This window comes from Oryzias latipes, chromosome 3 (assembly GCF_053564925.1).
Source record: "Oryzias latipes strain Hd-rR chromosome 3, Olatipes_Hd-rR_3.1".
Lineage (NCBI taxonomy): Eukaryota > Metazoa > Chordata > Actinopteri > Beloniformes > Adrianichthyidae > Oryzias > Oryzias latipes.
This window is the reverse complement of record NC_136239.1, coordinates 116,487-260,665: the sequence shown is the minus strand read 5'-3', so window position 1 is coordinate 260,665 and position 144,179 is coordinate 116,487. Positions and strand designations below refer to the sequence as shown.

General features: G+C 43.0%; 4 protein-coding genes and 1 long non-coding RNA gene across 11 annotated transcripts in view; 3 read left to right on the top strand and 2 right to left on the bottom strand.

Moving 5' to 3' along the window:
- ptpmt1 (protein tyrosine phosphatase mitochondrial 1) overlaps positions 1–4,673 on the top strand; it is a 13,747-nt gene extending 9,074 nt beyond the window's left edge. The window contains exon 4 of the mRNA XM_023951174.2: positions 4,231–4,673. Coding sequence (XP_023806942.1) covers positions 4,231–4,359 — 129 coding nt within the window. The 3' untranslated portion in view covers positions 4,360–4,673. The remainder of the gene's footprint in view (positions 1–4,230) is intronic.
- A 24,584-nt stretch (positions 4,674–29,257) lies between these two features.
- ndufs3 (NADH:ubiquinone oxidoreductase core subunit S3) lies at positions 29,258–40,301 on the top strand. 2 transcript variants are annotated; one of them, XM_023951162.2, is made up of 7 exons: positions 29,258–29,425; positions 36,218–36,283; positions 36,430–36,527; positions 36,966–37,115; positions 39,662–39,787; positions 39,852–39,971; positions 40,054–40,301. In XM_023951162.2, the coding sequence occupies exons 1-7, from the start codon at positions 29,272–29,274 to the stop codon at positions 40,222–40,224; spliced, it is 885 nt and encodes a 294-aa protein (XP_023806930.1). In that variant the 5' UTR covers positions 29,258–29,271; the 3' UTR covers positions 40,225–40,301. The 2 variants fall into 2 exon arrangements, with proteins under 2 accessions (XP_023806930.1, XP_078800220.1); XM_078944094.1 differs by lacking the exon at positions 29,258–29,425 and adding an exon at positions 29,433–29,534.
- Positions 40,302–43,283: 2,982 nt separating this feature from the next.
- On the bottom strand, positions 43,284–87,808 carry c1qtnf4 (C1q and TNF related 4). Of its 2 annotated transcripts, none has more exons than XM_078944092.1 (3): positions 87,393–87,808; positions 60,408–60,769; positions 43,284–48,474 (listed from the first exon to the last, which is right to left on the bottom strand). In XM_078944092.1, exons 2-3 carry the CDS (start codon positions 60,762–60,764, stop codon positions 47,668–47,670), a joined length of 1,164 nt encoding a protein of 387 aa, XP_078800218.1. In that variant the 5' UTR covers positions 60,765–60,769; positions 87,393–87,808; the 3' UTR covers positions 43,284–47,667. The 2 variants fall into 2 exon arrangements, with proteins under 2 accessions (XP_078800218.1, XP_023806916.1); XM_023951148.2 differs by having other exon boundaries at positions 87,494–87,807.
- On the top strand, positions 75,114–86,614 carry LOC111946800 (uncharacterized). Of its 4 annotated transcripts, XR_013654743.1 has the most exons (9): positions 75,448–76,052; positions 76,230–76,264; positions 76,764–82,059; positions 82,894–82,959; positions 83,133–83,204; positions 83,886–84,038; positions 84,226–84,317; positions 85,012–85,357; positions 86,270–86,614. It is a non-coding gene; the product is annotated as an uncharacterized LOC111946800 (long non-coding RNA). The 4 variants fall into 4 exon arrangements; XR_013654741.1 differs by lacking the exons at positions 75,448–76,052; positions 86,270–86,614 and adding an exon at positions 75,114–75,328 and having other exon boundaries at positions 85,012–85,549; XR_013654740.1 differs by lacking the exon at positions 86,270–86,614 and having other exon boundaries at positions 75,433–76,052; positions 85,012–85,549.
- Positions 87,809–142,748: 54,940 nt separating the features above from the next.
- The window catches only part of LOC101157921 (uncharacterized), an 8,619-nt gene continuing 7,188 nt past the window's right edge, over positions 142,749–144,179 (bottom strand). For both annotated transcript variants that reach the window (XM_078944090.1, XM_004086051.5), the window contains one exon: positions 142,749–144,179. This exon is cut by the window's right edge and continues 1,852 nt beyond it. In XM_078944090.1, coding sequence (XP_078800216.1) covers positions 143,986–144,179 — 194 coding nt within the window. In that variant the 3' untranslated portion in view covers positions 142,749–143,985.

Genomic DNA, 144,179 nt, shown 5'->3' with positions numbered 1-144,179 from the left:
ACGGCGAGTTTACATGACGCATTTTCTTTCCGATCAGGCGTTCATTCCGATTACATTTGCCCATGTAAACGCGGTGAATGTCACGCTCGCTCTTAGCATATAGCTTGATGTCATCCATGTAGAGCAGGTGACTGACGTTGGCCCCATTTCTGAGTCGGTATCCATAGCCAGTCTTGTTGATCATTTGGCTGAGGGGGTTCAGACCTATGCAGAACAGCAGTGGGGACAGAGCATCACCTTGGTATATCCCACATTTGATGGACACTTGTGCAAGTGGCTTCCCATTGGCTTCAAGGGTGGTTTTCCACAGCTTCATTCAGTTTCCTATGAAGGCTCTTAGAGTCCTGTTGATGTTGTACAGCTCCAAGCATTCAGTAATCCATGTATGTGGCATTGAGTCATAGGCCTTCTTGTAATCAATCCAGGCTGTGCACAGGTTGGTGTGTCGTGACTTGCAGTCTTGAGCGACTGTTCTGTCGACCAGGAGTTGGTGTTTGGCTCCTCTGGAGTCTCTACCAATGCCCTTCTGTGTGTTGCTCATGAATTGATCCATGTGCCTATTTATCTTATTTGCAATGATGCCCGACATCAGCTTCCATGTTGTGGACAGACAGGTTATTGGCCGGTAGTTGGAGGGGACTGCACCCTTTGAGGGATCCTTCTGGATCAGGATCGGTCGCCCTTCCGTTAGCCATTCGGGGTGACTCCCATCTCTTAGCAGCTGGTTCATTTGTGCTGCCAGGCGCTCATGGAGTGCGGTAAGTTTCTTTAGCCAGTAGGCATGTATCATGTCAGGGCCCGGTGCTGTCCAGTTCTTCATACCTGAGACTCTTTCTTGGATGTCTGCCACTGTGATGGTTACTGGATTCTGTTTAGGGAGGCTGCTATGTTCTTTTCTCAGAGAGACCAGCCACTGGGCATTGCTGTTATGTGCTACCTCTTTATCCCATATGCTTTTCCAGGACTGTTCAGTTTCCAGCCTTGGTGGGTCTGCTCGGCTGTTTTGACCCTGCCACTGAGCGTACATTTTCGCAGGCTGAGTTGCGAAGAGCCTGTTTATCTGTCTGGCTTCATTGTCTCTTGTGTACCTCTTTAAGCAGCTGCTCAAGGCTAGGAGTCTTTGTTTGGCAGTTTCCAGTGTTTCAGGTATAGGCATCTGGCTGTATCTCTGTATCTCTTATGTACTTGCTTTCTCATTGTACGTCTTTGAGCCTCTGTCAGCTTACTCACATCCATCTCCTGTGGTATTGCAATTGTATTGTATCGCTTCAATCTCAAGTTGTGATAGGGGTTGCCGTTTGTGGACGTTCGAGCATTGGGCTACCAGTTGTTTGGCAGTTAGCCTTGATTGTGGGTTTCGAAGCTGGGTGGGTTTGCTCTAACAACCTTGTTCTCACATCTGGTAGGGTGCTCTGGTCCCCATATCTGACGCAGACTTTGTTTGACGTCTGAGCCGGCATGACATGTGGTTCATTGTCTCTCATGTTGTAAGGTAGGCAGTAGCGTTAACGGGTCTTTCCCAAGGACCCTCACTGGGTGATGTTAATTGCTTGCCATTGTTATGGTAATTGCCCCATTTCCATGGTAATTGACTGATTTCCGTTGCCATAAATTGCTCATTCCGCCCCTGAGAATCGAACACAAGTTTCCTGCATGACAAGCTACCCAGCCAATGTATATATATATATATATATATATATATATATATATATATATACATATACATACAGGTAGATCTTCGAGACATTGACTTAAAAGTAGCTCACATGCCAAAAAAGTGTGACCACCCCTGTACTATCATGCTAAATGCTAACAATGCTATCATGATATCATTCTAAATGCTAACAATGCTATCATGCTAAATGTTAACAATGCCATCATGCTATAATTTTAAATGCTAACAATGCTATCATACTATCATGCTAAATGCCTTCATCCTAATGTTGGGTTAAAACAGCCTGCAACATCATAACAATTCAAAAAGGAAAGAAAGACCAACAGACAAAGGTACCTTTACAAGGAGAGCAGACAGATATCTACCTAGTAAACAATCTCTCTCCACTCTGGCGCAAATTCCGCTGCCTCCTCTTTTAATAAGTTGATTTGGGTTGTCCCTAATTTACACATGCGCTGAGCTCTAAGGAGGGGAAACGGATAAAAACACAGCTGCAGCGCTATCAGAAAGCATTTATTACAACATGTCCGTCCTTCCACAGTCTTCTCAAATCATCTCTGGACCTGCAAATCCGTTTCTCACAGATAAACTAACACAGAGCGTCCTTCGATTCATTTTAGACACAGCTAACACAGGTTCTCAGGAGAATGCTAAAAAGACGCAAAGATAAACATTTTCTCCCAAGGGTGTCACCTCCACCGTCCTGTGAAACAGATTTGGTCACGCACAGACACTTCTGCAATATATATATATATATATATATATATATATATATATATATATATATATATATATATATATATATATATATATATATATATAGCTAGGTGATGCATAAAATATGAGATAACCTATATACATTGTTCCAACACCTAAAACTAACTATGCTATCATGCTATGATGCTATCATATGATGCTAATTAGGGCTGGGAGTCACTGGGTACCTCACAGTACGATACGATGGCAATAATGTGATAATCGGTATATCTCGTCTCTAACAACTCGCTATATATCAAACTTTAAGAAAGAAGAACTTAAACTGTTTTTTGGAAAATATTTCTCCATTTATTTTTTAGTTTTTAAACACACTGATAATAAAAAACTTGTGTCCTATTTGGTGTAATGAATAATAGACTTGTGTAACATTGCTGAAATCAGTAATACTCTGTCTTTGACAAATAATGACCATTTTAATTTGGAAATATCTGTAAAATTCAGTTAAACAATGGTGAACATCAACAGTAGCCATTATTTAGTACAAAATTGCTGTAAACAAGCTAAAAAAAGAGTCAAGTTGCTGCCAGGCACATTGGTATTAACTTTTGAAAAACAAAACCATAGCCATTGCTTAATTTAACAAAATAGCTGTAAATCAGATATTAATTATGTGAACAAATTCTAGTGTCTTTGTTAAAAATACATGACACCATTTAGTGCAAATGTGGTGGAAACAAAAATAAAATTCTCCCAGAAAACTAAAATCAAGTAGCTAGAAACTTTCCTTTAAGTTATTTAAGACATAAACTGCTTTCAAAATAAATGACCAGGAATAAAATCCATGAACTTAAAGAGCATCTAAAAGTAAACATCTTTGTGAACAACACGTTTAGGTAAAGCTGCATGTGATGTATGTTTAGATGTTCATGTTTTTCTGGAGAACCACAGGCTTTTTAGCGTCAAGACGCCGCTGGTCTACCTTTGAGGAGAAGGGGGGGTCTAAGGGCAGGGATGCCCCTCTTTCTTCCGTTTCCATCTCAACCATAGCTCTGGTCTGGGCGTTCAGTGCAGGGATCATTGTTTCAGTATTTCTGAGAGGAAATATCAAAGCGTTCAATAAAAACCCAAATCCCTCGTTCTCCACCGCGCTGCAGGGACGGAGCCCCTAAGTTGTACATTTAAACAGCAACCCCGTTTGTTGTTGCCTCTGCTCTCCAGAAGACGGCGGTAGCTCCGCCTGGACAGAGCTATCCATGCCGGGCCGTGTCGGCTTCAGGCCAACAATAACTACGACTTTCTCACAAACCTCCAGGTGATGCAGCTTCAAAGCTGCCGCCGCGTCTTTTAGGTTGCCGCTCTCGCTATTCTCCTTGTTTTTCCCCTCCGCCATCTTTGTTTGAATGTGTGTTCTTCTTCATCTGCCCGCAACAGACAATCTCACAACGAGCCATCGAAGAATCGTCTTACCAAAGGATGGTTAATATGCGTTTTACAGAGTCTTTAAACGTAAATAAAAGGTTGATACTTGATGAGGACACATTGAGAATCAATCACGGGACTAAATATCGCAAATCTTTCCAGCTGGTTCAGACTTCAGGTGACGGACTGAAACCCCTCTTCCCATGGGGGGTTTTTCAGCAAAAAATGCCAAAAGCAGAGAACAAAAAAAAAGTTTTTATTTGATGTTATCATGACACTGTGACTTTTTCTGTCTGCATTTAACATATCATTTTTTATAATAACATCTAGAGTTTTCTTTGTAAAGCGATGGAGTCCCTTCATCATTTCTTCATCTGCACATGGTTGCATCCTGCCTTCACCTCCTGCTTCTCTTTCAGCTGCACTGCTGGACTCCAGAGGAGGCGTGTCACAAACTGAGATCCGTGCGCCCTCACATCCTAGTGCGCCCAGCTCAGCTGGATGTCCTTAGAAAATACTATTCCCAGGTGTGCAGACAGGTGGACTGAAGGAGAAAGGAAGCTCTGGCCTGGACTGGTTCCTTCATGTGGACATGACACATGTGGACACGTGGAGCCCGCTGCCCCAGTGGGGGGAAGTTCCTTAGGAGCCCTCACAAGGCCTTGGGTCTATCTCTGCAGAGGTTAGGAGCTGCCCCCACACAGTAACCTGCAGACGTCTGACCTCTGCTGGTCTGTTGTGGAGAATCCATCTAATAAAGACCTTTGACATGAAGGATCTGCATTTATTTGACTTTAGCTGAACACTGATGTTTGTGTACATTATTTAAAGACCCACTCCAATAAAAAGGCGTTTTAGTTGGTCTTGTCGTGGTCATTTATAAAGAAAATTCAAAGTAAAACTGCATGACTGAGAATTTCTGTGTTCAATAGATTTTAAAGTTCTTTTATTGGTTTATAAATGTTTATGGTCTGGGGTCTTCATATTTATCTGATCTGATTTGAAAGAATGGGCCCTCGCTGACCCTGAGTTCCTCTGCTTGCAAGGTCAGGGGGGTATTCCAGGAAGCATGTTTAAACTACCCTGACTTTAAGCCTGAACTCTGGCTGAAATCCTCCTGAACTTTTTTACTTTGGGTATGTCGGTTCCAAAAGACCGGATATGAGTTAGCGTAATTACGCTCCACTTGGTAACCCTGGGTTAACGCACAGCAGGTACATAAAGACATTCTCAATGGATCGCTGATTTAATTAATTCAATTGGTAACAAGTAATTGAGTTAAATTTATTCAACCTAATTTCTTACATCTGTCCAACTCAACAGTTGTTTATACAACTCAAATTTAGATATTTATGTAACTAAATGTCATTATACTCCAATTCAAGTAATCTTGTTTTTTCATCTTAATTTATTGTACTTCTTGAACTCTCATGTGTTTAAGTTTGAATAATAAAATGAAAGAAACTATGGATATGCAAAACAAGACATGGTGTAATATATCATTTCTCTGATGTTGACTTTTCATTATTAAGCACTAGCGGTGCTAAATATCCTCATCATCCTCTTCCTCCCTCGGAGGAAGCATATAACAGGGTAAAATAACTAGAGAAAACACAGTAAAACAGATTAACAACTAAACACATTTCAGACAACTCATGCAGAAGTAATATTTATTTTTCACATCTTTTAGTTTGCTTTCACATACTTTGTTGCTTTCACATTCTTTGACATTCACTTTCCTTTAAGTTAGCATTCACTTTCCTCCGAGTAAGCATTTTGCATTCCTTCAAGTTAGCATTTCACTTTCCTTCAAGTTAGCATTTCACTTTCCTTTAGTTTGGCATTTCACTTTCCTTTAGCATTTCACTTTCCTTTAGTTTTGGCATAAAACTCTGTGCAATTCCAAGAGACAAATTTCCATAAACTTTTGGGTAATAACTACCCCTAACGGAGCTCACAGGTGGAAGCCGGGGAGGAGGGTGGGGCAAAGAAAGCAGTGCTGCAGTAAAGAAGGATGAACAACTTACACACCTGGACTTAAATAGGGTGCAGCACAGGTGAGTTGATTAACTGACCCACCCTAGGGGAGTGGCCTAAGAAAAGCCTGCCCGAAATGCTCCCAAGGTCGCTCACTTCAGTCAGACAACTCATGCAGTAGTAATATTTATTTTTCACATCTTTTAGTTTGCTTTCACATACTTTGTTGCTTTCACATTCTTTGACATTCACTTTCCTTTAAGTTAGCATTCACTTTCCTCCGAGTAAGCATTTTGCATTCCTTCAAGTTAGCATTTCACTTTCCTTCAAGTTAGCATTTCACTTTCCTTCAAGTTAGCATTTCACTTTCCTTTAGTTTTGGCATAAAACTCTGTGCAATTCCAAGAGACAAATTTCCATAAACTTTTGGGTAATAACTACCCCCAACACCAATTTAATCAAGGTTGGAATGAAATTAAATGTATATCAGTACGTAATCAGATGAAGTGTGTTTCAGAGGCATTCCATATTCAGACTTACAAGTATGACTGCTATGTGTGACCCGGCACCTTTGACTGTTGGGCTGCTCCCATTCGAGTACAGCGCCAAGAAGGGAACACGCTATCTGGTGGATCTGCTATGTGTGACCCGGCACCTTTGACCGTTGGGCCGCTCCCATTCGAGTACAGCGCCAAGAAGGGAACACACTATCTGGTGGATCTGCTATGTGTGACCCGGCACCTTTGACCGTTGGGCCGCTCCCATTCGAGTACAGCGCCAAGAAGGGAACACGCTATCTAGTGGATCTGCTGTGTGTGACCCGGCACCATTGACCATTGGGCCGCTCCCGTTCGAGTACAGCGCCAAGAAGGGAACACGCTATCTAGTGGATCTGCTATGTGTGACCCGGCACCTTTGACCGTTGGGCCGCTCCCATTCGAGTACAGCGCCAAGAAGGGAACACGCTATCTAGTGGATCTGCTGTGTGTGACCCGGCACCATTGACCATTGGGCCGCTCCCGTTCGAGTACAGCGCCAAGAAGGGAACACGCTATCTAGTGGATCTGCTATGTGTGACCCGGCACCATTGACCGTTGGGCCGCTCCCGTTCGAGTTTAGCGCCACGAAGGGAACATACTATTTATTGAGTCTGCTATTTGTGACCCGGTACCATTGGGCCGCTCCCGTTCGAGTACAGCACCAAGAAGGGAACATACTATTTAGTGAGTCTGCTATATGTGACCCGGCACCAAGGACTGTTGGGCCACTCCATTTCGAGTATAGCGGCAAGTAGACGGCACAACTTAACATACAAGTCTGAAGCTTCCACTGGAATAATATAATAAAGTTTAAGTGAAATCCATAATTTAAAAGCTTCCATCTGAGAACTATGAATGAGCTTAACGCTATAATTTTTTATGCTTCCATCCGGCTCATAAGATACGAGCCTAAGTAACCTTGAATTTCGGGCTATAAGCATATCGTAACACAGCTTAGAACGTCCTAATTTTGAGGCTTCCACCCGGCAAATACTTTTCAATAAAAATATTATCTGAGATTTTGTACGCCATTCTGATACTAACATATCAGTTGATTCAAGTAATATAACTCATTGAAACTCTGAAGAGGTTTACCACCCCATCACTTCAGTGCAGAGTAGGTGCATGGAATGCAGTCGTCGTTGCATATCCAGATCAAGGTGAAGGGGCAACAATCTGCAGGGGGGCTGCAGGACGAGCAGAGACTTTGGAACTAGGAAACCATCCGACTTCGTCGAGGGCTTGACGTCATCCTCCAGAAACTGAATTGCTGACCGGGGAGTATGGGTCACAGGCTCAGGAAGCGATGCATAGATGACAAAGCAGTATTAGTCTTGGCAATGAATACATAAATAATGTAGACCTGATTAGTTTAGAAAGCTTAAGATGAAAGGGAATAAAGTCCTTTTAAGAACAACTCTGAGAAAGAGATATCAAGTAGTGAGTTTAAAGAGAAGGTTCTGTGTGTTCATAGTACCACAGAAAGCCATTAGCACAGATTCCAACAAGAAAGACAGTCTATATGGAACCTGCACGTAATATATCAGCAAAATATATATTTTTATATATGCACCAATAGTAAGAGAGAAGTGACCTTTATTCATTTCCAGAGGGACGCACCTTAGGAAGGCCACAGAGGAGCAGGCGAATAGAAAGATAACCAAGGTCCAAGGATATGACGTAGATGAGGAAGGTCGCCATCCCACGTAGCATGGACAGCGGCTCGGCTAGATTTGAGGTTACATACTTGACATCATTGGGTCATAATAGGTAGACAACAAAAGCACGTATAACATAAAGTTAATGGCAAAGGGGTGCCTGGAAACCATAATGAAGAAATTTTGAAATTGAAGAGAGATCATAAAGTCTGATAGTATTTAAAAATGGCTGAACCTCATGCATTTAGAGGCGGTTAACAATAAGTCTCAAAAGGAGATACTCTTAGTAAAGTGTCATATGCTTAAAAGCAGGGCAGACTGAGGATTGGTTTGCAACAAAAAATTTTTACTCTTGAAACTGAAGCTAGAGATCATCAGTGAAAAATTCCACAGCCAGGAATTTAGCTCGTAATATAAGTTATTTAAACACTAAACTATGTTCAATCATGGCACATTACCATTTATTATCGCACGCTTGAAATAAGCTTTGTAATAATCTCCACGGCTGAATTCTCTCAGGACCACATGAGCCGTTGATGGACCATTAGAGCTGAACGTTTGGATTAGCAACCAAACATTTTCAGGCGGTCGGACATTCATAAAACAAGTCTTCATACATTTTTTCTCTCCCCCAAAAGAGGGTGGAGCCACAAACAAGTGGAGGGAAACCGAAGACCTGAAACAAACATCGTTATAACAAAACCACGCTAAGCGCAGAGAATTAGAGACCAGAAAAGCAAAACAGAAAAGCAAAACAGCACAGGGTTTCTGAGAATTGAAGTTAAAAACATGACATACACAACAGCCGAAGGAAACTGACACATAACCCACCTAAGCCAGAAGACGCCACCGGGAGGAATGGAGAGGCAGAACAAAGGGAGCATCAGCAAAATCAGCCTTCCCCAGCCATGCACTGCGTCCGGTGGAATAAATCATAGAGATGGCAAGGTCAGCCAAAGAGCAAAACAAAACTGGACGGATCACGAGGAAGAAGATGCTGATGACCCCCCCCCCCACAAATGGAGGAACCGAGGCGCCGGCAGTTCTCACACAATCGCGTCAATTCTAAAAACGTGTGAGAGGCCTCCTGAGGGCTGACTCAACTTTTTCATTTATTTATTTACTTACTTATTATTTATGTTTTAATCACACTGTGAACGAAGAGCAGAAGCGGCCGTACTACAGTGACCAGTCTGGGTGTTGGTTGTTTGGAGCCAACAGTTTTGTTTAATTTAATTATTTATCTACTTGTGTATTTTCACAGTCCAATGAGTTCTCAATAACAATTCCCCCTACTGAGCAAACACCCCTGCTTTTATAGCCTTGCCCCAATTGGATCAAACCATTACCGAAGGGATGCGGGGTTAACAGGTGAACACCCCTTTCAAAATGGTTTCAGCTGAACATTCCAAATGGCTGCCAAGCATCTTAACAAACATTTGTCCAAACATGCCCAGGGGGGTATTCCAGAAAGCAGGTTATGCTAGCTCCCACGATAAGTTTGAAGCTAAGAAAGTTGATAACCTCAGCTTTCAGTTCCAGAAATGGAGGTATGTTTCAGGGTAGGTCAAGTTACCATGGAAACTCATGCTCTGAACATAACCTGGTCCGGAGCAGGTTTAGTTGAAGCTTAGTTTGTTTACAGAGAGGTGAAGCAGCATGGCGTGTCCATTTGAAGATGACTTAGTGGATGAAGAAGCTCAGATAATACTTTTTCCACTATGAGAGGGTGATTAGACCACATATGGATGTTGGAAAGATAAACTTCTTTACTTTGATCTAACGTAATTATTTGCTTCAGTTAAGATAAATCATTTTTTTTGTTAGAATTTTTTTTGTTAAAAATTACACGTAGTTTTCAGACAGTTATTTTCCTTTCGTTCAAATTAATTCAATTAAGTAGGTGTAACTTTGATGCTGCTGTTAGAACGGCACCGCAAGGGATTCTGGGATATCATTCCCTTTGCCTGTCTGGACGGATTTGGGTTTAAGTGTGGGTTTTTGACCAAATGTGTTTAGTTGTATAGCTGTTTTACAGTGTTTCACCGTGTTTGGCCGAGCTATTTTGTCCTATTATGCTTACGTCTCTGCACCATGAGTGAGAGTAAAGGATAGGATGATGAGTTTATATAGCACCCCTACCGCTAAGTCCTGTCATGACAGTGATGGAAAATTCTTTAGTGAGTTTTTGCACTCGGTGCATTTCTTTTCCGTTCTTTTTATTGTTGTAAAAATGAGCATATCTGCTGGCTCAAACTTCGACATATGAAAGTTCAGGAAATATAAGTAATTAAGATGGAAAAAAGATTAATGGAGTAATGTGACATTTAGTTAGATAAATACGTAAATTTGAGTTGTATAAACAATTATTGAGTTTGAATAAATTCAACTAAATTATTTAAATAATTTTTCAGCCGTGTTACTTTTTTGATGGACTTATAATTTTTAACCGCCGTCATTAAAATCTCAGACTCCGTCTCACTTCCGTCTCAAGTGTCGCGCTTTTTTTTTTCCTCCATGCGTTTCCATGGTGACTCCAGAAATCGGCGATCTATTGAGAATGTCTTTATGTACCGTGTGTTAACCCAGGGTTACCAAGTCGAGCGTAATTACGCCAACTCATATCCGGTCTTTTGGAACCGACATACCCAGAGTAAGCAAGTTCAGGCGGATTTTAGCCAGAGTTCAGGCTCAAAGTCAGGCTAGTTTAAACATGCTTCCTGGAATACCCCCCTGGTGAGGAAGCAGGGGAGCAGAAAAACAGGAAAATTGAGTGGACACAAGTTGACACACACCAGTAACAAATGCCACTTTGTCACGCTCGCAGAAGAGACAAGCCCATAACTGACCAATCCAAATGCAGGTTAAACTAGTAAATGTGCAAAGCTTCAACAGAAAAGAAACCAAACAAAGAGCCACCACAACAAAGCCAGCACCGAATGAAAGCCCACACAGCGGAAACCAGACCAGGTGTTGAAGAAAACACAGTGCTGCAGTAAAGAAGGATGAACAACTTACACACCTGGACTTAAATAGGGTGCAGCACAGGTGAGTTGATTAACTGACCCACCCTAGGGGAGTGGCCTAAGAAAAGCCTGCCTGAGTTGCCTCCCCGAAATGCTCCCAAGGTCGCTCACTTGGTCAAAAACCCACACTTAAACCCAAATCTGTCCAGACAGGCAAAGGGAATGGTATCCCACAATCCTTTGCGGTGCCGATCTATCAGCAGCACCAAAGTTATACCTACTTGATTGAATTAATTTGAATGAAAGTAAAATAAGTGTCTGAACTGACTACATGTTATTTTTAAACTGACTTAACAAAAAAAAACAGGTTTATCTTAACTGAAGCAAATAATTAAGTTAGATCAAAGTAAATACTTCTCTTTCCAACATCCATATGTGGTCTAATCACCCTCTCATGGTGGAAAAAGTATTATCTGAGCTTCTTCATCCACTAAATCATCTTCAAATGGACACGCCATGCTGCTTCACCTCTCTGAAAACAAGCTAACCTTCAACTAAACCTGCTCCAGACCAGGTTATGTTCAGAGCATGAGTTGCTATGGCAACTTGACCTACCCTGAATCATACCTCCATTCTGGAACTGAAAGCTGAGGTTATCTACTTCCTTAGCCTCAAACTTACCATGGGAGCTAGCATAACCTGCTTCCTGGAATACCCCCTGACCTAAAAGCTATGGCGAGGCCTCAGTCAGCTGTTATGGACCTGGTCTCCCAGCATGCCTCAGGGCTACAGAGGTGGAAGGCTCAACACCTTTTTAACCTGCTTTAGGCTGAAATGTGGGAACTTGTTAAAATATTTTGTTTCTCTTTTTCTGTCCATGAATTAATCTTTTGTAGTCACTCTTAGTGATTTCTCTCTGTTTCGTTAATATGTATTGATGAGCGTAACTGGTATTAATCTCCGTTTTTCCTGTATTTCTCGGCTGTATCTCTTGTTGCTTATTGATTGCTCTTCTTTGGGCCTTTGTCCGCTGACTCACATCCTCCAAACATTGCTTCTACGGTTGGTTTTGTTCAAAACTGATTATGGAAACTTAATGTTTTAATATGTTAACTGTCCCGATAAGAATTGTTAAGCGCAGCACATCTGTGTTTTTCTTGTTTTTTTGCCCCGCCCCTGTAGTTCTGGCCAATGACTGATGAGATCTTTAGTCACATGGTTTTGTTTAGACTCTTTGTTCCGCGACAGGATACAGACCAAACACAAGGTCAAAGACTCGATCCAGATGAAGAATTTCCAAGTCTGAAAACGTTTCTGACAAATGAAAGTTATTGCTGACAGAACTGATGCATTGCTTCCCTCCGATGACCCGGAAACAGCAGATCTCATAGCACCTTCGGTGAAAACGTCCCTGGTGCTGAACGTGTTGGTGGTGGTGTGAGACGGTGTCCTGAGGTCGTCATGGAAACGAAGAGCCAGACTGCAGCATCCCTCCTTTCCCCTGGAACATATAGCTGTGCACTTGGCTTGAACAAACGCTCGGATCTGTAAACCCATTTTTCTCCCAGTAAAAGCAAAGAGACAGAGGGAATCCAGAGAGGACAGACGTCCACTGGAGGGAATTTCATGCTTTTATGCCCGGTTTGGGGAAGAGAAGGAGGGAGTTACGAACGTGTGCCCTGCCTAGGCTACCCCACTTTGGTGGGACACAGCCTGGGATTATAGATAGATGCCTATGGGATTACATTTCTGCCATTTATTGAAAGGGCAGAAAGACAACTCAACTAAGCGGCCGTATTTAGGAACTGAGTGAGTGAACCTCACAACCGCACTGGTGCAATCCTTGGTTTTGGGTCGTTGGTTAATGTTTTAATCCACGTTACATCCAACGTTTTTTTCTATGAATGCCTCTAACACTGGGGGGGGGGGGGCAAATAAGTTTGACACAAAGAGCCAACATTTCTTTTTTTTTTTTTTTTTTTATTGAGCAGCAAAAGTACAGAACATGTACAAAAACAAGGTCACATGTCAGGCACTATACAAACAATGCTCTCTTTTTTTGTTTTTTGTAAACAAGACAAACACATAGCTGAACCCCACTCCCACCCCATCCCACAGAACATGACAGACGTCAGAAAAATAAAGATAATAATTTAAAAAATAAAATATATATATATATATATAAATGTGAAAAATATGATAATAGAAAATAAAAATTATATTTAAAGTGTGATTACGTCAAGAGATATAAGCAGGTGTGCACCACTAAGGCTCAGTGTGACAACACAAGCAAACAGGAAAGTTGTCGGAAGCTGCTACTCGGGGACAGTTTTGAGCTCATTAAAGTAGGATAGTATCGGCCCCCACACAGATAGAAATTTGTCTCTGGACCCCCTTAGAGTGTATTTAATCTTTTCTAGCTCCATAAATTGTAACAAGTCACTAAACCATAGAGACACTTTGGGTGGTTTATTTGACTTCCAATGAAGTAAAATCCTTCTACGTGCATCTAGTGTTGTAAAAGCAATGATATGTTTATTTTGTTTACTTAGAATAGATTGTTTTCCCCCTGTGATGCCGAATATAGCCATGGCTGCGTTAGGTTCAAGATCAATTTTGAGAGCTTGTGACAATGTTTTAAAAATGACAGACCAGTAGGACGTCAGAGATGGACACAGCCAGAACATATGTGTTAAGTCAGCAGGGGTATGGTGACATCTATCACAGCTGGCTTCTACATTAGGATAGATCTTTGCTAGTTTAGCTTTGGAATAGTGGATGCGATGTACAACTTTAAATTGTATTAAGTTTAATTTTGCACAGGAGGAGCTGCCATTTACTCTCAGTAAAGCATCATTCCATATGTCGTCCTCCAAAGCCAGTTCCTCCCCCAACTCATTCACCCAATCTGTCCTGAGTTTTACAAGATTTGTGTTTTTTAAGGAAGTTATCTGATCATATATCCTTGAGATAAATCTTCTAAGATGTACTGGAGTTTCTAGAAGTGCTTCTATACCTGAGCATAATGGCAAATATGGAAAGTCTGGGGTATGACGCTGAAGGAAGTGGCGAATTTTGAAGTAACGGAATAGGCTAGACCGGGGGAGATTAAACTTAATTGAAAGATCATCAAAACTAGCAAAAACAGAGTTTATGTACATGTCTTTGAACAAATGAATACCTTGCTGTTTCCAGAGAATGAAACCAGAATCCAGTCTAGCATGGGGAAACAAGTGAGTCATATTTATGGGACTCAAATGCAGGAGATCCCCACAGTCAAAGTTCCGTCTGAACTGAAACCATATTTTAAGAGTATTTATGACGACTGGGTTATCGGTATATTTAAGGGCAGAGAGAGACAAGTCAGAGGTGACCAGAGCACGGAGGGAAGTTGAGAAGCATGATGCAGCTTCAAGACGGCACCAGTCCACACTCGGACTGTGGAGCCAGTGTAAGATATTCTTTACATTTGAAGCCCAGTAATAGTACTGAAAGTTGGGAAAGGCTAAACCGCCTTGATTTTTAGACCTCTGTAGCAATTCAAGCCGTATCCTAGGTTTCCTTCCATCCCACAGAAATGAGACAAAAATCTTATCAAGAGATTTAAAAAAATTTTTGGGGATGTAGAGGGGGATGCACTGAAAAAGGTAAAGAAATTTGGGGAGTACAGTCATTTTAACACAATTAACCTTTCCTGTCAGGGATAGTTGAAGAGTCCTCCACTTCTTTAGGTCTAATTTGGTCTTTTCTAATAAATGACAGAAGTTTTTTTGATGGAGATGTTGCATATCTCTTGTAATAGTTATACCCAAGTACTTAAAGCCATTTGTGGACATTTGAAATGGCAAGGCGCCATTTTGTATTTGGAGAGCCAGATCATTAACAGGATAACATTCACTTTTACTTAAGTTCAATTTGTACCCAGAGAAAGCCCCAAATTTCCTCAAAGCATAAATTATGTGAGGGACGTTTAGAATGGGGTCTGACAAATATAACAATAAATCATCTGCATACAAAGATACTCTATGCTCCTTACCGCCCCTGTGAATTCCACTGATTGATGGTAAAGTTTTAAGTGTGATAGATAAGGGCTCTATAGCTAAAGCGAATAGTAGTGGGCTGAGAGGACAACCCTGGCGAGTACCACGTGACAACTGAAAATATTGTGACCGCTTGCTATTACTAATTATGGAGGCTTTGGGTGATTTATACAAAAGCTTGATCCAGGAGATGAAGTTGGGACCATAACCAAATTTCTTTAAACATGCAAATAGATATCTCCACTCCACCCTATCAAAGGCTTTCTCTGCATCAAGTGCAATTACCACTTCTGCCTCTGCTGCAGAGGCAGGAGAGTAAATTATGTTAAAAAGTCGGCGTACATTTTTGAATAAGTGGCGCCCTGGCATAAAACCAGTTTGATCATCAGAGATCACATCCTGTATTGTGGATTCTAAACGAAGAGAGAGGGCTTTAGCTAAGATCTTTGCATCACAGTTAAGGAGAGAGATGGGTCGGTACGAGCCACAGTCTTTACCATCTTTACCTGGTTTAAGGAGAAGGGTAATTGATGCTTCAGTTAATGTCTGGGGGAGGGAGCCACGGGAGAGAGAGTCATTAAACATATCAAGTAGTATTGGGGATAGTCTGTTTGAGAATTTTTTATAAAACTCTATAGGGTACCCGTCTGGGCCCGGAGCCTTACCATTTTGCATTGAGTGTATTGCATTAGTGATTTCTTTATGGTCCAGTGGAAGCTCAGCATTGGTCCTGTGTATTTCTGTTACTAAGGGGGATTCTAAGTTATTTAAAAACATTTCCATCTCCGAGCAATCTTCTGTCATTTCTGACATATACAGGTCGGAGTAAAAGGAAGTAAATGCTTCGTTAATTTCTGCTGGGTCAATAGTCAGTGTGCCATCTTTTTTTGTTATTTGGGGAATAAGTTGAGCAGCTGAACGACACTTCAGTTGGTGTGCTAAGAAACGTCCAGCTTTGTCGCCATGTTCATAGAGATATCCCCGTGATTTTAACAGAAGCTGTTCTGTTTTTTCAGTTGCTATCAAATTATATTTTGTTTGGAGGTGTAGTCTCTTTTTATAGAGTTCAGGGGAGGGAGAGGCAGAATACTGAGCATCCACTTTAGATATAGATTTGATAAGCTCTTCTTGTGTGGTCCTTTTCATTTTCTTTATTTTAGCTGAATACGAGATAATTTCGCCTCTGATAACAGCCTTTAATGTTTCCCAGAGGATAGAAGGGGAGATGTCATCTTTTTGGTTAGTTTCTATGAAGTCGTCTATTCTTTGGGATATCATTTTGCAAAAGCTATCCTCAGCCAAGAGGTTTCTGTCAAACTTCCAGGGGGGCCGTTCTGATTTATAGTAAGGAAACACAAGATCCAGTAGTACAGGGGCGTGGTCAGATTCAATTATAGATGAGTATTCAACTTTTGAAACAATGGGATAAGATTCTGGTCAATGTAAAAATAGTCTATTCGACTATATGAGTGATGTACAGGGGAAAAGAAAGAATATGATTTACTTTGTGGATACAAAACACGGTCAACACATCCTATCTCGTTCATAAAATTTGATAAGATTTTGGCTTTTTTGGAAAGGTTTGTTGATTTAGGATTTGAACGATCAAGTGTTGGATTTATTACACAGTTCAAGTCTCCACCAAAAATTAACTGGTGTGAGTTTAGGTCAGGAATCAATGACATTATCTTACTCATAAATTTTTCATCATCCCAATTTGGGGCGTAGATGTTTACCAAGACCACAGGCTTATGATACAGGAGCCCAGACACGATCACAAACCGCCCTTGAGGGTCTGGAATAATGGTGGTTTCAGCAAACTGGATTTTTTTATGAATTAGTATGACTGTTCCGCAGGTTTTAGAATTAAGATTAGAATGAAATATATTACCAACCCAGCTTTTTTTAAGTCTAACTTGGTCTTTAACCAGTAGGTGAGTTTCCTGCAGGAAGGCAATATCACATTTCAAATGTTTAAGGTGATTAAATATCCTAGCTCGTTTAACAGGTCCATTTAAACCTTTTACATTCCAAGTGATGAAACGTACGGCAGCTCCTCCTGCATCAGCACTGTTCACCATATAAAAAATAAGGGAGAAAAAGACCCAGAAGTGACAGCCAGGGTGCACAGCTTATTGATTACTTTATCAAAGAAAAAACGCAGTCCATGCTGCAGAAGAGTGATGACGTCCCCTTCCCCACCCTTAAACAAAACCCTGTTTAAACCTAACCTAAGAACTAAGCCTATACCTGTCCTTCTCAATGAGGCAAGCTGCAGGCTAAACACTATTTTTCCTACGAACTTCTGGTAGCACATTTCCTTATGTTATGCATAGGGCTCCCAGCTCTTTGAAATAGAACATAAGCACTAAAGTTCAGACAATCATTAGCAAATAACTGACGTGTTAACTAATAAGTTAAAGGAGGGGGAAAAAAAACAACAAGAAAATAATAATAATAAAATAAAAATTAAAAAGACAAAGTTAAGATACAAAATTGTAAACTACTAAACATATCTTGGCATCTGTTTAAACGTCAGATCCTGAGGCTGAATATGTTTAAAAAATTTTAAAAAAAAATTTAAAAACTTAAGAACGAAAAATCAAATATTATAATAATGGTAAAATAAAACACACGCATGCACATGAATAAACTAAGGGACCCCACGCACGACGGTGATTACGTTAGATAGTGGTTTTTGGCTTAAGATTTATAGCATAAATACTCACACCTGAAGTCCAGTGTCAACATGCTCAAATTTCTGGTCATAAAATTTCTGCGCTTCGTCAGGCGAGTCGAAAGTCAGTACGTTATTGTCGAACATCACTCGCAGCCGGGCCGAGTAGAGCAGGTGGAATTTGATGTTCTTCTGGTACAGCGCTCGTTTGACGCCGTTAAACGCAGCTCTCTTCTTAGCCAGCGCCGCGCTGACATCCTGGTAAACTCTGATGGTGGCACCTTGGTATTTCAGCTCATGACTCCGGGCCCAGCGTAGCGCAGCTTATTTTTGCTGGAACCTAGAAAAGCAGACCAGGAACGTGCGAGGAGATGATCTTTGGCCGGGTTTGGAGGTCGGGGTCCGGTGTGCTCTCTCAAGCTCAGGCGGCGCGGGGAAAACTTCTGGTCCCATCAGCTGCATCAGCACATCCGACATGAACTTCACGGGGTCTTTGCCGTTTTCGCTGCCTTCTGGGATGTTCAGAATGCGGAGATTAGATCTCCGTGAGCGGTTTTCCAGGTCTTAACATCGATCCAAAAGCTCCTGGTTGTGATTCTGGAGCATTCTGATGGCAGACTCCGCAACTGTGAGCCGCTCAAAGTTATCGCCGGCAACCCCCCTCCACGGAGGTAAGACGGCTCTGGAAGGAGTTGAGAGTTGTCTGTAGCGAATCCAGAGAGGATTGTATTGGTTTGATGGCCATTTCAATGTCCTCCTTCAGTGAGGTTCTCTGTTTTGCGAACTCAGCCGCTAGTTGGTCCATAATGTCTGCACCAGCTGCAACGGGCGGCGGGGTGGTCTCAGACGCTCCTGTGGTGCTCGGAGAGTTGCTAGCTGTGAAAGATGCTAACTTAGCCGCTGCGCGCGTGGCCGGGGTTTGCACGCTGTTGGTCGATTTGGCAGATTTAGAGCTGTTCATTCTTACCAAGAGAGCTTGGTACGACCACAACTAAATATATACCAAAGTTTACGCAGTGTAATGTATTAAAAGAGGGGTTAAGAAAAAATGAGCTGGGAGCCTCTTCCTATGCGTCCTCTCCTTACATGTCACAACCGGAAGTCCCCAGAGCCGACATTTCTAACTGTGATAGTCAAAGAGCCACACCACACACTGACCTGCCAGACACACACACACACAGACACACAATTAAAGCCATATTATTTCCCATAACCCCCTCCTCTCCTTACAACAGCACTGGATTAAACGGGGCCGTTTCAGTTTAGTGTTTTTTCTGTATTTAACGTTAACACACATACCAGTGAAACGTGCACGCTGGTGTGTGTTTAAAAAAGGCAGCGAGCGCAAAACTGAGTTGGTTGTGATTTTTTTTTTCAGTCATCAATCAGCATTTCTAATCCATCAAAGTCTTCATCTTCTGCATCTGGAACAGCTGGGCTACATCTCTATCAGACACGCCGACTTCCCTTTCCTCATCAGAGTCCGTCTCTTTTCTATGCGGCTCCAAAGAACAGTGAAAGCAGACACCTCAGGCCAAGTTTAAGTCCTGCAGTCCCAAAGTGTGGCGTAACTTGCCGGCGCTGCTTCCCGGTAAGGGGGGAGGATGATCAGCTTTTCACGGTCATCTGCTGGAAGTTGCAGCGCTGAGCCTCGAGTCGATCTTCCAACACAGACTTTTCTTTCCTTTTCCGCAGAAACTCAGCTGCTGCTGCGTCTTCTTGTCTTGTCGGAATTGGTTTTCCAGCGTCCTCACTTGCGAACCATAGATTCATCATTTTAAATTCTCTGGCAGCTGAGGTTCGATAAGTTAGAAAGATCTTCACAGATTTGGACTTCTTGCTTCAATAACTCTTTTGATAAACATTCAAATGTGTCAGCAAGGATCTCAATCCTTTTGTATTAATACAGAGAGTGAACTACAAAAGCATTTTTAAAGAAAAAAGATCGTTTTTATTGCCCTTTAATCAGAATTGTTCGTTTTAAGCTGTGAATGCAGACAGAGCAGCAGCCGGCTGCCAAGGGACCGTCAGTAAAGTGCGTACCCTGTGAAACACCAAACTTTTAAAAAGCGAATACATGTCTATATTTATATGAACTGGTAATGAAGACTCGTCAGCATAGTCATGCTACATTATTATTATTACACTAAATTTTGTTTGAAAGTCAACCTCCATTTTATTGCTTATATTTTTTTAAAATTTAAAGAGATTTGAATCACTTTGCACTTTGTTGACGGTCCCTTGGCAGCCGGCTCGCTGCTTTGTTTGCATTCACAGCTTGAAGCGAACAATTCTGATTAAAAGGCAAAAACAATCTTTTTTCTTTCGAAATGCTTTTGTAGTTCACTTTCTGTGTTAATAAAAAAGGATTGAGATACTTGCTAACACGTTTGAATGTTTATCAGAAGAGTTATTGAAGCAGGAAGTCTGAATCTGTGAAGATCTAATTTAACCGAACCACAGCTGCTCTATTCCCGTGTTCCTCCGCGTAGCTGATAGCTTGTAGTTTGAACTGTGCTTCATAATCGAGTCTCTTTGCATTTCCAGGGTTTCCAAAACGAAGTTGTTCTGCATTAAGCTCACATCTGCACCTTTGTACTGGAGGGGGGGGGGGGTGTCTTCTTTCACGTCCTCACCTCTCTCCTTACCGTCATCATGCTGTTCTCTTTTAGGTCCTCTTTACCAAAGTCACACAACAACACATTAGGGCCGCTCTGTACATGTAGGAGAAAATGGAAGACTTTCACCTTATGGTTGTGAAAGTACTGAATATAGAAACTATGATAAAAGGCAGAGAGCCGCATGCAGCTCAAGAGCTGCCTGTTAGCCCCCCCCGCTCTGAAAAATGAAAGTCCCGCCCCTCTGCCTCACTGATAAGACATGCACATTTTGGCCAATCAGATCAACCAGAAATGTTCCCGCCCCCAAGTGACAAACACACCCCTGAACACTGAGCGTAAATCCTGGTGAGAGCGCAAAAAGGAATTGACCGAGCAGGATCACTGTTCAGTTGTGAGGTTCACTCACTCAGTTCCTAAATACGCCCGCTTATTTGTCTTTACGGCCTTTCAATTAATGGCAGACATGAAATCCCGTAGTTGCCGGGTACACAGCAGAAATCCCAGGTTGAAACAGAATTTCCTCTGCCATAAATGACAGGAATCATCCCCTCGGGTCGCTGTAAGAAAACGACATCCTTGGATGCCTTCGGATTTTTAAAGCTAGATTGTTTCTAAAACCAGTAATGTTTGGATGTAAAAACATTCAGTGAGAGACACGATGGCAGAGTTTACCATGAATCAAGTCTCCAGTCTGCTGCCTGATGGTTCGCACAGACTTTCATTCATAACTGAAAAGTGACGCAAAGATGACACGAGGACTTTACCTTGAATATCTCAGAAACCATCAAGAGTTTTAAAAATAAAAACAAGTTCAAGAGTCCAAAGTCTGCTAAATAGTTTGAAAGTTGAACCGTGTCTGTAGTTGAGTCCTCTTGAGTTCTGTTGTAGAGTGGAAAGTTTTAGTTGAAAAAGGAGTATTTGAAGAATCCCTAAGCCGTTTTCAATAAAGTTAGAAAAGCAGTAGTCAGTTGAATAGTTTACAAAGTTGAAGAGGTCTGTAGTTTTCAACCTTCTGAAGGAGCTAAACAATTTGACAGTTGAATGAGTTGGATAGATGAAGGCAGTGAAGAGAAGTAATTCATCAAAAGATGGATGACCTGCATTGCTTGACTTCTTCCCTCTATGACCTTCCAATGAAATGGTTAAAAAAAAGACGGAAACTTCATTTTGGAATTTCATACTAAAATATGTATTTGAGATGTTTGGAGGTCTGCCTTTTCTTCTATCGTCTAACTTTCATTAGCAGGTTTTGTTAACATGGACTCCTCAGCGCTGCTATATGTGAAACAACATTCTACACAAAAACAGGAGTATTTTCCTTCAAAATCGCTCTGAATAAAACATTTTTTTGGAACAATGATTGAATCCTCAAGGTAACTTGATGTTGTGTGTTGACTTTCTCTCCACCAGTAGTCTGCATGTTTCACCTACAGAGTTTGCATTGGTCATAGCAGCAAATGAGCAGAATTGTGTGAAAAAAGGTTTTCCAGCTGACAGAAATAGCAAAAACATCCATTCCCTGTTTCAAAATGAGACTGCAGTAAACAGCATGTTATCTCTGACTGGAACAAGTTTGGTTGTAGAATTCACCAGGAGAGTTTGGTCTTTGCCTCACAAATATTTAGTCACCAATAAAATGAAAGAAATCAGAATTATTCGTAAATTTAAGACTCTTTTAAACAAACTTAAAGAAGATCTGGACATACATTTTGTCATTGACTTGTCTTTTTTTGGAATTGATCACTCAAATGTTTTATAACCTGTTTTATAAACTTCACATTATTCTATGAAGATATTGTTTTTGGATACTTTAGTCATGGAGGATTTAACACAGACAGAATGTATACAGTCGTTTTTTTAAAGCAACAAAAAAACAGTTTTATGTTTTCCATAAAGACATGATGTTGTGTGTCAATAGTAGTGGAAAAAAAGCTGTTAGAACAGCTAAAGCATGGTCTCTTTTGAAATTGTAGTAAAATGTATTTTTACTTGTATTTATTTTTATGTCTTCCTTACTTTGATCTTTGAAGTATTTATATATTTTGTGACTCAATCTTCTGGAAACTTCAAAAACTTTGGTTGCTTCCTCACTCGTGTTCTCTGTTACTTTAACACAAATGTCCACTTTGTATTGAGTTACTGTTTGATTATCTATATGTGCAATGTTTGTCATAAAGTTGGAAAATAAAACTGGCGAGAACCGTGCACACATCCGGTTTTCCCAAATAAAATAACAAAAGCGATAAAAATTTACACAATATAAGGACGAACTCAAAAGCTGAAATGAATGTGTTGCTAAATCATTTTTAATTCCAACACAGAAGCAATAGGACAATCCAGAAAAAGATGTTTGATGCTTTCTCCATCTGCCTGACAAAAAGAGCCGAAATATCAACAAATAGGCTATGATATCTATGGGGGAGCCAGTTTAGCTCGTGCTGGTTTGCAGCGCCTTCCGTCCGTGAAACCCGGGCTCGACTCCAGGCTACTCCCTGTTCCCTTCTCCACCTCTGCCAGTTCCAAGCCCGGTTTGAGAAGGTTGTGTCAGGAAGGGCATCCGGCGTAAAACATTGCCAAATTTACCATGCGACTCGTTCGCTGTGGCTCCCCCTGATGGGAGAAGCCGAAAGTGGAAGAAGGCTATGATATCTATGCATAACTGTGAATATAAATTCTTTGATTTGTTGTTATTAATGTAGGGAAATAAAAAGATTCTATTCCACTTCCACTGCTTTACTCAAGTAAAGCCTTCTGCCATACATGTGCTGCATAGTAATAAAAGGGTTCTAGTGAACCTGAACACTTCTCATCAGGCTGACTCCCCATTGAAGTCCTGGGGCCTCATTTATAAACGTTGCGTACGCACAAAAGAAGGCGTACGCCACTCTCTACGCAATAGTTGAGATTTATAAAAAGCAAACTTGACGGGAAAATGTGCGGTCCTTCAAGCTCTGACCCAGGCGTACGCACAAAAACGGGTGAAATGAGAAACGGCGACGCCGTCGGCAGATGGAAGAAACACGTGAAAGTGAAAATGACAATCCTGCCTCTCAGAAATAACATGAAGACTTCACAAAGCAAGTCTGACAATTAACAGCTACACCAACACCCGTTTGATCGATCAGCAGTGAAACAAACAAAAGAATCAAACGAAAATTACAACAGAAATTCAAATGAACACTTATTTGCAAAAAGAAAAGTGAAATATGTTCTGCAATATTGGCTTGTTGTGCAATTCATCCTCATAAATAATATAGTTAACAGAACGAAATAATGTACAGAACTGATATTCTCATCAGTGTGTCCGTCTGGAGGAGCAGATAGAGGTGCAGACAGACAGACAGACAGATGGATAGATAGAGATGCATTAATTGTCCACTGGGGAAAGTTGTTTCATAGTAAAACATTTCTTCATAAGGTACGGAATTATGGTATTCATGCATATGCCTTTAGTTTGTTTTATTTTTGATAAAACAATGTATGGCGTTTGTCTCAACCATTCAGAAAGCAACAAGAAATTACATTTGCGCTGATCAATTTCCCATTTCCACGTCGATTATTACCGACATCTGCAGCTTGTCAGATGTAATTAAATGGAGGGAAATAAAATGCCCCATCACAATGCGTAATGACGCACAATGGCTGATCTTGCGCTCTTAGAAGATGTGGCAAATGGAAGAATTCGGAGTGAACGCATTTTTAGACAGCAAGGAAACTTGTTGGCAAACGAGGACGAGTGGCTTATGAGCCGGTTCAGACTTCCTCTGCGGGCTTTTGGGGGGGTGTCACCCGGTGCATCTGGCGCGTCAGTGTCCCCCTGCGCCTCAGTCACCACTCCACTTAAAAGGGATTCCACAATTATTGCCGCCAGTCTCTCATCAGGAGGGGTCAGCTCCGGTGTCCCCCCCCCCCACCCGTGGCAGACACGGGTGTGTGTGTGTGTGTGGGGGGGGTTGTGAGGCTACAGCATTCACGGCGTCTGCCACCGTTTGCCATCACGTGGCTTTTTGGCATTAGTAATGCCCACACTGTGCCCTCCACACAACATTATTCTCCTCTTTTCCACCTCGCCAACGATAACTTCTACTTCACATTGAGTGAAGTTACGTTTTTTTGATTTTCTCTCCGTGTTTGGCATGGTTTTGCAATCAATGAATATTCATTTGTGGGCGTTTCACGGACTATTTATGGGCAACTATAGGCGTGTCATGAGGCCGCAAAAGCTGCGCAGCATTTAGAATTGGTTGTGATTTTGTTGTGTAGCCGGCGGCAGAAATCATCCACAAAACGGATCTTGTTTCTGGACTTTATTTTCAGCTTCAACTCACTACAACATGCAGCAGCTCAACTCCACACTCCCTTCTTCTTCTCCTTCCTCAGTCGTAACTCCTGCTCACTGCTCCGCCTAGTGGCGTCACGTGCTATAACAATAGCTGAACACAACGTCCCCCCCTTACTTAAGGATAACCTGTGCTGTCACAAAAATCCCTGAATTTAATTCTTAATGCAATTTCCTTTGTGCATCAACAGCATATTTCAAGTAATGTCATTACTCACAGAATAAAGAGCAAGTAAGAATCAATTCACAACAATTGAACATATGTAGATTTTTTTTTTTTTTTTTTTTTTTTTTTTTACATTACAAAGTCCTTAAGCCAACCTGGTGGCTTATGTGATCTGACAGGGCGATTTAGGGCTTGATGATCTTGATTAGGCTCCATTTCAACCCTTTCAGTACCGGCCTCTGGTGGTGAAGGGCATACAGGAAGCCTGTTTGGTACTGAAGCCAAGTGGGAAGCATGCCAGGCCCTTCCATCATCTAAGATGTAAGTGCTTGGGCCCACCTGCTGTTTGATCCTGATGGGAGCAGAGAATTGACGCTGACCTTTCTGCACGTGAACAGGTTTCCGTACACGCACTTTGTCACCTGCTCTGAAGAGAGGAGTGCGAGCACCTCTTTTAGCATCACAATACTGCCTCACGTGACTTTGGCGGAGTGACACTCTGTGACGTAGGTCGACAGCAGGCTGTTCCAGTGGTGGAGGAGGAAGAATGTTTAGTGTTGTCCTCATTTTGCGTCCGTGCATTAGCTCAAATGGTGACACACCAGTCATGGCATGTGGCGTAGCACGGTAAGCTTGAAGAGAAGAGGATGTTGCACTTTTCCAAGGTTTGTTTTGGATGATCGCAGCTTGAATCCAACCTTTAAACACTCTGTTAAATCGTTCTACTGCACCATTAGAAGAAGGGTGGTACACAGATGATCTTGTGTGCTTAATTCCTTTGTCGCGCAGAAAAGAGGAGAATGAAGCAGATGTGAACTGCGGTCCGTTATCTGTGACCAAACACTCTGGGTTGCCATAGCGACAGAAAAGTCCACTAAGAATTTGGATCACGGTTTCAGAGTTCACGGAAGGAGCAAAGGCAACTTCAGGCCATTTTGAATAATAGTCAGTAAGAGTGATTGCAAACTTACAGTCCCATGTAGCAGATTCAAAGGGTCCGACAATATCCAGGCCTAGCTTTTCCCAGGGACCCTCTGGCAGGGGCACCGGTTGTAGTGGGGCCTGAAAAACTTTGGCAGATTTGTCAGTTTGTTGGCACAAAGAGCATTCGGTCACTTGGGAAAGCACTAATGCATCCATACCAGGGAACCAATACAGGTCCCTCAGACGTTGTTTTGTTCGCACCACACCCTGATGACCTTCATGAGCAAGGGCCACAAGTGTGGAGCGGAGGGAAATTGGCACCACTAAACGGGATCCCCGAAACACCAGGCTGTCTTGCACACTTAACTCATGCCTTATTTTGAAATAGGGTTGCAAAACAGGACTTACTGATTTAGCAGATCGTGGCCACCGCTGTTGCACCTGCACACGCAAGGAGGAAAGCTCGGGGCAAGAAGATGAAGCATCTTCAAACTCTTTGGCTGTCACGGACACAGGAGTTGTAGCTAGTAAAGCCACCAACTCAGGTTCTGAGTCCTCAGGAGGAAAAGAAGCGGCTGGCAGAGGTAACCGTGAAAGGCAGTCAGCTGTTTGGTTCAGAGGCCCCGCTCTGTACACGACGTCATATGTGAAGCTGAGAAGGCGTGCAGACCATCTTGCAATGCGCATCCCTGCTCGATCAGCTCCTTTTGTAGTCAGAAGCGTTGTGAGGGCCTGATGGTCTGTGCGCAGTGTGAATTTTCGTCCCCACAGGTATGTCCGCCATTTTTCTACAGCCCAGACACACGCAAGAGCTTCTTTTTCCACTGTGGAGTATTTCCTTTCAGTGGATGACAATGTCCTTGATGCAAATGCAACAGTTCTTTCAGTGTTGTCCGGTTGCAGCTGGGAGAATACAGCACCCACACCATAATCAGATGCATCAGTGGAGATTATGGTTGGTAGCTCAGGGTTAAACAAGGCTAGCGCAGGGCTTTCTAGGAGTAGACGTTTTACAGTTAGAAAGCATCGCTGTGCCTCTTCAGTCCATACAAACTGTGTGCCTTGACGTAGACAGGCTCGAAGAGGCTCCACCACTGTAGCATAATTAGGAATAAATTTTCCATACCAGGATAGCATTCCCAGGAATGAGCGAAGGCTCACAGCATCTGATGGAGCAGGGGCCTGTGTGATGGCCTGCAGGTGCTCCGTGTCTGGTTTTATTCCCTCAGCGGTTACTAGATGTCCCAGGAACTTCAGGCTCGTCTGTCGAAAGTGGCATTTCTTGTCATTAAGCTGCAAGCCTGCTGTTTTGAGTTTCTGTCGGACTGTCTCTAGGGCAGCATCATGTTCATGTGCTGTGCGCCCGTAGCATATTATGTCATCGAGGTAGAACTGTACATTTGGCACTCCATGCAGCACTGTCGCCATTAGCTTTTGAAAAGCTGATGGGGCTGAGGCAAGACCATAAGGAACCCTGCAGAACCTGAACAGTCCCTCATGGGTGATGAAAGCAGTTAAATCCCTGCTGTCAGGGTGCAGCAAAACTTGGTGGTATGCGCTCTCCAGATCGATGGTTGAGAATAGTGTTGCACCTGTTAGCGCTGAGAGTAATTCCTCCATGTGAGGAAGAGGAAAACTGTCCACCACAATGGCTTTGTTAGGCTCTCGCAGGTCCACACACATTCGGATTTTTCCATTTTTCCTTTGTGTGACCACTATTGGCGAGACCCAGGGAGAAGCATCAATGCGCTCAATCACACCAGCTGAGAGGAGGCGGTTCAGCTCCTCTGACACAGCAGACCGCACAGAAAAGGGAAGGCGTCTCAATTTTTGACGCACCGGAACAGCTGTTTGCAGCACCTTCACCTTGTGTATGAAACCAACAGCACATCCAAGGGTTGCAGGGGCAGCTGGCTGAGACACAGAGCATTCCATTAGAGCAGCAGAGGGTAAAGACAGAAAATGTGTGGATGGCAAGTATGCAGCGTTGCCCTCAATGCGCAGATTGAAAGCAGCTATTAAGTCTCTCCCCATGAGTGCAGTTCCAGAGTCCACAATGTGAAATGTTGCAGGTTTTTCAAGGTTCTGTATGTGCACAATTGCCTCCATGCAGCCTATCACTGGAATAGATGTTCGGGAGTAGGTCACCAGTTGAACAGTGGGCTGATGAAGCGGAGCGCCCTTGAACTTTTCCTCATATATGCAGAGTGGCAAGATGGAGACGGCAGCACCCGTATCCACAGTCAGTTTCATCGACTGTGAGCTTTCAGCCACTTTGATGTTCACTGTAACTTGTATTCCACCTGAAGTGACTGATCTGTCCACCAACAGAAGTGTGTACTCTGGTAATTCAACTTCTTTAACTGTATGTGTCTGCAAAGATCTGCACACTCGTGCAAAATGGCCTCTTTTGTTACAGTTTCTGCAGGTTGCTTTGGTTGCTTGGCATTCACTTGAGTTAGCCAAGTGTTTCTCAGATCCACATCGGAAGCATGTGCGTGTAGAAGGGGTAGAATTAGATTTCTGTACGTGCTTTGCAGGAAAATGTTGGCGTGGCTGTCTACGCCTGCATGCTGATTTCTGTGTAGTTACAACTTGCACAGGTGCCTGCTGGATACCCGCCATTGACCTAGCTTGTTCATTAACGGACTCAGCTTGAGTGGCTAACGTGATAGCATCTGCTAGCGTCAAGTTAGTTTTAAGCAGGAGCCGTTCTCTGATGCGGGGGTCAGCAACATGCTCCACCAGCTGGTCCCGAATCATATCATCCGCATTAGCAAAGTCACATGTTGAAGCAAGTTCTCTTAGGGCAGCAATGTAATGTAGTATGGGTTCTTGAGCACCCTGCACTCTCTTTCTGAAGGTGTGGCGTTCCACGACCACGTTTACTGTAGGCGTAAAATGCGCGCGAAGCGCGGCAATGGCTGTAGCTAGCGTGGTACCTGTCTCTGGTAATGTGTGGAAAATCCGCTGTCCTTCGGAGCCCAGACAGTGTAGTAGTAAGGCTAGTAGTCTTATCTCTGGCCATGCATCTCCACCGGCATTGATGACTAGAAGATAATTTTCAAACATCCGAATCCACGTCTTGAACGGCATAATCGGTTCTCCCGGGCACGGCAGAAAAACGTCTGGAAACGGCACATTTGAAGCCATCTTTTTTCACTGCAGACTATGCTTGTAGGTTCGCCTCGTCGCCAATTTGTTGTGTAGCCGGCGGCAGAAATCATCCACAAAACGGATCTTGTTTCTGGACTTTATTTTCAGCTTCAACTCACTACAACATGCAGCAGCTCAACTCCACACTCCCTTCTTCTTCTCCTTCCTCAGTCGTAACTCCTGCTCACTGCTCCGCCTAGTGGCGTCACGTGCTATAACAATAGCTGAACACAACAGATTTATTAAGAGAAAGATGCGTAGGATGTGCGTGCGCACGGTTTTATAACTCCAAATATTTCTGTGCGTACGCACATCCTCTGTTTCATCCGTACGCCACTTCTGACGCAAATCCTACGCAAAGTTTTATAAATGAGGCCCCTGGTCCCTCACACAGTCCATGCTGCGGCTCCGGCTGCCTGCACAGCATCCTCCACACCAGCAGGGGGCGACAGACCGCCACGTTCTCAGCGAAGAAGAGCCGGGGAGGACGGCAGACATGGCGGCTACGTTTATGCGGATGGTCCGGGTCGGGGTTGGAAGGAGCCTCAGCTGTGAGTACACGAAGACCAGCGGTGCAACACACACAGACGGTCCCGGAGGACCGGGGGTGAACCGGAGCCCGCATGTCGATGCAAAGCAGGGCCGCGTTCTTCTCTGCAGGTCTTTGACCTTTGAGGTCCTGCCAATGCTAATAGCTAATGCTAACAACTCCGATGCGGACGCGTCTCTGCTGCTTCTGTTGCGTTAAAGAACACTGAAGCTAAATGTTGGCAATCAACTTCCCAGTGACAGGTTATCATTAAGCCATGATGTCTAAAGACTCCCATAAGAAGCACGCGCGAAAGTTGCATTACCAGGATCGACTGTATCATCATGAGAGAATTGTCTAGACCAATGAGTTATATCACTAGAGGAGACACGCCCGCTTTAGAAGCCTGGCCGACGGTGGCGGAGCGCGACGCCATCTTGGTGAGGTCGACGACGCCCACATGACAATGATTTCTATTGCTTTTAGTGGTGTCTAAGTAGCTTTTATATACTATATATGTTTTTACAATTTATAAATATTTATACATATATGTAAATACATAATATTTATATATATAATATATATATATAGATACATAATTTGTTGTTGTTAAAGAAGAGAAACAGTCAGCCTTAAAAGCTCAAACTTTAATGAAAAGGCATTGTTGCAGGACTTCTTACAAATAAAAAAATTATTACAAAGAATTAAAAAAAAATTATTTGTAAACATTTAGGAGTTTTAGACCTCTTTGACGTGTAATTTAAATTATTTAGAAAAACCCAACAATAAGTCAATAATAATAATAATAATAAATCAATAGTAAGTCAATACAAACAATAAATAATAGCAATACATACATAATAAGTCAATAAATAATAAAATATAAGTCTATTAATATTATTATTAACAATAAAAATAACAATAGTAATAATAAAATAAATATTCAAAAGAAGTCCAAAAGTGAACAATAGATTTACCCTAAAATAACAACAACAAAGAAAAATAATAGATTTATACTGATTCATGTGAGTGATCAATTTGTGTAACACAGATGTTATGGTGTCGGGTTTCAAGCAAACAGTCTGGCCTCTCATCAAAATGTGTTTCCACAAAATGTTTTGAACAGTCAGACTGTATTACTAGTTGGTACCACAGTGATCCATCTGGATTAGCTCTTTTTATTGCTAAGATCCACTTTTTCCTTAAGTCTGAATAGTGAAAAGTTCAGTCACTGAGTCAGAAATGTATAAATCTACATTACTATAATAGCCTAGTATGCTGTATACAGGTTTAGCAAAATAAAATGTAGATTTATGTTGACAGCAAATTCTCCGTACATCATGCAGCATGTTGATAATAGCCCTGCAGCATGATGCATGTCAACATGTGTTCTATTAATAAAGCCCCTGCAGCATTAAAAGAAAAAAATTATAATACTTATCTGTGAAATGATATACTTCCTCCTTCATGGACTCAGTTCTCTGATTTTGGCAGTTAAAACACAAACAATGAACTGGTATTATGCAAAAAATGCGTTCAAATGCATTCACTGCAGCAGTAACTTGACCTCACCAAGATGGCGGTGCTCTCCTCCCATGAGGAACCACGTGATGTCTCTTCTAGTGATATAACTCATTGGTCTGGACTGAGTGTGACGTCATAGAAGATGTCTGACTGTTTTATTCTCTGATTAACTATCTATTTAAAGATAATTTATGTACATTTATTTCATGGATTGTTTTCTGTTCACAGCTTCTTTGTCTGTCTACAATATAAAATAAAGAGCTTCCTGCAACCAAAGGCTAGAATGAGGCTAGTTTCCTGGAGCTCATAGGCTCAAGGCCCGTACACACCGGGACGAATATTCGCCAGGCGTTATTCGCCAGCGTTTTTCGCCACGTTTTTTGTGTTCACACCCAGGCGATTTTCGCTGACGATGAGTGGAGTGAACATGCAATTTCATTCCCTGACATTAGATGGCGCTTAATGTAAAACAGAAATACTCCTGTACACAAGGTGGCGCTGCGCAACTTTACGCTTCTGAAAGTCGCTTTTCACTCAGAAGAAGAGAGCAAGTATTTACACGCTTGTCAGAATCAAACAAAGAAAACATGAATATTTCAAGCACCAGTAGCTCCAACTGGTTCTTGGTTCGGGGATATTTTAGAATGTCCGTCATTATTTCTTCGCGGCTGTGTGTAGACGCTACTTGGCGTCTATCTTCTTCGCTGGTATGTGTGCTCAGCAAGGCAGTTTTGTGTTTGAGCGCCCCCAAGTTGTGTTTTACTGTAACTTCAGAATCTCCAGACACGTGTGCAAAAGCGCCATTCTCATTGGTCGAGTAGATTTCGACGCGACGCGTCGAAAAAAAAAAACGAACCCGAGGCGTTTTTTTTTTTTGACGCTTTAACGCGTGGCGTTTTTTCGCGTCGGTGTGCACACTCTCATTGGTGCCCTTTGTTTAGTCACGAGGCGTTAAACGTCGGCGAAAATCGCCGGCGAAATTCGTCCCGGTGTGAACAGGCCTTCAGTGTTAAATTCTAGAAATAACTTATTAATTAAGCCTCTAAATATGTTTATATCATGAAAATCAATTTTTTGAGCTTTTAAGTGTATTATAATGTTAATTCATTCATCGATTCAAACATTTCTGAGTAGTCTTCTGACCACCAGCCCCTCCCAACCAGTGACGTGCGGTGAGGTTAATGGCTGGTGAGGCACTGACGTCATCAGTCAGATTTACAAACATATGATCCGTACTGAGTAACTTATTCACCATTTAATTGACGACAGTTAACGTGTTTTGTTTAAAATATCATTTCTACGTGTGTTTTTTTCATATACAAACTGCAGCATAGAAAAAAGCACAAACGTTATTATCGTCTTACCTTTACTTGTAAATAAAATCCATACGCCGCTCCTTCTGAAGAAAATGACTTTCCGCTTGCTATCACTTCTATTATTTTTTAGCGTCATAATCTCAGGGCTCACCGGCGCCCCCTAACTTGAGGCACAAGAACTGCTGGCCTCACCCAGCAGCTTTTTTGCCGGCGTTTAGCGCTCAGCACAAGAAACACGTCCCTCACATAGTTATTTATAAAAACAAACACTGTACATCATATACATCTGCTAAATTATGTAAACTCAGCTCATATAGTACAAGTGATTGAACCGACATACAGAGAGACAGCAGTACCGTCTGACTGCATCGGTATTGCGCAATCCAAGGTGAGGCTCAGCGGGCTGGTGCCTCATCGCACGTCACTTATTAGTATCTGAACGGCAAATGCGGAAATTCAGCGATTTTGAAAAGAAAAACACCCAAAAATGGTAAATTTAAATGGAAAATGACTGCAAAGCACAAATTACCGATTAAATATAATAATTGAATTTATTTTTTCTCTTTTCTTCCCATGCAGTCAGGAGAGGCAGGTGAGGCACAGCCTCACCTGCCTCTCCTGACTGCACGTCACTCCTCCCAACCCATGAAAACCAGCAGGCGGGGCCATATGGCCAAAAAATCAAATCTCCTATTTTGTTATTTTAAATTGAAATTTTCATTTAAATCAATGTATTTTCTCCCTACTTTTACTTTCTTGAGCAACACTACTTTTTTCAGGCTCTGTTATGTTACAAAGACACTACTAATAAAGTTTTATACAAAGCGTCTGTTATTATTTTAATGAAATACAGTTTTTACTGAATTCATTTTTTTATCCGCCACGTCTGAAATTTCGCTCCATGAAAATATTGTCTGACTTTAAACCGGTGTAGGAACCAAATCTGTTTGGCCTGCAATAACCGTTCGTGGGCCTGACACTAATGATGACGTCACTCTACGGTAGCCCCACTTGGACAAACTACGTAGGGTCCAGATCTGCTCGGGCTCTACATATTTTCATTTCACGTTTCCATTTGTAACTTAAAGTTAAGTTAAGTTGTCAGACACAACTTATGTGTCTGACATTATTCTTTGTAGTGTTTATAGAGAGGTTTAAAAAGATCTGTGGCTGTTGGAATCAACCGGCTGCTCCACACGAGCGAGCCGTGTCTGTGATCAGAGCAGCTGGAGCCTCGTAGCTCCGTGTTCACAGACAGGGAGGTGCTTTGTGACAGTGTGCGCTCCAGAGAACGGTTCGGACCGCAGTCGGTCCTGCTGTTCTGTGTGGATTATGGAGAACCGGGTCTCTGAGGAGAGGAGCGGCTTTGGAACAGTGTTTGACCAGGCAGAGAGAAATTCAGTCCTGAGAAAATGTGTAAACAATCACGTGAATCTGTGTTTCCAGTCGTGTCCAGACAAAATAAAGAATCGTATTAGCGTTTAAACAATCGCACCGTAATTTGTCCGCACCATTCAGTATCTTACATGTCATCAGACCAACGTACAGCCAATCAAATAGAATGACATCATCATCAGTCGCAGGCCGAACAGTTTTGGGACCCACAACGGAACAGCTCGTTAGCATAGTAGCCTTTAGCATCATCGCAGCATCAGTGTGTAAAAACACAGCTGTCTCCAACACTTTTTATTCAACTTTGGTTTTTCTTATTGCTACAGCGACACGATGGTGAGCAATAAGAAAACTAGAACAGTTTTCACTCACTTATGTAACATGTCTATGAAGACTCTCATTCATCCAGGTTGGTTCCATTGTAGTAGGTTTAGAGGATGTCATTTGGACTTGGTTTTTAAAGTTAGAAGACGTTTCAACTCTTATCCAAGAGGCTTTGTCAATTCTGAATTAGCTGGTCGAAGAGCTGGTATATATGCGCTCATGGGGGAGGAGTCAGACCTGAAACTGGATGGTATTGTCAACTTAGCCTACATGGTTTCGGGTGGTTAAGAGTCGAAGGCCACAAACCACTCGTTCGAGGACAGTGAAGTCCGAATTCTAGCCAGAGAGAAAGGATGGTTTGAGCGAGGACTGAAAGAAGCCATCTTTGTCAAGAAGGATAAGAATGGTGGTCTCAGGTTTATTCTTCCATCCATCTACGGGAGTGTTTTGAAACCCAAACAAACCAAACCAGTTCCACCTGGATCGTTAATAGCTGAAAGAGATGACCAGTTTGGGGAGGGAGTCACTGGCTCCCCAACCCCCAGCTGAGGACAAAGGACTCTTAACGACCCGAAAAATCACATTTCTTTACTCTTTTTTTATATCTTTAGAGTCTAATATGAATTATACAGCAGGTTTTGTCACCATTTGCAACCCTTTATTATGTAGAATAAAGTGTTCAAAGTTTTAACAAGTTGCGTTAGGATGAGTGCTTTTATTTTCACGGACTGTTACCTGAAAAAAAAAAAACTTCTAAAGAAAGTAGAATTGAAGTTTAGCACACAACTCACCAGAACTAAGCCGTGTTGGGGCAGCTTTTGCTCGACTTGCTGTTTCTGGATGGAGCTTTTTCTTCTTCTGCCAGCTCTGGCTAAATGTAGATTATGGCAAAGGCAATTTAGCCATGTCCAGCCAAGCTTCCGGACCGCAGCCAGAATATTTGCTCCATTGTCCGTCGTAATGCAGACCAGTTTCCTCTCATCCATGGACCACTCTTGGAAGGAGGATCTGAGGGCTTCCGCCAGGTTGTCAGCTGTGTGGCTTTCTGGCGTGAACACAGTCTCCAGGCGCTCAGATAATGTCTGGTCAGGCTCATGTATAGCACATTGTTTACGCTTGACCACATATCAGCTGTCACTGAGAAATAATCGACGGATTTTAACTCCTGTATCACGCCGTCCTTTGCTGACAGATACTTTTCAGGGATTGCTGTTTGAGAAAAGTACTTTTGTTCAGAAAGTACATATTACTTGTCAAATTCATGTAACATGGCTTTGAACGCTGGCTTCTCAACGGTACGAAATGGCACCATTTCCTCAACCATGTAACGAGTCACGCTGCCAGTCAGTGCTCGTCACCGATTACTGCCTCTTTGGTACTTCGCTCCTCTTGCAAAGGCCTCAGAGACTCCCAACTGTCGCTGCTGGCCTGAGGTTGTAGTTTGTCTGCTGCTGGTTCTCCCAAGTCCAGCAAACGCCGCGGGATGGTTTATTCACAGATGGGATCTTAAATTTTTTTATTTCCTCTGGAGACGGAAACTACACAGGACAAATGCGGCATATTGCCTCGTCCAAATTCACCGGCTGTCCCTTGTCATCTGGCTCAAAGCCAAAGTGTGCCCAAATATATTACAGTATTGGATTTAGAGACTAAATTCGTAGCCATTATTATTCTTGAGCGCTTATATGGCCTATACCAAATGAAGCTACCGGTAGGCGTACTTGCTATCAACATCTAAGTAACTCCAACTGTTTCAGTTAAGCTATTGTTTTTTATGCCCGTGTTTGTGTGTATTTAATTTAAAATTGTCTGTAAACATTACAAATACTAAAACATGGCAAGCAGTTAATTAAAATCAGTCCCCCATAATATGTATAATGGGCTGTCCCTGGAGGACGCGGGCTTTGTCCACACCCAGGACTCGAAGAAAAAGTAAATTATCAGCAAAGATGAATGTGTTTATTATAGTTCCAATCACACACCATATGCAGAACTTTCAACCCAAAAAAAAAAACGTGACGTACGGTGATGCGTCATCACTGCGGTGATGCAGTTATCGTCACACCCCTAATCCTGCATGTTCCACTGCACCACTTAAACCACAAATGACAAAGCTGTCAGAACCTCCACAATAGAACAATGTGATCAGAACCCCCCCTCCCCCGATAAACCCACCAAGCTGGCTGTAATAGACCATGGTTTGTGTGTTGGCCTCTGCTCCTCAGCCTTACCCTGATTCAGTCTCTTCTTGTCTTCAGCTTCCAGAAGTTCCTTTCCGCTCAGGCAGCAGGTTGGGCGTCAGAGCTCGTCCTCTGAGACCCGCCGTGAGTATCCCAGCAACGCTGCGACGTCTTACAGTTCAGATCCATCTGGACTCCTCGTTCATGGCGCTCTGAAGCTGTGGTCCCAGAAGAACCGTTGCAGAACTGTGTTGTTGTGATCTCATCTTTTGTCGTGTGTCCTTCCCCAGCCACCGTCCGGGCCAAAGACCCCGTAACGCACAACCAGCTTGCAGCATTTGGAGAGTATGTGGCAGAGATGATGCCCAAGTACGTCCAGCAGGTTCAGGTTGGTCCATGCGCTTTACATTCCAACTGTGAGCAGACCTGATCTGAGAGGTGACAGGTGCATAAGGCACAAGTCATTCAGTTAAATAGGTAACCCAAGACCATAAGACGTTCACAAAACGTTTATAAAACTTTGGAAGAATCTTAAGAGTCTTTCCAAAGCTGATCAGATGCCATTTCAGTCAACCTGCTGTTATGTGGTGGATTGCTGAGTTCTTCACAAGCTGTACTCTGCTCTGTTTGTTTATAAGACAATGGAGAACAACTTTGCAGGAATCAGTGCTGGATAGGATAAATGCATGAATTAATATCTTTGCACTGGACCTGGAGACAAAAGGTCTGACTCTGGTCGTATTCATAAGATGATAACATAGTCTTTGTTTTTTTTATTGAACCAAGATATTCAGATTTAAGAAGTTTTGACCCTGTACCCCTGCAGGTGACCTGCTTCAATGAGTTGGAAGTCATGATCCATCCTGACGGCGTGATCCCAGTGCTGACCTTCCTGAGGGACCACACTAACGGCCAGTTCAGGAACATGGTGGACCTGACGGCCGTGGACATTCCCACTCGACAGAACCGCTTCGAGGTAACCTGCTTCTGCTTCTCCTCCGTTTTCAGGTAACTCCCAGGTCCATTCAAATTTAATTAACTTTTAAAGCTGTGCATAACAACCAAGTTCAGTTAAAGCACTGCAAGAACCATCAAACCGAACTGCACCAGCATGACTGGATTGAGTCTCTGAGCCGAGGACTCTTTGTTCTAAATGAAGAAAAGGACACGGAACAACCACAACAGTCTCCAGCTGCACCGCACAAAGTTTCTGTCATTCAGATGCAGCTGCTGCTTCTCACAGGGAGAGTCTGTAAATCATGAACACAGACATGGAGATCCCCCCCCCCCCCCGCTCAGCGGGGATCCGTGTTACACGTGAGTGCCAAACTGTGGCAGGAGATCCACATGGATCAGGGATCAGCCGTGATCGTTATGATCCGTTGCTTCCCTAGTAATTGCCCGTAGGATCTGCACACCAAACTACACTCATTTTTAACAGTCAGACAGAGCCTGGTGTGCTAGGGGCATCAGTGGAGCTCCGGTCACAGAAACGAGGGCCACCGCCCGATGGGTAGGCATCGGCAGAGTCTTCAAGATTATCTGCCGCCGCCAGATCTTTCAGAAAATCAATGGCATGATCATAAATGCAGACGGCGGCCGTCAGTCAGGCGGGGATGTCGTCATTACTAAATCAGGCAACGGCCTGGCGGGCACAGCGGCTCTGACTGGATGAGACGTGAAAGTCTCCGGACGGTGGCGTCCATATCAAGGTCTACCGGGCGCCACCAGCCGGTAATAAGAAAATATGTGCAGCGCAGAAAATAAAATTAAAATAAAAACGAACGGATCATAAACGGGAATGATGGGATCGACTCGCGGTGGGCTGGGAACCGTTCTGTATTTCCTTCCCCGAGTTTCACTCATTCACAGAAATGCTCAAACAGGCCCATCCTTCCTATTTCAGATATAAATGTCACCTCTAACCCTAACCACCACCTCCATATGTGCAGGACAGTGGCTATGTCCAAAAGTCCTCCGCTTGCCGTTAAAATGTGAACTTTTGCCTTAGCGGCCACCACACAGCGTGTAAAAATGTTACTGCTGCTGCCCGCCAAAAAGTGCTGCTGCATGAAAACCTGGCATTTAGGTCACTGCACTGTGACGTTTTGGCATATGGGACTGTTGCTGTAACCCTTGTGCTATCTTATATGTCCCCCCCCCCTTCCATTGACGTGTTCTCCCTACCATGACAAAGGTGGATAAAGGTGGATAGATTTCATGTAATCCATGGACACCAGTGAAGATCACAAATCATTGAAGAAAAAAGGTTCAGAGCACTGTCTAGTGGGTCTAGATGACCCAACTTCCAATGTTAAATTGCGTAGGATAGCACAAGGGTTAAGGACTCCAACCCCCCTTCCACAAGGTCTTGGGGTTGAAAACAGGGAAAAATCCATACGATGTACCACCACTCACCTACTTCACCCATACTGACCCAATGCCGTCCACCACGTCCTGTCACGCACAGCATGCTCATAGAAAAATGAAAATGTTGACACTTTTTCTTCTGCAGGCAGCCCATATACCCCCATCAGGTCATAAAGAATGACGGCAGTCTAATCTTCAGTAACATGCATGAACAAGAATCCCATTTTAAACTGGTGGGGAGCGACATTTAATTCTTGAAATCTTTCAGTCCCTGTAGAAGAGGTTCAGTGAAAAACTGCAGGGACTGTGGGTCATGTGGGTCCTGGTCTGTAGAAACTCTGAAGGACGTGAAGACTGTGGGTCGCTCTCTGATCCCAGAGGCTGTTTGCTTGATTTATCACCACAAGCTTATCAGAATTAGGAAACGTTCAAACGTAAATTATAAGATCATTTACGTTTGTTATAATCCAATTCCGTACAGATCATTCCAATAAAGCCAGATTATGCTATTTTTGTAATAACAGTCCATATGTTTAAGCTACAGATTTCACCTGACAGTTGTTGCTGAAGCACCTTAAAGTCTCATTAGCTGTCACACACCTGACGTTTTTCCTCTCAGCGGTTAGCTGCAGACACTGCCACACTGGGGAGTCATTTGGTGGTTCAAACCCCCAATTCCACCATCCTGGTGTTAAGCAGGGAGGCATTGGGTCCCATTTTTAGAGTCTTTGGTATGGATTTGAACTCACGACCTTCCAGTCACAGGGCGGACACTGTACCAAAAGGCCACTGAGCTGGTCACCTCCAGCAGCACTAGAGTCTATCAGAACAACCATTTGTTGTGACGGACAAAACTTTGGAATGTCAGGTGTGAGATAGAGATGTGGGCTTGTTGCTGCAGCGACAGCAGGGAGCAGATTGATAAACGGAAAACCCCGGAACATCTGGTATAGGGCAAAAGAAAATAAAGTTGGTAATTACAGCAATTTGAAGCCATGAAGCAGCCACACCACAGCTACTCAGCTACCTACAGCTACACCCAAACTGGAGACAGAAGATGTCCTCGGGCCATTGGTGACCAGAACCTACCGTCCGCTCCGCTTTCCTGACTGTGAAGGTCAGGTTACCTGACGGTCTGTTCTTGGTTTTTAGATCGTCTACAACCTGCTTTCTCTGCGCTACAACTCACGTGTCCGTGTAAAGACGTACACAGATGAACTGACGCCGTTGGACTCGGCAGTCTCTGTCCACGTGGCGGCCAACTGGTATGAGCGAGAGGTGAGTTCTGTTCGACAGCTTATCCAGCAGAGGGTCTGGGGGTGCTGAGCCTGTCGGTCCGCAGGTTTGGGACATGTTTGGAGTGTTCTTTGCCAACCATCCCGACCTAAGGCGCATTCTGACTGACTACGGCTTCGAAGGTCATCCCTTCAGGAAGGACTTCCCCCTGTCTGGATATGTGGAGGTGAGTACTGGTCCCAAGGAAACGCCAAAGGTGTCCTTTGTACCATTAGTCACTTAAGCATGGTGTCTCCCCCTCCCTCCAGGTGCGTTACGATGACGAGTTAAAGCGTGTGGTGGCCGAGCCAGTAGAGCTTGCTCAAGAGTTCAGGAAGTTTGACCTGAACACACCCTGGGAGGTGTTTCCTGCCTACCGAGAGCCCAAAGAACCTGCACCCAAACTGGAGGCTGGAGACTTGGCGCCTGACAAGAAGTGAACAGCTCCTCGTGTTTCCTGTACCTGGTTATCCCATATAACCTATTACTGTAAATAAAGATAAAGTGTGAGCCGGGAGGTGCTGAGATTCTGTTTCTCTTTATTGTCCTTATTAGATTAGATTAGATGACTTTATTTATCCCATGATGGGGAAATTCATTTATCTGTGGCAGCAACAACGACATTCAGAAATAACAGAAAAAAAGTGGGGTCATCTAGGACAGCACAAGGGTTAAAAATATGTTTTTAGCTGCTTTTTTAGAGAAAACAGAGTCTGCAGATCTGAGAGCCACTGCTGCAAAGACTCCTGTCACCTTTAGCCTTTAACCCTTGTGCTATCCCATGGGGTCCAGATGACCCCCCCCCCTTCCATTAACATGTTCTCCCTACCATGACCAAGGTGGATAAAGGTGGAAAGATTTCATGTAATCCATGGACACCAGTGAAGATCACAAATCATTGAAGAAAAAAGGTTCAGAGCTCTGTCTAGTGGGGTCTAGATGACCCAGCTCCCAATGTTAAAGTGCCTAGGATAACACAATGGGTAAAACATGTGAAGATGGAGTTTCAGTAATTAAGACGAGATGATATAAAAGCGTGGATGAACATCTGCATCTCAGAACGAGACACAATTGGACTCAGTTTTGCAATGTTTTTGGTTTGTTAAGGGGGGGGGGGGTCCCTTTGCTTCAGTTGGAGGAAGGGGAGAGTGGACTGCTTGGTGCTGAGGTGGTAACAGCTGCAGCTGGGAGGAGACGCCTGAGCTGGAAAGGTGTGAAGAGGGGGCCGAGTGGGTGGAGACTGGGGGCTGGGCAGAATCAAATCTGTTAAAGAACAGCTTCAGTTCATTTATCCAGGCTTGGTCACCTGTGACCTGGTGACCATTTCCAGCCTCAGCATGTCCTGAGATGTGTTTCAGACCCCTCCACACATCACGGATGTTGTTCTGTTCCAGGCGCTGCTCCAGCTTCTTCCTGTAGCAGTCCTTGCACTTCCTGATGTTATATTTCAGGTCCCTCTGTAATCTGCAGCTCCTCCTTGTCCCCAGAGAGAAAAAGCCCTCTTCTTTTCATTTAGGAGGGTCTTCAGCTCAGGAGTGACCCAGGGCTTATTGTTGGAGAAACACTGCACTGATTTTGTTGGCAAAATGAACACAATCAGTGATGCAATGTGTGAGACTGTCATTGTCCCCCCCATGTGGACTGCAGAGAACGTCCCAGTCTGTGGTGCTAAAACAGTCCCTCAGTCGCTCTGTTACCTCCTCAGTCCAGATCTTAACCGTTTTAATCTGTGGTTTCTGCTGTTTCACCACTGGAGTGTAAGCAGAGGAGAGATGGACCAGGTTGTGATCAGAGCGTCCTAAAGGGGGGAGGGGGGCAGAAGTATATGCATTCTTGACATTAGCATAGAAAAGGTCCAGAGTTTTACTGTCCAGCCCCGTGAAGTTGGGCAGGGGGGCAGAGAGGGGGGTGCATGCATGGTTAAAGTCCCCAGAAATCAGGATCAGGGCCTGCGGGTGTTGTGTCTGCAGCTGGGACACGGCGCTGTGCACGCGCTCACAAGTGACAGCAGCGTCGGCCGACGGAGGGATGTAAACAGGAACCACCAGCACATGGAGAACTCCAGTGAAAGGTAGAACGGCCGAACGCTGACCGCCACCAGTTCAAGTCCCTGCTGCAGTGCTGGTCTGTAACAGTGATGTGGTTCGGGTTTCACACCTGTCATGACCAAACACCGCCAATCCACCGCCTTTCTGCTCTGTGCCATGCTCTGGTCGGCCCGCACCAGCGTAAATCTGTTAACAATTGTGTTGTGGAGGGAGGGGTTAAACATTAAGAAGGTTTTTGGGCTGTAAGCTGATCTAGAAATACAGAATTTGGGCTAGCCTTTATGGATTCTGAGAGATCACTGTAGCTACACAAACGGGTCAAAAATGACATAAAACTTCAAACTAAAGGAATAAACGAACCAAGACACTTAACGCCAACTTATTGATACCGATTTGTGACTTGGTCGTTTCATTCCAACCAGCTCGGTGTGTGTGGTAGAGTACCTGCCCTAAGTAGAAGGTTATGAGTTCAAATTCAGGCCGAGTCATACCAGACTGAATTTGGGACCCAATGCCTCCCTGCTTGACACTCGTGTTTCTGGGTTGGATTGGGGGGGGGTGTTAAACCACCAAATGGTGTCTGCAGCTCACCGCTCCCCCAGGGGATGGGGCAAATGCAGAGAGCAGTTTTCACATACCTGGGTGTGACGTCTGATGGGACTTTAACTATACAATTATATCATTAATTTAGTACTTTCTGAGAGAAAACACGACAGGAACTGGATCCAGTATCTCATTGAGGCTTGAAAGTGCTAATGGATCCCTTTTTCCTTCCGGGAACTGTGGAGGCCCGCGGGCCGATCCGGCCCTCAATAAACACTCTAGTGGGCCGGAGGGGTCTTCTGCCGGTGATCGAGGTGCCGTGGGGCAAGTAGAGACAGACAGAAATTTAACTCGATTTTGATTCGCTGACGGATATTTTAGGAATATATTTTTTATTTTATCGGTTATTTATCTTTGCTGGCCTGTGATCTAGCCTCATGTCCTTGAAGAGCGCCCGGCGGATCGCGATCGATGTCATGACCACTCCTGGTTAGCACTAACTCAAAGCCCCTCACAACCCCAAGCTAACATTAATGGTTAAGCAATAATGCTGACCGACATGAGGGCTAACCAGGCGTACAGTTTTTAGCTACATGCCAGCTCAGAGGAGGACATGCAAGACAAGCAGGGAGACTGTTGCCTGCTGATTGAATGTTCTACGTAATAACTAGTAATCTTTTTCCAACATGCCTTCATCTGCAACTGATTCGCCAGAAAGAAAAACTCAAAAATGCAGTTTTAATTTTCTTTATGTATGTCCTCCATCATGAGAAGAGTTACACAAAAACATGTTAGAAACACCAAAAACACAATTTTCATTGGAGTGGGTGTTTAAACTTAGATTTATTTATTGATGTTTTAATTTTACACAAACAAATGACTGAATATTTCAAAGATTACGAAGGAAACATTATTCCACGCTTTTATTTCTTTTCTGTCACATAAAAGCTTTTACAGTTTCAGGACTTTAACTTTGCATGACTTAGATTCACAACATCCTCAGACATGTCACAAAACCCACAAACAACCAACATCTTCACAAACTTTACAAATATTTTACACAGACAAAATAAACACACTGTAGGCTCATCAGGTTACTATTGGTTCTGGTTGCAGCATGCGATTAATAAATAGCCCACGGTTCAACATGGTGCTGGTAAGATGTTCCTGAAGTGCAAATCACATCAACAAATCACTCAACACAAAAACATACAAACAATCACAACAACATTTTAAAAAGTAATAAAAAACATCACATTTCAGAAATTAAAACGAAAACGTTTTCAGAAAACCAAATGTAAAGAAAAACATTTCAAAAAACAAAAATACTTCCAGAAATCCAAATCACATGTTACAAAATGAAAAAATAAAGAAATTGTAAAAGGAAGGTATGATTGGACATCCCTGATGAGATGATGACAACTTTAACCCTTGTGCTGTCTTAGATGACCCCCCCCCCCCCCTTCCATTGAGGTGTTCTCCCTACCATGACAAAGGTGGATAAAGGTGGAAAGATTTCATGTAATCATGGACACCAGTGAAGATCACAAACCTTTGAAGAAAAAAGGTTCAGAGCTCTGTCTAGTGGGTCTAGATGACCCAACTCCCAATGTTAAAGTGCCAAGGATAGAAGAAGGGTTACAGAGGGAAAGCAGAAAATGTTTTGGCCTGAGCTGATTGAGCAACCACTAAACGTTTGCTGGAAGATGACTCGATAGATGCTTGATTTCTTATTTCCTTCTTCTTACCGCAGACGGATCGTGGAGGCGGTGGAGATCCGAAAGCGAGCCCACACTTTTATGAACCGGGATGAGGGTTCATGCTCTCTCATACCTGGAGGAAAATCCTCCAGCAGAAAATGGACATCAATGGGCGGAGTCACCTGTCAAAGTTTGACAGGTGACAATCATCTGTTTTTATATACCTCACATCACCACCACCTGATGATGACTCTGATGAAGATGGAAAACAACAATTGGAACATATCAGGTGTGTGAGAAACACAGCCGTGTCTGACATGGAGAAACCTAAGAAATCAATCAATCAAATACAGACACTGTGAACTTTATTGAACTAATCTATAGATGCTGTTACACATTTGGGTGCTGATCTTGTTGTCGGATCTGTGTGAACATCCTGATTCTGGATGCATGATAACATCAAACTTTCAGATCTGTGCGGAGAACCTGCTTCTACATCCATGTTAGGCTGAATCCAATTTCACTCCCATTCCTACATTTAGCCCTCCAAGTGGAGAGATATGGAGAAAATAGCATCTTCACATCTGGATGTTACTGCCACTCAATGACATCGTCAACAGTCGCCGGTCATCTATGGTAGCATGCAGTTGCCAGCGCTGGAAAAATACACCGTTAACAATAAACAGATTTATAACTATAAAAAGTCATGCAAAAACAAAAAGTCATGACTTACATTTAAATTTAAACTCAAAGAAATGTGTTTCTCCTCTGTGCCACGGGTGCCGCACAGATCAGCTACCAGGGGAGGGTTACCCAGCCTTGAGTTGCTACGGCTTCCCATCATAAAAACTACTCTGGACTTCACTGAAGCTCCAAATGCCCCTACAGTTGGAGCAATAGGGAGGAGCCGTAGGGATAGGCAATACGTTTGGATTCAACCTTAAAGCCTTAGTCACATCTATCCTATAAGTGGACACGGACCGTCTACGAGCAAAACATAGCCAAACCTGTGTGTGGCACTCGGGTGGCCTGCAGGTAATATCAAGGTTGTAGATCGCTCGGTGAGACGTAGAGCAAAAAGGTTCACGTACATTTCTATGGGCAAGTTGTAGCAAACGCTTCAGCAACACACGAGGACTAAGTGAGTCATGTCGTATGGATTGCTCACTTTTTAAACCCCACTAAATCCATTGGCTGCTAGTGCTGTTCACGTAATAAGAGTGCACCCCTTTTCGTTCCTCCTTGGTGGAGCCTGACTGTTAGGAATTAGGAAATTAGCCAATCAGAGTGCAGTTTGTGTGGCCATCCTACAGGCATCTTAGGGGCTCTCACATACAACCTGCACACATTGTGCGTGCAGCATTTCGCTGTGGTGCAAATTACATTATCCCTACAAATATGTCACATTTACCACACGCACAACAATGGTGCATTCCATTTTCATGAAATCCCTTGAGGTGTCCATATGGGCTCAAGGGAACTGCAAGACACGCCTGCATTCCCTGGCTGTGGATCCTGCCTCTGGCTCATCTCTGGCTCGTCTCTGCTCTGTACCTGACCGAGTACCTCGTCTCTGCTCCTGCTCCTACACCTGGATGTGGTTCATGTCTCCGGCTCGACTCGCGCCTTTGACTGTGCCGATAACCACGGCTGGATGAAGCTCGTCTGCTGGACTTTTATATATGTAGTTGTAGATTTAGATAAATTAATTCTTATCTAAGAGTTCTGGTAAATCGCCTGTCCTTCCTGGGGGAGGATCCCTTCTTCATGTGGGCCCCCTGAGGTTTCTTCGTTTTTTCCGGAATCCGTTTTTTTGGGAGATTTTCCTTACCGCGAAGGGGGGTCTAAGGGCAGATATGCCAGTATAGCATAGTCAGTTTGTTAGTTCATTTTAGTATTTTCTTATTGAACTCTTTGTATTCGTGATCCTTTTGAGTTCATGTTTTACTTCAAAGTCCATCGAGACGACTGTTGTTGTGATTTTGGGCTATACAAATAAAATTGAATTGAAATTGAATTGAATTCCCCTTAAGATGTGGCTGCTCCGACCCTATGACCCTCCATGGACTGGACAACCCAAAAACCTGCAGCACCCAAGCGGGTCAACCTGCTTTTAGATCTGCGTGTATGTCCTGTTATTACACGTGTTATCACCTTCACTGAAAAGTCTTTAGATCTGCGTTGACCATCTTGGTGTTAGCAACCAACTGTTAAATCTCTGTGAACCTGGAGCTGTGTCAATGTCTTACTTTTAAATCTGTGTGAACTTTCTGATTGAGGAGTGTCAATTGTCAACATGAAAAGTATTCAAACATATTTTTTTCTGCAAAATGAAACCAACGGCACAGAGCTTAAGACCGCCAGATGTAGAAATCAGTGAGGGCACTGCAGGCTGGGGGGGTTGGTGGTCCAGGATCAGATGGATGGCATGTCTGTTCCAAAGCTTTGTCTGCTTGGTTTGCTTTCCTTCTGCTCTCACTGTGCTGAAAACTCAGACATTCTGACACAAAAGGGGTTTGGCATGCATGCAACAACAAGCACACAGACTTACACAAACACTTCTCCACTGGGAAGGGAACAGCTTTAAAATACTTTTTCACCACAAAGAAGAAACATATCATCTTCACAACCCTGAAATTACGTGGATATGAATAATCAAAAGGACCGGTCTGCACATTTGCTTCTTGCCATCCAGATTAAATGATCATTTACTTGCGCTTGTAAAAGGCTTCTTTACATGTACAGCATGTCATTTGTGTGTGTGACATCTTTTTGAAAACATGTTGCTTTCATTATTCTAATCCACATTTACATGCAAATATTAATTTCACAAATATATTCTTCGTATTTGTGTTAATATCAGCATTTAACTGTTTTTTAAAGGGTCTATATCATGCTTTTCTTAAGCTTTTTAGAGTAAACTATATCCATATATGATCATATATTATCTTTGGCAAACTAAAGAACACATTTTCAACACAGAGCCGCCTCAGCAGTGTGTCTGTGTTTCGCCTACGCTAGCAAACACCCAAACTTTTGCAAAGATGGACGTACATATTGTGCATATCAAATAAAAGTGTTTTTATTAAAAGTGTGTGAGTGTGTTTGCCTGGGGGCGGAGCTGGTAGTGCAACCTCTTCCAAGAAGGGGCTGTTCCTCTCTTTGTGATGTTATAATGTGAGGACCCACTCGTTTTCATGGGCTGGTGCTCAGAGATCAGGTTTTTAGAGGAATACTCAGCAGCAAAATACAGCTTTTGGGTTGTTTATGGAGAGGACGGACCATTATAAAACACTTCAAAGCTAAAAAAGAAGTTGATTTAGCATGATATAGACCCTTTAAAAGGTCCCTCTGCCTTCCATTGGCACAGCCATCACACCATCACACCCAGCAGCTCATGGATGCGGGACAGCCACCCTCCCTTAAGGATGAGTCATGGAAGCCAGAATTTGAGGAATTGTTTGCATGCATCTCTGACTTTTTGAAGGAGTTCAAGTCTTAGGAAGAAAGAAGATACCCCCCTGCCAAAAAAAAGAAAAAAAGAAAGCAAGAACTCCTGCTGTCACACTCAGTCTAAAGCTCTAACCTGGAGTTAGGGAGTTTTGTTGACATATGATTGGCTGATGGGAGGACCGCTGGTGGGGGAATTAAGGGCAATATCGGGGTAAACAAGGAAGCCTGTGAAAGTGATGTATTTAGCATGGTTGCTGTAGGCTCCAAAACCATCTCTTTGGTGGGAGTAGAGCCAGACGACGTCTCCTGGCTTTAAGGCCAACATCAGGCTCTGACTCTGCAGGGCCTTCTCGCCGTGGCTGTCGTCATAGATCATGGCCTGCACCTCCAAGTGGTTCTTCATCAACTTCACAGAGAGCGTCTTCTGGGGCAGCTTGCCCACGTTGAATGAGAAGTAGTACGCCCCAGGAATGCGGCAGGTGAACACCCCCTCTGTGATGTTGAAGTCTTCTCCTATGTTGACAAACGCTGCGTCAAAAGTGATTGGTTGGTGCTGGGGCATTCCGACTGGGTTCAGTCCCAGAATGCTCTGAGTGCGGCCAACAGAGAAGGCCGATCTCCTGTCATCTTCCTCAGCAGCAAGGGCTTGCTCATCCAGTTCGTCTCCGATCAGCTCTTCCTTTTTCTCCAAGGTGTCTTTTGGGTTGGAGCTGGCCTCTTCTCTGTCCCTTTTTTCACCCAGTAGCTGACCATCATCCCGCAGGGGGGAAATAGGGTGTTGATAGTTATGAGTCTGGTAGCTGTAGATGTCAGGGTAGACAAGGTAACCGTTGAAGGTGGTGTAGTGTCCAGTGTTGCTGTAGAGCGCATAGCGAGGGTCACCATGGAGACGGAGCCAGATAGTGTCCCCAAACTCCAGCTGAAGCATGACGCTCTGGCTCTGAACCTGAAGAGGAAGACAAAACCACATTTTTCAGGGAGGAAACAACGGACTAATTATGCAAGTGTTCTTCTTTTATATACGTCACAACCGGAGGAACCGCTCATTTTCGTGGATTGGGACGGGCTGGTGCTCAAAGTAACAGGTTTTTAGAGGAATACTCAGTGAATGGATACCACTTTAGGGCTGTTTACAGAGAGGAATGAACATAATAATACACTTAAAAGCTAAAAAAAAAGTTGATTTAGCATCAAATTCAATTCAAGTAAATGTTCTTTATTTTCAAACACAACCCTATGAAAATAAACACAAGAGTTTAATATAGACAGATAAAACAAAACAGTGTGCTTAAACATGATGATGATCTACATATTTCTATTTACAGTTTTGTTCATGTTATACATTCAAAATTACATTCTGCATAGCACCTTTGTAGAAGTGACATTTTTGATTTTATTGATCATTTCTTGGCTTGCACAGTTCCATCAGTGACATCTTAGGTAGGTTATGTTTGAAAACATTTATTTGTATATAAGCCCATAAGACAGCTCAGAATGTAATTGAAGATTTACCGGATTTAAAACATTTTCTTGAACATTGAAAAATCTCATTTGGACTTTTTCAGATACTAAACTTCAAAGAGTTCACCAGAAAGTCACCATTTCACCAGAAAAGAGGTGTCAGTGGGTGAGTTTTATACTTATGTAATAAATTCATCCTGAATTATGGGTGTGCGCGAGGACATCGGTGCCTGTTCCATCTGTGCTTGTTCCAAGTCATCCAACTCTCCTCCCTCCGGTTTGCTCCACCCGTTGCCAACACCCATTGTTCTGGACTTTGTCACTGGTCTGCCACCATCCCATGGAAACACTGTTATACTCACTGTTATCGATCGTTTTTCCAAGTCCGCTCACTTTATTCCTCTGCCTAACAAACATGATCCCTGTGATAAATTAGGAAACACTGTTTTCACCATATTCATAAATGGGATCGAATTGGATGTCAAACAGTTCTAAATTGATCTGTGGAGTGATAATTAGCTTTTGAAAAACATCCTTTCCATATATTTGAGCATTCGCTCTGGCTTACTCCATGGAGGGTGCCATTTTTTAGTCTCCATGGTAACTACATTCTGATTATGTAAACCAGGTGTGACAGCACAAGTGACAGACCACAGAGACAGAATGGAGCTCCCGGTCTTAATGTTGTAAATTGCTGACTGGAGCCCCTGTGGATGAAGAGCAGGGGAGTGCTAACTCCCACTGTTCAGGTGTGATAGTACCATGGCTTCTGGGATATCCCATACAAACTCAGAACAGCCACGGTCTAACAGCACATAGGGGGTTGAACCACTCTTACATGTGGTTTAGTGGTGGTTATGCTTGAACTGTTGGTTAGCTAGGAACTGGAAGAATAATACCAAATGGTTTTTAGCCTACAACCAGAGAGCATTTAGAAAGACAACTGATTAAGGCCAATGGTAGAGCTTTGAATAATCCAGATCTTAGCTTTGACCAACATGTGAATCAACTAACTAAATCTAAGGAATATCCCTCGAGTGAGACCCTTTCTCTCTAGAGCCAGTGCTGAAATCTGAATCCATGATTTTATTACATCAAGGATAGATTATTGTAATGCCCTCCTTCCTGGTGTAAAGAAAACCACACTAAATCGTGTGCAGCTAGTCCAGAACTCTGCTGCATTTCTTATAATGAAAACTAGGAAGAGGGAGCACATTACACCACTCCTGAAATTCCTGCACTGGCTCCCTGTCAGCTTCAGGGTTGATTCTAAAATTCTTTTAATAGATTTTAAGAGCGTCCATGGTCATAGTCCTTCTTTTATATCCGACTTGCTTTTCACATGTGAACCTCCCAGAGCCTTTAGATCCTCAGGTGAAGGCCTGCTGAAGGTCCCCAGGGTCAGGACAAAAAAACACGGCAAGGCCTCGTTTAGATTCAATCCAATTTCTTTTTTTTAATTTGCATTGCCCAAATTCACAACAACAGTCGTCTTGATGGGCTTCGTATCGGTAATTGAGAAAGTAAAAATATAATCAAAAGGATCATGAACACATAGAATTCAATAGGAAAATACAAAATAGAACTAACAAACGGACTACCGTATTTTCACGCCTATAGGGCGCACTTAAAAGTCATAAATTTTCTACCGCCAGCAGGGGGCGCCCTATGAGCCGGTGCGCCTAATGTGTAGTTGTGTGTCGTTGAAGAAGATGGAGTGAGGGAGGGAGAGAGACGTAAAGGCTAAGTGGAACTTAACTGCAGTGCAACTATCTACATTTTAAAGCCTTCTATGCTCCTACCTCATAATCCTCAACCATTTCAGTACAGTAGGAGTAAGCAGAAAAGCAGCTGGCCCACTGCTTTAAGCTGCTGTTTTCGCTACGCATAGGAGGAAAAATGCAGAGAGAGACTGGCCGCAAGTCTGTGTGTGTGTCTTTGTGCGTGTGTATGTGCTGAAAGGAGCAGAAAGTAGCCGTGACAGCACTTGAGCGTAAGTCTGTGTGTGTGTGTGTGTGTGTGTGCGGAAAGCAGCAGCGTTTTCTAGCACCTCTGTGTCGGTGCTGTGTGTCTTTAGCGCTTGTGTAGGATAAGAAGGAAGGGAAACAGGAGCGCGCAAGTGAGTGACCATTCGGTTTGTGTTATTCAGTTAGGGAGAACAGTAACAAAATAAAACGTTTCCTCTAAAAAAAACAGAGACTGGATGTTTTATTTGTTACTGTTTCAGTTTCTTTCCTTTTGTGTTTGGTTCTTTGTTGGTTTTGGAGAGGTTGTGTTACTTCCTGTTTTATTTTGTAGGGTTTCCTGTTTTGTTGTAGTTTTGAGTTTTACTTTGGTCCCCATCCTTCCTGATTGTGTTCACCTGTGTCTCGTTTGTCTGTATGTATTTAAGTCTCGTCATTCCCTTCCTCCTGTGCTGGTCCATAGTTTATATTTCGGCTCTTCCCCTGTTTCGAGTATTTTATACTGTTTCGAGTTTTTTAGCCTGCTTGTGCAGTGGTTTTTGGTGTGTAGCCTTTTGTTAATATTAAAGCCCCTATCCACCTTGACCTCATGCTTCATCCTCTCTGCGCCTGGGTACTCCCCCAACCACCCGCCGTAACATTATTAACCCACTCTAGAAGCACAGAGGTTCTGAACGGGGCGTTAACGTGCTCGCGCCTTAACACCCGGTGCGCCTTTTGTATGTGTCAAACAAATCCCCCATGACTGAGACCGCGCCCTACCATCCGGTGCGCCTTATGGTCGTGAAAATATGGTAAGCTAAACTGGACATTCCTGCCCTTAGAGCAGGGGTCAGCAACCCAAAATGTTGAAAGAACCACATTGGACGAAAAAAAACAAATATGTCTGGAGCTGCAAAATATTAAAAGCCCTATTTAAGCCTTATAATGAAGGCAACACATGCAATATGTATCTATATTAGCCAACTATCAAAATGACTAAGTTGTTACAAATACATAATGAGCATTAATGATTAAATGTTTATTTGACCTGCAGTGCATTCAGCGGAGAACGACGCGTCACGTGACTGCTCTGTTGTTCAAGTTTAACTTCATTACAATATCAATGAATTATGCTTCATTGCTTTGATAAAATTAAAGAAATGTAAGAAAAAAAATCCGATTTTTGATGTCATCTTTATTCTGAGGATTCGAACAAAAAACATTAAAATGGAACGTGCGTGACGTGCCGCTTCTCTGGGAACTAAACAGAGTGCAATAAAACGCAGCCTGGGTTTATAAAAAATAAAACAGCAGCCTTTTGAAAAGGTAAAGTATATAAAATCAAATAAATACAGTTAAGTTTGATTTCTGTGTAAATGCCAAGCAAGTCAGTGCAAAGGTAAAACAGCAGCATCCTCTTCTTTCGCTGTACATCTCTGCAAAGACAGTCAGCCTGCGCTCCAATGACAGAACAGCTTCAAGCATTTGCGGCGCCTGCAGACTTTCCTTCAGCTCGTTTAGGTGGCTTGTCAGTCATATCCACCAAAAAGTGCAGCTTTTCCAGCCACTCAGTATCTTCCAGTTGCGGGTTGTTCAGGTCTTTGCTTTTCAGGAATGTTTTCACGTGTTCTAAACAGACGACAAAGTGACGGAAAGCGTCACCCCTGGACAGCCATTGGACTGTGTTGTGTAGTAGGAGATCAATGCACGGAACTGACGGTGGTTCATTTACATCAGCCACCTGCCTAGCGGTCCGCTAAAAGTAAAACAAAATAAAAAGCCCTGCTGGTAGAAATGTGTGTCGCAGGCTATGACGCAAATTTTCGTTGAGAGAAATGTTGAAATTGTAGTGGTGGTCATGTGCATTTTAGGTCTGTTAGCAGCAGGGGATTGTGGGATGCGGTCTCCTGATCTTATTAGGGCTCAGCATGAGCGTTTCTGTTTGCCCACGTTTCTTTTTGTATGGCAGTTTTGTTGTTCCACCTTAGTTTATTCTTCCTGTTATGTTGGTTCTTTATGTTGCACCATGATTGTGGGAGGGAGAGAGGTTGATCACTCCTGTGCAATGTTCAATGTGGTGTGTGTTCAAAATAAATGGGCTTGATAGGCCGGAAATCAGACTGCGCTTTCAGCTTCTCTTTTTGTCTCCTCCTCTCTGAGACTGTTCGTAGTCGTGCGGTGTGTGTGACATGGACAGTTCTCCAGCGCTGTCAGTTGATTGACAGCTCAACTTGCTGACAGCTTGACTCCCGTATTTTCCGCTGCAAGTGATGTACCTGCTGGGCGTTACAATATTTATTCTACATATTCTCACAGCATTGGTAAACGTCAAGAATGTTTGTGTCTTGTTTTTCCTCCTACAGAAACCATATTAAAACAAAAAAATATATTTCTCTCCCCCATCTTTTTACATTTTCAAACATTTTTGAAAATGCTCCGGGGAGCCACTAAGGCAGCGCTAAAGAGCCACATGTGGCTCCTTAGCCGCGGGTTGCCGACCCCCGCCTTAGCCCCTCCTTCGCGGTAAGGAAAAACTCCTTAAAAAAACAGATTCTGGAAAAAAAGAAGAAACCTCAGGGGTGTCCACATGAAGGATGGATCCTCCCCCAGGACGGACAGGTGATTTACCAGAACTCATAGAGAAGAATTAACTTATCTAAATCTACAACTACATATATAAAGTCCAGCAGACGAGCTTCATCCAGATGGAGTTGGAGGGACGGAAGAGCCAACTGGAATCTGGAAGCACTCCCAATCTCCAGGAGGGGACAGAGGGACAGTACATGAATCACTGCACCAAACAGAGGCATGAAGAACTAAATGATGAATAATGATCAAGAATAGAGGAGAGAGGAAGGGTAGAAGTAGATGAGAAAAGAGGACAGAACCCCAGTGCACCATAGTTACCCCAGCTTGAAATTCTAGCAGCTACTAACAACTAATAGTTATTGTTCTTCTTCTTTCTCTTTCGGCTTTTCCCATCAGGGGTCGCCACAGCGAATCATCGTTTTCCACCTCACTCTGTCATGGACATCTTCTACCCTAACATTAGCCAACTTCATGTCCTCTGTTAAGACATCCATATATCTCCTCTTTGGCCGTCCTCTTGCCCTCCTGCCAGGCAGCTCCATCTCCAACATCCTTCTACCAATATATCCACTATCCCTCCTCTGAAAATGTCCAAACCATCTCAGTCTGGCTTCTCTGACTTTGTCGCTAACACAGGCAACATGAGCCGTCCCTCTGATGTACTCGTTCCTTATCCTGTCTAACCTGGTCACTCCTAAGGAGAACCTCAACATCTTCATCTCCGCTACCTCCATCTCAGCCTCTTGTCTCTGTCTCACTGCTACCGTCTCTAACCCATAGAGCAGAGCTGGTCTCACCACTGTCTTGTACACCTTTCCTTTGAGTCTTGCTGACACTCTTCTGTCACACAACACTCCTGACACTTTCCTCCACCTGCTCCAACCTGCCTGCACTCGCCTCTTCACCTCTTTTCCACACTCTCCATCACACTGAACTGTTGACCCCAAGTACTTAAACTCCTGCACCTTCTCCACCTCAGCCCCCTGTAACCTAACGCTTCTACCTTGATCCCTCTCGTTCAGACACATGTATTCTGTCTTACTACGACTGACCTTCATGCCTCTTCTTTCCAGAGCAAACCTCCACCTCTCTAGCTGTTCCTCCACCTGCTCTCTACTCTCACTGCAAATTAAGATGTCATCCGCAAACATCATTGTCCAGGGAGATTCCTGTCTTACCTCGTCTGTCAGCCTGTCCGTCAACATAGCAAACAAAAAGGGACTCAAAGCTGATCCTTGGTGTAGTCCCACCTCCACCTTGAACTCCTCTGTCTGACCTACAGCACATCTCACCACCGTCATACTTCCTGAACTACTCTGACATACTTCTCTGCCACTCCAGACAATCTCATACAGTACCACAGCTCCTCCCTCGCACCCTGTCATACGCCTTCTCTAAATCTACCAACACACAATGCAGCTCCTTCTGACCATCTCTGTACTTTTCCATCAACATTCTCGAAGCAAAAATGGCATCAGTGGTGCTCTTGCGGGGCATGAAACCATACTGCTGCTCACAAATCTCCACCTTCTTCCTAAGCCTGGCATCCATTACTCTTTCCCACAGCTTCATTGTGTGGCTCATCAATTTTATTCCTCTATAGTTGCTGCAGTTCTGCGTGTCACCCTTGTTCTTAAAGATCGGGACCAGAACGCTTCTCCTCCATTCCTCAGGCATCTTCTCACTCTCTAGAATCCTATTGAACAAACTCGTTAGAAATTCCACTGCTGTCTCTCCTAAGCACTTCCATACCTCCACAGGTACGTCATCAGGACCAACGGCCTTTCCGCTCTTCATCCTTTTCAGAGCCTTCCTAACCTCATCCTTTTCAATCTCTGCTACTTCCTGCTCCACAACAACCACATCTTCCTCCCTTCTTTCCCTGTCATTTTCCTCGTTCATCAGCTCCTCAAAATACTCCTTCCATCTTTTCTGTACACTCTCCTGGGTTGTTAGCACCTTTCCATCTCTGTCCTTAATCACCCTTATCTGTTGCACGTCCTTCCCATCTCTGTCTCTCTGTCTGGCTAGTCTGTACAAGTCCTTCTCTCCTTCCTTTGTGTCTAACCTGTCATATAGCTCATCCTAAGCTTTCTGTTTGGCCTTTGCCACCTCTCTCTTCACTCTACGCTGCGCTTCCTTGTACTCCTGTCTACCTTCCTCAGTCCTTTCTACATCCCACTTCCTTTTAGCCAACCTCTTCCTCTGGACGCATTCCTGTACTTCCTCATTCCACCACCGAGTGTCTTTACCGTCTTTCCTCTTTCCAGATGACACACCTAGCACCTTCCTACCTGTTTCCCTGATAATCTCTGCTGTAGTTTCCCAGTCATCTGGAAGCTCATCCTGACCACCCAGGACCTGTCTCAACTTCTGCCTAAATTCCTCACAAGTTTCTTGATTCTGTAGCTTCCACCACTTGGTCTTCTTTTCTGTTTTCCCTCTCTTCTTCTTCCTGACCTCCAGAGTCATCTTACACACCACCATGCGGTGCTGTTTGGCTACACTCTCTCCTACCACCACTTTGCAGTCGTTAACCTCTCTCAAATGACCTCGTCTACACAGGATGTAGTCCACCTGAGTACTCCTACCTCCACTTCTGTATGTCACTCTATGTTCCTCTCTCTTCTGGAAGTAAGTGTTGACTACAGCCATTTCCATCCTCTTTGCAAAGTCCACCACCATCTGTCCCTCCAGATTCCTTTCCTTCACACCAAACCTGCCCATCACCTCCTCATCACCTCTGTTGCCCTCACCAACATGCCCATTAAAGTCTGCTCCAATAACAACTCTCTCTCCTCTGGGGATACTGTCGATGACCTCATCCAACTCACTCCAGAATCTCTCCTTCACTTCTAACTCACAGCCAACCTGTGGCGCATACCCACTGACTAGATTCACCATCACCCCTTCAATTTCTAACTTTAGGCTCATCATCCTGTCTGAGACTCTTTTCACCTCTAGAACACTGTTTACAAACTCCCCCTTCAGAATCACTCCTACCCCGTTTCTCTTCCTATCAACACCATGATAGAACAGTTTGTATCCTCCTCCAATACTACGTGCCTTGCTGCCCTTCCACCTTGTCTCCTGCACACACAGTACATCTACCTTCCTTCTCTCCATCATGTCTGCCAGCTCTCTGCCTTTCCCTGTCATTGTACCAACGTTAAGAGTCCCTATTCTCAAACCTATGTTCCTGCCTTTTCCCTTCTCTCTCTGGCCACGGACCCTTCTGCTCCCCTCTTTCTTCCACCAACAGTAAGCAAATTTCCACCGACACCCTGTAGGTTAACAGCATCGGTGGCGGTCGTTGTTAACCCGGGCCTCGACCGATCCGGTATGTCTAAAGTGTTGTGGATGATTCGCATGGTTATTTTGGCAATTTTTACGCCGGATGCCCTTCCTGGCGCAACCCTCTCTATTTATCCGGGCTTGGGACCGGCACAGAGGCAACTGGCTTGCAACCCCTGTGGCTAGATTAACTAATAGTTATTGTTATTAAGTTTAATTTAAACACATTAACATTAAGTTAAATAATCTCTGAATACTAACTAGTCGGACAATAAGCCTGTCCACAGAGGAATGTTTTCAGTCTAACTTTGAATGTAGAAACTGAGTCGGCCTCTCTTCCATGAGCTGGGAGTTTATTCCATAAAACAGGGGCTTGGTGACTAAACGCTCTACCTCCAACCGTACTTTTACTAATTCTAGGAACCACAAGCAGTCCTGCATTTAGTGAGTGAAGTGTTCTCATTGGATGGTAAGGGACTATGAGGTCCTTAATATAGGACGGGGCCATTCCATGTAAGGCCTTATAGGTTAACAGGAGGATCTTGAACTTGATTCTAGAATCAACTGGGATCCAGTGAAGTGAAACTAACACAGGAGTGATGTGATCTCTTCTGCTAATTCCTGCTAACAATCTAGCTGCTGCGTTCTGAACAAGCTGGAGACTTCTTAAGGAACTCTTAGGACACGCTGCTAACAAGGAGTTACAGTAATCCAGTCTAGACGTAACAAATGCATGGATGAGTTTTTCAGCATCACTCTTAGAAAGTAGATTTCTGATCTTAGCAATATTCCACAGGTGAAAAAAGGCAGTTCTACACGCCTGAGATATGTGAGCCTTAAATCCTGGTCAAATAAAGCCCCAAGGTTTCTAACTGTGGAATTGGGGGCTATACTTACACCATCCAGGGAGACTATCCGAGCAGACAGAGCATCTCTGAGGTTTTTAGGACCAAGTATAATGACCTCAGTGTTTCTGGGTTCAGGAGGAGGTCATTAATTGTCTCGATGTCTCTGATGCTGATTAGATGCTACGGGCCTCGTCTGTGGAACAGTCTACCTGAGGATGTGAGGGTCTCATCTATTGTCGAGGTTTTTAAAATGAAATTAAAGAAACATCTTTTTAAATTAGCTTCTAATTTGATTTCATGTCATGTCTCTTTTCCCATTTATATATGTTTTATGATGTTTTATCACATCATTTTATCATTTTATTTGTTTAATCTAGAAATTGTGCTCTTATATTTAGTATGAAATTTTAACATATTTATGTGTTTCATGTCTTCTAGCCAAAATTAGACGGTTTAGGAGTGTCTTCTCCCCCTTGGCTGGGGTGTTTGTGTCTATGCTGACATCCCGGCCAATAGGAGGACAGAGCAGACGGCACCTTCTGGGTTCTCTCTTCTTTAGCTTTTTTTCTTTAGTCATTTCTCTTTTACTTGTGTTTGTTTTTGTGTATTTTATTGTGAGCTTATTTAATTATTTTATTGCATGCATTGGGATTGGTGTTTTCTGCATTCTTGTTTTGTTTTTGTGTACAGCACCTTGAGCTGTTTTGTACATGAAAGGTGCTATTGAAATAAAATTAATTTGAATTTGAATTTAAAGTCTCGGGGAAGAAGCAGGGAATAGTGTTGGGCAGTCTCCTCTCCAATCCAAAAATGTATGTGCACTTTAAACTTCTTTTATCAATCAACTTTGTTTGTGAAGCACTTGTTTTTACATCCCTGATCCAAATGAAAGGGAAAAAGTCACAAAGTAAAATATTGAAACTCAGAGAGATTGCATTCTTGGACTCGCACTTTATTTGTTAATGTTGTAAATTTTCTTTTTTTTTGTCCACGCATGAGAAACGGAGTTTTGATTCATTGTGTATCGAGCACGTGTGAAGAATAGACAATTAAGTTGACTTTGAGATCAGATGGAAGCACAGCCTTTGATTTTGGGTGACCAGTGGAGGGAGGAACCCAAAACAAATTGACCCACAAAAGCTAATAAACTGAACTGGGACAAGACCAAGCGTGTTTAAGTCATTAATTTATTTAAAATACATTCTCAGCCTTTCTAATGTTAACAGAAATATAACCCCCCAAATACAACAACTAATCAAATAGCAAATGATTAAGCAAAAGTTAACAAAGAGAAACCAAACAAGAACTAAACCACTGGAGCAAACGGAAGGAGGGTAAACTGCAAGGTGCTAATTCACCAGAGAAAAACCAGCTTCAGCAGGTTTCTAGGCTGAGGCAGACAGCAGGGGCAGAAACAGGATCCACCCAAAGATCAACCACTCCCGGAGCAGAGGTTTCAGACCAATCCCTTTGAGATTGGTGGAGGAAAAAGCCTCAATCAGCTCTGTATAAAGCTTTCAACTCTACTGCTGCGTTCACACCAAACACGATTCACAACAAATTTGCGTTTCCATTTGGATCCACAGCAAAATGCCCAGAAACAAAAATCGATGCTTATTCAAAATCTTTTTCAGTAACCGCTACCGCCAAATGTTTTTAGCCTCATCGCTACATGAAGCAGTGTCTGTGTATATCTCAAGTCATGATATTTAGAGATCAGGTTGATTTGTTTTGAAGAGCTCGACATAAAGTAATCACGTCTCCATGTCTGGGGGTTATGACATCATTTAGAGAATCTGTCAGTACAGAGAGTTTCACCGTCTGCTGCAATGCTGCATCTGAATGACGAACGCCGTCAGCTGTATTTCTGTGACCCAGTTTGATGTTGCCCTTCATTAGTCCAAGGAGGGAAAAAATAAAATTACACGATCTTTTATTTAATGTTCTGATACTAATAAGAAAAATATAAAGTTTAGGAGGAGAACGATCAGGTTCTTCCCCATATTGATTTTGGACTCCACTCACTGATTGCATAATTGAACATGTTAAAAGCCCAAAACTGAGCCTTTGATTGGTTGACATGCCACAGTTCAGATTTTTTAACTCTGGAAATGCTGAAACACCCAAAATGCACCACAACGCTCAAATCTGGTTGCTGCCAGACAGACACACCGTGCCCTACGCTCAAATCACAGCGCAGAGCCAGAGTGTAGAATCTTTATCATCTTGAAGGGGGCAGTGGAGGAAGGCATGCAAATTAAGGAAGCGTCTGTGATCCCAGCAGAAAGTAGGACATTTGCATAAATTGTAATTCTAAGTGGCTGTTTTTGTAGTCAAAACAATACCATGCAGCACAAAGAGCCAGAGAACATGAAGAGTCAGGGGGGACAGCTTTGGAACTCCTGAAGACACTGTCTGGATCAGTAAACAAGGGCATTCACAAGTGCTTGGTCAAGGACAGAAACTTTGTCAGTAACAATTGATCGCGGACAGAAGTAACAAAAACGACATAGCTGGGCCACAACCACGAACTTGACGGAGCTTAAAGATTGTTGGAATTAGTGAACAGACTACTAAACTGACAAGGAGACCAATTGAGAGGACTGGGAGTACATATATATACAAAGACAGGTGAGATTAATGAGCTTGATTAGGAATGACAGGTAAACATGACAGAGTGTAGAAATCTTTGGTGATTTTGGACTCAAAACAAACACCTGTGAAACTGCGTATGAACCTACCTTCCTCTCCTCTCCAGCGTTTTCCTCATACACAATGGCTTGCACCTCATTCCTGTTCTTCATCAGCATCACAGAAAGGTCTTTGTGGGGGAACTTTCCTACTGTGAAGGAAAAGTAGTACGCTCCCGAGATGCGACAGCGGAACAAGCCAGCTTTTGCGTCAAAATCTTCACCAATGTTGACATAAACCACATCGAAGGTAACGGTCATTTTTGGTCCACCCTCCATGCTGTTAGTGCGAGCCGCCGAGAAAGCTGAGCGCAGCTCTACGTCGTCCAGCAGACGAACCAAAGTCTGCACACCGAGTGGCTGACTCAGGCACAGCAGAGCGACGAGAAGGAGTGGCGGCAGCGGCATGTTGTCTAAGGAGCAAAGACACAAAGGAGTGTTACTTTTCACATTCTAAAACAGCTTAAAACCCTAATCCTAACCCTTTACCCTAACCCTAAACCCTAACCCACTAACCCAGGGCTGGCAACCCATGGCTCCGGAGCCACATGTGGCTCTTTCATCCATCTGTTGTGGCTCCCTGTGACTTTGGAAAATAATGAGTATTTTATAAAAATTCAATTTTATTTTAGTTTGCTCATTTTTCATGGCATTACAAAGGCGCTGCTGGCTCCATACGAAGCGCGTGCCACGTTAAAAACAGCTTCGTAATGATCTCGTATTTATTGGGCGAGAACTGCAGAGCTGATAGCAGGAGGAGACACGCGGGGCGGCTTCAATAATCACTGCGGTTGTCTGGAGGGGTTTTCTGCCGGGGATTTGACGTGCCGCAGGGAAGAGAGCAACTCTGATGACAGAGAGTTTGCGCTTAGTGTTTTTAAACACGCATGTGCATTGATGTACACTGTCAAAAAAAATGTGCAAAATTTGTACCTTTAGAGGTACAATGGCTTGTCACTGGGGCAGTACCCTCAAGGGTACAAATGTTGTACCCTTTTATATAGGTGCGTATCTGTACCCTTTCAGTATGTACCTTTCAAAGGCAAATATGTACCTCTGTGGACTAAATTGTACCTTATAGTGCTATGGTACCATAATGTACCTTTAAAAAAGGTACCAATTTGTTCTTTTAAGGGTACTGCCCCAGTGACAAGCCTTTTGTACCCTTTGATGGCAAATTTGTACCAGATACAGCACATTAAAAGACCAGTATACTGTTTATCACATTTATTAAACATTCAAAACAATTACAATTCTGACAATTCACAGTATGAATGTTTTAAGCTTCACAGTGTCACAACAGGATGCATATATTTACAATTATTAGCAATTTTACAATAATGAAAAATCTATATTTTTCCTTCAGTTCACATTGCATTCATTGTAACTATAACCTTAACATTTGATCAATTGTAAACAGCACATAGCACTTCAGTTACTATTTTTAAACCATTTAATAAAACTTGTGACATTAACAAAAGAAGCACTAGACCTCATTTTAAGTACATCTTTCTACTGCATTCTACATTTTCTAAAAATAAATAAAAAAGTAAACTTAGAACCAAGTTTAAATGCATAATTTAAATAATAAAATGCATAAATGTGATAAGATAATATTGATACGAATTCTAAAAAGAAGAACTATAAAACACACTAAAGATTACCAAGGATTACGTTTATGTCAATACCTAGTAGATCCTCTGCAAGCATCTCTTCTCTTGCTTCTTTGGAGACTTTGGCTAATGGAGCTTTTCTTTGAACAAGCTCAAGCACCTTTGGCACAATACTGGTAAACGCCGTCCTTGAAGCGCTGGCTTAAACTGACAGGTGATGGATGCATTCGGTCAACATCATCAAACAACTGAAAATTGAAAAAAATTAGAAAATTAATCATTCACCAACTAAAAAAAACAAAAGACATAAAACATTCTAATATTCTTTGTTGCCATTTCCCTTTAGTGACCTCATTGTATAAATATTACTTGGCTTGAATGACTATATATTTATATATGGGTTTAGAAAATTACAATGTTTTTACAATTGAGTTAAAGCTGTTAATGGTAATTTTAGCAGATGTCTCAGCTTATATTGACATTCAAAATGTATTTTAAGCTGAGAACTGATTTAAAATGTCACTGACCCCTGAGGTTGTCTTCAAGAAAGGGTACTTCTTTGGTATATCCTCTCGCACCTTGCTGTACTGGATATGCTGGACATTCACATGACCGTCAACGGATGATGCATCCTCACCAATGACAGCAACCACCTATTGGACCAAATTTAAAAGTCCATATTAATAATAAAAAATACAACTGCAAGCACTGATTACTGGGGTTAAAGCACTTTGAGATGATGTTTAAAGACAGTTTGTGCAGAGTGGTTTGGAGTTGATCAGAAATTAACTTCTGAGTTGTAGGCGGGGCTATTGACACAGTAGTTACCCTCTGCTGATGTCCGAACATCCCTTTGTTTACGCCCTCTCCCTCTAGCTTACAGTCCTTCCAACCTAAAACTAACATTAGTGGTGAAACCAAAATGGTGAGCAATATTGAAGCTTTCCGGCCATAGTTTAGATCAAGCTCAGACAAGTATGATGAAGATGTTACTGGATCTGTTTGTCTGCAAGTGGACGCATCAGAATAGAGCAGAGCAGAGGGACTCGGACCCACTTCATTTCATGTGGTGCGTCACAATAGAGACCTTCCTCAAACTGCATTTATTTTGTCTGTTCCTGCTTCATCCCAATTTGAGTGAATACTCAGATGTGCAGTTTTAAACGTGTTCTTTTAAACGTGCCCATCATGAGAAAAATACTGCGACATGTTAAAAATGGGGGACCCACTCCAATGAAAGTTATTTTTTAAAATGTAGCATTTTTATGATGACATATTGTTGTAAGATTTAAGAATAAAACTGTGTTTCTGAATATTTATTTTCTCAAATTGGGATGAATCAGGAGCAGATGAAAAGATGTAATTTGAGAAAGCTTGTAGTTGTTACATACAAGCTACATTTGGCAGGCCACAAGCTCCCTGCTCCGCTTGTCTTCATTCTCCTCGTCTGAGTTGGCATCTGGCTCACATCTATAAGGCTGGATAGCTCCAATATTGCACGCCAATTCTGTTGCTTGGGGGTTGTGAGGGACTGTAAGGTAACGGGAGCGTAAACAATGGCATGATGGGAAGTTAAGGCCGGTTAACTCTGCAAAACAGTCCTGTCAAGAACTTGAAGGTGAATTCCAATTGAACTGCAGAAACCATGTCCCAGAAAACATTTTTCCCCCTCAAAAACTGCATAATCAATGTCTGTCTTTGTATAATAATAATAATAATGGATAGGATTTATCTGCGCTTTTCCAGATGCTCAAAGCGCTTACATTGTGTCCATTATTCATTCACTCCTCATTCATACTTGGTGACGGTAAGCTATGGTTGTAGCCACAGCTGCCCTGGGGCAGACTGACAGAGGCGTGGCTGCCATTTCGCGCCTACGGCCCCTCTGACCATCACCGGGAGCATTCATGCACATTCACACGCCAGTGGAGCCACACTGGAGGCAAGGAGGGTGAAGTGTCTTGCCCAAGGACACAACGACATTTTTTGGCTGGTGGGAGCGGGGATCGAACCGCCAACCCTTCGGTCATTGGACGACCTGCTAAACCACCTGAGCCACTGTCGCCCGTTTAGTCAATATCTTGTTAATTATGCAGAGCTTTGTTGAGGGAAATACAGAAGAATTATATGTATGATGAGGACAGTATTCCAGAATGTATTCAATGTGTTGTGACTTACTCGGTGCAATCTGCTGTTTCCCTAGAAAACTTTAAACTAGTTTGGATGATCTGCCTTACTGCACTGTTTGACAACTAAACTGAATTGGAAAGACAGCCTGACTTTGAATGCTTGAAATGACTTTGTGAAAAGATTATTTACTTACTTTGGAAAGAGAGGTGTCTTCAACTCTGTCTTGTTGTAGGACTGTGTTGTAATATTATGGTGTCATCTGAGTCCACTTCAGTATCTCCACTTGAACTGGTATTGCAGCTCTATGCAAGACAACTCGGCTGATCTGTCAAAGTATTAAAGCTTTCAGTTACTGTAATATTTAAATTAGTATGATAGCAAAAACAAAAAAAGTAAAAACAGATTTTTAAATACTGACCGACTTAACAGTTTAGCAGATTTATTATCTTGTCTAAGACAGCAATAGGATAAAAAACTCATACTTATTTGCCCGTGTTTTGTTCTCCACACTATCCTGTCAAATAAATCATTAACCCTCAGACTCCTATTGATGCAAATATACAATCAAAACTCTTCAGCTCAAAAATGTTCTTAATTTAGCATGTACTTTAAAAGGAAAAACTCAGATTATTTCCCTTGGAAATAAATTCAGGCATCAAAGGGGAATTTACCCAAAACCATTCAAAACAAAATAGATAAATTACAATTTAAAAGAAAAACTTCACCTTCTGGATTTGAATCTTCGGCCAGACAAATTTCCAACACACCAAGGTTTGGGTTTTTCAACAGGAGATCAAAAACCTGCTCATCAACTTCTGTCTTTGAGTCATCAAACACTTTCAAGTCCAAGGTTGGGATGTTGAACTTTTTGGCAGCTGTGAACACAGCAAAATTATGTTTAGAATACAGCACAGAAATTATCTTTAAATTAAAAAGCAATTAAAAAAATCTGTTTGCATCACAGCTGACAGTTTATCCACAAAGTTGACTGATTCCTGTAAAGAAAAAAGCTGGAAATTGTGATGTTTCCACTCACCGCATTCCCAAAAGGATTTGAAGGTCAGCTGAACTTGTTCACTCACAGCTTGCATCTTTCCAGGTGGGAAAAAAAATAATATATTACAAAAAAGAAAAAACATTACAACACCAAAAGGTACCAACACAGCATTTATTCAGATCTAAGCCCTGTTTCAAATAAATGAATACATTTTAAAATAGTAATGGCAAATATACAGTTCACACTAGCTGCCACAGCAATATTGGAGGATTTGTAGAACTGCTAAAAAAAAAAAAACACTGACGACAATGCACTGGCTTCTAAAGACCTACAGATTTATTTCTTGGAAGTTCATTTAAAAAAAATATTTTTTCCTGGTTTATAGATGAGTTTTTGGTATGAGAAATCGTGACGAGTATCTGGAATCACGGACCTCAATTAAAAAAAAATAATCTCTGCAGGAGAATGATCAAAATCAACAATACACAGTATAAACTTCGCTTGACCAACAATGAGCGATCATGACAACCTAAACAGTCTCTGTCACTGTCTTGCATTCGAGAAATGGTGGCTGCGCGCGCACAGCAGCTACGGCAGGCTGACATATAAATGGGAAGGACCGCCATACTGCGGTGTAAAAAAAATAAAACGTTATTGGACTCCTACACATTACAGATTAAAACGATTAACGCATTGAATTCGACGGACCTGATAAATATCAGTAGGAATTATGGAGCTGGTCGTTTCAAAAGAAGCTGGCTTCCTTACTAAGAAAGACAGAAAGAAAAAAAAAGGGGGGGGGGGGGCGGCGGCAACAACAACGGTGCATCAACGCCAGCGTACATCGGTAAAACGGCGACAAAATTATCTAGTGAAAAAAATGTATATATTTCAATGTATTTAACGGAACGCGGTACAACACCAATAAAAACAACAGCTTAATTTATTTAATGGCTGCATTTAGCTGAACTTCAAACGGCTGAGGCTAACCGTTAGCAAACTAACTCCTGCTCGTAGTTTTCAATCTCACAGGCACATACACGGTGGAATAGCAGCATTCCACTACACAAAAGTTATTCCTTACAGATAAAATAACCGAACCCGCTTAAAACAAGTTTCCAACTTATTTTTGAGCAATTAGCAGACTTACCTCAGTCACAGCCTCTATCTTCCTCCGGCCGCTGCGGGATAACAAAATGGCGGAAGAAACGAAACTTAAGAAAGTAGAGTGGGCGTGGTCTCGCTGGTTTACTCCAACATATTTCCTCTACGTTTTTACACCTACTTAAATATCATTTTTCCTGTGTAGGTACAAAAGCTAAAAGGTACTAATATGTACACTTAATGTAACGTAGAAATTTACTTTTTTTATGAGAATGCATGATTAGAAAAAAAATAACTTAAATTAACAGCTCAAAGACTAGAAATTTAAATTGAACTTAGGCCAAGTTAAAGTACACCATATAAGGTTAAAAACATCAAATAATTTTGTCTACATTGTGCTTTTGCTCTAAATTAAATATAAGTATATTTTTACTTATATATAAGTTAAAAAAAAACAGGCTCACACTAATACATGTTTAAAATGTATTATCTTGATGCTCTGCACAATCAATAAAATATAATGTGCTTGTGTACTGTTCAGAACTAGTCATAAAAGATGTGTGGTCTCTTAAATATATTTGGTTATTTAAATAAATAACCAACAACGTATTAAATGATTTTGGGTGACGTTTCATACACTTTGAATTATTACTTTTGTCACACAAGTGATTGTACCTTTGTTTGTGGAATAAAGGGTCCAAATATGGGCCCTCTGATGGTTGGAAACATATTTGTACCTTTTTTATCCTTAAATGGTACATATGAGTACCCTAAGGTGTAATTATGACTCACTTAGGGTACAAATTCACCATTTGTACCCTAAGTGTTCACAAACGTACCCCAACCGTACCCTTTTTTCTGACAGTGTATGTTTCAGAGCAGGGCTGCTCATTACGTCCATCGCGATCGACGGTCGTGTCAAGGATTTGAATTCGGACACAAAAGCAGGACTGCAGAAGTTAGACTCAAATAAGGATTCTTTAATCCGAAGAAGGCTCGTAAGTTCACAACCATCACAAAACCGTCTTCTCTGCCGCTAACACAAAGCTCCACTGCTCCTGGTGTGTCTGTGTCTATCAGCGGTCGGACACACTGAGAAAGCAGTGACGTCATCGCCCCGCCTCCCTTCTGCTAATGCTCACTGAGAAAGAATTTTGCTACAAATTTTGCAGGGTGGATGTGAAAATGCAAATGCAATCCCCTCTTTGCATTTTGGTTTTAATTATGACAGAATAAGCAGTTTGAAGTATAAAATGAAAAAGCATTTTGAAATATTGCTTTTTCATTTTAATTTTGAGTCCCACTTCGCTCGGTTCACCGGCAGCCGAGCTCAGACCACGCAGGGTCCGGACGTCAGGGGGCATTGGCTACTCCCAATGTTAAAGTGACTAGGATAGCACAAGGGTTACGGCTTTCTCCTATACTCTATTGTTCCCAGGTTGCAGTTCATATTAAATCCAAGTTCTGGTTGCTACCTTTGCTTCTCCACAAACATGAGAATAGCATGTTTGTCTCTCCTCCACTACAAGTTTACGATTGTGTGTAATTTAGGATTTTTGGGTGCATAATACCTGATTTGCAATTTATACACTCCATTTTGTGAGTAACTGTGTGTTGCAATTGTGTATGCACACATACACTAGAACATCAAAAACATACAAGTCCAAAATACACTTTACACAACTTGAAATTAAATCAGCTTAAAGCTAACTATGAATTCAAAATGGCTCCTATGCAAACAAATTTTTAAATAGTTGTCCAAATTCTGATCTGTAAAATGCATCATTGGAGGAAAGCAGCTTTGAATCAATTCTAAACAACCCTGTTGTAACCATTGTGGTGCAATCTCTTCATTTGCTAAACATAGGAGGAGGATGCTCTTTTCTTAACAGTGAAAGCTTTCCAGTGCTGTGACTGTTTGCAGTACATGTGCTTGGGTCTTTAGAAATGGTCTGTTGTTTATGTCTATTGACTTTTATAACAAATAAATATCAACCCCCCCCCCCCCCCCCCGATCATTTGAAGCTTGAGCAAGAACACAGACCCTCCCTTCCTGGAAAGAACTTTAAATTAATGTACTACCACAATGGATGACTCAGTTTTTCTGTGATAGAGTAAATATGTGCATGAGTGGATGTTTGTGTGTGCATTGGTAAGTGAAGGTATTTGTGAATATTTGTTTGAAAGACTTTGTATCTGATTGTGTGAATGGGCGAGTACGTGTATGTAGGTGAGTAAAAGTGTGAACGATTGGGAAAGTGAAATCGTGACTGTGGAGAATTTTGTTTCTGTTGAAAGAATGGAAGTAAAGGAAAAAAACTCTGTATCCAAACATTAATCTAGTTATAGGAGTAAAAGCAGTATTGGTTGAAAACCACAGACACAAACAAGATTATGTTGGTAAAAAGGTATGAAATCAATCAGGAAGTAAATTATCAATTTTTGGCAAACTTTATCGGTTTCTCTTCCTGTTGTCCCTCTACCATCTTTCCCCTTTTATTCACGTGATGCAACAAGGCATCCAATTAAAAGCTTCCTTCGACCAAGTTGGGTCAGTTACAACTGGCTGAAGGTGAACCACATTGATGGTAGTGTGTTGTGTTCACTAAACACATGAAAACCTTTTTTTTACACAGACCTTTAAACAAAACATGACTAAATGTGTGCCATTAGACACACTTTAAAAACCACAAAAAATAAAACAGTCTAAATGAGCCAAAATTCCGTTTTTATGTTTAAATATTTTATGTCAGGGACATTTTGTTTTTGTTAATTAAATAAAAAAAGAGTTTCTCTCTTAAAAAGCATTTTCAGCACTGTTTTAAATGCCAAATGAATACTAACTAGATTTTATGTATTTAGGTAAAAACATCAGACTGTATCATATCGCCACACAGTCAGTTGAATCTTTTAGGTTCTGAATTGTGGACATGTTGATGTGTATCAAATGCTGGAAGATATAAAGATTCATTCTTCAGGTGGAGGTTGGAGCACAGACAACCAAAACTGTTCTCTGAATGCTGTTTCTACACCAAAGGATGGGCAGGAGGATAAGACAGCAGCCGCTCTGCGTGCTCACAGTTGGACAGAAGTCTGAATTGACCCAAGCACTGACAACTCATGGAGTTTCAAGGGCAAAAGACAAAGACAGCATGTGAGAATTGGTGGGAGGGGGAGGACCGCAAACACAGATTCAGCAGATAGTAAGGCCATAATACCACATTCTAAGAATAAATATTCAGTTTCTTTGAAACAATGAGCAGTTTCCATGGAGACGGTGCACTGAAGCAGTATCAAAGCCACAAAATGTATCCGAAAGCTCAGCAATACAGAGGAATCCTCAGATCTTGAACAGCCACGTGTACGTGTGTGTGTGTGTGTGTGAGCAACAACGCATAGAATTTATGTATGACACGGATCTTATCCCAAGACCTTTTATTATCAGTCTCCCCTCCTCTCATCCTGTCTAGGGCTTGTAGCTAGTAGTTAGTAGCTAAAACTCTGTACAGTTCAGCTTCAGTTACAGAAGGGGTTTATATGAACAAACTCGAAGAGTAACAAACAACCCCGATTGTAAAAGCAAGCATGTCCGTCACAAGAGGCTCCCAGCCGCATTCTGTGTGTTCATTTGCTGGACAGGATGAAAATAAAACACAAAAATGTTCAGAAATACACAAATTTCAAATTACTATTTTATTTTCTATATACCTTTCAGTGAAGAGCACTTTTTGCACAACGTTCAGGGTTCAGGGTGTTGAAAAATTAAAAATCCGTATGGCCTGCCTGCTTCTCACCTACTTTACGCTGACTTACCATAACATATTATATATGTGTTCTTTATGACCTGTTGCCCACAGCATTCCTGTAAAAATGTGCATGAACGTTTACACTAGGGGTGTAATGATACAGCAGTTTCAGTTCAAATCAAACACCCCTCGCCCCCTCCATGGGTGGTTTCTCCTTCAAGCTGGGGTCCTCTACCAGAGGCCTGGGAGCTTGAGGGTCCTGCATAGGGCTGTGACGATAACCGCATCACCGCACTTTTTTTATTTTACGTCTTGCATATGGTGTCAGGTTTTGTCGAGGACAGACAAAAAGCAAACCCAAGAGTAAAGGTTAAATATTATGTTTATTGTCCTGGTCAGAAGTTTGGAGTAATGAAGGAGCGTGGAAACCTCCCGCCAGCAAGGGGAGCAGGACTTAGTAGACTCACAGCCGTGAGAGGAAATGAGCGGACGGAGCTGGGAGGGGGGAGAGAGCCTGGATGCCGGTGATGAAGTTGTAAACACTAGGAGACCTCGGCAGAGGAATCTCCACTTTATAAAGTCAATGGAAAGTCTTGGCTTACAATGCAAATCCGTGTGGATGGAGAAGGGAAGGCGAGGCGATGACGTGACATGACGTTAGCTTACGATCCGTGCGGATGCGTGGACAATTTAGCTGGAATAAATCAGAGAAGACTGACGTTCCGGCAACGAGTGCAGCACAAGCGTGGACTTATGAAGGGGCATGACCAGGTGTCCTCCATAAAGCGTGATTGCTCCCACCGGAAGCCTGGCCAAACAAGGTGAGTGCTGCAGCAGACATGACATATGGTGCGTGATTGGAACTATAATAAACACATTAAACACATTCATCTTTGCTGATAATTTACTTTTTCTGCTAGTCCTGTGTTCAGACTTTCCTTCTTTCTTTCAGACTGTTCTCTCCTTCTCTCCCACCGCGCCTCTCACTCTCTCTCCTCGGCACGCTCAGTGCCTCTGCTGCACACGGCTCCCTTCACACACACAGGCGCGCACTTTCAGAAACACACATCCTCATTCTACAACAGAAGTTTCCGTCTCGCGAGAAAAGGAAACCGGTTCCGGGTTACACGGCAGGACCCGTGGCGTGCCTCTCTGCGAATACAACTATCTTCAAATTACTTAAAAGGTTGATTTTCAAAAAAGAGAGCTGACCATGCCCCCAAAGAAACCCCAGGAATATGAAGACCTCAAGAAGACTTTTGACATTATTCAAGAAACGCTGAAAAGTTTTATGGAACAAGTGTCGGCTAAGCTAACCCCACTTTGGGATATGATGGAAGAGTTCCGAAGATTTCGGGCTCAAAACGAGCAGCGAGAAAACCAGGTCGAGATTCTGGAGAAAAGACTGGACGATGTGGAACAGCAAGTAAGGATGAATAATGTCATTCTCACTGGAGTACCAATCAAGCCTCGAGCTAGCACTGCTAATGCTAGCGCTAGCGTAGCTAGCAGTGCCAATACGGAGATCGGTGTGTCTTTGGAACAGCAAATACATTCATTTCTCACATCTAAAGGGATTTCCCTGGATCTCAAAACCATCGAGACCTGCCACCTGCTCCCCAGGAGAAAGGAGACGGATAAACCAGCGATCCTCATCAGGTTTGTGAATCACAAACACAAGCTAGCTTTGATGACCCAAAGGAAACAACTGAAAGGTTCGGCTGCTTATCTGAACGACCATCTGACCAGAAGGAATGCTGAAATCTCAAAACATGCACGGCTTCTCAGGAAGCGTAAGCAGATTGAGAACACTTGGGTTAAAGGCTGCAGGATTTATGTCAAACCGCTCGGTCCAGAGGACCGGTCCAAGGTTCTGGTTGTGAACACCATGAAAGACTTTGAAAAGTGTTTGATCACGGTCGTCTGAAACAACATGGAGTTATAAACCAAAGAGCCAAATCATTTCAAGAAATATGACACGTGGATTCATCACTTTACGTAACCTGAATAACAGCAGACCTGCAGACAACTTGACCTCAACTTCCACCGCAGCTGATATCAGCTGAAGAAGGATATGGACCTGAATCTAATGTCTGCAGACATAACATCGAAGAAAACTATTAACTGTTTAAACCAAGAAAATCGGCTGTTATCAGTAAAAGAAGAAATGCCAACCTTGGACAATCGACAGTTATGGACCCTTTTTATTTTTCCCCTACAGCATTACTTGATTATAAAAAAAAAAAATATATATATTAAAAAAAGTAAAACAAATGATTAATCACTTATTGAAAATTGTTAAATTGATTGACTTTTAATGATATTACTTCACTTTCTCCAAAACTTAATAAATTGATTCAAAAATCTTTCCTAATGTAGCATAATTTTGCACATGTTTTTAACTTTTGATACTTGATGAAATTTTTGCTATGAAAATTCCTGAAACAGTGTTGTCTGCTTTACTGATATAGTATTATGTTTTATTCATATGAATGGCTTTTATAAGTAACATAATATTTAAGATGACTGATCTGCATTTGCCATGTTGATTTCTAAAATAGTTATTTTTGACGTAATACTTAAGTAATTCATCTTTGTCATGTGCTTTATCGATATCTTATGATTTTTAATTCTGTCTGATAAAAACTGGGGACCGGATATTGATAAATCATGTAATAAAATGGTTACAGTATAATCGGGTGGGATTATATAAGTTCGCTTCCTTCCACTCCCTTTCAAGCAATATTATTAATATGTCTAATTATCCTAAGTTTGATTAGTTACTGTATGAATGTATAACTGATGTTTATATTGCTGTTGTGTATTATTTCTACTTAATTGCTTGAAATAAACCATTTCAAATCAAATCAAATCAAAAATACGACAAATTTACTGCGTTCTACTTATTCATTTCCGTCATATTCATTTCCATTACAAGCTGCGTGCGTTCTTGAGTGCGCGATACGGCCGCCCGTTAATACTGTTCTCCTTCACTCCGTAACACCAAACATGAACGTGTACTGTTAGATTTGGGAACTATTTTGTGCTGCGCAAAGTTACGTGTCTGTATAAACAAAGGTGGAGCCTCCTGCCCCGTGTTCTTCGTGGGTGTCAGGCTTCACGGCTACGGGAAAGGTGACAAAGTGTCTGCAGTCTGTTTATTACTGGGCAATATATAATATTCTGAGAAGATGTCTGTACCAGAGAGCACAGGTGAAGGCTCACGTGCAGGTAGAGAGCGATCCACTGCAGAAGAATCAACACGCACCCCCAACACGTGTGTGCACACCTTCCTCCTATTATTACACAAGACGCTCCGCGCTCACACACACAGTCAATCTACAACACCTATAGTTAGTTCATTAGTTAGATAGGTAGTTGTTACTGTTATTTATTATTATTATTATTATTATTATTATTATATTTATTACTAAAGAATAGAACTTTGTAATTTGCGATGCGGCCGCCGGGGGATTTTTTTGGGGGTGGGGTGGTGGGCTGCGGTTAACCGCGACACTGCGCCCCCTGGTGGTTCATCACCGCGGTGATCAAAAATTCGACACCGTCACAGCTGTAGTCCTGCAGTATCTTAGCTGTTCCTGTTCTTTTCTGGACTGAGAGGTCTGAGGTCTTTCCAGGTATCTGTTGTAGCCACTCCTCCAGCTTGGGGGTTACTGCCCCCAGTGCTCCAATTACCACAGGCACCACTGTCACCTTCACTTTCCATGGTTTCTCAAGTATTTCTATATATATATATATATATATATATATATATATATATATATATATATATATATATATATATATATATATATATATATATATATTTTAGACTAAAAGGTTGTTTAATAAACACAGAATTATGAACTATTATTACATAATATTGTTTATGTACTGATAATTCTAAAATTACACAGTAAGAGTACACAAGATACTTTAACAAATGAAGCGTTTTAATACAAAAACAGAAAGCAGTGACTTTTGTATTTCATGCTCTGCTGTAAACCGTGCAATGGGGGGAGCATGGCATTTCTAAAGTGCTGCTGGCTCCATGGGAAGCCCGTGCTACAAGAAACAGCCTGAGCCTTAGTGGGCTCAGATCCATCGGGCAGGAACTGTGGGGGCACGCGTGCCGATCCGGGCCTCAATAAACAATCCATTGGGCCGGAGTGGTCTTCTGCCTGGGACTTGATGTGCCGTGCGGCAGGTAGTGACTTTCTGATAACAGACAGAATTTGAACTCAGTGTATTTAACCCTTGTGCTATCTTAGATGGCCCCCCCTTCCGTTGACGTGTTCTCCCTACCATGACAAAGGTGGATAAAGGTGGAAAGATTTCATGTAATCCATGGACACCAGTGAAGATCACAAATCATTGAAGAAAAAAGGTTCAGAGCACTGTCTCTTGGGTCTAGATAACCCCACTCCCAACAATAAAGTGCCTAGGATAGAACAAGGGTTACACACGCATGTGCAGTGACGTGTATCAGAAGATGTTGGATTAGCCGTTCTGCATGTCAATCAAGTCATGTACTTCTCGTGAGGATTTTTTGTCGCTGACGGATTTTTTAGAAGTATATTTTTTTGGTTATTTATCTTTGCTGGCCTGCGATCTACCCTCATGTCCTTGAAGAGTGACCGGTTGATCGCGATCAAAGTAATGAGCACACCTGGTTAGTACTCTTGCCCCACAACGTGAAGGCACTGGTTCAAATCTGGTTTCTTTCTGGAGCCTGCACTCTAAAAAGAGAATTTGGGCTGTAGTTGAAAAGATGCACTTTTTTTACATTGATCTAACTTAATTATTTAGTTTGGTGAAGTTCATTCAACTTAATAATAACGCGTAGTTGTTTGACATAGTCATTTTATTTTCAATCAACTTAATTCAATTAAGTTGGTGTAACTTTGGTGTGAAGCTGTCAATGCATCATGATGTCATAACGTAAGGCAGCGCAAGGAATTATGGGATACCATTTTCTTTGCCTATCTGGGCAGATTGGGGTTTAAATGAGATTTTGTCCATGGGTTTTGTTGTCTATATGTTTTACTCTGTTTTAACTAGTAATTTAACCCTTGTGCTACACTGTAAACCTGAATAGTCCAATGAGCTCAAAAGTTTCATAATCACCGAACTCAAAAGTAACAAACAAGTTGAGTCAGCTTAAAACCTATAAGCCGATTCAACTTTTGCCACAATTATATCTTTATTGGACTAAAACAGTTTGAGTAAATGAAACCTTGGAGTCAAAACTTATGAGTAATGAGACGTGATGATGTCATAACGTACGCCCATGAACGTGAACTCAGCCACAGAAGTCTTCAAGATGGCGGAGGTCTGATGCGAGTGGCAGCTGGCCCAAGTTGATAACTCACATACGTCTAGGTAAGTCGTATTATTTTATTTTTTATTGTATTTTTTGACTTTCGCCTCTGTATTATATATTTGTTGCTTCTTTTGATGTTCCTTCTAGTATATCCTTTGTATTCATGACGTGCTCCACGAGTTTGTATCTTCGAATATTTGTTCTGAATTAAACAATTATGTATGTTTTGCAGTATCATGTCACCAGAGAATTATTGCTTGTGGTTAAAAGAAGTTGTTGGTGCAAAGTTTCAAGTTTTACGTTTACCGAGTTGGTTGGCGCACATTTTAAATGATCTAACCGTTACTACTAGCTAACCGTTACTACTAGCTAACCGCTAGCTCTGGCAGAGCGGCTGCCACAGTCAGTGGGAGTCAGCGGGATGTTAGCAGCTTAGCTTGCCCCCCCCCCCTGTTGCTATGTTTTCTTTGGTGTGACTGCGGTTGTCAGGGAAATGACGCGGCGACGGAAGGAGGCGTCGCCTTGGGGCGCAGGCGCACGAGAGGGGAAAATGCACGGGAGAGGAAAAAGGGAGGGGCTGTTTTGGTGCATGTAGTTCAGTTTGAATGAGAAGGCGTTCGGAGACGTTGTGCTGTAAGAGTTGATCTGACCAAAGAAAATAAACGGCTAAAAGGCCTGTTCCAAAGCAACGGTGTCCCGCTGAATCTGTTACCATTTAAGTCCCGATCGGACTGGAGATCATAACAGCGGTTTCCGACTTCGGTCCGAAGCCTCACGCTGAAGGTAACAAGGAATTGCCTTTTTTTTCGACTACTTTTTACCAAAGGGTTAGGGTTAGGGTCTGTGATTTGGTAATCGTTATGTTTTTGTGTAAGTTGTATTTCACGTAGTAACCTAATAAATGCAAATGTGGGCTAAGCTAGGTGCCTTACGCTAGCGTGTTCTCGTTTCTTCTTTTAGTGAACCGGCGGTGCGTTTGAAAAATAAGGGCGGAGGTAAGTTTTAATTGTAATTAACATGGCTTCAATATTTAAGACACGAGCACCTCCCCGTCCGATGAATCCTCCAGCTATGGAGAGCATTTGACCTTATTCACAAATTAAATTAATTATAAATAAGTAAAAATGTTCAACCTACCTTAATGTTATGTAGCAGTTATAACTTTGTCCTGAATTGGCCTCGAGTTAAAGTACTAAATGTATCATATAGTTTGCTTAATTCTCAAAAACTGTATTTTGGCCCATGGTTTGGTTGTTATTTGTGTTTCACAATGTCAAATATATTAATATAACTGTTTTGTCTCTTCCTAAAACATCCTCTGAAATATGTCATTCTAGCTAATGCACAAATCTTAAAAAAAATATTAATATGCATCGTAGATTACATATTGTGGACAGAGTATTGAGGCTATTGTAAAATGCAGCGGTTTTTCCAAGCTACCAGTAGCTTGAAAAAGTTTTAAAATGTGTTTAACATTTTTAATTTTTTTTGTAGATGTGAGCTGAGTTTCATTGCATCAAAAATGTCAACCTGCGAAAACAGTTTTATTTTGACCTGGACAGACAGACGCAGAGGATGCTGATCTTTTTGAGACAGAAGGCAGCACGAACCGGAAGGCTCATTTCCCTAATAGGAGTGTAAGTTACAATACCGTTTTAATGTGATTTGTTGTAATAAGGATGTACACATTATTAACACAATAAGTGTTTTTGATGGTGCTTTGTTTTATGCAATGTTCAGGGCATGAATGACACACATTTTGCCACTGTTTCTGGCTTATGATTCAAAGTTGTTAAAGGAGGGACAATAACCCTGTAACGTAATGCTGTTTTTAAATAAAACAGTAAAAAAAACTTTTGTGTTGCATATTTTTCTTAATTGAAACGTTCTAGTTTAGCAAATGCAATGAATACAATGGTTTAGTTACTTCAACTTAAAATAGTAAGTGGAGTTCATATGACGAGTTAATTGATATTACAAGAGATTGTAAGTGAAATCAACTTGGCAATTAGTATTTTGAACTTAAAATGATAATTCCACCCTTTCATGCATTTAAGTTAAATGCACTCAAGTTTTCATAACCCATTACTTAAAAAATTTAAGGCAACCAGTTTCCTCAAATTTTTTAAGTAAATTCAACTTATCCGGGCTTACAGTGTAGACAGTGCTCTGAACCTTTTTTCTTCAATGATTTGTGATCTTCACTGGTGTCCATGGATTACATGAAATCTTTCCACCTTTATCCACCTTTGTCATGGTAAGGAGGACACGTCAATGTAAGGATCGGGTCATCTGGACCCCATAGGATAGCACAAGGGTTATGTTGGATTAACGTATTACATTACATCAACGTATTGTTGGATAGACAAAAACATTTAAGTTGAATAAACTTAATTCAATTAGGTGTTACCAATTGAAGTGATTCAGTTAAGTTGGATCAACTTTTTCTTTTTAGTGTGTGCATGTTCTCCTCATGCATGTGTGGGGTTTCTCCAGGCATACCAGTTTCCTCTCAAAGTCCAAAAGCATACTTTGTTAGTCAAGTGGTCAATGTAAATTGTCCCTAAGTGTGAATGTGAGTGTTTGTGGTTGTGTTGTGTTGATGGACTGGCAAATTGTCCAGGGTAAACTCCAACATTGCCCATTAGTGGCTGGGATAGGCTCCACCAACCTTATTCCTCCAAAGGGATTAAGCAGGTGTGGAAAATTGATGATTTATTTCAGTTGAATGAAATAAATAGTTAATTCTATTTATTCTTCTAATTTACAAGAAAAACTTGTATATTTTAAATAAAAATTATGTATTTTACAGTTGGGAAAAAGTATTCAGTCAGCCACCAATTGTACAAGTTCTCCCATTTAACCCTTATGCTATCTTAGATGACCCCCCCCTTCCATTGACGTGTTCTCCCTACCATGACAAAGGTGGATAAAGGTGGAAAGATTTCATGTAATCCATTGACACCAGTGAAGATCACAAATCATTGAAGAAAAAAGGTTCAGAGCACTGTCTAGTGGGTCTAGATGACCCCACTCCCAACAATAAAGTGCCTAGGATAGAACAAGGGTTACAAAGACAAGAGAGACCTGTAATTTTCTTCATGGGTAAACCTCAACTATGAGAGACGAAAGAAAAAAAAAATCCGAAAGATCACTTTGTCTGATCTTTCTAGAATTTACTTGTAAATTATGGTGAAAAATAAGCATTTGTTCACCTACAAACAAGGATTCTGTTCCTCACAGACCTCTAACTTCATCTATAGAGGATCCTCTGTCCTCCACTGATTACCTGTATCAATGACTCCTGTTTTAACTGGTTATCTATATAAAGTCACCTGTCCACAACCTCAAACAGTCACACTCCAAACTCCACTATGGCCAAGACGAAAGAGCTGTCTAAGGACACCAGAAACCAAACTGTTGACCTGCAGCAGGCTGAGAAGACTGAATCTGCAACAGGTAAGCAGCTCGGTGTGAAGAAATCCCCTGTGGGAGCAATTATTACGAAATGGAAGACATGCAAGACCACTGATAATCTCCCTCCATCTGGGCTCCCACCAAAATCTCACCCTGGGGGGTCAGAATGATCACAAGAACGGTGAGTAAAAGTCCCAGAACCACACGGGGGACCTAGAGAATGACCTGCTGAGAGCTGGGACCAAAGTAACAAAGGCTACCATCAGTAACACACTACACCACCAGGGACTCAAACCCTGCAGGGCCAGACGTGTCCCCCTGCTAGAGCCCGTACATGTGCAGAACCGTCTACAGTCTGCTAGAGAGCATTTGGAGGGTCCAGAAGAGGATTGGGAGAATGTCCTGTGGTCAGATGAAACCACAATAGAACTTTTTGGTAAGAACTCTACTCATCGTGATCCATTGATGGATGCGTTGATTAGATAGATAGATAGATGGATAGATGGACGGACGGACAGATAGACAGACTTGAATTATCCCCAAGGAAATTTTAAGTGGCCAGCTGCCCACACTTAAAAACACAATCATTCCTAAAACACATAAAAATACAATAAATAAATAAAAGGATAAAAATATAGAAGCAAACATGAACAATCAACTACAATCAAGTCAAGTTTCCCAGAATTCCACTCTAATCAAATAATACAGTAGAAGCTCTCAACATAGAGTGTTGTGCAGTCTGATGGCTCGTGGGACAAAAGAATTTCTAAGTCTGTCTGTGGTGCAGCGTTGGGATAAAAGTCTGCTGCTGAAGCTGCTCTTCCTCTCACTGAAGGTCTCATGCAGAGGGTGTGTCACATTATCCATAATTGCCTGAAGTCTGGACAATGTCCGTTGTTCTGCCACCTCCTCCACTGTGGCCAGCTTCAGTCCCACAACAGAGCTAGCCCTCCTGATGATCTTATTTAATCGGTTTAAGGTTTTTCTTGCTTGTGCTGCACCAGCACACCACAGCACACAGCAGAGCACTTTCAATCACTGTTTGATAAAACATACTGAGAAGCTTGGTGGAGACGTTAAAAGAGGCCAGCCTTCGCAGGAAGTCCATCCTGGTTTGACATTTTTTACTGAGCAGGGTGGTATTCTCGTTCCAGTTCAGTTTCTTGAACACCACTCCCAGGTTTTTATAAGACGTAACCGTCTCAACCAGGTCACCGTCTACGCATATTGGCTGGGAGAGGGGGGGGTTGTCTTCTGAAGTCAGTTCTTTGGTTTTTCTAATATTTAGCTGTAACTGGTTCTGCTTGGACCAAAAACAAAATCGTGCACCAGCCGCCTGTCCTCCACCTCCTTGTCTTCCTTAATGCAGGCCACAATGACGGTATCATCTGAGAATTTCTGTATGTGGCAAGCCTCCGTGTTGTGTTGGACGTCGGTTGTGTACAGAGCAAACAACATCGGAGAAAGAACTGTGCCTTGAGGTACTCCCACACTGCTGCAAAGTGTTCTTGAAAGGCTGGCCCCCATTCTGACAAACTGGGGTCTGTCCTTCAGGTAGTCCATGATCCAGGATATTAAGTATGGCTCAACAGCCATACTCCTCAGTTTTTCCTGCAGTATTGGGGGTTGGATTGTGTCAAATGCGCTGGAGAAATCAAAATACAACATTCTCACTGCACACCCCCTTCATCAAGGTAAGACAAAGTGCGGTGGAGGAGATGCAGAACGGCATCCTCCACTCCCACCTTCTCCCTATACGCAAACTGCAGTGGGCATGTTGCACCTGGGGCTTTAGCAACTGCAGCACCAACCTCTCAAAGTTTTTATTATGTGAGAGGTCAGTGCAATTGGTCTGTTGTCTTTATTGTCCCTAGGCTGCTTGGCCTTGGGCAGAGGAACGATGCATGAGGTCTTCCAGAGTGTTGGTATTGTACCAAGGTTAAAGAGGACCTCCTAGCTCATCTGCGCATGTCTTCAGGAGCCTGGGGCACAACCCATCTGGGCCTGCTGCTTTCCTGGTCTTCAGTTTCTTCATCCTTACCTGATGTTCCTGTAAGTGAGGTGTAATGAGGGAGAGCTGATACCACCAGTGCCGGTTCATTTGTAGAATGAGTAGGAAATAAAGGGGAACGAGATGAGGTAGGTGGGGGGTTTGCGGATGAATTAAAACTAATGAAATGATCGTTTAGATCATTGGATCGCTCCACACTGTCTCCTCACGATGCAGCCCCCTTTTTACACTCTGTGATTCTTTTCATTCCATCTCACATTTCATTTCACATTTCCCCTCTATTTTAGCTTTGTAGTTTTCTGTAGAGCTTCTCAGACAGCACCTCAACTCAGCTTGCACAGCTTTTGTCTTTTCCAGATTATTTTCTTTGTAGGCTCTTTTTTTTCAGTACAGACCTCTTTCATCTCTCTGGTGATCCAAAGTTTGTCATTTGCATAACAGCGCACAGCCCTTGTGGGCATCACAATCTCCAAACAGAAATGGATATAGTCTGTCAGACACTGATGCCTGCTGGATGTCCTCACCGTGGTGGTCCAGTAGCACGCTCCAGTCTGTGCTGTCAAAACAGTCTCTAAGCTCCTCCTCCGCCTCTGGTGTCCACCTCCTTACCATTCTGGTTGATGGAGGCTCCTGTTTGGCTTTAGCTCTCGCCTTTAGCTATGCTCCAGCACGGGTGCCCCTGTATCGCTTTTTTTACTTAGGGAGGAATGTTGTGTTTTAATCCAGCACTGTTCTTCCTTAGAGCCAAAAGTTCCGTTCTTGAATAAACCAGTCTCTGGGGGTAAATGTCCTTATTTACGTACTTCCATTCATTACATTCATTCCATGCATTCCAAACAGCAGCTGACCGGCTGCCATGCTGCTGCATCTAAACCGAAGTTGCCCGGGTACCAAAGGATTGGCTTCATAAGAAACATTTCAAGGTTCTGGAGTAGTCTAGCCAGTCTCCAGATCTCAACTCCATAGAAAATCTTTTGAGGGAGTTGAAAGTCTGTGTTCCTCAGCAACAGTCCCAAAACGTCACTGCTCTAGAGGAGATCTGCATGGAGGAATGCACTGAAAAAAAGGAGACAGCCGTCTCTTGGATTAATCTAAGCATATCTGGTGCATTTAACACAATTTCTACATGTTTTCGAGTCAAATGTGACTGTACAATGTATAATCTACATGAAATGATAAGATTGCACATAGATTTGTTCAGATCACTTTGGAATGAAGCAACTCGGTTATGTTGCAATACTAATTATCGGGATACCTCACGGGATTTCATCTCGCGCGCTAAGGATTGTTGGAAAAAGAAGGCAGCCATCTCAGTCAAATCCAATGCCTCGTGGTACGACACGTCACACCACAACTTTCCCGGTAAGTCTTGAATTTCTTATTAAATAGTGACAAAATCTGAGCCAAATGTAGCTTAATGTCTCAAGAGTGACTACATAACGTTAACGTTGAAATAAGTTGACGTTATCACTCTATTTTATTTTAATTTGTCTTTTGAGCAGAAGCGGTCACCGTCAACGTCACATTTGCGGCGCTCCTAACATATTTTGGTCTTATGTGTGAATTTTTTTTTCTTGAATTAATCGTGGTTTACATTGTGTGTTAACGGCACTTTAGTGTTGTTAATATAAGAGTGTCGTAGCCCTTACGGAGAGAAGGGGCGGGTTGCAGCGTAAAGCGAGAGAGAACGGGGGCGCGTAGCTAAAAAGACTGAAAAGTTGTAGCTGGATACTGTATGCCGAGTGTAAATTGTGGACAAATAAAGTGTCGAGACTCATCCAGCCGTGGTCCGAGTCGTCCTCCCACCAGCTAATTTCTCTGGACGCGGGGTCTTAAACACGGAGCTGAGCGGCTCCCTTGCCCTTACGGTCATCAAGCGGTGAGCAGGAAAGTTAATTTCGATAATAAAGTCAAAGTGTCATTCTTCTCATTAATAAATGCAGTTTCTAATACAATCTTGTTATGTTGAGAATGAGACGCTACTGCTGGGTTGTGATAAAACTTAACATTTACTAAAAATGCTGCGTAACACAGAAGTCATGGCAACCGCTGAGTTACCATGGCAACAGTTACATACACAACAACAACAAAATCCTTCACAAAAAATGTTCTGCGTGGCCCTAAAACTCTGTCCTTGCTAAGTGCTTACTTAGTCGGCTGCATTATTTTAATTACTCCTCCCCTGTTTTGCTTCAGATTGACAAACTCAAGTCATCTATTCACCTGGAGTCAGCTGAAAAGTCGTGGGCTCAAGTATTTGTGGTAAGAACAAGAAGTTGTATTTGCTTTTAAGGCTTTCAATGCATTACATCTATTTTAAGTTGCTTTGCAAATTAGCGACAAATGAGTTATGTTTATCTCAGGAATGTATTTTTGAGTTAAACACCATTTTGTCCTCACTATAAGTTAATCATGTTTTGTTTCCCACTTTACAGTGAACAGTGCTACTAGTGTTCCAGTGACAGAGTGAATGTGGCAATGCAAGGCCTGCCCTTCAGTTTTTCAAAGTAGGTCCCACCTTCTGAAGCATTATGGAGTAAGACATGGGCATTATGGGAATAACAGTCGTATTCCATGTGTTCATGAAAGCTGTCCATGCACTTTTAGAACGTGGAATGCACTATTAATTCATTTGAATAGATGTCATGTTATTAAAACTAGCCACCATCATTTAGAGAGATGTATATTTAGCTGCCACTTGTGTCCCTGTAAGGATCTTGTGTCTGAAAGAGATTACTGGACTCATATTAATGCACACTTGAAAAAAAATGAGGTTGTAACTTGTATGTTTTTGCATTGCGACTTTGAAACAAATATTTTAGGATTTTTTAAATCCCACAACAGCTGGAAACACAGTTTTTACTCATCCAAAGATTTTAAACCAGGAATAGTAATATCAGCAACTGTTGCTGCCCTAGATTCTGCTTCCAGTGCTTCTGATGATGACATTGAGGATGCTCAACCAAGTAGCAGTGCTGATGGTCTTAGCGACCTACCAGATGTAATTCAGCACAGTTTGGCAGCAGCGTTGTTAAAATTAGAACATTTTTCTTGTGTGCCAAGCAAAGCAATCAATGATTTTTTGGTAGAACTTCACTACCAAATTACCAAATTATGCCTTGACAAGTTGTCGCAGAGGATGTGTTCATCTAAAAACAATGCTTGATAATGCTTTCATGTTATTTCAGATAAACGCAGAGTTCAAGCGCATTACAACCATGCCTCTACAGTCAAGGTTTCTGTCGCAGCTTGACTTTCTGTCTGAAAGTCTGCTGAGAGTGTTTGCAAAGCCATCGGGGAAGCAGGGCAAAATGTTGAAAGACATGACAGACATGATTATGGTAAGAACTTATCAAACTTGTTTAACTATCAAGTTTAAATTGCAGTCAGTAAGACTTGTATAAATAAATCCATTTCAAAATCACGACTTCCTCTACCTGAGAGTACTGATGATCTGTAATTTTTAACGCATATTCACTGTCTATTGAAAATTTGAGTTCAAATTTCTGTATTTTCTTTTGTATTAAGGATGACGTGGATGCTAGAAGGGAGTCCCTCATTAAAAAGGACTTTGCCTCTATTTGAAGGAGAATCCTGACATCTTGGTGCACGAGTACATGGTGAGTGTTATAAGTAGATTACTGATTTGCTACATTTTAAAATGTACTCAGTGCACTCTGTGATCCTAAAAACAATTGTAAAGCTTAATATTCTTCATTTGAGCTAGAAGTTGTCGATTTTATTTTGACTTTTCAAATGTGGTATTGATGGCAGGGAATCTTTGGCAACAATAATTTACTATGCTGCTCACATGTTTAAACTATAGCATGAGTACTTTTGCTAGGCCTGCACAATATACCGCAAATTCATCGTTATCGCGACATTAAGCTGTGCAATATGCATACCGCAAAAGACGGCGAAAATCGCAATAAATGGTTACCTTAAATTTGCTAAAACAATCTCATGGCAGCTTGAAATATTGAACAAATGAAATAAATCCCTTTATGCATTTAACCAATCGGAAGGACCCATTTACGTTGTTGATCAATAAGATGAGCCCTTTTATGTTTGATGTTTGCCTCCTACGTCGACGTGGGTCATTTGGAGTCTAATTTTTAAACTGTTGCAGTGAACACGGAAATTATGTTTTTGGTTGTTTTGCTATTTGTTTATATACCGCAAATTATATCGTTATCGCAATATTAATCACCAATATCGCATTTCGCGAGTTTTCCTCATATCGTGCAGCCCTAACTTTTGCATTCAAAAGATCAGTTTAAAAAATCAATCTTCAATAATATTTTCTTTGCCCAGGACATGACTGATGTCTCCACTCTCAGTGCCATTGAGAAAACAACAGTGGGAGTCTATGTTGCCAGGGAGACACCAGGCAAGGACTTTCCTGATGTTGGCATCATCATCGAAGGTGTGGTGATACTTCAGGACCTGGATAATGTGGCCCTTGCAACAGCCATGCTGTTTGGACTTTTTTACTGCTTCAACATGAGTTACCTGGCACAGCTCCCCTACACTTTTGAGGTGATTCAAAAGGTGGTCATGGAATTGGATCCGACTGAACTCTCGAGAAAAGCCCAAAACTTAAAGACAAAACTTCAATAAGGAGAGATCATTGTTGTGCACGTCACATGTTTAACTAAAGGTAAGAGGACATTTATAGTTCACATACGCCCTCTTGCATTTTGGACATTGAATTTGTAGGTGAATGATCAGCAACCCAAAAACCATCACATTGTTCAGTGTAGTGTTTATTCTGTGGGATGGTTATAACTGTTTACCTGCCATGGAAACGTAGTGCCATTTTTTTCTGTTTAATTGGTATGGTTCTTCAATTTTGTTTTTCCAAGTGAAAAAGGATGATTGTACGCAATTTGAAAAGGTTGTAGTTTAAAAAAAAGTTTTAATACTTCTAAGGCTGTTTTGAATCATGATGTCACAATACCAGTGTTGAAATTTTTGACACTTGCTGTATTTTTGACTGTATTTTGTGCTGTGGCTTTTGAAATAAAGCTTTGACATGCAACTGTTATTTTTTATTTATTTGAGTAAAAATGAGTAATGTTAACAATTCCAGAAGGTTAACAGAAAGGTATTTGCAGTTCTACAAATGATTTATTTTAATAACTAATAATTTTTTTAATGGTAGCCCCATTGTTTTGAAATATTACTAGTTCTTACAGGCAGTTATATTAGATAAAACAATACATATTTAATTTCAAGGTCTGATATATTTGACATTAGAATAGAATTCAAAATTGTAATATGAAAAATAAGTTGCATTTAAGTAAGCAAACAGTTTGGGAGTAAACATTACTGAATAGTGTTGAAATAAAGTGATGAAATTGTGACCAATTAAACTGATCCAAGAGCTCAAATTACATTGTGGTAACATGTCTCAATCACATATTTTTAACACAAAATAATCAGTTTTGTTGAATGACATTTACTTGTGTTAATTTAACTTGATGGTTTAAGTTGCTGTGAAAGCAAATCATCTGTGTGCAACCACTGTCCACTATTGAATTAAGTAAATCGAACAGATCTTTTTTTTCAGTGTGGGCCAAAACATCACTGCTCTAGAGGAGATCTGCATGGAGGAATGGACCAAAATATCACTGCTCTAGAGATCTGCATGGAGGAATGGACCAAAATATCACTGCTCTAGAGATCTGCATGGAGGAATGGACCAAAATATCACTGCTCTAGAGATCTGCATGGAGGAATGGGCCAAAATACCAGGAACAGTTTGTGAAAACCTTGCGGAGACTCACAGAAAACGTTTGACTGCTGTCATTGCCAAAAAAGGATGTATAACAAAGTATTGAGTTGAACCTTTTTTAAAGACCCAATACATATTCTCCACCATAATTTACAAATAAAATCTTTAACAATCAGACAATGTGATTTTCAAGATTTTTTTTTCTCATTTTGTCTCTCATGGTTGAGGTATTTCTATTATGAAAATTAAAGGCCTATCTCATCTTTATACGTGGGAAAACTTGCACAATTGGTGGGTGACTGAATACTTTTTTGTCCCACTGTAACGTCAATTAAGAAATAGGATTTTGTGTTCAGTTAAAATTCCAAGTAGATCAATATCTCTATACAATCTCAGAGAAATAAAAATAACTAAACGTAGGATATTCCTTTTCTTTTTAATCAGACAGATACTTTTTTAAACGTACATGTAAAAAAACGTTTACACTAATAAATTTCACTTGAAGGATATATTAAAATGTAAAATAAATATTTCTCTAATTTAATTTAAAATGAAGATAATGTAGACTTTGCAGTTGAATAGATTATTGCCTATTTGTTCAAACCATTCTACCGTTTTCACAGAAAAGGCTGGAAACGGGAAACAACCGTGTAGACCACCGTGTCTGTTGCGCCATCCAACACGCACGTCTTCAGCGCGCGTGTCCCTGTCACGCGCGGTTAACCGGGAGATCAAACAGGCGCTTAAGATGCAGCATCTGCGGGCGCAGAGCCCCCCTCCCCGCAGCTAGTCTCACTCACTGATAAACAGAGGAGCACATGCACGCGCACAAGCAAAATGTTTCGTCAAATGGAGCCGAACTGAACCATCTGCCCCCCTTCAGTCCTGCTATCGGACCAGCGGATCGTGTACAAGCGCAGCGTACGAGGAAGGGGTGGAGGGGGGTGGAGATCCTTACAGAGAGGTAGAATCCAATGCGCGCGTGCTCGTTTGCACACCTCTGTTTCAGCTGTTCTTCATCCTCATCATCAAAAGAAGAATAAGGAAGGTAGACGTTACCTGGGCGCACGTGCCTTCCTCTGTCCTGGTCGTGCGTGGAGATCTGAAACTTCTGCCTCCCCAGCTCCGTCGATCACCCCCTCCCCCCTGCGACGCAGCACCGCCTCTCTGCCCCTCCTCTATCTGTTTCTCGCTTGCTGATGGGCTTTTTTCATCAAAGGACCCCCACAGGCTGCTCGTGCCCACTGACCTAAATCTGAGGACGCGCGTTTACCTGAGTCTGTGTGTGCGCGTGTTTGTGGAGATACAGCACCAAGCAGACAAAGCAGGAGAGGAATGATCCTGCGGTAGTGAAATCCATCCCATAATATTCAGCACACACAGACGCACGCGCACAACAGTTCTGACAGCATTGATCAAAATATGTGGATGCAGCTGAAAGGTCATCTATCACCTGTAGTGCAAGAATTAAACGATTATCAAGGTAAATGAATGAGTGCAAACAGTGGCGGTTCTACCCTGAATTACTCCCCGGGCGAGACCCTCCCCAGGCGCCCCCCCCCCCCCCCCCATAGTCACAACAGAACTTTGTTTGTCTTTGTCAACTGAAATGTTTTATTGTCATTGAAATTAAGAAGTGGATAAAAAAGATGTCAGAATTCTGAACAGCATTATAAAAGTTATCAGAACACAAAAAATAAAAGACCATAAGCATGGCAAAAATACAGTTAGCTAAGAAAATATTGAATCAAACTCAATATTAAATAAATAATATAAAATAAATATTTTAAAAACATTTATGAATTGGAAATTTAAATTGTCATGTTCTATATCGATCTCTACTTCAGAGAAGAAAAATTAGCTCATGTTTTCCGTCTACAATCCTTTGATTGGCACATTTTTAGTTATGACCTGTTACATTATGTTTTGTCCCCATAGAGTTGCAGTAAATGGTAAATATTCATTTTTAAAACTACCTACAGATTTATGGAAATTCTATTGGCTAAAAATATAACCCCACATTTGTAAAACAAATAAAAAATAAACTTCATATGCAGGCTCAAAATTAACCCCTAAATCCCCAGTTAAATGTCAAAAACACATTGTGAAAACGTTTAGGCTGCCACAAATGATTATTAAATTAATGACCAATCTCAAATTATTTGCCCCATTAGCATCTTATGGCAGCAGCAGCAGCATGCTGTGTAACCATCACAGCTTTTAACATTATGAACTAGTATACAACAGTAAAACACAACAAAATCTTTGTGTTACAGCAGAGCAGACAAACACATGAATCATAACTAATGTTACAAGTTAAGGCAGAGCAAATTTTTAAGAATAAAATCTAAAAAAAATAAAAAATGACGCTATTTGCAACATTTGGGCCTACTTCAGTGTTGGTCATCGACCAAAATAAAGTTTTCATCGGCAACGTTGTTGTAGGGCAGGTAGCATTAGAATTTGGAAAAAACATGCATCAAGCTGTGAGGACTTACCCTTTTCTTTATCTCTTTTCTCCTCTTCTTCTTTTCTTTTCTTTCTAAATTGGGCACCAGATGGCTTTGACCTTTTCTTCTCCATATTTTAGATGTTTTTGGCGTTTGTTTGGCATAAATGTCCTCACGTCACGAAGAAGGCATCAAGTCCGTCGACTGAACCAACTGTCACCTTAGTGACAGCATTGTTTTGTGTTGCCATTTTTTTTATTTGGGCATTTCACACAAAATTAACCCAAAAAGCAGAATATATTTTTTATACCTTTATTAAAATGTATGTTATAGAATGTCACCTTATGACTGACTTATAAAGAGGTTTTATAAAGTAGATTCAAACCCCCGCCCTTGTCCCCACCTAGCCACTTAATTTGGAAGCGTCCCAAAACTGATTCCCCGCAGCCCCCTCCCCCCCCCCTTCCTTCACACATTTCCAGCAGGAGCGCGTGCAGCTACAGCCAGGGGCGCTCATTCGCTACAAGACGGCGCAGTCGCAGTTTTTACTTTTATTTTTTTCATCAAGCCCCCGACCGTCGCCTCCCCTGAAAGATGAGCCAGCCAGGTTTTGCGCATGCGCAAACGTGGCGGCGCTCCGTGCTCACCTCGCGCCCCCTCCCTTCTCCTTCTTCACACACATTTATGTCTACTTCTCAAAGACAGGAGAGCGCAGCTGCGGGGCGAGGGCGGCGGCGCGGCCAGGTTCAGGCTGTTACAAACTCACAAACTGTGACATAAGTAAACCAATAATGGTGGATATAATATTTTACAAGGGCTGAGCCGCCGGTGCCGCCCCCCTTCAGTTTTCCGCCCCAGGCCACCGCCCGGACGGCCCGTGCCTAGAACCGCTACTGAGTGCAAAGGCAGAGCAGCCAACCCTGGTTGGAAGGTTGCAGGTTCAGTTCCGTGTATCAAAGTGTCCTTGGGCAAGACACTAAACCCCACATTACTCCTGGTGGTTACTGGTTGGTGTTCGGCAGCAGAGCCGCCATCAGTGTCTGCATGTGCGCGTGAGTCTGTGTGCGTGTGGTTGGGTGTGTGTGAGTGTTCGTGGTGAATGAGATGGAGATAGAGAGATATTCTTTATTGATCTCACATTGGGGAAATTCAATTGTTACAGCAGTTCAAAAAGCAGAGAAGAATGACAGCAATGTGCAAAAGAATGAGGGGGTGTTCAAAATGTGCAAAAATAGGAAAAGTAAAAAAGTACGTAATAAAGACATAACGTATGTTATGCGTAATACTAAAATTAAATAAATAAAGTAAAAACACATGTGTAACAGAATAAATGTGAATCCACTTGCCACAGGAATTGTCATTATTATTATTATTTTTTAATGGGCTCTTGGGCGCCCTCTATTGGTTCATGTCTGTATTCTACGTGTAGCAACAAAAACTTTATTAGTTGTGACACAGACATGTCCGAGGTAGGTATTTCAATTTATAAGCATTGGTTAATTGTTATATTTTCGTAGTATATCATTTTAGTGTTTCTTTGTTTGTTTAATGTATTTTAAGTTAGCTAATCTGTGTATGTTCAATGGACGTTATACTTTTTGTAGCGTGCTGCGTGTCCATGTGCGAGAGCCTTCCATGTTTGACCATCACCCTTTATGTTGTGCAGACATTTCCGAGAATACAACGCGAAATAAAAGACAAGCTGGCTGTCCTGTCGTTCCACAACAAAAACACAACGCAGAAAAATCATCCTGAACCAACGTCGTCAGGACCGAAGCATGGGATTCGGCAGGACGGGGCCGTCTAATTTCTGGTGCGTTCAACGCGGGCTTTCCCGCGCAGCAAAAGCATACTCAGGGAGCGGTTCTGCATTGGCCAATCACAACGACGGAGGCAGACATCATTGAAATCCCACGTGGGATCAGTCTAATGCAGCGGACTCTTTTTCATGCAGTTGCACATTACGCCACACGGAGGCAGTGTTGAGACTTTTCGAGCATGCGGCGGGGGTCACATTCTCGCTGAAAGGCGGTGAGGTCGTTCCAACTGCGAAAAAAAATGTGGTCCTTGCAGTCAGTGATGCTGCTGCGGGCCATAATAAACCGGCAGTTCAGAGGGAGGAAAACTAGCTGGCCTGCATTTAAAGGGGGTGGATGTAAGGCCTGATTTTATTCCCCCATCGACCTCTAATTATGATTTAGAGTCGATTTATCAGAGTGTGTTAGGAAAGAGATGTTGGACATAGACCAGTCCTGCAAAATATGCAGATCTTGCAAACTCATGATGAACTGTTTTATGAGAATGTGACATTGAGTGGTCGGATATCAGTCAGAGCTATGATTGATAGTGGATCAATGTCTTGTACTATGAGTTCCACTGTTATTCCTCGGTTACTACAGTGTTCTGCATTGACGAACCCCATCTTGGAGCCCACCGATGTCGGTGCTAATTGACTGTGGTGGCTCAAAAACAAAGCCAATAGGTATGAGTGATCCAGAGATGGAGGTTTATGGCTGCAAAGTTATTGTGCCAACATTAGTGATTGATGGTCAGAGTGAAGATTTCATTCTTGGCAGTAATTCACTGAGGTATTTGATTCATCAACTGAAACTGAAGCAAGGCAATCAGAACTATGATTTGCAACCAACATCTGAGCAGACCAAGACCAAGAATATGTTGTTCAGTTTGGTGGCCGGAGTGGACGAGTGTACTGAGAGTCTGCCTGAAAAACTAGGCGTTGGCAAACTAAAATCTGCTGTTACACTTGAAGCCATGACTGAGCATTTAGTCTGGGCCAAACTACAGATGACAAGTGACTTGGCTGCAGGTGGTACGGTCATAATGGAGCCAACTAGTGCCAGGTCAAAATCAAGATCAGTCATTGTGGGCAGAACGGTTGCATTTCTGAGAGATGATGGGTGGCTGCCCATTAAAGGGATTAATCCTTTTGAAAAAACTATTACTATAAGAAGAAATGCTAAGTTAGTGGATGTATATTCCTGTGCCGCATTAGAAAGTTTCAGTGAGCCCAAAGTGATCAATTCCCCTCATCCTGTCATCAAGCAAAATGTCCAAGTACCAAGAGTAGTATGTGTCCAGCCTTCCTTACCATCAGCAGCTTGAAGACTCAAGTAGTCAGATTGACCCACTGCGCTCCCCTTTGTACAACTTGGGACTGTCAGACATTAACAGCCACCGACTCCTCACATGAGTCAATGTCAAAGAGAGACTTGTCAACCTTGTTGTTGAGCACCAGTCGATCTTTTCAGCTTAAGGCTGCGTCCATCGAATAAGAGTTGTGGATGCGAGTCCCTTTCGACTGCCATGCAGGTGCATACCACCCACTCAATATGAGAAATTACGGAAAGTATTGAATGAGATGGAGTAAAAGGACATCATAAGAAAATCCAGCAGTGAGTTTGCATCTCTCTTGGTGTTGGTTTGGAAGAAGTCAGGAGACTTGAGGATCTGCAATTATTTCTGCTGGCTTAATGCCCAGACTATTAAAGAGGCTCACCCACTTCCACATCCATCTGATGCTCTGGCGGCATTGGGCAGCAATGCTTTGTTTTCCACAATGGACCTCACGTCAGGCGATTACAATGTTGAAGTGCATGAAGAGGATAGAAAGTACACAGCGTTCACATCACCGTTTGGACTTTATGAATACAACAGGATGCCACATGGGCTATGCAATAGTCCAGCAACATTTATGAGAATGATGTTGAGAGTGTTCGGTGACCAAAATTTCCTCAGCCTTCTTTGTTATTTAGATGATGTCTTAGTGTTTGCCCCCACAGAAGCTTTGGCTTTGGAACGGTTAGAAATGGTGATTCAGTGACTCAGAGCAAACAATCTAAAGTTAGTGCCAAAGAAATGCCATTTCTAACATTATTGATTCAGATGGCATGCGTTCTGACCCAGAAAAGATTGCTGCCATTACATCTCTGACAGAATCCGACCTCACTGAGGTGCCTTCTCAGCGAAAGATACGATCATTCCTGGGAATGGTTGTATTTTACCAACAGTTCATTGAAGGGTGTTCTTCAATAGCCAAACCCCTGTTTGGGCTTGTGTCAGGCAAGAAAAGTCCTTGTGGTGTGAAAAAGAAACGGAAACAGGTGCAAGTTAAACTAAAATCTGGTGACTGGACAGATGAATGTAAAGGTGCTTTTTGTCAGCTCAAACAAGCGCTGTTGGATCAAGTTCTTCTGGCCCATCCGGATTTTGGCAGACCCTTTCCGCTTTCAGTAGATGCATCCACCAGTGGTCTAGGTGTGGTCTTGTTGCAGGTCCCTGAAGGTGGGTCAATTGCTAAGCGGATAGCTTTTGCGAGTAAGTCCCTCAGCTATGCACAGTCCAGAGACCCAGCACACAGGCTGGAATTCTTTGCTTTGAAATGGGCTGTATGTGATAAATTTAATTATTGGCTGAGGGCTCACGAGTTCACGGTTTGGACTGACAACAACCCTTTAACGTACATACTGTCTAAAGCTCGCCTTGATGCATGTGAACAGAGATGGATCACCAAATTAGCACTTTTCCGTTTTGACATCAAATACAGTGATGGCATTGTCCCCCTTTTTGGCATCCCAGATTGCAACATCTGATCAACCATAAAAGGTCTCAACACTGTCCACTTTTCCAAGGACGAAGCATTCCTAGCCGTCCAGTGTGATGGAGTTGGGTCTTCAGCGGGGCCCAGAAGGTCTTGGACCTCTTTGATGAGGGAACCTATGGAGGAAAAAGAAAAAGAAGTAGACAAAAAAGAACGTGGGGGGGGGGGGGGTCTTACAGTATGTAAAAGTAAATTCTGAAAATGTGTTCCACGTGATTCAGAACTCCTATAGGCTGGGAATAAGTGACAATTTTTTCATCTTCAGAACACACTGGATTTATAAATGGCAGTCGCAAAATGCTTGTATCAATTACATTTTCACTTTGTAAAATCGAGGACATCATATTCGCCTTTAACCCTTGTGCTATCTTAGATGACCCCCCCCCCCCTTCCATTGACGTGTACTCCCTACCATGACCAAGGTGGATAAAGGTGGAAAGATTTCATGTAATCCATGGACACCAGTGAAGATCACAAATCATTGAAGAAAAAAGGTTCAGAGCACTGTCTAGTGGGTCTGGATGACCCAACTCCCAACGTTAACGTACCTAGGATAGCACAAGGGTTAAAAAAAAGTAGTGAACGTGGTATCCGAATTTTAACATCCAACCACTAGATATTCCTGCATTATATGGTTTTTTTAGCAGTTATGGATTGGGGGGAATTCACGCAGCAACTGTTTACACAGAACAAAAAAATTGAGGTCAACTATGTTGATTAATTACATTTTAATATACTTTAAATTGTTCTCAGAAAAAACAGTTCTGAGGACAACTGTAACAATAACTTACCTATATCGTGAGAAGGTTCTGTCACACACTGTTGTCCACTAGTAGATGGCAGGCATGATTGGTCTACAGTTGGACTTTGAGCCATTGTTGGAGTTCCCGAAATAAATAAGAGAGCATGGGCAAAGAAAGAATTCTCTGCCAGACATACGGGTCTTTCACTGTTCTGGTTGCTTAGCAACCTAGAGCTGAAACAAATGCTTATTTTTGGATAGTGCCCTATGAAGAAAGTTATAGCAGTTTTTCAATTCTAGCCACATTACTCAAAATCCAGAACTTCATAATTGAGAACAGATTAATAACACATTAAAGGTAATTATTGTGGTTATTGGAACGGTGTACGCATAGATAGCCTTGATAATACCCTGCTAACATCTTGGCCTGTTAGGCATCATATAGACTAAAACAAGCTACATGTGTTTTTTAGTACAGAAAATGCCCCTGAAAAAAAGACACTGAACTGAATTTACCTTTCATTAAATTACAGTAATCCCTCGCCAAATTCCAGTTCACCCTTTGCAAAGTCAGTGGAAAGTAGGTTTTCAATGTATGTATTGTACGACTAAAAAGGATTTAAAACTAGTGGGGTTTTGTTATTAGAGTGGGAGTGAATGGAGGCGCTTTACACAGCCTTACCCCCTTCTATCCTGATTTGCTTTTTTAAATTTATTATCATGTCCCTCCACCCAGTCACTGGCCTTGCGAGCAGCGGTAGAGCCAGGGGGGTTGGGCCACTTAGTCTTGTTCTCTGAATGGTAATGCCCAAATTCTTTCACCATTTTCGCCCTAAAGTGCTATAAGCTAACCATTTTTTTCCAAATCTACAATTCCAAAAGCCAGTGCCCTTGAAATCCCCTAGAGGTCTGCCAAAACGAGTGTGCGTCCATGCTCACCACATTGGCATGTTTAGACCACAATGCATTGCGTTTGAATGAGTTTTTTTTGCCAATGTAAATAGAATTTTTCAAAAAGGATGGTGTCCGAGTACTTTTTAAAAATCGATTTATCAATAGTTTTTCCCCGCCTTATTCTATTCTGGTTCTGCCTACATTACAAAAACAAATACCGACTTGGACCGCCGCGAAAGCCACATGTGCGCCTGATGCCAAACCTTGTGTAGCCATCTTGTCTGCAGCTTCTTACTTCCCTTCATTCCATTCCCTTTCCTTTGTTGTTTTAAAAGTGCAACAAGCAATGTGACCAGGTTTCCTCACCTTTGGATGAAACAGGTTTCCGCTGCTCTCCTGTTCTACGACGTTTAGGCAAAGGATTTCCATACTCGTCCTCCTTGTGCCTAACAAAGGTCACCGGGCCTGTTCCTGACAATTGTGCAGCCCCAGGCTGATTACACTACAAAATGTAGTTATAATGTCATACACAATGCAACTGGTTTTATAAATAAACGTTTCTTTTTTCATTTTTACAAATTTCAATAAAATAGAACCCACCTTGAATTCTTCTATAAGCGCGTCTGCGAGAAATAAAGCGTCATCGACTTTGTCCCCTACCGGCTCCATCGTGATCCACAAAGCATTTAAAACTCCAGGAGGTTTAAAAAGGTAGAGGTCATCACCATTTAGTTGCGCAACCCGTGTACATTTAAAACAAGCCTGCTATGTGAAATTATTTTTTGTTTAAATTACTCAAATGACTTGTGGCTACACTAAAGTTTAATTTGTTTTAACTAAAGATGGATCTGTAAATATGAAGAAAAAAAAATTGAATGAATAAAAAAAATGTAGCTGTGTAGGCTAAAGGACACTGGTTTTGACTGGTCTTTGTATTTTCTATAAAAACATTTAGTAGAACTAATTACTCTAAAACAAATCAAATTAGTGTCCATTTCTCGCAGTAAAAGCAATTAAAACGAATCAAAAGTCAGTATGAATAATAAAAATGGCGTTTTCCCCCAAAACAAAAGTTACTTCTGCAGGCAAGACTTATGGGTAGTCACGTGGTCAAGTCCTGTAAATTGTAATATTAAGTTTGGTCAATAAACCGTTTTAGTGAGGTATTGTGTTCTGGTTTGTGAAATCTAATTGCATTCCTCTTTTGAAGAGCTGTTTTCAGTTTGAGGGAATGTAAGAATACCTACAAGGGAAAGCTGGAGGCAAAACTCAAGCAAAACAACATGAGAGAGGTGTGGTCTGGGATGAAAAGGATTACTGGATGTGGGGGGAGAAGCAGATTATGTGAGGGCGACAGAGAAAGAGCTAACGACCTGAACATCTTTTTCAATAGATTTAGCCTCCTACTGCCCAGGTCCACCCTACCCCCCCACCTGGAAAACCGCATGTCTGGTTCCTGTTCCCAAGAAGACTGCACCCTCTGGACCCAGTGATTACCGTCCTGTTGCCCTCACGTCCCATGCAGCTAAAGTGCTGGAAAGGATTTTGTTGTCCCACCTGAGACCTCTGGTGAAACCATCTCTGGACCCACTTCAGTTTGCCTACCAGCCACGCATGGGGGTGGAGGATGCTGTTATTTATCTGCTGCAACGTGCTAACTCTCACCTGGATGGAGGGGGGGACACAGTGAGGGTCACATTCTTTGATTTCTCCAGTGCGTTCAACACCATCCAGCCCTGGTTACTGGGTGAGAAGCTGCAGCGGATGGGTGTGGACGGCGCCTTGGTCTCCTGGATCATTGATTACTTGTCAGACAGGCCCCAGTTTGTCCGGCTGGGCAGTGTCCTGCTTGACGTGGTGACAAGCAGTGTGGGGGCCCCACAGGGAACTGTGCTCTCTCCCTTCCTGTTCACTTTGTACACCAGTGACTTCCAGTACAACTCAGAGTTTTGCCATCTTCAGAAGTTCGCTGATGACTCTGCTGTTGTTGGCTGCATTAATGGTGGGCGGGAGGAGGAGTACAGGGATCTTGTGGATAAATTCATGAGATGGTCTGGAGAAAACAACCTGCTGCTGACTGTGGAATAGACCAGAGAGGTGGTGATGGACTTCAGGAAGAAACCACTCGCTTCCCGGCCTCTCAGGATCTTTGGCAGAGAGGTGGCAGAAGTTGAGGAGTACAAGTACTTGGGAGTAACCATCGACAACAGACTGAGCTGGAAAAGCAATAGCACTGCTGTGTATAAGAAGGCCAGCAGCAGACTCTACTTCCTGAGGAGACTAAGGTCCTTCAACGTGTGCAGCAAGATGCTTGAGATCTTTTAGCAGTCTGTTGTGGCCAGCACTCTGTTCTTCGCGGTGGTCTGCTGGGGGGGGGGCAGCATATCTGCCAGGGACAGTAATAGACTGAACAAACTGATCCGTAGAGCTGGCTCTGTAATCGGTTGTAAAATGAACACATTTGAATCTGTGATGGAGAGGAGGACTTTAAATAAGCTCATGTCCATCATGGATAATCCGGAGTCTCCATTCTGTTCTTGACGATCAGCGGAGCTCCTTCTCCAACAGGCTAAGGCAGCTTCACTGTCACACCAACCGCTACAGGAGATCTTTCATACCTCACTCCATTGGACTCTATAACTTGTCATCCATGTGCAATAGATAAAGTCATTTATGGTCTGTCTCTTTTTCTCTCCTCATGTGGCACGCAATACAACTGTTCTTTTCCACTGATGTTTCTTTCTGATTGATTGTTCTGGTTCTCTGTTGTCGTCTATTGTGTGTACATTTGTATCTTGAGCCTAACGCTGACGCTGCAACAACTGAATTTCCCAAGCTGGGATCAATAAAGTATCTTTATCTTGTCTATCTTTTCAAATAAAAAGTAATAATAATTTGACACAATAATAACCGGAAAGTAACCGTAGCTTCCTTCCGGTTCGCCGGTAGCATCCATAGCTACCACCATAGCAACATAAAAACGTTCCGTTGATACTATTTTGTTGAGTGACATGCAGGAATGTACGTGGAAGAAAATATATAGGTATCGAATACAATTGGAAGCTACTTAATGTTGAAAACAACTGTATGATTCTTGATAGAAAATGCCTCAAAACAAAGTGTTTATAAATCCAATAATGATAAATTCACATCAAAAACCCAGGCGATGTCCCCTATATTTTGGGTCCTTCCTGCTAGCAAACTTGTCAGTCTTGTGACCCACAGAAATGAACAAGAAAAGAATATGCAATTGTTGTAAAATAAATACGTCCAGTGGACAAACGTACGTGTGAACGTTTGTTTTTCACAATTTAGTGCCCGAAAAAAAAAAGTTTCACAGAGCGAAATAAGCTAACTAAAAACGGCATTTTTATGAAAGCCTTCTGAAAGTAAATGGTAAATTTCTTGCTAGAAATGTTGTCAAAATAAAGATTAGTCCTTAAAATATCTTGTTTTGTGGGATGTGGGAAAGACTCCCTGTCGTAGACGTGTCATTGAGCTCCAGCCACTATCACATAAAAGTTCTGACTAAGCCTGATAATGTCAGAAATTGTTCTATTTGCTGACATTTGGTTATATTCTGCTTAAAGTGTCAACAAGTATCACATAGGATCATCCGATCATTTTCCGGTTGAGTGAACGCTGGCGCGTTTTGGCTGCTGCTGCTCCCTGGACTCTATGCCACTTTAAGGCTCTACTTGCCCCTGTGGACTATGTCTTTTGCTATTAATGTGACTTTTCCTCACTCATCACCTTCTCGCAACTATCTGCAGTTTGTCACCTGGATCAGTGTACGTTAACGTTTGAGCTCTGATCACCATACACGCAGTGTGTGAGAGCTAGCTTACCTGCTGCTCACTCCCAAGGCTGCCGCAATGTGGATCAACTGTGTTTGGATTCTAGTCGCCTGGATCATCCTGTCATTTCTCAAGCATCCACTGACAGCCCTGCTCCAATACTCTGTCGCTGACTTTGCCAAGCTTCGCTCTTCTCCACTCGATTCACCTCCACCAGCGCTGCTCCAGCACCCGGACATCCTATTCCAGCCTCGTCGGAGATACATTCACCGCGGCTCGCGTCGGATGATCTGTGATGAGAACTCCAACTCCAACACCATCAGGTCATTTTGGTCCGCCAGTCGCCGTCCGCCGAGAAACTTTGGTCGTCGCGCTAATCAAAGCTTCCTGACTCGTCTGCCTCGGTCACCTAACGATCCGGCCGCCAAACTCTCCGCCAACTTTGGTCTTCTGAACATCCGCTCTCTCACGAGCAAGGGTCATCTCATCCAAGATCTCCTACTCGACCACAAGTTGGATTTTATGTGCCTAACAGAAACATGGCAGCAGCCAAATGACTTCACCTCACTGAATGATGCTACCCCTCCGGGGTTTGTTTACATCGCGCAACCACGTGGCTCCGGCCGCGGAGGGGGGCTCGCGATGATCTATCGCGAGAGTTGGAGGATAACGCCTGTGACTGTCCTTGCCTATGAGACATTTGAGGCAAGTGTATGTCAACTCTCTGGCCCTGTTCCAACTATTGTCGCTGCATTTTACAGACCCCCAAGATCAGTCAAAAATTTTATTACTGACTTTTCTGCTCTTTTAACTCTCCTTGCCACTCTTTCACCGAGAATAATAATTTTAGGGGATTTTAATATTCACATGGACAGTGACACCAACTCCCTCACCAAAGACTTTGTTTCCTGTCTGGACAGCTTCGGTCTCAATCAACATGTTAACTTTCCCACCCATATTAAGGGTCATGTATTGGACCTCGTTTGCTGCTCGGGTGTTACACCTGCGGACTGTAAACCAGACCCCCTCCCGTATTCTGATCATATGCTGTTATCTTTTCATGTCAACCTCTCTGTTTCTAAATCCAATCTTCCACGCACCATTAGCTTTCGTAAAATTACGGACATTAACCTGGACAATTTATCCTCACTCATCCATAGCATGCCCAGTCCTGATAGTGCCTCCCCTCCCGAGGAACTTATCTCCCACTACAATTATAACCTCCATCATTTTCTAGACATTCTCGCCCCGCTCAAAACAAGGTCTATCTCATTCAACGTCTCTGCACCCTGGTTTACTCCAATCCTCAGACAACTCAAAGCTAAAGGTCGCCAACTAGAACGACTCTACAAGAAAACTGGGCTCACTATTCATAAAGACATGTATTATAACCATATCATCCAATACAAAGACTCCATCTCCAAGACCAAAACAGAATATTTCTCTGGTTTGATAAATTCCGCTAATGGCAACTCAAAGGTCCTATTTTCTATCCTCTCACGTACAACCACCTGCCAAAATTCACTTCCTCCTCATTTGTACTCCTCTGATTTCTGTAACACCCTAGCGTCTTATTTCTCTTCAAAAATCCATGACATTCACCAGCAACTTCAATCCAACTCAAGTCAAAATGTAACGGCACCAACTCTTCTCTCCCCACATCAGCCATTCTCATCATTTAATCTTCCATCAGTTGAGCAAATCACCGAACTCATTAAAAAATCCAAAACCACCTCCTGCCAACTTGACCCAATTCCCACTGCTTTGGTCAAGGCTACTCTCCCCTCTTTATTGCCCCTCATTACTAGCATCATTCACGCCTCCCTTAAGACTGGAACTGTTCCTCCTGTTCTCAAAACCGCAGCTGTCACCCCCATACTGAAAAAAACAGGTTCTGATCCCACCAATCTCAATAACTACCGCCCAATCTCTAATGCTCCACTCATTGCAAAAATCCTTGAAAAAACTGTCACCTCTCAACTTCAAACCCACCTCTCTTCCAATAATTTATATGAACAACTCCAGTCTGGCTTCCGTCAATTTCACAGTACAGAAACAGCCCTCCTTAAAATTACTAATGACCTTCTACTCGCCGCTGACTCTGGTTTAGCCTCCATCCTCCTTCTACTTGATCTGACTGCTGCTTTTTTTTTTTTTTTTTTTTTTTTTTTTTTAACTTGTCCTGTCCAACAGCTAGGCAAACAGATGAGAGCTGAGGGCCTCTTGTGTTGGACATATTTTATTTTAACAAGAGGGGTTATTCATCTTCAGACAAACCAAAGGTATGTCTGAATAAACCCCTTTTGTAATTGAGGCCAAAATTTATTAATTTCAATCATGTTTGAAAATCTTTGGTGTTGGACCGGACGGAAAAGGAAAGAGGAGAAGAAGAGAGAGGGACGTTAGAGAGAGGGGGGGGTAGGAGGGTGATAATAGGAGGGGAAGGGGGGTAAGACCATGAAGCAGCATAGAGCAGACAGGTTTACTGGTTGTTTATCGTTACGGTACGGTTCAAATGTAGTACAAAATGGGCGGGGCCTGTTCACACACACTCAAATATTATCAACACACCTGCTAGCCGCAAAAATGTCCACATGTCAACATGCACACAAAACAGATAGTGTTCACGAACGCATACCTATGCCTTTAAACCAACTAGTGTGAAATCTTTCATTCATTCAATCATGCAAACTATTAGTGCAAAGGTGAGCTAACACCTGTGCTCAGGTGAGTGTTTATGTTCTTCTAAAATGGATGGTGGAATGTGAAAAGAAGGAGGAGGAGCGCCCAGCCACCCCCACACCCATACCCCCGCCGCAGCAGCAGCGGCAGCCGGAATTCCCCCAACGCCACACGGGAACAGGCAGGGAACAACCGCCCCCCCGGGCGACCAAGACCGCCACCCAGGCCAGGGCCAGCCGGACCGCCGCGAGGCCCCCAGAGCCAGAGAGCAGGGAGGCGCAGAGGGAAAGAGAGCGCCGCCCCAGCCCAGCCAGGAAAGCAGCCCCCCGCCGCGCCGGAAGAGCCCAACGCAGGGCCCCACCGGAGAGGGACGCCCACAGCCCCAGACGAGCACCCCACCACCACCCAGGAGTTCCGGGCATCCCCCCGCCCCGACCCCAGGTACGAGCCAGGACCCCCCAAGGGAGACCCGCTCCGCACTCCAGGCAGCCACCCACCCGGCCCACGGTTGGTCCAGGTAGGAGCAAGGCAGGGGCCCGCCGCCCCCGCCCAGGAAGGGGGAACCCCGGGGAAAAAAGGGCGGCCCACAAGGGATGTTATAAATATGGCCCGACCAGGCTCGGCCATGTTGGAAGTTTGGCGGGGCCCAGCGCCCAGGGGCAAGGACCAGGACCCACCCCCCAGGGACACGAACACCCCCGGCTCAGGTGTAATATGAACCCCCCCACCGTGCGGAGAGAGCACCGCCGGGCCCAGGGAGCCGGCACCCAAGGGACACGGCCGCCATCGCCAAGGGGCCCACACCCCCCACCAGGGAAGGGGTAGGGGACAGATGGACCCAGGTCCCACCTTCCTTGTAAAATGTGTGTGCGTGTATGGGTGTTTGAGAGGGTGTTTGTGTGCATGTGTGTGTGTTTATGTTTGAATGTATATATTGAAGGGGGAGGGGTGTGTGTACTAAGGGGGGTGCAGTTAAAATTGGCGAGTAGGGCACTAAGGGGACATCTCCTGATTACTCACAGTGATGTCCCCTCACCCTCCACACCAAGGGGCCCTAAATGTCTAAGGTGCGGTTAAAATTGGCGGGTAGGGTGCCAGGAGGACATCAGCTGCTTGCTTGCAGTGATGTCCAAGCACCCCCCCTACCAAGGACCCTACATGTCTAAGGTGCAAATAAAACCGAAAGAGGGGGGGCCCACTCCATACGGCAACCATAGGAGGGGGGCCACTCCCAAGTAGCCCCCCCCCAAGGCGCATCGCAGGCTAGACCCCCCACCCCCTCACCCTAATATGAGGTTATATAAGGAAGGGGGTAAGTTGGGGACAGCTGGTAGACTGTCCCCCGGTGGTCAAACAGCCGTCCCCCAGCCCACCCCCAGCAAAGGGGCCAGGGCCACCCAGCCCAGGGGCCCACCCCCGGAAGCGCCGACACCCCAGGCCCGGCACCACCCACCCCACACAGAGAGAGAGGAGCCAGAAAGCGTCGCCCCCCCCCCGGAGCAAGCCCAGGCCCCCACCCCCAGACGCCGGCCCTAGAAGAGCTCTGGTCAGGCCTCGACGGGACCGAGGAGGCCAACCGGCCGAGGCAACCACTGATTGCCTCAGCGGAGACCCCGACCCGCTAGCCCCCCCGACCCGTACTAATAATGGGCCCCCCCTCCCCCCCAGAACGCCCCCCCACAGGACAGGGCCGACAAGCCCCCCACCCCACCCCACCCCAGACCCCGCAGCCGAAGCGGGCGACACCCAGAGCGACCGGGGGCCCCGAGAGGGTTGTCCCGTCCCGCCCCAGAGCCAGGGAAGGGCCGATCCCAGCCCCAGGTGCAGATGGGCAGCCCATCCGGCGCCGCTGGGCCCCCCCCACCCGAGCAGGGCCCCCCGCCAACCCCCCCCAGCACAGGCAAAGGGACCACCCCCCCAAGCCAAGCCAGACTGCTGCTTTTGATACAATTTCACACCCCATCCTTCTGGAAAGACTTTCAACCATTGGCATCACAGACCTACCCCTCAGCTGGTTCCAGTCCTACCTTTCAGGCCGCACGCAATTCATACAATTAAAGTCATTCACCTCTCCCACAGTTCCAGTTACCACAGGTGTGCCCCAAGGCTCTGTCCTAGGGCCCCTGCTATTCATCATTTACCTTCTTCCCCTTGGTTATATTTTCCGTAAACACAACATCCACTTTCACTGTTATGCAGATGACACCCAGCTCTACCTCTCCTCCAAGCCTGACTCCACTCTTCCACCTGCCTCCCTCTCCAAATGCCTTCTTGAAATAAAATCCTGGTTCACTGCAAACTTCCTTAAATTAAATAGTAACAAAACTGAACTCCTCATCGTAGGAACAAAGACCACCCTAAATAAACTCCCTAACTTCTCCATTTCCTTCGATAACTGCTCCATCCTTCCCTCCCCACAAGTTAAGAGTCTGGGTGTCATCCTTGACAGCACTCTCTCCTTTACTGCCCACATAAATAGCATCACCCGGACGGCCTATTTCCACCTCCGAAACATCCGCCGTCTCCGCCCCTCTCTCAGTCCTCACTCCACGGCCATTCTAGTCCACAGTCTCATCACCTCTCGTCTGGACTACTGCAACTCCCTCTTATCCGGACTCCCTTACAAAACCATTCACAAACTACAACTGCTACAAAATTCTGCTGCCCGGATCATAACACAAACCCCCTCAACTATGCATATCACACCTGTTCTACAAAAACTTCACTGGCTACCAGTGCCATTCCGGATTCATTATAAAATCCTTATCTTGACCTTCAAAGCCCTCCATAACCTCGCCCCCCCCTATCTGTCAGACCTTATCCATGTTGCCATTCCCACCCGCTCCCTTAGGTCTGCCTCTTCACTCCAGCTTGCTACACCCACCGCTCGGCTCGTCACTATGGGGGGCAGAGCATTCAGCCGCTCTGCCCCCCAGCTCTGGAACTCACTGCCCCCAGGTCTGCGGAACATGAATTCACTCACACAGTTTGCTAAAAATCTGAAAACCCACCTCTTCAGAAAAGCATACCCACCCTAGTTAATTTTATGATTCCATTGTTTTGTATGTTTTTAACTAATGTGTCTTTCTTTTAACTGTATTTTATTGTTTCTATCTGTAAGGCGACCTTGGGTGTCTAGAAAGGCGCCATATAAATAAAATTCATTATTATTTATTATTAACAATTCTTTTTCAGCGTTAGCAGTGTTATTGTTGATCAGTTGGTTCTAAAGAGTCTTTAATTAAGTCTCAAGTAATAATCTCTCTTTATGAAAATCTCTAGATTTTGATGAAGTGTAGCTAATTATATATCCTCTCACTACAGCCTTAAACGCCTCCCGTTTTATTGCTGCTGTTGTTTCATTTGTATTAACCTTGAAGTAGTCATCTATTACTTTTCCAATGTATTTAAGAAAATTATATTGTCTACAAGCCATTTTTTATTCAGACTCCATTTGGGTGGATCTTTGACAAGGGCATCCTCTGTGTAAATAATGCCACATGGTCCAGGATCTGACAGCAGTATACTATCATAAAAGCAATACTCAATTTTGGATATCAATAAGGCTGAGCTTAACCCTTGCGCTATCCTAGGCACGTTAACGTTGGGAGTTGGGTCACCTAAACCCACTAGACAGTGCTCTGAACCTTTTTTCTTCAATGATTTGTGATCTTCACTGGTGTCAATGGATTACATGAAATCTTTTCACCTTTATCCACCTTTGTCATGGTAGGGAGAACACGTCAATGGAAGGGGGGAGGGGTCATAGGATAGCACAAGGGTTAAAAAATAAGCAATGTGAGAGAAAGTTGGTGTGTTCCAGAACAGCATGAGGAGGTTCTGTCATTGGGTTTTAAATGTCTCCAGATGTCTATTAAATTTCATTCACTCATAAAATGTTTCACTGAACATAACACACTGAACTTCACAAACAAAAGGAAAACCCATCCCACACTTAAGCGGTTATCCCCCCCCCCTTCTATATAGCTTTCTCTAACCTGTAAGGATAAATTGTTGACCTCGATTGGTCCTCTAAAAATAAAAAAGAAATGTCACTAACCCTTTTTTTCTTCTTCCTCATTTTTTTCTTCTTTTAAAATGCTTTTAAATGTTACTGTACACTGATATAAAGACATCAAACAGAAAGGTATATAAGAGGGTCAGTAAATACAGCATGTGCAGATCTAACTGAATAAAATTAAAGAAATTTTAATGATATACAAAAAACAACAAAATATATAAATAAATAAAAAAACTCTGCTTTATCATGCAGTCTTATCTAGCTGGTTGGATTTCTCTTATTTTCCTACTGTGTACTAATTGTTCATTAATGCAGAGATATCAAACAAACAAAATATTCAACAAGGTTAGTAAACATGGCATGAACAGATTTAGTCTAATGAAATTAAATAAAATGTTTCTAAGATAAAAAAAACAAATCGAACAGAAATAAAAACTTGCACTGCCTAACCTGGCTGATTAGGTTCCTCATATTATACACTAATATGAAAATACAAAAAAACAAAAGTTTTTAACAGACCCCAGCAGTGGCGCCTCCAGAAATTTTTCATGGGGGTGGCCAGTGGGGGGCCACATTAAATCTTGGGGTGGCACACAAAAACCATGAGCTATATTTTTAAAATTCATTCTACCAAACGTAGTAAAACAACCTTTAGAAAACCAACAGAAAGATAAATGCCTACTGATATTTTGTAGAACATGAACTTATAGTAGATACTACTAGTATAATAACTAATAGATACTAGTAGATACCATTAGTAGATACTACTACTGATTTATATATATATATTTTTTTGTTTATATTTAATGCTTTGGTGTGTCTGCTTGGGGTGTTCGGCTCTTGACTGAGAGATATCTATAATGAACAAAAAATGAAATCTGTTGTTCTGAAATAATAATAAAAATATCCTTCTAATTATTAATTATATCTGTAGACATTTCTATTCAGACTTATAATCATGAAACATTTTTATTAATAGGGTAACATAATTCTAACTTCACCTGTTGGTCCAGGAACAGGTGGAGCCCCTGCTTATGCTGAGTTCTGCCTTGCTTCTCTGACCAATGATGCTGACTGTCCCTCCTCTGATGCCGTCTCATCTTTGTCTTCCTCATTCTCTTCTGTCATTTATGCTGCTCTGTCTCATCTTCCTCCTTCTCACTACTCCTCTATTGCTCCCCTACCATCTCTTTCACTCCTTCTGCTGCACTTTTATTCTTAAAATAAGAATATATGTTGAATGTCTCTTCATTCTCTGAAAATGGACAGACACAAGCATCAACTAATGACTATAGGTAACTCTGTGGAAACAAAAACACATCAAAATGTTGCGGTAACACAACAACCGGTGCTTAAATAGTGCCATGAAAATGAGTGGCTTGTGACAGGGACATCCTTTTTTTACTTATTAATAAAAAGTAATGACACATCTACCACCGCTGATGATGTGGCGTATTTGCACCAAGTATTTGCACACTGGGTTGACATGTTTTGCAGACCGCATGTTTTTTACACCTTTGCAGCTGTGTTTATTTAATATTTAATATTTATTTCTTTATTTAATAAGAATCTAATTTTTGATAATAATTTTTCATAATAATTTTCTGTGATATTTTTAATTATTTAATATAAATGTCATTTGTGATGTCCTTTATTGATGTTATATTATACAGATTATTTCTGAATGTCGTGTTGCTGCCACAGATAAATGGAATTTCCCCATTGTGGGATTAATAAAGTCTTCTATCTATCTATCTATCTATCTATCTATCTATCTATCTATCTATCTATCTATCTATCTATCTATCTATCTATCTATCTATCTATCTATCTATCTATCTATCTATCTATCTATCTATCTATCTATCTATCTATCTATCTATCTATCTATCTATCTATCTATCTATCTATCTATCCATCCATCCATCCATCCATCCATCCATCCATCCATCCATCCATCCATCCATCCATCCATCCATCCATCCATCCATCCATCCATCCATCCATCCATCCATCCATCCATCCATCCATCCATCCATCCATCCATCCATCCATCCATCCATCCATCAATCTATCTATTTATCTATCTATCTATACAGATCTAAAGTACAGTAAACAGATTGTTAAAGACCCACGGAAAATATTTAACAGGAAAAGAAACGTAGCATTTTGGGATGTGTGATTGTTTGTGCGTGCGTGCGCTCTCGCGCGCACGCGTGTGTGTGCGTGCTGAAACCGGTGCTCGCGCGATGCAGGAAGAGAGGTGGGAGAGCGCGAGTGAGGGTGTGGAGCGCATACACGCGCGGTCAGTCGCCGTTTTGGACTTAAGGAAAAAGTAATAAAGAAAGTTCATCTTTAGTGACTGAGGCTGGTTCTTTTGTCTGACCGGCCCAGAGGATCTGAGGGTTCGAACGCGGAAGTGAACCACGCGTCTTATTCATTCTGCGTCCAGCGGCTCCTCTGTAGATGTCTGCGCACTCAAAGGCAGCAGGGAGGGGAGGGGGTGAGGGCCGGTTAAGGTGATCAGAGCGACTTGCCGCTTGCTGGCTGTGCATTTGGGATGAAACGCACAACTGATGCTACCACAGCTTATAGTGGCTACTGGGGTGGCCACTGGGGTGGCCAGGTGTCGGAGAGGGGTGGCCATGGCCACCCCTGGCCACCCCCTGGTGGCGCCACTGGACCCCAGTAAAGGTGGCATACATAGACATAAAAACAAAAGATTGTATATTTACTTTGCAGTCTAACCAAACTAGTTTGATGTTTCCCTTTCAATACTACTCATGAACTCCTGCACTTGTGATACATTATTAAATGTGTGGGTTCTTTCTTTGTATGTTACCAGCAGCTTGGTAGATGGTCTGAATCCATGCCTCAGTCCCGGGCCCCGCAGCTGCATGCGCACCGCGTCGTACTGCTTCCTCTGTTTGTGCACCTCAGTTGCCAGATCGTTGTAAAGTCGAACGTTGATATTCTTGTATCGGATGTCCCCCTTCTTTCTTGCAGCATTCATTACAGCGACTTTCTGCTTGTAGTTCAGAAACCTCATAATCAGAGGTCTTGGTGGATCTCCTGTAGCTTTCCTGGGTCTGATGTGATGCGCTCTCTCCAGCACCTGAGGCGAGTGCAGAGGTCCCATGTCCAGCGCGTCTGCTAGCCAGCTCTCCAGAAATGAACACGGGTCGGGACCCCCCGCTCCCTCCGGCAGTCCCACCACCCGAACATTGTTTAGCCGCGATCTGGTTTACAAATCAACCAATTTATCCTCCAAGGATTTGTTTCTTTTTTCTAAGTCTTCAACTTTGCCTTTGAAAACACAGCACTCGTCCTCCACCGCCGAGACGCGCTCCTCAGCTTCTCCAATCCTGCTGATGCAGTCAGCTAACTACTTCGTCGTTTCTTTTGCTGCTTTCAGAATGTCGTTCAGCTTGTTCTTAAACTCATTCTTTAAGTACCCCACCACCTTCAGGCTTTCCTCCTTAGTGAGTTTAAGTTCACTGGGCGCTCTTGCCGGAGTATGTGGCACAGAGCTAGCTTCTTTAGCATTAGCATCTTCCTCCACTGGACCAGCTGTTGCTTTGCTGGTTTTTGGCTCTGGAGATTTTCCGAAGTCAGACAACTTCAACTGTGTTGCCGTCTTACCATTTTCCTTGGCCATCTTAGCATGAGGTGACATTTTCTTTTAATTAAAATGAGCTTCCCATGCACACTTTTTCCCCAAATTTGTTATTTTAAACAGGATTTTGGCAAAAAAGTATCGGAGCAGGCTCTCCCACCTTTCTCTAGTTTGCGGCCATCTTGGGAGGTCCCTTTTATTTTATTAGTGAGTTCAATAATTTTTATGGAGTTCAATTATTTTTATGTTATTTATGACTATTTATTGTTCAATAACTTTTGAAATTTCTTTCTATTGAATGTATTATGGATTTTGCTGAGCAATTGTTGAATATGCAAGTTCCCTCTGGAGTAAAACAGTCCTCTATCTATCTATCTATCTATCTATCTATCTATCTATCTATCTATCTATCTATCTATCTATCTATCTATCTATCTATCTATCTATCTATCTATCTATCTATCTATCTATCTATCTATCTATCTAAAGAGAGGAAACACAAATGGATGTCGTCAAATTTGTATGTGCCGGGGGGGGGGGGGCGGCGGCGGGGCAGTAAGTTAGTGTAGAAACGCTACAACTAGTGAAAACATTCTGACATTTCTTGTTGGTTATTTTTTGGGTAAGGCTTTAAATAGCAGTCAGGTATTCATAATACCATCATGAATCACCTCTTTAAGGGCCGTTCCCACCATCTGCAGGTTCCCTATCTTTGAGGGACAGCAGAGCCCACAGCGTCTCATGGATCTCTCTGATTGGCTCAGCTGGCTTCGACATGCTGCTCTTTTATTAGAATAAACAGCTTGCTTTGACACTCCACTGCCTGCAGTGAGAGCTGCTTTTCTTTTTAAACTGTGTAAATATTTATTAGATAGTAAATCTGTTGGCAGGGGTGTCATTCTGACTCACAGATATATCTAGCAAGCACCAAATGAGTCTCAACCGTTATCCAATCACAGGCCCTGCTCACCCAGCCCAATGCCACCGAGGGGTAAACCCCCGCAATCTACTACCTCTGTGCTAGGAATTTGGGGGACCATCAATGATCCCAGTGGACATGCTCCGGTTTGTGCTTCTAAATTCATTTCAAACAAATCGTTTTATTTAAATGACACCTTCTCATGGGAACATTTGGACTTCCTGTGCCTGACGGAGACATACTGTTGCAGCGGGAGACAGACCACTTTTGCCGCAACTAACTGCCCCCCGGTCTGCTCCACGCTCAGCATTTGGACAGTGTGGGGGTGCACTGGCTTTCATCCATCAGGACCTTTTCCCCAGCACCAAACTGAACTCTGACTTTTAGTTCATTTAAACTTCAGATCGTCAAGGTTGTATCTAACCCTGTTTTATTACCTCCTAGTGCTGCACGGGTCTTCTTGGCTAAGTTTGCTGAGTTTTTATCTAGTATTATCACTTTTGATAAAGTGGTTTTAGTGAGCAATTTCAATATTCACTTTGATAATTATGGCCCGCAGCACCATGTTGGAAATTTGATCCCCGCCACATCCTCAAAATATCACCAAAATGTGCACACATCTAGGATAAATTGAAAAATAATTTTCAACAAAGTTAACGTCACCCCCCCGAAGGCGATGACAGCATGGCGAGCGATTCTGTAAAAAAAATGAATCGTTTGAAAATCGCTTATGGGACCAAAAAAACGTTTTTCAAAATGCAGTTACGAAATATATATATATATATATCCCAAGAAAGTTTTGCAATCATTGTGGGACGGCCACACACCCTACGGCTTGGCGGCCATTTTGTGGCGATCTCTGAGAATTGCAAATTTTTGTGTTTTTGTACAATATGGCTAAATGACACTTGTTTGAGCGATTATCAAGACAACGCACAAACATGCAGTTAACTTGGGTCTAAAAACACCAAAGAAGTTTCATTGACCTTTGACCTTGGGAAGAGGCCATATTCTTGAATTTTCAAAAATAAAATAAAATAAGGCTGAAAATAAGGATGAATAATGTCATTCTCACTGGAGTACCCATCAAACCTCGGGCAAAGCTAAATGCAGCTGGAGTTAGCATTGCTAATGCTAATAGCACTTCCATTGCTAGCAGTTCTTCTGAAACGGGGAGCAAGGGAGAGTCTTTGGAACACCAAGTGGAATCATTTCTCACGTCTAAAGGGATTTCCTTGGATCTAATCGAGACCTGCCACCCTCTCCCTAGGAGAATGGAGACGGATAAACCAGCGATCATCATCAGGTTTGTGAATCAAAACACAAGCTAGCTCTGATGAACCAAAGGAAGAATCTGAAGGGATCTGCTGCTTATCTGAACGACCATCTGACCAGAAGGAATGCTGAAATCACCAAACATGCCAGGCTTCTCAGGAAGCAGAAGCAGATTGAGAACACTTGGGTTAAAGGCTGCAGGATTTATGTCAAACCACTCGGTCCACCGGACCGGTCCAAGGTTCTGGTTGTCAACACCATGAAGGACTTTGAGAAGTGTTTGATTACGGACGTCTGAACAAACATGCAGTAATAAATCAAAGAGCCAAATGTTTTCAAGAAACATGACGCCTGGATTCATCGCTTTCTCCAAAAGTCTGAAGTGACCTGATTCTCAGCAGAGAGTTCTGACCTGCAGAAAACTTGACCTCAACTTTCAGCACCGCTGATATCAGCTTAAGAAGGATATGGACCTTAATCTAATGTCTGCAGACATAACATGGAAGAGAACTTGCCATGGTGCCTCTGTCAGTTCTCCTCCCCCTCCTGTCTCTGCTTGGCCACTGATTCATCCCAGCTGCGTCTACTCAACTCATTACACCGCCAGACCTTCTTAAGGAGCTCCAGGGCCAGTGTTCATCGCCAGTTCGTTGCCCCTGATGGTGCTTAGTCTGGTCTTTTCGTTTTCATGCTATGTATCTTTTGTTCTCGCCTCACAAATCTTTGCCTTGTCTTCAGGACCTCCAAACCCAAGAGTGGACGCCAGAAGCCCTGACTACCCAAGCAGTTCAACACCCGAAGCAACCTACCTCACCACGAAGCTTCGCCGAACCTCCAGCCACGTCACGAACCATCGCTGGTGTAGTTTTTTTCTTGTATCTGGTGTAGTTCTTTTCTTGTATCTACACATTGTTTCACAGTGTTGAGATACGACTTTTTTTTGTCACCAAACAAATCACCCCACCTACCTATTGTAACCATCTTTATCGGATGCAGAGGCCACCTCATAGGTGACAGGTCCCATCCTGCGGAGAATGGTGTATGGCCCTTGCCACTTTGCCAGTAGTTTGCTGGTGGAAGAGGGAAGAAGTAGCAGAACCTTCTGACCTGGTAGGAGTTCACGGTGACGGGCCTGCTGGTCGTACCACGTCTTCCGACTCCTTTGGGCCTCTCGTTGGTTGCCTTCTGCCTCTTCCCTGTACTTTGCCAACCGTTCTCTCATCTCCAGGACAAACTGGATGACACCCTTTTCCGAGGTATTTGTGGATTTGGCCTCCCAGCTCTTCTTGAGGAGATTGTGACGGGGTCCCGCCGGGAAAGGATGCAGAGGAGCCAAGGTGAGGAGGTTATGTCTTTATTCAGGACACAATAGCACTACGCAGGGCTACACAGCACCTGACACCTCAGTCTCACTCCTCCATTCACTACCTATGGTGCTCCCTTTTGAACGCTAAGCCACGCCTGTTGGGCGTTGCTCTCAATTATTGTCCAGGTGGCACCACAGGTAGTAATTTTAAAACATAAAACACATAAATACACAAACAATAAAACACAGTGTGGTCCCCCTCGTCATCTGACGGTGCCACACCGTCACAGAGATCCAGTGGGCCTTGGACATCCCAGCCATAGAGGAGTTCGAATGGTGAGAAGCCTGTTGAAGCTTGTGGGACTTCCCTGTAAGCAAACAACAGGAATGGCAGCCAACGATCCCAGTCCTTCCCTGTGTCACTCACAAACTTCTGCAGCATCCTCTTCAGGGTCTGGTTGAAACGTTCCACCAAGCCATTGGTCTGTGGGTGGTACGGTGTCGCCTTGATGGCAGTGATGCCAAGCTGCTGTTGGAACAGTTTCATCAGCCGAGAGGTGAAGTTGGTTCCTTGGTCTGTCAGAATTTCATCCGGTATTCCTACTCTGGAGAAAAACTGAATTAAAGCTCTCATGACTGCAGGAGCTGTAATGGTGCGCAGTGGAAAAGCTTCTGGGAACCGTGTAGCATAATCACAGACCACCAGGATGTGTTCGTGACCGCTACTGCTCTTAGGTAAAGGTCCAACAATGTCCATGGCTATTCTCCTAAATGGAGTGGAAATTATAAGAAGTGGGTGTAGTAATGCTCTGTCAGACTTGTGTGTTAGTGCAGTTTTCTGGCAGGTAGGACATGTTGCACAGTACGTCTGAATGTCAGTGTACATTGATGGCCAGAAAAAACGTGAACTAACCCGCAAATATGTTTTGTGACGACCCAGGTGACCCGCCCATGGGAGTGTGTGCGCTAATTGCATGACGAGTGGCCTGCAGGTGGTTGGAAGAACTAACCGTAGGTGTTCACCTTCAGCTGCATACAGAACATCATCAACAACAATAAACCGCACATTTCCCAAACATTTGTCACTCTCTGTTGTCACCTTGGCAAACAATGGTTTTAAAGTTTGGTCTTCTTTCTGCAAAGCCGAAATGTCAGCTGGTATGTCAAATGTTTCTCCTGTTGTTGTGATCTCAGGATCCGGCAACTTAAGTTTTTTCTCAAACCGTCTTTGACGACGTGTTTTTCTGGGCATTTCTTTGCCTCTATCAAAGAAATTGTCATCCAAACGTGGAAGACTTTGCATCCCCGCTTTAGCCTGAGCTCTAGTTAGCACGGGAGCTGAGACAGTAACAGCTAGCTCACCATTAGCTTTAGCTGTTTCAGTTAATAAGTCCCCCAACATAGGTAAATCACACCCCAAAATTAAATCAACAGGTAGGTTCTCTACCACCCAGACAGTCAAAAGATATGATTGTTCATTTATGGTCACAGTTACATCCGCTTTTGGGTACAAATGTTTGTCGCCATGAACACACACATTTGTTTGCCTGCTGTAATCAAGTCCACCAAAAGGGATTAAACTCTGTTTGACCAGAGAAACAAAACTGCCAGTGTCCAACATAGCAGTAACCTGCTGTCCGTTCACAGTCACCTGTTTAAGTGGCTGGAAAGTGTCTTTGTCCATGTGCACAGGCCCTGCTCCTGCGACAGTCTCTGGCCTGGGTGCGTAGCAAGCACCTGTGAATTTAGTCTTGCGGATTGGACATACGGAGGCTTTGTGACCAATCTGCTGGCAATAGAAACACACAAGGTCCTTACCCGACGCTCGCTGGTTAGGTGCTGGGTTGGTACCTTGCGTTGCCTGATGGAAGTCTCTCCGTGCAGGTCTCAGTGGAGCGGTTTGAATGGGAAGACGCTGATCCCCACCCGATGGCCGTGTAGACGCCCCTCGTCGAGCGTTGAGCTACTGCAGCGCAAGCCGGGCAGCAGTGAGGCCATCCTCCGGTTCGTGCTCCTTCACCCACGTCCTCACGTCCGCGGGAAGCACACGCAGCAGCTGCTCCAGGATGACGATCTCCCCGATCTGCTCCTTGCTGTGTTGCTCTGGGTGGATCCAGCGACGGTAGAGGCCCTTCAGGCGGTGGTATGTCTTAGTCGGATTCTCCCCAGATGGCACCACAGTAGACCGGAACTGCTGACGATAAGTCTCTGGCGAGATGTCGAATTTTACCAGGAGTGCGTCTTTCAGGTCTTTGTAGATGTGGGCTTGCTGCTCGTCCATTGCTGTGTAGGCCTCCAACGCCTTTCCGGACAGCAGTGGCACCAGGCGACATGCCCACTCAGTCTCTGGCCATCTCCACGTCCTGGCAATCCGTTCAAAACGTAGCAGGTAACTTTCAATGTCCTCACCTGTCTGATATGGAGGGACCTCTGGCTCCATGTAAGGTCTCCAATCAGGTGGCTGTAAACTGACTCTGCCCTGTGGTTGATCCGACCAGCTGGAGTCCTCTGCGACTGAGCTTGGTCCAGCGCCTTGGGGGCTGGTGTTCCGCCTTCGACCAGAATGGTGCTCTGCCCTGGAAAAAGAGGCTTCCAAACCTTGGAGTGCAGCGATGAATCTGTCCTCCCGCTGCTGCTGTCCACGGAGGAAGTCTCTCATCATGGCCGCCAAGTCACCTTCTGGGCCTTTGGTCAGGCCTGGAGAACCACCAGAGGCACCAGGATCCACCACCTCCTCCTCAGAGGAGAAATTGGACGATTGAGGGCCTGTGTCCGATGTTGGTTCCATCTCCTCCTTCTGGGAACGCAGACCTCTGTGTCTCACCTTTTTGCGGCCAGCCATCTGCTTATCCCACTTCTGACACCAACTGTCGTGGGTCCCACCAGGGAATAATTGGGCAGAGGCGCCAAGGTGAAAGTATTCTTGACTTTAATGCAAGAACAGAGCACACCAATTGCTCCACAAAGGTTAACCAACATCTGTTTCTCTCCTCTCAGACTCTCCAACTTCTCCACTCAGACTCCCACACTGACAGCTGTATCTGGTTCTTTTTTAAGTGGTAAGCCCCTCCTCCTGGGCGTTGCTCTCCATCAGTCCAAAGAGAAAATAGGGAGAAGTGTTTGCATTGTTCAACAACATAAATAAACATACAGAAATAAACAGTTTCATTCAAAGAAACATTCTGTGTCGTGTACAGAAAAATAACAATAATCATCAATAAAAATAAATACAAACAGTGACCGATGCGTCACATGACCCAGGGTATCCATGACCACTTCCGGGTTATCGGGTTACTTCCGGGTAAACAAACCAACAGACAGACGCTAATGTTAGCGTCGTGTGTGCTTCGTGTGAATGTATGCGCGAGGATTATAAATCGGCAACCCAGCGTGCACTCAGGGCTACCTGCAGGGGGATAGGGACGGAATGAAAAGGGTAAGCTGATGTAAATGACGTGTTACCAGGTCCAAGCGTGCGCGTCTATGCGCACATGTGTGTGTGTGCGCGAGCGTGTGTGCATGCGTGTGCGCCCGCAGCTGACGGTTCTACACCGTCACACCCATCCTAAGAAAATAGGTGCGCACTTGCTGCTGCTGCCTCAGTAAAACTCGAACTGTGTGTGTATTTGTTGTATGCCTGATCTTGTTCGGGTTGAAGAACGGCTGTTAATCAGCAGAAGAAATAATACCAACCTAGGACAATCGACAGATTTAGGACCCTTTTTAAATTTTACTTCACAGCATTTCTTTGTCATAAAAAATACAAAAAACAAAGATTAATCAATTATTCAAAATGGTTAAATTGGTTGATTTCTAATGATATTACTTCACTTGCTCCAAAAACTGATACATTGATTAATCATTTTTTCCTAATGTAACATTGTATTGCACATATTTTTAACTTTTGATACTTGATCAAATTTTGCTATGAAAATTCTTGAAACAGTGTTATGTCTATTTTACTGATATAGTATTATTTTTTAATCTTATCAATGACTTTTATAAGTAACATAATCTGCCTATATTAGGCCCTAGTGCTGAATCGATGGCAGATTTCAATCTGTCAGTAACCCTTGTGCTATCCTAGGTACTTTAACGTTGGGAGTAGGGTAATCTAGACCCACTAGACAGTGCTCTGAACCTTTTTTCTTCAATGATTCTTGATCTTCATTGGTGTCCATGGATTACATGAAATCCTCTCCACCTTTATCCACCTTTGTCATGGTAGGGAGAACACGTAAATGTAAGGGTGGGGTCATATACGGTGGCCCTGAAGTGCAAATCATATTTACAAATCACTGTACACAAAAACATTTTAATTATCACAATGAAAATAGGAAGGCGAAACAAATAATACAAAAAACAACATTACATTTTAGAAATCAAAACAAATTTCCAAAAGCAAACCAATTGATAAAAAACATTGAATTAAGAAAAAAATTCCAGAAATAAAAATAAAAACACTTTTCAGAAAAGAGAAAATATTTAAAAATATATCACAATTCAAAAAGCAAAAAAAATAATAAAAAAATGAAAAAAACATTTTAAAAAATCACAATTCAAAAAGCAAAACAAATTAAAAAAAAGAATTAAAAAAATCACAATTCAAAAAGCAAAACAAAAAAAAAAGAATAAAAAAAAAATCACAATTCAAAAAGGGAAAAAAATTGAAGAAAAAAAAAACTTTCAGAGAGCAAAATGAAGTGAAAAACAAGAACAAAGAGGAAGGTGCCTTAGGAGATCGCTGATTGGATGTTTGTGTTTTGACTGACTGTCAATGGTTTTGACGAGGAGGGTAAAGCAGATGGATAATCGAGGATGTTCTGCCAGAAGTGCGGAAAAGAATCAGTTAAGCTTTCACCGAACGTTTGCTCTTTAATCTTATTGCAACATCCGCTGTAATCTTCTGTTGAAGACACTGTTCAACATTCGAGTAAGTAAATGAGCGTTATCAATAGTTATCAATAGTAGCTAATTACTGGCGTTTGTTAGCTCATTACCGCGTTAGCAGTATGAGTCGCTGGCAAGAGTCAGAAGTAACAAAGAAAATACCTAAGAACTTTTATAAATAGCACCTTAAACCTGTCTAACGGACATATACAAGATGTTAGTCTGTCTAACTGGGTCTTTTAATGTAACTTGGTTGGTTTTAGTATTTCTCAAGTTAATTAACGTAGCATGTCACATCATGATTGTAGTATCTTCAATGATGAGACGTTGGTTCAGGTTGGCTCTCTATTCCGCCATTGTTACAACTCCCGAACACACATAGCATGTGGCGCGTGCTTATTATTAACAGTGTAACATTCACGGCCTTACAATAAAATCAGACTTTAGTGTTATGAACAATAACTAGCCAATATGCCACATTACCTCCCCTTTTAACTGGGACAAATTAACAACATAGGATGTTACCTTAACAGCGCCTAAGACAAAAAAATGAAAAACATACAGGTTTGTTACGGTATGTCCTATCGTCATTAATCTCAAAAAGAACTATTTAAATATCAAGTTTGAAATCTAAGGGGAAGTTTAATTTCACGTTTTGAGCGTCTCAAAACCACTGGCTCGGGTGACTGTTTAGGAAAATCTCCCTTTTGTGGGGAACTTCCACAGCTCGTCTCCACTTCCAGATTTGCTTCTTCTGTCGAGACCACTTGGTCTGCCGCAGGTACAGCTTGAACTATGCCAGAATCCCGCTCTCGGACTTTGTTGGAAATTGGACCAGTCTGTCGCACCACCATACCAGGAATCCAATTGTGACCCCCACTCACAGTGCTACTCAGATACACTGCATCATCCACTTCAAACGAATGATCTGCTGCACTGTAATCATGGCAGTCTTTCTGGTGATATTGTCTCTTTCTCACCCGCTCCTTGGTGCACGGCTGCAGAAAATCCAGCCTGGTAAGGATGTGTCTGCGCAGAAACAGATCAGCAGGGGACTGTCCCGCGGTGCAGTGAGGAGTAGACAACAAAAACAAGGAAATCTTATCATCAATGCACAGATGGGTGTGAGCCAGCCTCTTCATTCTGACTTCAAATGTCTGGACATATCGCTCCGCCAGACCATTTGATGCTGGGTGTCCTGGTGCACTTGTAGTGTGATGAAACCCATTCATTTTACAAAACGTTTGAAGTCTGCTGATGTGAAAGTATTTGCATTGTCAGTCACAATTTGCTCTGGCAGACCAAAAGAAGAAAACAATCTCCTTAGTCTTATGATGGTAGCCTTGGTGGTGATTTGTGACATGCAAAATACTTCCAACCACTTTGTGTTTACATCGACCACTATCATGAACATGGCACTCATGAAAGATCCAGCAAAGTCTATGTGTAGTCATTTCCATGGTTCTCCAGGAAACTCCCATGGATGTAGGGCAGGGGTGGGCAATTATTTTAACTCGGGGGCCACATTGGGTTCTAAAATTCATTAGAAGGGCCGGACCAGGAGCAGATGTGTGGAGTGAGAATGATATAACATGGAATGTAGATGAAAACATTTGGATTGAAAATTATATTCTAAAACAGAATATTCTAGAGATTTTAGTTTAAAACTTTTGTTCCCATTTTAGATCTCTTTTTTATTGTGAAGCTCTTTGGTACCTTCAAGGAGTTGTAAAGTGCTATATGAATAAAATTTCATTTATTCATGGTTCTTTTAATAATATAACATTATTTATGAAAAAAATTAACAGAGAACACTATGATTTTCAAAGACAAAAATTCAGGAAAAATTTACTGATTCATTAAAAAAAACAAGAAAAACAATAAATAGTGGATCCTCACCCGTCATAATCCTAATAAAGACTTTGAGGGCTGCAGCTCATCACTCGTCTTACAGTTTGTGCTAAAATTGAGCAGCTGTGTCCTTCACTTCTGTTTCTCATCCAGTAATAATGAAAAAACACATTTCTATGTCTTCTTCTGCAGCTAATCATATATCTGCATTACCTTTTCACCAGTACAGAGTTCTCTCGTTTATTGCAGGATTTACGTTCTAAAAATAAACTGTGATCAGTGAAATCCACGTTTTTTATGGCATCAAAAGTCCTCACTGCTCACTTTCTACACTTTTCTCACACAGACATGAACATTTTTACATTCTTCTCTTGTTTAAATTCTCAAACCTTCATAGAAATTAGGTCCAGGATCTTAGAATGAAAACAAAGATCTGATCATCGATCACAGATTTCTGATCTGAAGATCCTCTGCAGGAGACACGGCACGGACTGAGATTGATTGACAGGGTCACCAGCCAATCAAGACACAGAACAGGGTGTACTGTTTAAAAAGGGCAGCATGATCGCTCAGAAATAATGAGCTAGACCGGGAAAGATGAACTGCGACATAGAAAGAGAAGACTGTCTTCTATTCTATCTGACAGAAATTTATAAAGGATTTCCGATCGGTACACAGACTGCAGAAGGGGGATATAAAATTTCATGTCTTGATCGTGTGGCCAGATTAAAAAAATATATATATGTGGGTCTCTGACAGTGTTCAGTGGGCCGGACGAAACATGGATGCGGGCCGGATCCAGCCCGCGGGCCGTAGTTTGCCCACCCCTGATGTAGGGGAACTTGGGGGGGTGTTGGTTTGTCCAGCTGGCATATCTCACATTCGCTGCAAAAACACTCTACATCCAAATCAAGGCCGGGCCACTATACATATTTTCAGGCTAAGGCTTTTTTCTTGATGATGCCTTGATGTCCTAAATGGATTTCTTTTAGGACTCTCCCCCTCAGCTTGGAAGGTATGACAACCCTTGTTCCCCAAAGCACACAACCTTGTTCTGTGGAAAGTTCATTTTTCCTCATACTGAATGGCTTTAGGTTTTCTTCCTGTTTTCCACGCCAACCTTCCATTACGTACTTGTAGACTCGTGACAATTCACTGTCTGTACGTGTCACTTCTGCCACCTGTTGTGCACTAAGTGGCGCCTCTTGGAGATGCTCCTCCAACAGTGAGTGAATTAGCGCTGAGGTTCTTGCTGTTCCATGATCACTAGTTTCCGGTAAGGGAACCAGGGAAAGACCATTCGCATTACTATGCTCTTTTGACTTGCGATAAACAATGTGGTATTCGTAAGCAGAGAGAATGATTGCCCACAGTTGGATGCATGCAGCTGCCAAAGTTGGTAGACCTTTGTGTTCACCGAACAGCGTCACTAGGGGGCGATGATCAGTCACCAGTGTAAAGTGCTGGCCCCACAAATACTGGTGAAATTTCTTCACACCATAAACCAGTCCCAATGCTTCTTTTTCTATCTGATAATATTTCTTTTCAGCTGAGCTTAACGGCCGAGAAGCGTAGGCCACAGGGAGTTCTTCTCCATTTGGCATCGTATGCTGGATGACTGCTCCGATACCATATGCTGAAGCATCACAGGCCAGAGAGAGTGGTAGGTTAAGGTCATAATGGGCTAGAACTCGGTCACTTCCTAGTAGTTCCTTGCATTTAAGAAAAGCAGTGTTTTGCTCTTCCGTCCATTTCCATGTCACGTTTGCTTGCTTTGTTGTGGTACAAACCTGCTATATTAATTGTATAATCCCAGGAATGCCGGTAACTCGCTGTCATTGGTAGGAGCTGGAGCTTCTTGAATGACTCTCACTTTCTCTTTTGAGGGTCTGACACCATGCTCATCCAGTTCATGTCCCAAATACTCAATCGTTTTCCTGCCAAACGCACAATTTGAGTATTTCACCCACAGTCCACTTTCCTGTAAGCGTTGTAGAACTTTCTGCAGGTTTGACAGATGAGCCTCCTCTTTATTTCCGGTGACCAGCAGATCATCCAGGTAAATGGCAACTGGTAAATCCTTCATCAGATTGTCCATAATACGCTGGAAAATGGCGAGTGCTGAGCTGATTCCAAAAGGAATTCGATTGTAAACATATAGTCCTCGATGAGTGTTGATGGTAGTATATGTCTTTGAGTTATTGTCAAGTGCAACCTGCTGATAGGCTGCAGCCAAATCTATCTTGGAAAAGATTTTACCACCATTAAGGGTCGCCAACAGCTCCTCTAAATGTGTTAAGGGATATGACTCAGTCTCTATTGCTTGGTTGACTGACACTTTGTAATCTTCGCATAACCGGAGTGATCTATCTTTTTTTATACGGGCACTATGGGTGCTGCCCAGTGCTATGCTTCACTGGAGAGATCATTTTAGCATCTTCCAGTCCTTTAAGTTCCTCTTCTACTCACTCTTTCATAGCAAATGGAAGGGGCTTGCTTTTACAAAATTTTTGGCGGCACATCAGGTTTCACCACTGTTGCTGCTTTTATGTCTTTAAGCATTCCTAGCTCATCTGTAAAAACCTTTGAGTACTTTTCCAGCACCTCTGTGAGTGACTTACATGTGGGTGAAGTTAGCGGTTTAATCTGCTGCCAGTTTAGACTGAACTCCTTTAACCAATCTCTACTACACAAAGTTGATCCACCCCCTTCACCACGAACAAAGATAACTCTTTGGTCTCCTGTCCGTAGCTCACTGGTACTGTAATTTGGCCTAAAACGAGGATGTGACCTCCATTGCAAGCCTTGAGTCTGACTGTTGCTGTCTACAGTGGAAAATGTGAAAATCTCTCTTTGTACTTAACTTGTGGTATGACACTCCTGGCAGCTCCAGTATCTATTTCCATCTCTAACTCTGTGTTAGCAACAATAAATGTCCCCCTATATAAGTCAATGTCATCTTTGTTACAGTCAGAATGCTAAACAGTCCTAGTTCAGCCTCATCTTCAACTTCCACGTTTTGTGTGGTGAAGTGTTTTTCCCTTGGCATTTTGTTTTTCTCTGCTCCCAGTTTGAGCTTTTGAGCGACCTGCCTTCTTAATGTGCCCCATTTTCCCGCAGTTATGGCATTTGGCATCCTTAAAATAGCACTCATTTGCTGTGTGGTTTTTTTCCGTTGCACCTGCAGCAGTTTCTTGCGTCGCGGCTCCACCTTGTGGACATTGGCTGTTCCTACACTCTCATTTCCAACCACCCGCAGCTGACGGGCTTCTCTGTTCGCTGTTTCCATATTTAAGGCAATCTCAAAAGCTTTTGTGAAAGTAAGGTTGGTTTCTGAGAGTAATCTTCACTGGCAAGCCTCATTGTTTATTCCACTTTCAAAAAGATCACACAGTGAGGAGTCCAGGTTGGCACCAAATTCACAGTGAGGTGCACTCCTTTTCAACTCCGCCGCATAGGCAAGGCAAGGCAAGGCAAGGCAAGGCAAGGCAAGTTTATTTGTATAGCACAATTCATACACAAAGTAATTCAAGGTGCTTCACAAAACAGAAAAATGCATTAAAATCACAATACATCATAGAAATAATCAACATAAAATTTACTTTAAAAGAAAAGAAAAGAAAAAAAAAAGATTTAAAAAGAAAGGAAGGAAAGAAAAGTGCAGATAGGACCTTTCAGTCATATACACGGCTAAACAGAAATGTTTTAAGTCTAGATTTGAACATGAACACAGAAGAGGCCTGTCTTACGCCTTCAGGGAGGCTGTTCCAGATTTTAGCTGCAGAATATTGAAACGCTGATTCCCCTTGTTTAGTTCTGACTCTGGGTATCAACAGGAGGCCGGCCCCTGAGGTCCTCAGAGTACGAGATGGTTCATATGGCACTAACATGTCAGAGATGTACTTTGGTGCGTGGCCATGGAGAGACTTGTACACAAGCAGAGCTGCTTTGAAGTCTATTCTTTGAGGTACAGGGAGCCAGTGCAAAGACCTGAGCACAGGACTAATGTGATCATACTTCCTGGTTTTGGTCAGGACTCGAGCAGCAGCATTCTGGATGTACTGAAGCTGTTTTACAGCTCGTTTGGAGAGGCCGGTGAGCAGGCCGTTACAGTAGTCTAACCTACTGGAGACAAATGCATGAATAAGTATCTCCAGGTCTCGCTTTGAGATTATGTTTTTGATTTTGGCAATGTTTTTCAGGTGGTAAAATGCCGCTGATGTTACTGACTTGATATGGCTGTTAAAGTTCAGGTCAGAGTCCATGATTACCCCTAGATTTCTGACTTGATTTGAGGGTTTAAGAGACAGAGAATGAAGGTAGCTGCTGACAATTTCTCTTTGTTTCTGTGGGCCAAAAACAATAACTTCGGTCTTGTCTGAGTTTAGCTGGAGAAAGTTGTTCTGCATCCACGCACTGATCTGTTGGAGGCAGTGGCTGAGTGAATCCACCGGCCCATATTCACCTGTTGTCAGTGACATATAGATCTGAGTATCATCTGCATAGTTGTGATAAGAAATGTTATTACTGCGTATTAACTGCCCTAGTGGCAGCATGTAGAGGTTGAACAGAAGGGGTCCCAGGATCGATCCCTGGGGCACACCACAAGTCAAGGCCATGTAGTCTGAGACACAACTCCCAATTTCAACAAAATATTTCCTGTCTTCCAGATAAGACTTGAGCCAACTTAGGGCAGATCCAGAGATGCCAACCCAGTCTTGGAGTCTGTGCAAAAGGATCCCATGATCAACAGTATCAAAGGCAGCACTCAGGTCTAGCAGGATTAAGACAGAGACTTTTCCATCATCAGTGTTCAGGCGGATGTCATTGGTTACCTTGATAAGAGCAGTTTCTGTGCTATGATGGGGTCTAAAACCTGACTGGAAAACATCAAACGAATTGTTTAATAAGAGAAAGTCAGTGAGCTGTTGGTAGACAACTTTTTCAAGGACTTTTCCTAAAAATGGCAGATTAGAGATAGGTCTGTAATTATTCAGTACAGTGGGATCAAGACCGCTCTTTTTCAGGAGGGGTTTAATGACTGCAGTTTTTAAGGCCTCTGGAAATATTCCAGATTGAAGAGACATGTTAACTATTTGAGTAATTGATGGCAACACACTGTTCAAGACAGACTTTAGAAATCTAGTGGGTAACACATCAAGGCAGCATGTAGACGAGCTCAGACGGGTGATGGTCTCTTGGACAATTTGGTCAGTGACAGGTACAAAGTGAGTCAGTTTAGAGTGAGTAGGTGGCCATTGGATAGTTATATGTGTTGTGGAGTTGATGGCTTTTTTAATGCCCTGAACCTTGTCATTGAAAAATACAGCAAACTCATTACATTTGGGTGTACAAACCAGTTCTATTGGTAGCTGGGTTGGAGGGTTAGTTAATCTGTTAACTGTTGTGAACAGGATACGAGAGTTGCTGCTGCAACTTCCAATTATTTCAGAGAAGTACCTTTCCCTTGTTCTGCATAAGATCTGGTTGTAAGCGTACAACTCCGCCTTATATATTCCATAATGAACCTCGAGTTTTGACTTGCGCCACTTTCGCTCGGCTCTGCGGCACTGTTGTTTGTGTGCCCTGACTAGATCATCGTTCCTCCAGGGAGCTTTCTGTCTATGTTTTCTCAATTTAACTTTCATAGGGGCAATGGCATCCAGAACATTCAAGATGCCAGAAGTAACAGAATTCAGCATTTCATCAACATTGGCACCAGAGACGTTTTCAGGGTTTATCATTTCTACAAACTGTGCCCTAGTGCTCTCATTTATTTGTCTCCCCTGGACAACTGCAGGGCCAGGCGGTGGTTTGGGAGCAACAGACAGGTCAAAGAATACACAGAAATGATCAGAGAGGGCGACATCAACCACACTGACATTGTAAATAATAACCCCCCCTTGTGATGAGCAGGTCCAGAGTGTGCCCTCTGCTGTGGGTGGGGCAACTCACATGCTGAATTAGACCAAAGGTTTCAAGGACAGCATTGAGCTCTTTTGCATTTCTGTCATTGACATTATCAACATGAACATTAAAATCACCTGTAATGACTAGACCATCAAAGTCTGTGCACACAACTGAGAGCATTTCAGTGAAATCATCAATAAAACTTTGGCTGTGCTGAGGAGGTTTGTACATAACTATGCAGAGTAAGGGAGGAGTTTGTTTTAGCTCAATCTTAAAGGACACATACTCAAATGATGAAAACACACCAAATGATAGTCTGCGGGTTGCAATATTATCTCTAAACAGTGCAGAAACGCCTCCACCCTTTTTATTTTCTCGTATTTCCGATTCATGTTTGTAGTTGGGGGGAGTTGATTCGACTAGAACTATGTTTCCTGTGTTTTTGTCAAGCCATGTTTCAGTTAATAACATAAAATCAAGATTAAAAGAAGAGATAAGATTATTGATTAAAAATGATTTGTTGCATAAAGATCTGACATTGAGTGCAGCAAGTTTGAGCTTAGTTTCCTTGGGACTGGTCAAAACCTTCTTGCAAGGGATGTGAACTAGATTTTTTTGATTGGACAATCTAACTGCCCTTTTTTGCATTCTACGTGGTGCATCTACAGGTATAGCACCAGAAGAAAGCTGTTCATCACAGGGCCCCAGTTTGACATAACCTTTCCTAGGACACTGGGGGCCCGTTTCATCCTAGCTCCGGGGAATAGCACCTCTAGAGGCGCTATAATGCATACTCTGCCACCGGCTGGTCTTGCTTCTGATTACATCTGTTTGTAACACTCTTCAATTTATCAAAGTATTACACACAACAAACAAACAAAAACAAAAAAAAAACCACAACCAATATGACTCAAGTGTTTTTTATACAGTCTCAAGTATTCAACCCCACACAAGCTTCCCCAGCTTTTTTACCCAATACACCCCAGTTTTTTTTTATATTATTTCGTTATTTACAAAGTCACCGCCTATCTTGGCGTCCTCCGCCCTCCATATGAAATCGGAGATCCAAACGACCCGCGGGATGTCGATGTTCCGTCCGTAAGATGAACGTACGTGGCTTACCGGCTCTGTCCACCGTTGATATGGTTTTCAGTCATTCCAAGCATGTGGAGGTCTCACCCGATTGCATGAATAAATCCCCGAAAATTCCACCGATGCGGTTGGACTTCTCTCCGACGTCACGGTAATCCTCTGCATGTACGTGTCCTGCAGCTGTCAACTCTCTGTCTTTCCGCTTCACCTCCTCTTAATTTGTGTTTCACCTGGTCCCAGGAAGTCCCCAGGTAGCCATATTTGTAGTCCAGAGTCTCCTGATCATGTAGTTTCTATACCCCTGTTATCCAACATAAACTCCAAACGAAATAAACATATAGCCAGGACCATATTAACCAGGGTTAACACAGGAAAGTCAATACTGAATTTTCTCTTTCTTTTTTCAGTAAATAGACAACTCCAAATATATATTTACATATGTGGCAATGCTACATAGGCCCCCCCCCCCAGCCAACGGCTGCCCAGGAATTGACCCATGATACGTCTTTAAATTCATCACATGTACCACATCTTCTTTCTGTGGGTTGCCCCAACCGACTTTGTAGTTAACCGGTCCCAGTCTTTTTATGATCTTTACTGGTCCTTCCCACTTAGGCGCTAGTTTCGGAGAAAACTTCTCACTTGCTTTGGACAGTGGATGCGACCTGACCCAGACTAGGTTACCCGGCAGGAAGTGCGCATCTCTCCTCCGGTTATTGTAATACCTAGCTTGTCTGGACTGGTGCAACCCCACTCTCCTTTGAACATCCTCAAACATCCTTTGCTGTCGTTCCAATAAACTGTATGCAGATGAATGTTCGGGGGAAGGAGGTTTATGTATGAGTCTCTGTAGTGGTCCATATATTTTCCGTCCTAAAGCTAACTCTGCAGGGGTCTTCCCAGTGGTCTCTTGCTGGGCAGTATTAACAGCAAAACGGAATTCAGGAAGCCATTGATCCCACGTGTTGTGGTATTGGCCAACAAACGAGGCTATCATGACTTTGATGGTTCTGTTAAATCTCTGTTAGATTTGTCTGAGGATGATAACTGGTAGTCAACTTATGAATGACCCCCCATGTATTACATAGTTCCTTGATCAGGTGACTAGTAAACTGGGGACCCCTGTCAGAGACTAAATACTTGGGAACGCCCCAGCGAGTAAAGATCTCCTCCCTCAAGATTTTAATCAGACGTGGAGTAGTACTGTCTTTCAGTGGAAACATTTCAACCCACTTTGAAAAATAGTCCACTATCACCACTAAAACAGTGTTGGATTTCTTACTCCTAGGAAATGGTCCCATAATATCAATCCCCAACATTTCTCCTGGAGCGGTCAGCGAGGTGGTCTGCATTAAACCGGATGGCTTACGGTTGTCTGCTTTGAGTCTTTGACAAATTTGGCAGTTCTTTGTGTGATCCCACACATCCTTTCTTACGCTTGGCCACCAAGCGACCTCCAAGACCCGTAAGAGTGTCTTCAGTTGACCTAGATGGCCCCCTAGTGGGTTGTCATGGAAATATTTGATAAACTCAGATATAAGTGACTTGGGAACTACCAACTGATATTTTACACCTTGGTCTTTCAATGGCGCCCCTCGATACAACACACCCTGGTGTGTCTCAAAACCTATGCGTCCCGAAGGGGTGGATGTAAGGTGGGATTGGCGTAGATCCCTAACAACTGGATCTTTATCTTGTTCTTGTGCGATTTCGGCTAATGTGGCGGGTAAGTCAGAAAAAGGTTTGACTGCAATTTTCAGACATGGAGCCGAATTGTGGTGTGAATACGTTTGTGGTCCAGGTCTGATGACGAGCGGCTCAACTACCCGTGAGAGTGCATCAGGGCCCGTATTGAGGCACCCCTTTCTGTAGTGAACCTTAAAACAAAACTGTTGGAGCCTTAAAATCCAACGAGTTAATCGCGATGACGTTTTTGGGCAATTAAAAGCCCATGACAGAGCTGCATGGTCTGTGTAAACCGTAAACTCCTGTCCTTCTAAATAGTGTCGCCACTTCTCTACGGCCCACACGACTGCCAAACACTCCTTTTCTGAGGTGGAATAATTCTTTTCGGGACCCCGCAGCACCCTGGAAGCATAGGCTATGACACACTCTCCTTGTGGTGTATCTTGGGTTAGTATGGCTCCCAGCCCCACTTCACTGGCATCGGTATGGACCTGAAATGCCCGAGAAACTGGTTGTGATAAGATTGGAGGAGTTTTTAAGGCTTCCTTCAACATTTCTACGCTCTGTTGGCATTCCTTGGTCCAGTTCCACTCCACTCCTTTTTTCTTCAGGTGGTTCAAAGGAGCTGTAATGTCAGCGAAATGAGGAATGAACTTATGATACCATCCAGCTAGACCTAAAAATCGTTGGAGTGACTTGATATCAGTGGGTGTGGGAAAATCAGTCACTGCTTGTGTTTTCTCTGGGTCCACCTCTACCCCTTTTTCGGACACCAAGTGTCCTAAGAACCGCAGTTCTCTCCTAAAGAAGTGGCATTTAGACATATTCAAGCTTAGGCCGGCGGCCTTGAGTCTCCTAAACACAGCTGTCAGGTCTTCCATGTGGGCTTCCTCCGTCTTAGAGTACACTATAATGTCATCGATATATACAAAACATATCTTTCCTCTCAGCTCACCCAAGACTCTTTCCATTAGCCGTTGGAATGTTGCAGCTGCATTTTTTAGTCCGAATGGCATACATTTGAACTGAAATAGGCCCATGTGCGTGGTGAATGCGGTTTGTGGGATGCGGTTTTTTGCCATTTCGACCTGCCAGTATCCCGACTTTAAGTCTAGGGAACTAAACCAGGAGGCACCTTCAAGTGACTCCAAGATGTCATGTATTATTGGCATTGGATATCCATCAGGCAGGGTCTTAGCATTTACACGTCTGTAGTCCACACAAAATCGGTAAGATTCATCTGGCTTTTTCACCAGGACCACAGGGGATGACCAAGCAGATTGGGATGGTTCAATGATGTCTTCTTTTAACATTTTATCAATATGCTCTTCAATGATTTTCTTTTTTAGAGGAGAGACCCTGTATGCTCGAGCTCTTACAGGGACCTCATCCTGTAAAAAGATTGTATGTTGTTCGAGGTGAGTTCTTCCCAACACACCGGAGGTGACTGTCGGCCACTCTTTAACCAGCTGTTGGAGTAACTCGGGACAACCAGAGTTGTATAACGGACCTCCAGTTTCACTAGGGGTAGCAGTCCAACAATGAGGAAAGTCCGGCTGCCAAGCATAATACAAGTGAACAACTGGAAAAGTTGGATGAAATCCAGGGTTCATCTGTATCGAAGGAGGGTCTTTTGGTGGAAGGAAAGCATGGAATATATAACCCTGATCGGTTTTGAGACCGTAGCTGCGTTTGGCAAGGTTAAGAATAGCACCAGTCTTCGTCAGAAAATCCAAACCCAAGATCAGAGGGAAAGCCAGATGGACATCCTCCATGATGTTTATATCTAATGGCCATTGTTTTCCGTGCCACTCCACCTTTATTGTTTTCTTCCCTAAAGCCTGGTGAACAGTTCCGTCTGCCATCACAAAACCTATACTTGTAACTGGTTGCACTGTGTCGTCCGTATCAGAGACAGCCCTCCATAGACTGGCTTTCATCAAAGTGAACGTGCTGCCGGTGTCTAACACAGCTTCACACTTTATTCCCCTAAGAGTAATGGGCACTATCAAAAGTTTCGGGTCCTGGTATTCTTGGTGGTTTGGTTGGGACATTGTTACACCCATAGTTCCTTTTGGTATATTTTTCTTGTCTCCTGGTCTTCTTGTAGGTCGATCGGTGTTGGCATTTATTTTCTGCCAATATTCTTTAACACCTATACAGTCTCTCTCAACCATGGATCCAATTTTTACCAACTGGGCAACAGATGAAACTGTTCCACGTAGACATCCCGCCACTCTTGGGTTTATGTTGTTAAGAATTCTACGGACTATTTCTTCTTCAGGCATATCCTGTTTCCATTTTAGACATAATGCCCGGTAATCGTATGCAAAATCCCTGATACATTGATCTGGTTGTTGGACCGTGACTCGTAATTTCTCTTCTACCTCACTTAAGTAATCAGTGGGGAGGAATGCAGACAGAAAAGCTTCTTTGAATGACAACCAATCCTGCACCTCGGCCTTTGTGGCTTTCCACCAACTCAAAGCCGGACCCTTCAAGACTGCAGACAAAGTTCCCATTAACTCATGATTTGGTAAAGGCCTCAGGTCCAGGTAATTCTCGCATTGTTCTATGAAGTTAATTGGATCAGAATCACTTTTCTCACCAAACGTAGGGAAATCCAGTCGAACCGGAGGTTTATTGTAATATGGGGTTGCACCAGACAGACGTGAGAGATGGGAGTAGGTTTGAGGTGATGGAGCAATGGTACTAACATCTGTGGAAATAGCTATGTTTTTTTTTGCTACTGGGGTACTAGCAGATCTAAGTGTCGCTAACTGTTGTTTCCATTTTTCATCTCGGCGAAGCATACAGTTTACCATGTCCTTTTCTAATTTTTCTACAGCACACGTAAACTGTCGTTCCAACTTGGCGAAACTAGCATCCACATACTCTCTGAAACTACTCTCTCTATTCAGGGAGCTTATTAGAGAGTCTTTAAATTTTTTCTCCATTCCTACCACCTGTTGTTTTAAAGCAGTGAGTTCTAGGTTCACACTATCCTCATTTGGTGGTACAGGTTCCTCAAACTGTCTCCCCCGTTCTAACTGTGCATCTTGATCCGCATCACTATCATGCCCACCTTCAATATTTAGCTCTTCCGCATCGTGTACAGAGACCTGATCCTCATCTTGTAGATACAGCGAGCTTAACATGGAGGAAATCTCCCCAGCCGAATTAGACCGCCGTGTAACAAAAGGACCTGCACTAAAGTCAGGATCCAAAGCAGAAACCACATGTGGAGAAAACCTGGCTGATGTCATATTATTATTCTCACCACCAGCTGCCATTCTTAACAGAGGAACAGCCCTCCCCAAAACAAAAACTAAAACCCTTTGAATTCCCAAATCATTCCCCATACTGGCCACCATTATGTAACGCTCTTCAATTTATCAAAGTATTACACACAACAAACAAACAAAAACAAAAAAAAACCACAACCAATATGACTCAAGTGTTTTTAAACAGTCTCAAGTATTCAACCCCACACAAGCTTCCCCAGCTTTTTTACCCAATACACCCCAGTTTTTTTTATATTATTTCGTTATTTACAAAGTCACCAAAGTCACCGCCTATCTTGGCGTCCTCCGCCCTCCATATGAAATCGGAGATCCAAACGACCCGCGGGATGTCGATGTTCCGTCCGTAGGATGAACGTACGTGGCTTACCGGCTCTGTCCACCGTTGATATGGTTTTCAGTCATTCCAAGCATGTGGAGGTCTCACCCGATTGCATGAATAAATCCCCGAAAATTCCACCGATGCGGTTGGACTTCTCTCCGACGTCACGGTAATCCTCTGCATGTACGTGTCCTGCAGCTGTCAACTCTCTGTCTTTCCGCTTCACCTCCTCTTAATTTGTGTTTCACCTGGTCCCAGGAAGTCCCCAGGTAGCCATATTTGTAGTCCAGAGTCTCCTGATCATGTAGTTTCTATACCCCTGTTATCCAACATAAACTCCAAACGAAATAAACATATAGCCAGGACCATATTAACCAGGGTTAACACAGGAAAGTCAATACTGAATTTTCTCTTTCTTTTTTCAGTAAATAGACAACTCCAAATATATATTTACATATGTGGCAATGCTACATGTTAAAATGAAATCTCTCTGCCACCAATATCGGCTGACAAATACAAATACTTTATTCCTCAAATTAGTAACAACATATTGCAGCTTGTCAATTAATCAGCTATTAGTTAAAATTCTGGTTTATTAAATGATTTACCTTTTTGAATGTTTTATTAAAATCTGCAATTTAAAAGATTGTTGTCTTGACAAATTTGTCTTTGTTTTTGCTTTGAGGTACAGTAGAAAAAAATAATATTTTCATTTGGACCTTGTGGCAATGTGTAACACAAAACATAAAAACTGACTTAATGCAGTTCTGTCTCCCTCTTTTTTTTTCAGATAAATATTGGCTTGATGACCATGCAGAAAGGAGGTTTGATGCCACAACGTGGGAAAAATATATCCCTACAAACAGATCGTGGCAACACTGCCACAAGTCTGTTCAATCAGGCTGTTAAAAAAATGAAGGACTTTGATAAAGATATAAAAGATGGACCTTTTTTTGCTGTTGTATCTGGATGGCACAGAGGTTGTTAATATCCCTGGGACACAACGTCCCTTTACCGTTGAGGCTTATAAGCATGAAGTTGGCAGGCCGTATCAAAGGATCACTCTCTACATCTGCTTGAAGAAGGACTTTGAAGAAAGTAATATGAGATGCATGTGTGTAATTTGACACACATTTCCCATTTTAAATTAATACATTGTAAGTTATAAGCATATCTGGCATAACTTGCCCCACTTAATACCACAGCGCTTTGCCTTGCTAGTAATTGTAGTTGGGCAACTGTGGTGCTACATGTTTAACTGTTCTGGAGTAAAAACAGAACCTCCTCACCTTGGCTCCTCTGCATCCTTTCCCGGCGGGACCCCGTCACATATGGTGTCAGAAGTGGGATCGCAGAGGAGACCACAAAAAGGTGTGGATGCAGGGGCGGGGAGGAAGATCTGCAGGCACAGCTCCGTTCCAGGAACTCATCCTCTAAGGAAGAGGGGGTGGATCCGGGTGGCCTTGGCGGTGCTTCAGGCCTGGCCAGGGGCCCGGAGAGAACATACGGCGTCCAGCTCGGCGCCAATGACGAGTGGCGGACCACGCGGGCAGCAAGGGCAGACCGCTGGAGCACGGAGACGGCCGGAGGCGGGATGCGGACACCGCCCGGTTCCACTGCCGCCTACGCAGGCGTTGGAGGCCTGCGCGGAGATGGACAGGGGGCGGACCGACGTCTACCGGGTCGTCAGAGTAGTGCTCAAGGAGAGGCGTAACATCTCGCCAGGAACTTGCTGTCGGCAAGTTGGAGTTGGACAAAATAATGGATTTGTACAAACAGAACATATGTATACACACACAAGTAGATGAAACAATTTAGATGTTACATTGTGGAAAAAATGAACTGTATGTATATAACTCTGTTTTCATATATACTGTAAATATACACTGACCAAAAATATAAACGCAACACTTTTGTTATTGCTCCCATTTTATATGGTATGAACTCAAAGATGTGAAACATTTTCCACACACACAAAATAACCAGTTCTCTGAAATATTGTTCACAAATCTGTCTAAATCTGTGATAGTGAGCACTTCTCCTTTGCCAAGACAATCCATCCCACCTCGCAGGTGTGCCATATCAAGATGCTGATTAGACAGCATGATTATTGCACAGGTGTGCCTTAGACTGGCCACAAAAAAAGGCCACTCTGAAATCTTCAGTTTTGTTTTATTGAGGGGGTCAATGGACTCAGACAACCAGTCAGTATCTGGTGGTGTTTAGCATCCTGATGGCCTGGTGTGTGAAGCAGTTTCTGAGTCTGGTGGTGCGGGAGCGGAGGCTCCTGTACCTCCTCCCCGAGGGCAGAAGGCTGAACAGGTTGTGTGCGGGGTGGTGTGCGTCCTTGACAATTGTTAGTGCTTTGCAGGTGAGGCGGGTGATGTATACGTCCTGTAGGGAGGGGAGTGGTGCTCCAATGATTCTCCTGGCTGTGTTGATTATGCGCTGCAGGGCTCTCCTGTTGCTGTGTGTGCAGCTGCCCCCCCACACAGTGATGCAGCTGGAGAGGATGCTCTCGATGGTTCCTCTGTAAAATGTGGTCATGACGGCTGGTGAACCACCTGATCTTTTTAGTTTCCCCAGGAAGTAGAGACGTTGCTGACTTTTCTTTGCCAATGATGTGGTGTTGGAGGTCCAGGAGAGGTCCTCACTGATGTGTACCCCCAGGAATTTTGTGCTGCTCACTCTCTCCCCAGCAGTACCATCAATGATCAGTGGCAGGTGTTGAGTGTGGCCCCTCTGAAAGTGGACAAGAATCTCCTTTGTCTTGCTGACATTTAGCACGAGGTTATTATCTCTGCACCATTTTGTCAGCACTTCTCTGTAGAGAAGAGGTGGATCAACCACCTGCAAAATTTGCAGTCTGCAAATTTCCCAAGGTGGTTGGTGCTGTGGGTTGTTGTGCAGTCATGTGTCAGCAGGGTGAAGAGCAGCGGACTAAGCACACAACCTTGGGGTGCCCCGGTGTTGAGAATGATGGTGTTTGAGGTGTTGTTGCCGGCACGTACTGTTTGTGGTCTTTGGCTGAGGAAGTCCAGTAGCCAGTTGCAGATGGGGGTGTTAACACCCAGCTTGTCCAGTTTGCAAATAACTTGCTGTGGTATTATTGTGTTAAATGCAGAGCTGAAGTCTATGAACAGCATTCTCACATATGTGTCCTTTTTGTCTAAGTGGGTGAGAGCTGGATGGAGAGCAGAACAAATGGCGCCCTCTGTCGATCGTTTGGGTCGGTGTGCAAACTAAAAGGGGTCCAGGGTGGGGGGAAGGGTTGATTTTATGTGTGACATGACTAGCCGTTCAAAGCACTTCATGATGATGGGCGTTAGTGCTATGGGGCGGTAGTCGTTGAAGTAGGATGGTGATGGTTTCTTTGGCACAGGTATGATGGTTGTAGCTTTGAAGCATGATGGGACGATGGCTTGCTCCAAGGAGATGTTAAAGATGTCTGTGAAGACATCCTTTATCTCTTCTGCGCAGTCCTTCAGCACACGGCCCGGGATATTGTCTGGATCCGCAGCTTTCCGTGGGTTGATGGTGGAGTGTCCTCTTCATGCTGGTAGTTGTCAGGTGCAGAGTTTGATCCTGGGGGGAGGGGGGCATTTTCTGTGGGTGTGTGCTGTTTAGTCCTTCAAAGCGTGAAAAGAAGCTGTTCAGGCTGTTGAGAAGGGGGGTGTTGTTCTCACAGCTCTGTGGTGCAGGCTTGCAGTCTGTGATGGCCTGGATGCCCTGCCAGAGGCTCCGTGCATCTCTGCTGTCGAAGAAGTGGGAAGAGACTTTGAGCATATAGTCCTTTTTTGCTTTCCTGATGCCCCGGGACAGGTTGGCTCTTCTTCTTTTCACTGGATTCTCTCTTGAAATATTCTTCCAGCCAGTGTAGCTCCTCAGAACAGCTTTTACAGCTTGGTCCCGTGACAACCACCGCACTTCGTTCAGAGGCCTGACTGACAGAGAGTATCCTCATCTAGAATCTTTGCTAGCTCTTCAAATTATAAAGGGTAAACATAAACGGTACTCACTCACGAGTCTTCCCTCCAAAACACTGGTCGCGGCATGAAAGGAGCCTGTCAGTGACGTTGTTTAGCTGCGTCATTACGTACGTGAACCGCATAATAGGCCTGAGAAGTTAGTCACCGGTCACACTCACTGACTCACATTGAAAAATATCTCCAAATAAATTTTTATGTGTTTATTTTATTTTGAATTCAAGTTCGGTTTTATTTTCTTTCCTGTGCGCCGCATAGATTTTGTGTGTGCGGAGACAGTGCACACAGCACGCGCGCAGCTTAGAGGGAACAGTGCCTGCAAGGTGGGATAGATTGTCTTGGCAAAGGAGAAGTGCTCACTATCACAGATTTAGACAGATTTGTGAACAATATTTCAGAGAACTGGTTATTTTCTGTATGTGGAAAATGTTTCACATCTTTGAGTTAATACCATAAAAAATGGGAGCAATAACAAAAGTGTTGCGTTTATATTTTTGGTCAGTGTATATATATATATATATATATATATATATATATATATATATATATATGTATATATATATGTTAAAAAAAAAAAAAGGCCCCTCTCACCCTCCGCGGGTGGTTTCTCCTCCAAGCTCGGGTCCTCTACCAGAGGCCTGGGAGCTTGAGGATCCTGCAGTATCTTAGCTGTTCCTAGCACTGTTCTTTTCTGGACTGAGAGGTCTGATGTCTTTCCAGGTATCTGTTGTAGCCACTCCTCCAGCTTGGGGGTTACTGCCCCGAGTGCTCCAATTACCACAGGCACCACTGTCACCTTCACTTTCCAGGCTTTCTCCAGTTCTTCTCTGAGTCCCTGGTATTTCTCCAGTTTCTCATGTTCATTCTTCTTGATGTTCCCATCGCTTGGTACTGCCACATCCACCACAACGGCTTTCCTCTGTTCTTTATCCACCACTACAATGTCTGGTTGGTTCTCCATCACCATCCTATCAGTCTGGATCTGGAAGTCCCACAGGATCTTTGCCCTCTCATTCTCTACCACCTTCGGAGATGTTTCCCATTTTGACCTTGGGGTTTCCAGTTCATATTCTGCACATATGTTCCTGAATATTATTCCAGCCACTTGATTGTGGCGCTCCATGTATGCTTTACCTGCCAGCATCTTACACCCTGCAGTTATGTGCTGGATTGTTTCAGACGCCTCTTTGCAAAGCCTACACCTTGGGTCTTGTCTGGTGTGGTAGATCTACACCTTGGGTCTTGTCTGGTGTGGTAGATCTGAGCCTCTATTGCTCTGGTGCTCAGGGCTTGTTCCTGAGCTGCCAGGATGAGTGCTTCAGTGCTGTCCTGTAGGCCAGCCCTTTCTAGCCATTGGTAGGACTTCTTGATATCAGCCACTTCAGTTATGGTCCGGTGGTACATCCCATGCAGGGGTTTGTCCTCCCATCTGTCCTCCAGCACTGTATCTTCTGCTCTCCATTGCCTGAGACATTCACTGAGCACACTGTCATTTGGGGCCTTGAGCTTGATGTACTCATGCATCTTGGATGTTTCATCCTGGATAGTGGCTTCTACCCTCACTAGTCCTCAGCCTCCTTCCTTGCGGCTAGCATACAGTCTCAGGGTGCTGGATTTGGGATGGAACCCTCCATGCATGGTGAGAATCTTTCGTGTTTTAACATCTGTGGTCTGTATCTTTTCCTTTGGCCATCTTATTATTCCTGCAGGGTATCTGATAACTGGCAGTGCGTAGCTGTATATTGCCCGGGTCTTATTTTTGCCATTGAGCTGGCTTCTCAGGACTTGCCTTACTCGTTGGAGGTATTTAGCTGTTGGAGCTTTCCTTGTTGCCTGCTCCAGGTTGCCATTTGCCTGCGGAATTCCAAGGTACTTGTAACTGTCCTCGATGTCTGCTATTGTTCCTTCTGGGAGTGAGACCCCTCCTGTGTGGACTACCTTGCCTCTCTTTGTCACCATCCGGCTGCATTTCTCGAGCCCGAATGACATCCCAATGTCAGTACTGTAGATCCTGGTGGTGTGGATCAGGGAGTCAATGTCACGCTCGCTCTTAGCATATAGCTTGATGTCATCCATGTATAGGAGGTGACTGATGTTGGCCCCATTTCTGAGTCGGTATCCATAGCCAGTCTTGTTGATTATTTGGCTGAGGGGGTTCAGACCTATGCAGAACAGCAGTGGGGACAGGGGATCACCTTGGTATATCCCACATTTGATGGACACTTGTGCAAGTGGCTTCCCATTGGCTTCAAGGGTGGTTTTCCACAGCTTCATTGAGTTTCCTATGAAGGCTCTTAGAGTCCTGTTGATATTGTACAGCTCCAAGCATTCAGTGATCCAGGTGTGTGGCATTGAGTCATAGGCCTTCTTGTAATCAATCCAGGCTTTGCACAGGTTGGTGTGTCGTAACTTGCAGTCTTGAGCGACTGTTCTGTCGACCAGGAGTTGGTGTTTGGCTCCTCTGGAGTCTCTACCCATGCCCTTCTGTGTGTTACTCATGAATTGATCCATGTGCCTATTTATCTTGGTTGCAATGATGCCTGACATGAGCTTCCATGTTGTGGACAGACAGGTTATTGGCCGGTAGTTGGATGGGACGGCACCCTTTGAGGGATCCTTCTGGATCAGGGTCGTTCGCCTTTCCGTTAGCCATTCGGGGTGAGTCCCATCTCTTAGCAGCTGGTTCATTTGTGCTAACAGGCGCTCGTGGAGTGCGGAAAGCTTCTTTAGCCAGTAGGCATGTATCATGTCAGGGCCCGGTGCTGTCCAGTTCTTCATACCTGAGACTCTTTCTTGGATGTCTGCCACTGTGATGGTTACTGGATTCTGTTCAGGGAGGTTGCTATGTTCTTTTCTCAGAGAAACCAGCCACTGGGCATTGCTGTTATGTGCTGTCTCTTTCTCCCACATACCTTTCCAGTACTGTTCAGTTTCTAGCCTTGGTGGGTCTGCTCGGCTGTTTTGACCCTGCCACTGAGCGTACACTTTTGCAGGTTGAGTTGCTCTTTAGGCGGCTGCTCAAGGCTAGGAGCCTTTGTTTGGCAGTTTCCAGTGCTTCAGGTATGGGCATCTGGCTGTATCTCTTATGTACTTGCTTTCTCATTGTACGTCTTTGAGCCTCTGTCAGCTTACTCACATCCTTCCGAGTTACCTTGATTTTGGCCTCTAACCGTTGCTTCCATGGTGGGTGCTGTTTTCTTCCTTGGTTGCTCTTATAGCCAAGCAACTCAAGGATCACTGCTGCTGAAGTGTAGACCAGTTCATTGGTTTCTGTGATGGTTGTGGTAGGAATTGCCCTCAATGCTTCATTCACAGATTCTAGTAGACTTTCAGGCGGTAAATCACTTAACCATTGTAGCTGGTGTCGGGGTTGCCTAGTGTTCATTGTAGACATGATCTTGTCTTTCAGGTCAGTTGCTGCCTCACTCAGTGTAATTGTGGTTGTGTACCCAATCCTAGGGTGGGAGTGTGGTATAACCTCTTCTCTGACCTGTTGTTCTTGCTCTTCCGTGGCATTGTATTGTAGCGCTTCAATCTCAAGTTGTGATAGGAGTTGCCGTTTGTGGATGTTAGAGCACTGGGCTACCAGTTGTTTGGCAGTTAGCCTTGATTGTGGGTTTTGAAGCATCCACTCATTCCACATTCTCTGCGTGTAACCCCTCTGGGTGGGATTACTTGAGTAGTAGCATTCTAACAGAACCTTGTTCTCACATCTAGTCCATTTCCGTCTTGTTCCAGTAGCCCACTTTCCATCAGGGTGCTCTGGTCCCTCAGCACCTGACGCAGACCTTGTTTGGCCGGGCGACGTCTGAGCCGGCATGACATGTGGTTCATTGTCTCTCATGTGAAGTAGGCATTAGCCTACTTCACATGTTATGGCAATTGCCCCATTTCCTGCATGACAGTCCTGCACCTTACCAACCGAGCTAAGCGGCCGGTTATACATATACATATATATGGCTGGGTAGCTCGGTTGGTAAGTTGCAGGACTGGCATACAGGAAACCCGGGTTCGATTCCCAGGGCGGAATGAACAATTGATGGTAATGGAAAAATGGAAATGGGGCAATTACCATAACAATGACAGGCAATTAACATCACCCAGTGAGGGTCCTTAGGCAAGACCCTTAACGCTAATGCCTACCTCATAACATGAGAGACAATGTGGTTCATTGTCAGGTTTTTTTTTTATCACTGTTGGGGTTGTGTGTATTTGGGTCCTGAGCAGGTACTCCTGGTGCAGAGGTTGATTCGAGATCTCCCTTGGCGTTATTAGTTGGCTACCCATCGGTGCAGTCTGGCTGAGGAGTCCTTGGAGGCAGCCTCCCTCATTCAGTGTTGGAGCGCAGTCCAATGGGTATATTGTAACTTCTCTCTTTTTTGTCACTTTTGTCAAGTTTTTAATAAAGCCTCCATTTTGGGTGCGACTGTTAGGGGGCATTCGATCACACTTATAATGACATCGATTATACGGGCATAATGTTAAAAATCCGACACACGACATTCGAGTAGTGCAATCGGCGTATCTTGTTCTGCATTTTGTTTCTTTAACTATTCCTGAACATTCTTCTTTTTATTCTTCAACTAAGTCCATAAGTACCGTATCTGCATTTTTTTAGATGTTTGCAATTTCAGCAGTTATTAAGTTAAACCATTTTTGATGTCCACTAGTTCTTATTCTCATTGTGCTACTTTGCTTGCTGTTTTTGGGTGGCATTTTTAACTATTAACATATTTTAACTATTTTTATGTTGGTGCTACTGCTGTGCCCTGCGACAGACTGGCTACCTGTCCAGGGTGTCCCCTGCCTTCGCCCACAAGTGGCCGGGATAGGCTCCAGCAGCCCTTTGACGCCGAAAGGGGTAAAACGGTAGAAAATGAATGAATGAATACATGCTAGTGCTGTTTGCTGCTGGAGGATGGTGGCCTAGTCACTCCTCCTCTGTTGATGCTTCCTACTGTTGCTTCCTGCTGTTGCTGGATGACGGCCTGAGTTAGATGACACTGCACTCCAGGCCTGAAATTCGCTGCTCGTCGTGTTGGAGTCCACCGTTCGTTGGAGTTCAGTGCTTTGCCACACATGGCTAGATGATGCTGTTCTCCAGGCTTGGATGATGGTCAAAGTTCAATCCAACAACTCCAAATCAACTTTTAAATAATATAGTAATCTCTGAGTTAAATGTTTAGAAGTCAGTTTTTTAGGATTTGCTAATGGAGCTTTTCATGGCACGACTGCTCATGCACAATCTTGACTCTTCAGTGCTTGTGCTTGAGAAAATATTTCTTGTGAATACTGACAGTCATGTTTATTCAAACAGAAAAAAATTAAATTTTGTTTTGGCTTGACCTTTTCAGCTGCTTATAACTTGTTTTTGTGTTAAAAACGAAAATGTTAAGTTTGAAGTGAACAAATGCATATTTGTTTCATTAGAAGGGGAAGTTTAGAGAACCACAGAGCTCCCTCTCTCTCATCAGCAAAGAATCCATCTCTGTGATGAAGGCACTATTTTGTATCAGATTTCTTTTAACGTCTGCTGATATGAACACCACAAACTTGCTCGTGGAGTGTGTGGCAAGCCACCTCGTGAAGGATCATCGAAGGATGTCTGTGTTTTCATCACTCAGGCATCTCACCTGCTCCTCCAATAAAGTGGTGTTGCTATGAGACCAGACAAACATGGTCCCTTCTTCAGTTAAAAACAACATAACTGTGTATGTGTCTTCACACATTATTTGTAATGATGTTTGCCTATTTCGTTAGATTTTTGAGCTACTGAGGGCCATTGAGGAAGCCACAGAAGTCAGGGCCTTGATAAGGCCAAGGAAATCCAGCTCCTGTATTGTTTTTGATGTTATGCTCCTAGATGTAAGATTCTCTATCAATGTTAGAGAGATTTGATTCATTTATTCTGTGATTTTCATCAATGAATGAAGAAATCAAAGCAGTGCATTCTTTGGAGTTTAACCAGGTATGTTTGGATATTTTCTTTGTTTTTCAGACCTTGAAAGCATCCTTCAAAAACTGAGAGACAAGGCTGCAGGCGGGAATTCGCCTGGCTAGGGGCAGCATTTTTAAGTCATTCACTTTAGCTTTTATTCTTTTTTTTAGCAGCGGCATCTGTTAAATCAGGGGTGTCAAAATCATTTTAACCGAGGGCCACATCCCCATAGTGGTTGTCCTCGAAGGGCCAGATATAACTTATGCATGTAACTAAATGTAATGAAAAATAAATATAGCTACACCTTAATGTTAAATAACTCATTGTTTATTTATTATAACTTTTTAAAGTGACAATTACAGTTGCATTGAAACATATGTTTGCTTGTTACTTAAGCATAAATCCTTTTACATTTGATTCTGTCAGGTTAGGTTATATGGATAGTGTTTAAGTCCTAATGCTTAGTTGCCCACTCCGATATTTCAAGTCCAATGCCCCCTAGATATGAATAGAAATTAAAAACCACCAGGGGGCGCGGTTAACCCCCCCCCCCCCCCCCCCCCCCCCCCAAAAAAAAAAAACAAACAAAAAAACAACACAAAGTCCCCCGGCGGCCGCATCAGAAATAAATACAATTAAAACGTAGTATTCTTTGTTAACAAGTAACAGTGACAACTAACTACTACCTACCTAACTAATGAACTAACTATGTAGGTGTTGTAGATTGACTGTGACTGTGTGAGCGCGCAGCGTCGTGTGTAGGACTGGGAGGAGGGAGCGCGCACACGTGTGTTGGGGGTGCGTGTTGACTCTTCTGCAGTGGACCGCTCTCTAGCTGCACGCGAGTTTCACCTGTGCTCTCTGGTACAGACACCTTCTCAGAATATTATTTATTCCTCAGTAATAGGCCTGCACGATTTTAGAAAAATCTGCGATATGCGATATCAGTGTTTGAAACTGCGATGACGGTATGACTTGCGATAAATGGAAAAATAGAAAAGCAAAAATACCAATACATTTTGGTTTCAGTGTGAGTTTTATTCAAATAATTGAACACAACTTAAATTAACGTGCAAGTTTTATTCAAAAAGAAGAAAATATATTTACCATAGAACTTGCCAAAACTATGATGAATGATTACAAAAAAATTATATAGATGCCCAGGAATAAAATAGGTTGGTGTCTCCTACATTTCCATTTTACTGCAAGTGTTATTAAATAAGTCAACATAACTTAAAATCCAAGTCTTTTTCAAAAAGGAGAAAAAGTTAAGACCTATAGCTGTGGCCAAAACATAAATGAACAATGAAGAAAAAAGATAGAGGCCCACCACTTAAACGTGACCTAGTATGAACTAGAAATAGAAGCACTTTTTAACTGTATTTTAGATGTGAAATTATGGATGGCAAATAATTTTCTGCGGCTCAACCAGGATAAAACTGAAATTTTAGTTATTGGTTCTGAAGCCAAGAGGGAGAAACAGTTTCTGAAGCACAGTGAATATCACAAATCATTGAAAAAAAAGGTTCAGTGCACTGTCTAGTGGGTCTAGATGACCCAACTCCCAGGATAGCACAAGGGTTAAAGTCTGTGCCCCTTCCGAATAGTGGAAAACAATTCTTTAAAACTTATTTTGACATTATGACCCAGGAAATAGAGGGTATATTAATATGTGGTGGGGGTTTTAATATCATCTTGGATAGTAAATTGGAAATCCGGCATAAATTAGACAAGCAAGTACAGCACATATCAGGAAACAAAACTACACATCTTGAGTCTATTCTCACAACTTTTATGTCTCTGTGAGGCTTTTTTCTTAGCCCTCAAACACACAGACTGAGGTTTATCATCCATGAAGGGTCCTCTTGATCTTTGGTGATAGTAACTCATTACTGTCACTAGATGTAAGTGAGCCTTCTGTTGTTGGTTCTGTGGAAAAACGATACTTTCAGTCCACATTTCCAAGATATCATCTTAAGGCCTGCCGAACTTCAAAGAATGACATGGGACACAATTACGTAAGCAAAGTTTTGGATGTAGACGCTGTTTTACTCAACCACATACAAAGACACATCAGTGATTAATAAGCAAAGAACACTAAGAAACATTAAAAGTTAAAGCTTTATTAAATGCATAGAAATGAGTGACTTGCTTGATTACAACTGAAATGTCTGCTGGAAACATCCATGTATGTCTACAGTTTTACCATTTCAGAAACCCTAAACCTTAATGAGAAATTAGAAAAAATATATATTTAATAGTAGTTTTCCTCATCCTTCCTAAAACTGCCCTGAACTATTTCTTTGATTCTTTCAGTTTCCTGTCTTGGAGCAGAGGGCAGAATGGCCTTTAACCCTTTTTCAATTTGTGCAATCCTGTCATCTGTCTTCTTCTCAAAGTCTGCCTTGTTCTTCAGAACCAACTGCAAAATTCCCTCTTGGGCTTCTT

Bases quoted from the DNA above. Each gene is read 5' to 3' on its own strand.
- ndufs3 (XM_023951162.2), top strand. From the start codon at position 29,272: ATGCTGCGGCTCCGGCTGCCTGCACAGCATCCTCCACACCAGCAGGGG. The intron at 29,426-36,217 runs GTGAGTACACGA...TCTTGTCTTCAG, and splicing joins GGTTGGAAGGAGCCTCAGCT to CTTCCAGAAGTTCCTTTCCG. The intron at 36,528-36,965 runs GTTGGTCCATGC...GTACCCCTGCAG, and splicing joins AGTACGTCCAGCAGGTTCAG to GTGACCTGCTTCAATGAGTT.
- c1qtnf4 (XM_078944092.1), bottom strand. From the start codon at position 60,764: ATGCCGCTGCCGCCACTCCTTCTCGTCGCTCTGCTGTGCCTGAGTCAG. The intron at 48,475-60,407 runs GTAGGTTCATAC...CTTCCTCTTCAG, and splicing joins ACGCTGGAGAGGAGAGGAAG to GTTCAGAGCCAGAGCGTCAT.